General features: G+C 48.1%; 7 protein-coding genes and 2 non-coding genes across 17 annotated transcripts in view; 6 read left to right on the top strand and 3 right to left on the bottom strand.

The window, feature by feature from the left end:
- Positions 1-12,268: 12,268 nt before the first annotated feature.
- Positions 12,269-26,194, top strand: Slc25a19 (solute carrier family 25 member 19). Of its 4 annotated transcripts, XM_087572529.1 has the most exons (9): positions 12,269-12,349; positions 13,343-13,506; positions 16,378-16,547; positions 16,700-16,855; positions 19,260-19,430; positions 22,395-22,578; positions 23,623-23,753; positions 24,641-24,771; positions 25,660-26,194. In XM_087572529.1, exons 3-9 carry the CDS (start codon positions 16,416-16,418, stop codon positions 25,739-25,741), a joined length of 987 nt encoding a protein of 328 aa, XP_087428655.1. In that variant the 5' UTR covers positions 12,269-12,349; positions 13,343-13,506; positions 16,378-16,415; the 3' UTR covers positions 25,742-26,194. The 4 variants fall into 4 exon arrangements, with proteins under 4 accessions (XP_087428655.1, XP_087428654.1, XP_087428656.1 ...); XM_087572528.1 differs by lacking the exon at positions 13,343-13,506; XM_087572530.1 differs by lacking the exons at positions 13,343-13,506; positions 16,378-16,547.
- Positions 26,195-27,607: 1,413 nt separating this feature from the next.
- On the top strand, positions 27,608-32,572 carry Mif4gd (MIF4G domain containing). 3 transcript variants are annotated; one of them, XM_087573283.1, is made up of 6 exons: positions 27,608-27,752; positions 28,503-28,636; positions 30,866-30,975; positions 31,093-31,248; positions 31,421-31,456; positions 31,855-32,572. In XM_087573283.1, exons 2-6 carry the CDS (start codon positions 28,555-28,557, stop codon positions 32,080-32,082), a joined length of 612 nt encoding a protein of 203 aa, XP_087429409.1. In that variant the 5' UTR covers positions 27,608-27,752; positions 28,503-28,554; the 3' UTR covers positions 32,083-32,572. The 3 variants fall into 3 exon arrangements, with proteins under 3 accessions (XP_087429409.1, XP_087429408.1, NP_001014144.1); XM_087573282.1 differs by having other exon boundaries at positions 31,364-31,456; NM_001014122.1 differs by lacking the exon at positions 27,608-27,752 and adding an exon at positions 28,110-28,190 and having other exon boundaries at positions 31,364-31,456.
- Positions 32,573-32,901: 329 nt separating this feature from the next.
- Mrps7 (mitochondrial ribosomal protein S7) lies at positions 32,902-36,061 on the bottom strand. Its single transcript, NM_001100471.1, has 5 exons — positions 35,970-36,061; positions 35,250-35,441; positions 35,081-35,144; positions 33,903-34,070; positions 32,902-33,383 (listed from the first exon to the last, which is right to left on the bottom strand). Exons 1-5 carry the CDS (start codon positions 36,050-36,052, stop codon positions 33,162-33,164), a joined length of 729 nt encoding a protein of 242 aa, NP_001093941.1. The 5' UTR covers positions 36,053-36,061; the 3' UTR covers positions 32,902-33,161.
- Positions 36,062-36,306: 245 nt separating this feature from the next.
- Positions 36,307-54,315, top strand: Gga3 (golgi associated, gamma adaptin ear containing, ARF binding protein 3). 2 transcript variants are annotated; one of them, XM_087573281.1, is made up of 17 exons: positions 36,307-36,385; positions 43,684-43,768; positions 43,876-43,951; positions 46,198-46,296; positions 47,180-47,244; positions 47,499-47,602; positions 47,896-47,976; positions 48,308-48,445; positions 49,444-49,525; positions 49,622-49,738; positions 50,047-50,292; positions 50,615-50,682; positions 50,919-51,229; positions 51,346-51,566; positions 52,025-52,194; positions 52,318-52,428; positions 52,677-54,315. In XM_087573281.1, the coding sequence occupies exons 5-17, from the start codon at positions 47,229-47,231 to the stop codon at positions 52,785-52,787; spliced, it is 1,776 nt and encodes a 591-aa protein (XP_087429407.1). In that variant the 5' UTR covers positions 36,307-36,385; positions 43,684-43,768; positions 43,876-43,951; positions 46,198-46,296; positions 47,180-47,228; the 3' UTR covers positions 52,788-54,315.
- On the bottom strand, positions 38,529-38,639 carry LOC120095367 (U6 spliceosomal RNA). The gene has a single exon (XR_015632543.1). It is a non-coding gene; the product is annotated as a U6 spliceosomal RNA (small nuclear RNA).
- A 397-nt stretch (positions 54,316-54,712) lies between the features above and the next one.
- Positions 54,713-73,359, bottom strand: Nup85 (nucleoporin 85). Its single transcript, NM_001025401.1, has 19 exons — positions 73,304-73,359; positions 72,624-72,717; positions 70,849-71,011; positions 69,198-69,268; positions 68,911-68,954; positions 66,734-66,803; positions 66,391-66,512; positions 61,714-61,848; positions 61,502-61,624; positions 61,170-61,301; positions 60,873-60,979; positions 57,956-58,039; positions 57,746-57,811; positions 57,456-57,607; positions 56,831-56,948; positions 56,655-56,755; positions 55,532-55,683; positions 55,176-55,277; positions 54,713-54,895 (listed from the first exon to the last, which is right to left on the bottom strand). The coding sequence occupies exons 1-19, from the start codon at positions 73,334-73,336 to the stop codon at positions 54,794-54,796; spliced, it is 1,971 nt and encodes a 656-aa protein (NP_001020572.1). The 5' UTR covers positions 73,337-73,359; the 3' UTR covers positions 54,713-54,793.
- Positions 73,360-95,487: 22,128 nt separating this feature from the next.
- On the top strand, positions 95,488-108,064 carry Sumo2 (small ubiquitin-like modifier 2). The gene is given in 4 exon segments (NM_133594.2): positions 95,488-95,668; positions 97,071-97,202; positions 101,225-101,296; positions 107,401-108,064. Coding segments are annotated over 4 exon segments (288 nt in total). The 5' UTR covers positions 95,488-95,647; the 3' UTR covers positions 107,464-108,064.
- Positions 108,065-109,084: 1,020 nt separating this feature from the next.
- On the top strand, positions 109,085-109,216 carry LOC120093044 (small nucleolar RNA SNORA19). Its single transcript, XR_015632479.1, has one exon. It is a non-coding gene; the product is annotated as a small nucleolar RNA SNORA19 (small nucleolar RNA).
- Positions 109,217-117,491: 8,275 nt separating this feature from the next.
- The window catches only part of Jpt1 (Jupiter microtubule associated homolog 1), a 17,659-nt gene continuing 1,805 nt past the window's right edge, over positions 117,492-133,345 (top strand). The window contains 4 exon segments of one of the 3 annotated variants that reach the window (NM_001005876.1): positions 117,503-117,657; positions 128,607-128,749; positions 129,612-129,694; positions 130,855-130,873. In NM_001005876.1, coding sequence (NP_001005876.1) covers positions 117,602-117,657; positions 128,607-128,749; positions 129,612-129,694; positions 130,855-130,873 — 301 coding nt within the window. In that variant the 5' untranslated portion in view covers positions 117,503-117,601. 3 annotated transcript variants of the gene reach the window in all.

The raw sequence follows: 133,345 nt of genomic DNA, 5'->3' as shown, positions 1-133,345 counted from the left end.
AGTGTGGAGTCCTGGGGTCCCTTCAGCCTCTCTCTTTGGCTAATCACAAACCTAAGGAAAATAGGGAATGGCTGTTCAAGCCTGTAACCTGGCACCCTGAAGGCTGAGGCAGGAGGATCGGGTTACATTCCAGGTCACTACAAAACTGAGACACTCCCTTGTCTCTAGCAAATGTTTCCCGGGAGGAGGTTTTTGATGGTTGAGGTGGCATTCCCGTGTGCCAATGGCTCTGAATACTGGTGTTGGCTAGCCCACTTAGTCAAACCCAGCTGAGTTGGCTGGGCAGGTGAAGGTACTTGCTACCAAGCCCTCAGAGCCACACGATGGAAGGTGGTGACTGATTGTCACATGTTAGCCTCCAACTTTTATACACTATGACACTCAACACAAAAACACGCTCTTAAGAAAAAAGGAAAATACAAGATTGCCAGGCATGATGACGACACACCTTGAAGTACTCTGGTGACAAAGGCAGGTGGGGTCTCTTGAGTTTGAGTCCAGTCTGCTCTCTAGATGGGTCTCCAGGCCAGTCAGATTTACACAATGAGACTTAGAAGTAAAGGCTGGAGGAGCTAGGAGAGATGGGACTTGCTGACAATCCCAGTACTGAGGAGGATGGCCAGCCTGAACTACATGATTAAGACCAGGGTTCCTGGGCCAGCCTGGACTGCATGAGGTTTCAAAAGCACAATTTAACAAGCCAGTTTATAAGGCATACTTAGAGAGACTAGATTCCCGCCTCGCTGTAAGCATGGTTCGGAGTTTCTGAAAGTCCTTTCAGTATGCTGGGCATGGGGCTTAGAAAGCACAGCGCTCTCAGTCTGAGTCAGACCTCGACCTTGTCTGCCTCCACTTCCCTTCTCTGTGCTGCTGCTGCCCAAGGCTTCAGGACCTGACATGCATCTGCCTCTCCCATCTCCTCAGGCATCTTCAGTACTTCTGGTGATGGTGTCCTCCATGCGGAAAAGGCTTCTCCTCCTCTGGAACTAGGGGACAATTACCCCCTCTGTCACGAAGAACAGGCTGAGCAGCCTCCTCCACTCCTGCCCTGCAGACGTCACTGAGTCTTCCTAAGACTGGAAATTACCACATTTGGGTCTTTGACTGCACCGCCAGAGAGGTGTTCTTCTGCTTAGATTCTTAAACTTTGAGCCATGAGCTGGGTGAATTCAGACAGGAAGTGGGGGAGGCAAATGGGGTAAGGACGGGCGGTTAGGGGAGACACCAGCAGATCGATCTGTTGGTGTAGTTATTAATAGGTGGAGCTGGAGGTGGAACTCAGTGGATCTTAAGTGTAGGCAAAGTCCTGAGTCCCGTACCCAGCAGCAAACAGATAACCGACCCATAGGGCGGGTAGAACAGGGCTGGTGAGGGTGCAGGTGAAATGGTTGAGTGCAGACAGCCTGGCTGGGACAGTGGAGCTGTGACCCCAGCTCTCCTGTGTGTGTGTGTGTGTGTGTGTGTGTGTGTGTGTGTGTGTGTGTGTGTATCACACCAGAGGCGTCCTCTGTCCTGAGAAGTGACAGCGTTAAGACAGAAGCTGAGTTCTAGAACACCCCGCTTGCAACAGTTCACAGAAGAAAGTTAGGGAAGCCTACACGAGGTCAAAGGTGGCATTAGCTTAGGACTTAGGGAGGGAGGGAGGCCTGCTTGCCTCCTGGCCCAGTCGCCTCTCTTGGATAGTCAGACTGGACTGTGTGCACTTGGCCTCATGGGTTCTGAGTGGCATTATCCTGGGGTGCTGATTTGCCCCCTATGTGTTGAGGGGAGCCCTAGCCATGTGACACTCTACTCTTTCTCTTTTGCTTGTGACTGAACTCAGGAGTGCCAGCACAAGATAGACCACCTCTGGGCCATTCCATTGTCCTTGTCAGACAGTGCCTTTGTTGTGACAGCAGCTACCTTGTCCTAACTGTCCAGGGGCCACAGTGAGGAAGAGGTGACAGAAATCGGGGAGGTCTCTTTACAAACAGTAGCTGCTAAGCCAGGTATCAGGGCTACAGATGGCTCAGCAGTGAAGAGCATCGACTGCTCTTGCAAAGACCCAGGTTCGAATCCCAGCACGTGGTGGCTCACAACCACCCGTGTAAGTCTGATTCCAGAGGATCCAACGCCCTCTCTGATTTCTGCAGGCACTAGGCACACAAGTAGTGCATAGATGTACACGCAGGCATCAGGAGTTCAAGACCAGCTTCATCTTCATAAGGAGTTCGAGGCCAGCCTAGGCTACCTGAGACTCTATCTCAAGCAAGAAAAAGGTTAGGGAATCGGGGGCTGAGGTAACTTATTGGTAGCAAATTAACCAGCATGTTTAGTGTTTAAGGCCATAGGTTTAAAAATAAAATAATCAAAACCAAACTCTGTGAGCATGGTGGTTTATGCCTATAATTCAGGAAGCTGAGGCAGGAAGATTGCTAATTTGAAGCCACGTCAAATTACATAGTAAGATGGAGGCCAGAGTTGGGGATTTAGCTCAGTGGTAGAGCACTTGCCTAGGAAGCGCAAGGCCCTGGGTTCGGTCCCCAGCTCCGAAAAAAAGAACCAAAAAAAAAAAAAAAAAAAAAAAAAAAAAGATGGAGGCCAGCTTGCAGTGTGAGGTTTTGTCTCAAGGAGATGAGGACCTTTAGTTCTGTAGACAGCCGTGTAGCTGTAGCTGTACCTTACAGGCCATAAAAATGAGGCCATGTTGGCATTCAGTCAGCACTTGAACCAATTCTCCTCCACCTCCCACTGCCAAGTCCTTCTGAGGCCTAGGCTTCAGCAGTCTCACTCACCTGTCTCGTCTCTCAGATCCTGCCTCTTCTGCCTCTGTCCTTCCTCACTGACCCTCATGCTCCTCCCATCTGCTCACCTACAGCCCCCTAACCTGTTAGGAGACCTAACTCTGCAAAGATCACCGGAGAACCCTACCACCGTTGCTCCCCTGCAGCCTCCAAACCTCAGGACGTGTGCCCCACCCCTCACAGCTGTGTGTCTTCAGGGCTGCGGCCCGGTTGACCTGTGTCCTCTGTGCTCTTCCTTCCAGAGCTTTTTGCCCTAGGCGCTGCAGCTAGGAGCAGTAGGAAAGGAATCACACCCCAGGTTCAGCCATGCCCACCGCGGGTTGCTTCCTGGTTTAGTGCCGGACCCTTAGCCTTGACTAGGTGACTCTGAGGGTGGTTGACAAGGTCACACGGCAGAAGTCCTGTGATGTGACCGGCCGGAGATGGGCTCATTTCTGCTGGTGCCTGAATTTGGTACCTTACCCTAAGTCTACGCTTAAGCCGGACACGATCACCCAAAGTTCTTTTTTTTTTTTAAATGTTGATCTGGTGACGCTGGGGATCAAAGACTGCTTCGAATACGGTAAGCACATGCTCTCCCTACCTCTGACCTACAGCCCACACCATTTTGGTTTTTTTGTTTTTGAAACAGGGTCTCGATATATGTAGGTAGTCCTGGTTACGTTGACCAGAGATGATCTTCCTGTCTCCGCCCCCTGAATTTGTGTAGCATCACACTGGCACTAGTTTTTTTTGTTTTTGTTTTTGTTTTTGTTTTTGTTTTTTGTCTGCTTAGATCTTTGCTCTGGCTGGGTGTGGCAATTCTAGCACTCAGAAGGCTCAGCAGGAGAGTCTAGGTTAGCCTGTTTTACTTGGCAAGACCCAGGCTAGACAGAGCTCAGACTCTGTCTCAAAATCAAGACCAAAAGCCAACCTGTAGGCCAGACTAAGGGAGACACAGTTTTGTTTTTTGTTTTTTTTTTTCGGAGCTGGGGACCGAACCCAGGGCCTTGCGCTCGCTAGACAAGCGCTCTACCGCTGAGCTAAATCCCCAACTCCGAGACACAGTTTTAAACCCAGTCCTCAGGAGGCAGAAGTGGGTGGATCTCTGTGGTCCTGAGGCCAGCCTGCTTTACAGAAAGAACTCCAGGGCTTCCAGCTTAGCACTCGGAAGGCAGCAAAGAGGACCCATGGTCAGCTTGGTCTACACTGCCGGACATGGCCTTTAAATAGACGCAAAGCAAAGTAAACCCGTGTGGAGTGTGTGCTTGGGGCCCGGGGCCATCTGCCATTCACAGGGTGGTGGGGTCTGCAGGGGGCTTGAACTCTCACGACTTCCCTGCCGGTTTCAGTGGCAGAGCAGGCGTCCTCTCCCTTCTCAGAATTTCCCTGGCTCAGTGAGTTCATGTTTTCAATATAAACGTTTGTCTTGTTCCAGGAAGAAAAAAAAAAAAAGCCCTCTAAGTGCTTTTGTTTGGATCTTGTGAAATTTATAAATTACTTTCAGGAGTGTGGGGAACTTCCCAAAGCCGGGTCTCCTGCCCTTGGAAGCTTGGCACAGCACCAGGGTCATGGCCTTCGGGACTCAGTCGCTGTACTGGAGGGCTCATGTGTCCCCGATGCTCCCAGATGTCTAATTTGCTTTGTTAGGCTTCCCCCCCTGCCCCGCTCTCTATCGTTTGGGACAGAGACTCATGTAGCCCAGGCTAGCCTTGAACTCCTGACCCTCCTGCCTTTACCTCCCAAGTGCTTGGAGCGGTCTGCTGCTCTCAAATAGGAATGCAATCTGAATGAGGTATCAGCTGAGCCCCCAGAAGCTTCTCCATCACCACCTTAGCCCCCCTTTTAATGACAATGCTGACAGAATTCTACCAAGTGATCCTCACAGCCCTATAAGGAAACCGTTTAAATTTCATCAAAAATCTCTGACAGGCCAGACAGTGGCGACGAAACACGCCTTCAATCCCAGTACAGTACAGTGCAGAGGCAGACAGACCTTTGAGTTAGAGGTCAGCCTGGTCTACAGAGAGAGTTCCAAGACAGCCAGGCCTACACAGAGAAACCTTGTCTGTCACCAACTTCCCCCTACCCCAAATGTGACAAAACACATTTTTCCCTAGAACAGATATTTCATGATGTGGGTGGAGATCACGCCACGGGTATACGCCACAGTCCACAAGTGAGGTCATGACCACTCTCAGGAGTTAGTTCTCTTCCCACCTTGTTGGTCCTAGGGATTGAACTCAGGCCATTGGGCTTGATGGCAAGCCTCCTCTGAGCCTTACTATTCCAAAATGAGGTTCTTTCAAAAAAGTTAGTTTGGGGGCCAGAGAGATGGCTCAGCAGTTAAAAGCACTGACTACTCTTTCGGGGTCCTGAGTTTGATTGCCCGCACTTACATGGCCGCTCACAAGTGTCTGTAAATCCAGGATCCAACATCCCCACACAGATGTACGAGAAGGTAAAACACCAGTGCACATAAGACAAAAATAAATAAATTTTAAAAAGAAAAAAATTTTAAAGTTATTTTATATGTATGGGTATTTTGACTGCATCTGTGACTGTATGCTGTATGTATGCAGTGTCCACAGAAACCAGAAAAGGGTATCGGGTCCATTGGCCACTGTGGGTGTTGGGAATGGAAGCCCAGTCTTCTATAAGAGCAGCCAGTGCTCTTAACTGCCGAGTCATCTCGCTGACCACCCAGGCCTGGCTGAGGACCTTATAGGGAATGAATGGACCTTGAGGACAACAGACCACGCTAAAGAAGCCAGTTATGAAGGACAGGCACTGCCTTCTTGTCACCTTCCAAAGCCATAAATTCAACCCCTGGAACCCACATAATAGAAAGAGAGAAAGGGGGCTGGAGAGATGGCTCAGTGGTTAAGAGCACTGACTGCTCTTCCAGAGGTCCTGAGTTCAAATCCCAGCAACCACGTGGTGGCTCACAACCATGTATAATGGGATCTGATGCCCTCTTCTGGTGTGTCTGAAGACAGCTACAGTGTACTCACATACATAAAAAATAAAATAAAGGGGTTGGGGATTTAGCTCAGTGGTAGAGCGCTTGCCTAGCAAGCGCAAGGCCCTGGGTTCGGTCCCCAGCTCCGGGGAAAAAAAAAAAAAAAGAAAGAAAGAAAGAAAAAGAAAAAGGAAAAAAATAAAATCTTAAAAAAAAAAGAAACAGAGAAAGGATTTGGCAGACTGTTCTTTGTCTTCTATACTAAAAATAAGTCAGTTAATCAAATCAATAATTTCAAGCTGGGTGTGGTGATGTGTGGCCCTTGAGTGGCAGAGGCAAGGGGATTACCAGATGTTCAGAGCCAGATAGGGCTGTGTCTCAAACAATAAGTAGACAAAGTTTTTTCCAAATTCAAGTAGACTCAACCTGACCCCTCCCCAGGAGATCTGAGTGAAGAAAGTTGGACTCCCAGTCAACCAACCCTTCTGGAGCTTCCTTGCTAGGTGCTGCAAGAAAGCTCAGCAATGTTGTGGGAAATGGTGACCAACAGTGCTCTCCAGATGTGTGTGCACAGCTGGGAAGCCAAGAAAAGGTCAGCAAATCCAGCCAAAGGGAAATGGGGAAGAGGCTGACATTGAGAGACTGTGGAGGAGGCTGGGGGAGACTGATGGAGGAGGCTGGTTGTCTAGAGGAGAAAATCTCTTTGTTTTCGGAAGAACAGGATTCCTTGATCTACCAAGATTTCAGGAACTTCCAGGCTGTGCCCTTCCCCACCTCTGAGTGTGATGTTTTATGTCTGTATATACCACAGACCATGTGTGAAGGCCAGAGAGTCAGGTCTCTACCACCTCCCAAATGCTAGGATTTAATGTCTGTGCCACCATCCCCCGTTTATGAGATCTTGGTCTCAAACCCAGGTTCTTATGCATGGTAGGCAAGCCCTCTACCAAGTGAACTATATCCCAGTCTCTCTTTTCCAAAGCTGTGCTCTCTGTCCCTCTTCGCCCCTGAGGAATACATCCCAAGGTTCTGCCAACACTCCCCATCCCCCTGGGTTACCTGGAAATATGGGCAGTAGCTATAAACTGTGCCTCTTAGGTTGGGGACACCTCAAAGCAGGTCTTGATATATGGGGAGAAGCTGTAGGGGAAAAAAGACATGGTCTGCAGCTGAACTGGGGCAGGACACCACCCTCCAACCCCCTCCAATCCCCAACCCTGTTCCCTCCACTGTCTAAGAGATGGGACACTACCTCTGCTCTTCTACTGTAACAGCGGAGTGGAGACTGTTCCTACAGGGAGCAGAAAACAGCTTAGGGACTCAGAAATGGTGAGGGGTGAGGGGCTGTTACCCAAAGGCAGATCCAGTGGAGAACCAGATGCCAAAAAACAGAACCCTGGGAGCCATGACACCCTCCAGCAAGTTGGGAACCCTTCCCCGCTGGCTGCCCTCACCATCCCCTTTACCCCCACTGCTTTGCTGAGGAGGTCTTGAGTGTTACTGGACAGTGAATCCCGTTTTTTTTTCTTTATATATTGTCTGGTTTGCAGCTATGTGCTGAGTGAACCCGAGAAAAGGAACTGTAAGAAGCACCAGTGTTGGCCCTGATGCCCAGGAGAACTTCCCCTAGAATGTTTCGAAAGTGTTGGTTTTTTTCATGGGTTTCTCAGTAAAAACACCAACGTCTGAAACCAAACAAACAAACAAAAGAAGTATACACAACCATGTAAACGCCTATGCATGAAGGTTTATTAACAGTTTTTTTATTGGATATTTTTTATTTACATTTCAAATGTTATTCCCTTTCCCAGTTTCCTGTCTATAAGCCCCCATCCACTCCCCCTCCCGCCTCCCAGTCCTGACATTCCCTTACACTGGGGGGGGGGGAGGGTCCAGCCTTGGCAGGACCAAGGGCTTCTCCTCCCATTAGTGCCCAACAAGGCCATCCTGTGCCTCATATGCAGCTGGAGCATTGGGTCTGTCCATGTGTAGTCTTTGGGTAGTGATTTAACAGCTACATTTTTTTTTTTTCGGAGCTGGGGACCGAACCCAGGGCCTTGCCCTTGCTAGGCAAGCGCTCTGCCACTGAGCTAAATCCCCAACCCCAACAGCTACATTTTTTTATGTTTGTGTATGTGCTATGGTACACATTGTGGAGTCAAAGGGCAACTTGCAGAAGCTGTTCTCTCTTTACACCTGTGGGTCCCAGGAATTGAACATCGCAAGCGCCTTTGCCCACTGAGCTATCTGTTCAGTCCAGAAACTTTACTGGTAAATGCTGAAACCTGGAAACGACCAGGAAATGCTAACAGGTGAATGGCTAGATCACCTGGGTGAGGAGTCAGGCATAGTTTTTCTTGTTTGCCTCGGTGCTAGAGCGTCAACGCAGGATGTGCACATGTGCGCGACCAGCTCCTGAGTCACGCCCCAGCCACACAGGTAGATGCTAACCATTCCCAAGAAGCTATGGAAGGATTTTAGCAGCACCTTGTTGAGTGAAAGAAAGCTCCAACAGGGAGCTGCTATGTCCCGGGGTTTGAAACAGGGGTCAAAGCAGAGCTCAGCAGGTGCTTGGTGACTTTGAGAATCAGAGAACAACGGGGGCATAGGATACAAGGCTCTTCAGCTCACTCTGACTCAGATGAAAACACAGGAGACGGACGGGCCGGCAGCCTGAACCTGAAGTCCCTGCCCTCAGAATGCAGGAGCCGAAGAATTACCGTAGCTCGAGTCTAACTTGCTCTACATGGTCACCCAGACTAGTCAAGGCTCCAGTGAGAGCCTGTCCCCAAACAAACACAAATACAAAGTCAGAGGCTGGAGAGCTGGCCATGCAGTCACAAGCTTGTACTATAGGCTGGAGAGATGGCTCAGCAGTGACCAGCACTGGCTCTTCTGGAGGCCCCGGGTTAATTCTTATCATCCATATGGCATCTCACAGTTCCAGGGGATCTGACATCCTCACACAGACATACATGCAGACAACATACCAATGTGCATAAAATAAAAATAGTAAAATTTTTAAAAAAAAGTGTATATTGCTTTTCCAGGGGACTCACATTCAGTTTGTGGCACCTATAAGGGCAGCTTTCAAGGACCTGTAATTCCAGCTCCAAGACATCTAGTGCCCTCTTCTGGACACGATGGGAACTGCACCCATGTGCACACTATCCTCCCCGACTAACAAATACATCGAATTACAAATAAAACAATTCTTAGCTGAGTGATGGTGCCGCACACCTTTGATCCCACAAGAAGGGAGACAGAGGCAGGCAGATCTCTGAGTTTCAGGACACCCTGGCCTACAGAGTGAGTTCCAGGACAGCCAGGGCTACACAGAGAAACCATGTCTCAAGGGAGGGATGCGGGGGCGGGGGCGGGGGCGGGGGTGGCTTTGAAGTGTTTCTGTATCAGCCTAGACTGACCGGGTTTTGTTTTGTTTTGTTTTGTTTTTCGATGCGTGGATCTACAGAGGCAGTATGGCGTGAGCACCCTGAAATCTACCTTCTTCATCTCAATAGATGGAGAGAGTGAAGCAAGCTCCTCTCCACCAAGCTCTTACTGAGAACAGATTGCAGGGGGCCAGTTCCCCTCCCCCAGAGCAGCTCAGCTGTGAGCGAGCAAGGCTATTTGTTCAAGACCATGGGGTACATTATTCCCTCCAAGGAGGCGGGGGAAGTCCACAAGAACTCTTCATCGGTCTGTTTTGGGTGTGATGAGGTCAGAGAAGGCTTCACTTCCCCAAGCTGACGGGAACTGTTATTTTTTTTTTGGTTTATCTTTTCACATGACTGGCTTTACTAAATATATTGAACCTAAATGACCAGGTTGCAAATATGCAAAAGTCAGAACAGGGGAACACACCCAAGAATCCTGGTACCTGTTCAGGTGGTGTGTGTGTGTGTGTGTGTGTGTGTGTGTGTGTGTGTGTGTGTGTACAGTGCTTATCAACACATGAAGACATCAGAGTCAAACTGTACATACATGCAAACAACTGTCTCAACAGAGGTGGAAAAGGAGACAAACACACCTGAGAAAATTACATTTTCCAACAGTAGAACAATAGTCCATGTGCTGAAACAACGTCTAAACCAAGGGTTGGGGTAGAACTTCAACCCATGTCTCATGAACATGAAACAGCTCACACTGGGGCTAAGAAGATGGCTCAGGGGGCTGGGGATTTAGCTCAGTGGTAGAGCACTTGCCTAGCAAGCACAAGGCCCTGGGTTCGGTCCCCAGCTCCGAAAAAAAGAAAAAAAAAAAAAAAAAAAAAAGAAGATGGCTCAGTGGATAAGAATACTTACAAGTATGAGGACATGAGTTCGAATCCCCGCCACCCAGGTAAAAAATGACCCCAGCACTGGTGGTGGTAGTGGTGGAGGACCGGGAGGATAGGACAGAAACAAGTGGATTCCGGGAGCTCGCTGGTCAGTTAGCATACCCAAACAATAGCAAGCTAACCCTGAGAGACCCTGTTTCAAGGCAATAAGGAGGAGTAACACACCCTGCTTTGAGCCCTCATATGCACACAGGCACCTGTATGCAATACACACAACATACGACCAGTGCAAACCGGATCAAAGACATAGGCGTAAGCTGAAGGGCACGTCCATGCATCAGAACACACAGTGGAAAGAAACTGGAATTGGCCCTGACTTGAGGTTTTCCCGTTTCTGAGTGCTGGGATCTTCCTCTGATCGTGTCTGCCTGGAGAAATCTTTATGAACCTTTGCCTAGGCGTGGTCCACTCCTCCCGCCCTGGCAATATGACTAGAGTTCATTTAAATTAAAAACTTCTGGCCTGGAGAGATGGCTCAGCGGTTAAGAGCACTGACTGCTCTTCCGGAGGTCCTGAGTTCAATTCCCAGCAACCACATGGTGGCTCACAACCATCTGTAATGGGATCTGGTGCCCTCTTCTGGTGTCTGAAGATATAGCTACGGTGTATTCATATACATAATAAAGAAATTAAAAAACAAAACAAAACAAAAAAAACTTCTAGGCCAGGCATGACGACTCAGATCGGAAGTGAAGGAAGGAAGACCAGGGGTTATGGGTCATTCACAGCCACGTAAAAAGTTTGAGGACACATGAGAAACTATTTTAAAAAAAGAATTAGTTCCTGATACTTGAAGGCTGGCTCTGGAGATGACTCAGTCGGTAAAGAAGCTTGCTACCTAGATTGACAACTAAATTCAGTCTGTAAGACACTGTGGAAGGAGAGAACTGATTCTTGCAAGCTGTCCTCCGACCTCTCCTTCCCTCCTTCTGTACCATGACCACACACACACACACACACACACACACACACACACACACACACACTCCACACACAAATTGATCTTTAAAAATTCTTGCCACTTCTGCTACCTGGAGGACAAACTGAGAAAAGCTATCTAGAGATTCATTACTGCTCAGCCAGCTGTTTCTTGAGGTGTATTTAAAAAAAAACCAAAAACGGGTTACAGTGATGGCTCAGTGGTTAACCGCACTGATGGTTCTTCCAGAGGTCCTGAGTTCAATTCCCACTCTTCTGGTGTGTGTCTGCAGTGTACTCATATAAATAAAAATAAATAAATCTTTTTAAAACATTGCATCAAGGGCTGAAGAGATGGCTCAGCAGTTAAGAGCACCGACTGCTCTTCCAGAGGTCCTGAGTTCAATTCCCAGCAGCCACACGGTGGCTCACAACCATCTGTAATGGGATCTGATGCCCTCTTCTGGTGTGTCTGAAGACAGCTACAGTGTACTTACATATAATAAATAAATAAATCTTAAAATAAAAAGATGAAATAAAGAACTTTAAAAAAAGAAATTGCAGCAAATGGCTTAGATCTCAGATCAGTTAAACTTTTTGTTTGTTTTAGGGGACAGAGAGTCTCACGTAGCTTAGGCTGTCCCTGTATCAGGGGATGACGTTGGACTACTGATCATCCTTCTGGTGCCTAAGTTTCCTCAGGGGTACAACCCCCTTAAAGGTTCTTTTTTTTTCTTTTTTTTTTTTTTTCCGGAGCTGTGGACCGAACCCAGGGCCTTGCGCTCTACCACTGAGCTAAATCCCCAACCCCCCCTTTAAAGGTTCTTATCCCCGAGGTCTAACCTCGACCCAACTCCAGTCCTCCAGGCTAGTAATACCAGGTTTCCCGCCATCTTTTCCAAGTTTAAATTATATGGATTCTGAGACTACATTGATTTGAAAAAAAAAAAAAAAAATGGGTCAAGTTTGTCGGGAACCTAACATCCCACCCCCTCCGCCGACCTCAGAGGATAGGGCCAGTGGTAGAGGCCTCCTAGGTCGTAAAAGCCAGCTTCACCATCCGTATTTACGACGTCGGGAATGCGCACGCGCACTCTGTGGGACTACTCCTCCCAGGAGTCTCTACGCTCCTTCCCAGGGGGAAGGGCTTCGAAGCGGAAGACTACATTACCCAGAAGTACCTCGGAGGTGACATTGGATGGGCCCTCCGACCTACAAACGATTCGCCCAGCGGCGGCCAGAAGCTGCGCAGTGATTGGCCCAGCAGCCTGTCAGTTACTGGCAAGTGCAGTTAAGTTTTGCTGTTGGGCTATACTGAGAGGTACGGAGAGCTGAGCTGGAGGAGTCCGGCCGAGCCTAAAGTATCAGGTGAGTGGACCTCTGGCTTTGCTCTCTTCCTGGTACCCTCGAGGGCCGGTACCCCCACTCCGTGTGTCCGAACACAGAAGGGCAGGTATCCACTGGGGCGGGGACGGATGCTCACGTGGCACACCTGACCCCAGGAGCATCTTCAGAGGCACTGAAGGCGAATCCCTCCCAGCGCAGCCACCATCGTTGGCATTTGTACATGGGGTGTCCACTGCCCCGGAGTCACGGAGACCCCAACCCCCGGTACGCCTGGACAGTGTACTCACGCGGGGCCGATTGCAGAGCTCCTCAACAGAGCACATGGGCTCTCGGTTACTCACCGAAGGACACCTGTCCACCCGACAGTGGAGTCCGATATAAAAAAGGGACAGGCAGGGTGAAGAAACTCGCTTGCACCCCATCACTGTCACTCAGGTCAGCAGCCGTCCTCTCTCAATCCTGCATTTCTATTTATTTATATTATACATCATTTTTATCTGTTTAGATATCAAGATTATTAGTGCGCGAAGATTTCTGAATAAACAGGAGATTAATTTTTCCCTCTACTTATTTTTGTTATTGGTTTGCGTCTGTGTAACCCAGGCTAGACTCAAACTTGTATTATTAAGGATGACCTTGAACTCTTGGTCCTCCTGCTTCCAACCTCCCAAGGACTGGGACTACTGACTACACTGCCTTGCTGGTTTGTGCTTCTCATGGAGACCAAACCCAAATGTAATACTTTCTTTTACAATACTTTGCCCGGGTTGTAAAAAATGTTTGTGTCTTTGTAGTTTTCTGGAAGACAAACATTTTTAAAGCTTTTTAGGTGTGTATGACTTAACTGGTTTTTGTCACTTAATTTGATGAGTGGTTTGAACCAAGGCAGTCAGATGTCATCTCCCCCTTCCCGCAAGGGAAAGTCGAGTTGGTATTTTATTTCGTTTAAAAGACTATTTACTTTTATTTTGCTGTGAATGAGCATTTTGCCAGCATGTATTTCACCACACGCAGCCTGGGGCAGGAGACGGCCAGAAAGAGTTTCAGATCCCCAGAGATTGGAATGAAGACTGCTGTGAGCCTTCTTGTGGGTACTGTGAATAAGACCTAGGTCGTCAGAAAGAGCAACAGTCAGAGTCTGGTGGTGGTGGCACATTGCCTTTAATCCCAGAACTCAGGTAATAACCCATGGACAGGTGGGTCTCTGGGTTCAAGGCCAGCCTGCTCTGCAAGTTACAGGGCATCCAGGGCTATAGAGAGAAACCCTGCCTCGAAAAAACAGTGAACAACAAAAACAAAAGAGCAGTAGGCAATGCCCTTAACCACTGAGCCATCACTCCGGCCCTGGAGCTGACGTTTTAAAAGCTGCCTGTGGTTTATGAGAGAGCCAGGGCTTGAACACCAGTTTTATTTTATTTACATTTATTTTCGTGCTATGGTGTATGTGTGTGTACGTGCACAGGCGCACGTGTACAGGGTGCCCTCACCCACTAAGCCATCTCTGTAGTCACAGGCTTTATTTATTTATTTATTGGTGACAGTGGGTTTATAAACTCAGGGCTTTGTGCATAAAAGCCATGGACACTATGATCAAACACGCATGCTTCCCCTTGTGGCGCTGGGGAGTAGAGCCCAGGGTCTTGTACATGCTTGGCTAGCACTTTGCTTTTTTGTCTGAATTTCCTGGCATGAGACCTTTTATAGCCCAGGCTAGCTCCAGGTCCTCTTGCCCTTGTCTCCTGTGTGCTAGGTTATAAGCGCGTGGCTTTCCTTTTACCCTTCATGTTAAGACGGGGTCGCCCGGTATAGTCCAGGCTGGCTCTCACACTGTCTCAGTCTCCCTAGGAGTCAAAACCCAGTCTTCTGGAGCTGTATCTGGCAATGCAGAACAGCTCATTTCTAGAAATCCGGACACGACAGGCTCTCCCACCTTGCGCTTGGTCTCAGTGGTGCAGCTCCTGGCTGGGCTTGCAGGCAGAGTTGATAGTTTCTCCGCTTCTGTGGCAAAGGAGCCAGGACACTGCCGCTCTGCTCTCTCTTCTTCCCTCCTAGACAGCAGGAAACATGAAACTGTGAAGGACTGAGCAGCCCAGTCACCCCTAGGAGGTTCAGGGACAGCCTCTGCCCTGGTTTAACCCGACTCTCCCAGAATCTTCTGGGAAGGTTCCAGGGTAGATGAGAGAATGGAGTAGAACCGAGTGACCCAACCTCTTGCTCACTGTGCTTATTTGAGCCCTGGGTCAATCTGCTCGTCTTCCTAAAGACCTCTCTTTTTAGGTGTTTTGTTTGTTTCTTCCATTTCAGGGGCGTCTTAGTTAAAAAAAAGTTCTATCACTGTGAAGCGACACCATGACCTTTGCAACTTTTGTTTTTCTTTTTTTTTTTTTTTTTTTTTTTGGTTCTTTTTTTTTTCGGAGCTGGGGATCGAACCCAGGGCCTTGCGCTTCCTAGGCAAGCGCTCTGCCACTGAGCTAAATCCCCAACCCACAACTTTTGTTTTTCAAGTTAGGATTTCTACATATAGCCCTGGTGGTCCCGGAACTCAGATCCACCTGTAGGGGAGGTGATTAAAGGTGTGTGCTGGGCCTCACAGCAACTCTTAGAAAGGAAAACATACATTTAATTGGGGCTGGCTTACAGTTAAGAGGTTTAGTCCATTGTTAATCATGGCAGGGAGAGTGGTGGTCTGCAGACAGACATGAGCTGGAGAAGGAGCCAAGAGTTCTACATTTGAATCAGCTGGCAGGAGAGAGAGAGACTGTGACAACTGACTGACTGACTGACTGACTGACTGACTGACTGACTGGTCTTGACTTGAGCTTCTGAAACCTCAAAGCCCACCCCAAGTGACGCACTTTCTCCAACAAGGCAGCACCTATCCAGCAGGGTCACACACCTCCCAGTAGTAATGGGCCTTTGGGTCCCATTTTCATTCAAAATATCACAGGAGGCTGTGTCTGCTACATTAGCTGTTGCTGGCCTGGAATTTGCTATGTAAACCAGGGTGACCTTGAATTTGCAGTAATTCTCCTGCCTCTGTCTCAAGTGCTGGGTGGGATTACAGTTGAAGGAAACATGAGGAAGGCACTTGCTAGTGACTTTAGATAAGTGGTAGCTTGTTGGAGACTAGGATTATATTTTTAATTTAATAAAAAAGTTAGATGTATTTATTTCATGCATATGAATGTTTTGCTCACATGCCTGTATATATGTGCACCATCTGCATGCCTGGTGCCTGTGGAGGTCAGGAGAGGGTGTGGGATGTCCTGGGATTGGAGTTAGGGATAGATGTGAGCTGCAGGGTGGGCGCTGGGAATCAAACCAGGTCCTCTGCAAGAGTAACAAGTGCTCTTAATCTCTAGACCATCTTTCCAGCACTAATTTTATTTTTAATTATGAGCGCGCGCGCGCGTGTGTGTGTGTGTGTGTGTGTGTGTGTGTGTGTGTGTGTGTGTGTGTGGCGAGCGGGCCCTTGTGTCCCCCTTGCATGCACATATGTTCAGAAATGCTCAGAGGCCAGAAGAGGGCGCTGGATCTCTTGGTGCTAGAGTTACAGGTGTTTGAACCATGTGGACACTGGGGTCTGAATTCCAGTGTCCATGATTAAGCAGCAAGGGTTTTTAACTGAGCCACCACCCCTGGTTTATGATTGATCTTTTCTGTTACTGGTTGTGGAAGGTATAAATAAGGCCATGCTTCCATGGGCTTGCACCGGGCATGAGGATAGGAGGGGAGGGAGGGAGTTGGATCTTTGTTTTTGGGACAGGGTTGCGCTGTGTAGTCCTTATTATTCTGGAATTTGCTCTGTAGACCAGGCTAGCCTCAAACACAGAGATCCAACCCAGGCTAGCCTCAAATACAGAGATCCAACTGTCTCTGCCCGCCAAGTGCTAGAACTAAGGGTCACCACTGCCCTGCTGTTCAGGCTTGCATTCTAATTGAAGGAGGACCCAGGAATAAGGCTGGACAGGGAGGGCTGCTGCGAGGAGGTGGTACCCATGAAGAGACCCTAAGAAGGTGTCTTTACTCTCTGTGGCTTTTATACTTAGCCTGATACTCATGGACGTTGGACAGACCAGAGGCAGGGATGGTTGGCTATGATGCCAAAGCAGATGCCAGGAGTAACTCCAAGTTGGAGGTGGCGGTGGCGGGATCAGTGTCAGGATTTGTCACTCGTGCCCTGATCAGCCCTTTGGATGTCATCAAGATCCGATTCCAGGTACCTTTCCCTACTATTCCTTGTAATGGGCTCGGGGGCAGGGTTGTCCCAGCAAGGCAGTTCTGTCAAGGTGAAGTATTTCTTTTCCTTCACTTTGCCCTTGTCAGTTATGCCCCCTCCCACCCCCTGACCTTTTACACTTTAATCCCTAGCTCCAGCTTGAACGCGTGTGTCCAAGTGACCCCAATGCCAAATACCACGGAATCCTCCAGGCGGCCAAGCAGATTCTGCAAGAAGAGGGCCCAAGAGCATTCTGGAAAGGACATGTTCCAGCCCAGATCCTGTCCATAGGCTATGGAGCCGTCCAAGTAGGTACCAGGGAACCCAACTGGGTCTGGTCCTTGGGTCACACTGCTCCATGGAGCAGAGAAAGGCGAGGCAAGTAAGGATATTGCTTTCTGAGGCAATCCCCACTCTGCCCATGGGAAATCCGCTGTGACCACCTGAGGATGTTATCAGTTAGCTACACCTTAGGCCTTCCTTACCCACAGCCTCTGCGATTTCCCCTCTCCTGATCCTGTCCCAAGTGGTACCAAGTGGTACTCCATTTTTCTTCTTTTTTTTTTTTTTTTTTTTAAAGATTTATTTATTTATTATATATAAGTACACTGTAGCTGTCTTCAGATACACCAGAAGAGGGCATCAGATCTCTTTACAGATGGTTGTGAGCCACCATGTGGTTGCTGGGAATTGAACTCATGACCTCTGGAAGAGCAGTCGGGTGCTCTTAACTGCTGAGCCATCTCTCCAGCCCTCCATTTTTCTTCTTTAAATTTCAGATTACTTTCCATTTATTTCTTCTGGGGAGAATTGGGAGGGATGCCTGCTAAACAATTCCTGCCAGGGTGTCGAGGTCAGAGGACAATTTACAGGGGTCAGTTTCTCCTTCTGTCCTTTGTTGTGGTAAACGGCAGAACGGTTCCCAAGCGTACCCTGGCGGTCTCTTCCCCTTGCTAGTTCTGGCTCCAGCGGGCCATTGGAACTATGGCTAATTCATCTCAGATTAGTGTCTCTCCCAGTGGCTCTCTGCTGGCCTCGAATTCTCTGGTTCCAGCCACCCGGTAAAATCAAGACTCAACAAACTGCAACCCAACAATCGTATTTACATGTTAAATTCTCAGTCCACAGTACATCCACATGATAAACTCACAGCCAACTGATAAGGATATAAACTGCCTACCTAGGATATAATTTACCCATCTAGACACACATCCACCCCCTAAGAATAGTCATAACAACCTGTAAATGTGAGAGAGGAATCTTAACATCCGCCGCCATGTTCTCTCGGCTGCCTCCTCCTCGCTCCAGCCTCCTCTGCCTCTCTGAAACTTTTCTCCTGTCCATCTCGTCCAATGATAGGCCCCATTCTAAACTGTACCTGCCTTCACCTGCGTAATGACATCAACCTACAATCCTTCTGTCTCCTTCAACCTGTGAGGTATATCCTATTGTCTTTCTGATTCTCCAGAAAAGAAAGCTATGGCAGAGCAGGTCCTGGGGTCCACTAGGGGTTTGTTGTTTTTGTTTTTTGCTTTATTGGAGACAGGTTTTCTCTGAGTAGCCCTCTGTATTCTGGAACTTTCTATGTAGAACCGGCTAGCCTCCAACTCCCAGAGATCTACTTGCCTCTGCCTTCCAAGTTCTGGAATTAAAGGCGTTCAGCACTGTGCCTGGTTAGGGTCCCAGGGTTCAAATTCAGGCCGTCAGGCTTGGCTGCAAGCACCTTTACCCGCTGATTCTTCTGGCTTTGGAAATAGCCCTTCTCTGGATGCTCCACTTGCCTCACTGGGACACGACAGGAACATACAGCAGGTGCCACAAGGGTTGTAGGATGCTCATGGTGGGGTGAAGAGCAGCACTGAGCTTGTCACTTGTGACTCGGCTGTGCTTTGGCTGAGGACCCTTGTATGTCAGGGTGTCCATGGGAAGGTTTGGCAGGAAGGACAGCATTTCATCACTCACCCTGTGGCCCGACCCTCACAGCCATCCTGTGAGGTAGGTCTTATTCCTCTGTTTCTACACAAGAGAAGGCTGTGACTGAGAGTGTGTATGTGGTTAGTCAGCCAGCATCATTCTCAGGAAGATGACAGAGCGGCAGCTGGTGTAATAGGGGATGTGGAGCACCGCCGTAGGGGCACATGAGAAGCCCTGGCCTCGATCCCCGCAAAGCAAAAATAATGACAAGGTTTCTCCGTGTAACAGAGCCCTGGCTGTCCTGGACTCAACTGGTCGGCCAGACTGGCCTAAAACTCAGAGATCTGCCTGCCTCTGCCTCCCAGGCGCTGGGGTTAGTGTCCTGTTCCACCACGTCCAGCTCTCGTTTGTCTGATAGAGGAGATGGTGCCCGGGGCCTGTGAGCTCCCACTGAACCACCCCTAGGCTAATCCAAACCGTCTCTCCCTTTCATTTTAAACGTGTGCGTGGGTCGGGTGTGTGCATATGAGTGCTGGCATCAGATCCCCTGGAGCTGGAGTTCAGGCAGTGGTGAGCTTCCGCATGTGGGTGCTAGGAACTGAGTTCTGCTCTTAAGTGCTGAGCCAGCCCCTTTCTTAACTCTGGGTACTTGGGTTGACTCAAGTGGATAGGAAATATGTCTCTCTACTCTGCCCACAAGGTAAAGGTAAGGCATCAGTCACACGGAATGGCCCGTTTCTCCTTCCAGGGGGCAGTTTCCTCAGCATGTCCTCAGTGGCTTTCCACTTACTTTTGCAGTTTTTGGCCTTTGAAGAACTGACTGAACTGCTTTACCAAGCCAACTTGTATCAAACCCACCAGTTCTCAGCGCACTTTGTATGTGGTGGCCTGTCTGCCGGTACAGCCACCCTCACCGTGCACCCCGTGGATGTCCTGCGCACCCGCCTTGCAGCTCAGGGGGAGCCCAAGGTGAGCAATCAGGACCAGATGAGGGGAGCCTAGATGAGGAGAGAGCTCAGGAGGTGGGGCTCCTGTCCCTTTAGGAAGCAAAGCTGGGGTGCCTTGCCTTCTCAGCACAGCAGCTGGTTTGCACGGCTTGGAAATAATCTGCACTCTGTGAGGTGCTCTGTGTCCAGTAGCTCAGAGCCTTCCTGGGCAGATACAGACAGCAGGAAGGGACCGAAACGGAACAAGTGTCCAGCAGAAAGGGACTGAAACGGGACAAGTGTCCAGCAGAAAGGGACTGAAACGGGACAAGTGTCCAGCAGGAAGGGACCGAAACGGGACAAGTGTCCAGCAGAAAGGGACCGAAACGGGACAAGTGTCCAGCAGAAAGGGACCGAAACGGGACAAGTGTCCAGGAGGAAGGAACCGAAACGGGACAAGTGTCCAGCAGGAAGGGACCGAAACGGGACAAGTGTCCAGCAGGAAGGGACCGAAACGGGACAAGTGTCCAGGAGGAAGGGACCGAAACGGGACAAGTGTCCAGCAGGAAGGGACCGAAACGGGACAAGTGTCCAGCAGGAAGGGACCGAAACGGGACAAGTGTCCAGCAGGAAGGGACCGAAATGGGACAAGTGTCCAGCAGGAAGGGACCGAAACGGGACAAGTGTCCAGCAGGAAGGGACCGAAACGGGACAAGTGTCCAGCAGGAAGGGACCGAAACGGGACAAGTGTCCAGCAGGAAGGGACCGAAACGGGACGTGTCCAGCAGTGGTCCGAGTGAAGGCAGGCGTCTGGGGACTTGGGACTCAGGAAAAGGCCGAAATAGCCTCAGCGTTTCCTCACTGGGTTGAAGGTGATGGCGTGGGTGAGTCAGTGTCTAGGAAGAACTTGCTGACAGCACCGGGCCAAGCCTTATGTCTAGGGACATTTCCTCTTGCTGTGACCAAAAGCTCTGATATAAGCAACTTAGGGGAGGAGGAGCCTAACATGGCTCACAGCTGGAGGTGCTGTCCGTCCACGTGGAGAATCCTGGTGCTTTCACCTTTGACCACCAAAGGTGTACAGTGTGCCTAGGCCCACACACAGAAGTAAGCATAGGGGCTGCAGAGGTGACTTAATGGTTTAGACCACTGGCTGCTGTTCTAGAGGACCCGGGTTCAATTCCCAGCACCCGGAGGCATCTTACAAACACTTGGAACTCCTGTCTGGGGATCCAAAGCCGCTTTCTGGCCTCCGCAGGTCCTGCCTGTGAGACAGACATACCTAGAGGCAAAAACCTGTCTCAGACCTTCTATTGCTACAGTGAAGTCCCATGACCAAAAGCAAGTTGGGAGGAAAGGGTTTATTCAGCTCACACTTCCACACTGCTGTTCATCACCAAAGGAAGTCAGGACTGGAACTCAGGCAGGTCAGGAAGCAGGAGCTGATGCAGAGGCCATGGAGGGATGTTACTTACTGGCTTGCTACCCCTGACTTGCTCAGCTTGCTTTATAATAGAACCCAGGACCATCAGGGATGCCCCACCCACAGTGGGCTGGGCCTTCCCCATCAATCAGTAATAAAATGCCTACATCGGGATCTTAGGGGAGCATTTCCTCCATGGAGGTTCCCTCCTTTCAGATAACTCCAGTTTGTGTGTCAAGTAAACATGAGACCAGCCAGCACAACACCCGTACACATAAAGTCAAAACTGTAAACGTTCTTTTAGAAACACAAGTATGGGTGTCTCTTGTCCACCCATCCTATGGTTGCATTGGTGGTAAGAGAACATTTTGTTTAGAAATGGTTCTGAGGGGCTGGGGATTTAGCTCAGTGGTAGAGCGCTTACCTAGGAAGCGCAAGGCCCTGGGTTCGGTCCCGAGCTCCGGAAAAAAAGAACCAAAAAAAAAAAAAAAAAAGAAATGGTTCTGGTTTTGCCTGGCTTTCGTGTCACTCACGATGGAGGCTCTGGTTGGAAAGCATTCTGATGATATTTTGGGTGCAGAAGCAAAGTCCTGTAGGAAGAGTCTGGAAGACAAGCATGGGGGCACTGTGGTGGCTCCTGGGCTAGAGGGAAGGTGGGTGGTGACAGCCCATCTTGTCCTGTACTTCCTGTTACTTCCCGACTTTGGGGGAAAGATGATAGAAAGGAAAAGATGGCCACAGTATCCGAAGGAGATCAGGCTATACCTCTGCTAACAAGCCGCAGGGCCTCTATAGACTAACGTGCTCTGAGCCATGTACTTGTAAAGATTTATTTTTCTTTCTGTGTGTGGGTATTTTATGCCTGTGCATTGTGTGTGTTGTGCCCACACACTGGGCTCTGGAACAGGTAGCTGCCATGTGGGTTCTGGGAACTGAACCTTGGTCCTCTCCAAGAGCAGAAAGAGCTCGTCTGCTTTCTCAGATGTGGGACACATCTGTTTATATGCCCCTGTTATATAGAGGCAGAGTCTCCCTAAATTGCTCAAGCTGAGAGTTTGAGGCCCCCTTTTTTTTTCTTTTTTTGAGACAAGGTCTTGCTATATAGGCCTTGCTGGCCTAGAACTTGCTATATAGACGAAGCTGGACTTCAACTCATAGAGATCCTCCTGCCTCTGCCTTTCGAGTGCCAGGATTAAAAATGCGTGCTACCAGCTATGCCCAGTTGGCCTTAAACTTTTTTCCTTAAGACTCTGTTTTTATGTGTATGGGTGTTTTGCCCACATGTATGTCCATGTACTGTGTACATGCAGTGTTCACAGAGGCCAGAAGAGGTTACTGGAACTGGAGTAAATAGACAGTTGTTAGCTGCTGTGGTGGTGCTGGGAACCGGACCTGGATCCTCTGGAAGAGCAGAAAAGTTCACTTCATCACTGAGCCATCTCTCCACGGATATCTTTAGTTTTCCTAGACCAAAGAGGAAAAGTTACACTCCCGGAAGCTGGGTTTTAGATCAGAAAAAGATGCGTTTGGGTGGACAGTATCTCACCAGGTTCCCTCACTCACACTGTGCATGTGCATGGGCAGATCTACAGCAATCTGAGAGAGGCCATACGCACCATGTATAGGACGGAGGGCCCTTTCGTCTTCTACAAAGGCTTGACTCCCACTGTGATCGCCATCTTCCCATACGCGGGCTTGCAGTTCTCCTGCTACCGTTCCTTGAAACGCGCTTATGACTGGATCATGCCGCCAGACGGAAAGCAAACAGGTGAGATGCCCCCACAGCCTAGCCTGCTGGGCCACAGCCTCTGGGAGCCTTGAGGGCAGCTTCCCCCTCAGAAGCTGAGGCCGACTGTCAGCCCCTGGCTCTGCAAGCCTGCCACATAGAGGGAGCTTCCTTCCGGCTTTCCACAACTCCCCTAGTCTTCCAGAAGCCAGTGTATTTCCAGTGAATGGCCCTGCTGTCCAGTTTTTTGTTTTGTTTTGTTTTTGCTTTGTTTTGTCAGAAGCCCAACTTACAAATTGTATTTTTTGTTGTTGTTGTTGTTGTTGTTGTTGTTGTTTTTGTCTTTTTATTTCGGTGGTTCTTGTTTGGTAGGGAGAGGGGCACAGTGTCCCACTCTCATTTTAGGACTCACAGGCTCTGTGCCTCCTGGAGGGAATGACTGTACAACGGACCCTGCTACCAGGGTGGCTAATGTGCCTGTCGTCATTCTTGCTGCAGCTTCCCTTCTGAGAAGCAAGAATGCTTGTGGGGTTTTGTTCTGTGATGGAGGATGTGTGTGGGTACTGTCCATCTGCATGTGTGTCTCTGCACTGTGTGTGTGTGTGTGTGTGTGTGTGTGTGTGTGTGTGTGTGCGCGCGCGCGTGCACTCAAATGCTTGATGCCCTTGGTGACAAGAAGAGGTCCTTGGATCCCCTGGAACTGGAGTTACGGGCAGTTGTGAGCCACCATGTGGTGCTGGGAGTAGAACCCAGGCCCTCTGGAAAAACAGCCAGCACTCTTAACTGCTGAAGCTGTGTGTGTGTGTGTGTGTGTGTGTGATGGGGGGTATCCAAGGAGGTCAAAAGATCCCCAGGAGTTGCTCTTAGAGGCAGTTGTGAACTGCCTAATGTCAGTGCTGGGAACAAAACTTGATTTTTCTGGAAGAGCAGCAGGTGCTCTAAAACCCTGCAATAGTCCTTCTGCCCTGCCCTTCTCTACTCCTCTCTTCCCTCCCTCTCTTCCCACCCCTCCCCCAGTTCACTCCCTCCCCCTGTCCTACCCCCTGCTCCATCACCCTTCTTCTCAACATGGTGTCTCTGGTTTAGGGAACCTTAAAAACCTGCTTTGTGGCTGTGGATCTGGAGTCATCAGCAAGACCCTTACGTATCCCCTGGACCTCTTCAAGAAGCGCCTGCAGGTGCGGGGCTTTGAACATGCCCGATCTGCCTTTGGCCAGGTAAGCCGTCCTGTGCAGCTGGGTTGGGGAGAACTGGCAGTGGCGACCCTGTCCCTGCTCTGGTCTTCTGGTCTTCTGTAGCTTTATTTCTTTGCATAAACACACCTGCACATTTTTATAAAAACAAGGTTAACCTGGAAGACAGACAGGCAGATCACTGAGTTTGAGGACAGCCTGGTCTGCAGAGCAAGTTCTAGGACAACCAGTGCTACACAGAGAAACCCTGTCTCAAAAAAATGAAAATAAGGTTACACAATGCAAGGTTTTGTAACCTTCTTTTTCTATCTACCAGCATGTCCCAAAGAGAGCATTTGGATTTAGATTGGTAGAAATGGCAAGAGCCCAGGACAGAGGCCCTTTTCCTGAGGGAAACTAGTGTGAGCTGGCTGACTGGAGGGAAGGGCACTCATGGAGAACCAGTGGGAGCCAAATGTTGAAATGCCTTGAACACCAGCCAGACGTGGAACTTGGACTTGATACTGGATGCTGTCCTAGTCATCAGGTGTTCTTGGAGCACAACATGGGGGGGCTGTTTCTTGGGGACATGGGCCAGGCTAGAGGTGGGCACTGGTCAGGGAAGATCTACTGATGGCTCTACTCAGACCTGCTGCCCGAGGGGAGCAGGAAAATAAGGTGAAGACTCCAAGATGGGCTAGAGCTGTCCCTGCACCACAGAAATCAGTTAGATGCTTCCTACTGTGAAGGAGTGCTCTCCAGCCACCGGCCCCCAGGCCTTCCATTAGTTACAGCACGAACTAGAAAGAATGAAGAACTCCCTCACGCAGGGCCTCCTTCATCCAGCAAGCAGTTACCGGGAGCTACCTTGCGACGGGCAGTCATGGTTTTAGTCACTGCTTCCTCCTCAACCTCCGCCTTCCTCTCCCCAGGTTCGGAGCTACAGGGGCCTCTTGGACCTCGCCCAGCAGGTGCTACAACATGAAGGCACCCGGGGCTTCTTCAAGGGCCTGTCCCCCAGTCTGATGAAGGCTGCACTCTCCACTGGCTTCATGTTCTTCTGGTATGAGCTCTTCTGTAACCTCTTCCATTGCATAAGGAGGGAAGACAGATAGCTGTGAGGCAGGAGGGGCCTACGGTCTGCACTGAAGGCCCCTCCCCCAACAAGACTTGGCTCCAAGCTCATACTGAACAATGGCTGCTGCCTGGTTGGCCTTCTAGGCCAGCTGCTGTGCGCATGAAGAGTCATCCAGAGCTGAAGGCAAAAGAAGGCAAGGAAGGGCCTTTGCTGAACAGAATGAAGAGAGAAGGGAGTGCTTGCACTGTAGAAAGAAGGCCGTGGGGAAGGAGCCTGGTGCCTGGTGTGTCTCTCCTCTGACCAGCCTAACCTGGAAGGAACTGACCATCTTTTTTGTAGTCCTGGTTTTGGGGAGAACACTCCCTAGTCCTGGTAGGACCACACTGGAGTGCAGACAGGTGGGATCGGGCTTTTTGCAGAATTCTGACCTCCACAACTTGGTCTGTTTCTCCTGCCAACTTATTTAATAGACATTAAAGTAAAAGGCGTGTTCCTTGTGTCACTCCTGTAGCTTAGGAACTACATCCCCACTGAGGGAGGATGATGGGAGGGCCCTTTCTGGCCTGCAGCCCTGAGGTAGCCATACTCATCAGCTTAGGGGAGAACCCTACCATATGGGTAGCTTCTGAACTCCCAGACCCAGACCTTTGTGCCTGTGAGGCTCAGGGACAGGTGAGGAAGGAAACAGACAGAACCAGCTTCTAGGCAGAAAAGGCAGGAAGTGAAGGGGATGTGCTGAGCGGGACTGGAGTCGGAAAGTGTTGGCCTGACCCTCAGTTTTGTTACTGGGCTTGGTTAGCTCTGCCGAGTGCAGAGTGCTCAGGGCAGGGGCCATCAGCTCTGCATGCTGCACACTGTGTCCTCTAATCCCAGGTGGCCTCGGCCCCACAGCGGTCCAGTGATGGGATGTCCGACAGCCTGTGGTGGTCCAGTGATGGGTGTCCTGGTGAGATAGGTTGGCACCTGCCAGCAGCGCCAGTAACCCGAATTAAGAGGGAACATTTTGCTCACAGGGGCACAAGAAACATGTGACTGCCGACTCTTCCATACTCAAGCCTAGCAGTGGGGTGGTCTAGAGAGGGAGGGGAGGAGAGAGTTCTTGACTTTGAGGGATCCCGGACCCTGCCATGACTTGGATTGTAATGTCTGCTGTGAATGGCCTGATCATGGAAACTGGGACTCTGCCCTGCCTGTCAGTCGCATTCTCAGCCTCTGTGGTCCACTGTAGCCCTCCCCTACTGGTTGAACCTTTTGTGATCTTCTTTTCTGAAGGCCCAGGGTCACTTGGGAGGGCTTCTGAGGCCGGCAAGCTGTTGGCTAACTAGGCTTGGAGCAGCAGGAGTGTTTTGTGACCCTACTCCTGGAGAGGTGTGAATAAATGTATATACCAGAGAAGGAGCTGATTACAGACCATTGTCAGGATATCTGTCTTGGGGCCTCTATTGCTGTGATAAACACCATAACCAAAACGCAAGTTGGAGAAGAAAGGGTTTATTTGGCATCACATGGAGGGGAGCTGCTTACTGGCTTGCTCAGCTTGCTTTCTTATAGACCCAGGACCACCAGCCCCGGGATGGCCCCACCCACATCAGGCTGGGCCCTCCCCCATCAATCACTAATTAAGAAACTGCTCTGCAGGGGTTGGGGATTTAGCTCAGCGGTAGAGTGCTTGCCTAGCGAGCGCAAGGCCCTGGGTTCCGTCCCCAGCTCCGGGAAAAGAAAAAAAGAAAAAAAAAAAAAAAGAAACTGCTCTGCAGTCTTGCCTGCAGCTCAATCATGTGGAGGCATTTTCTTAGTTGAGGTTCCCTCCTCTCAAATGACTTTAGTTTGTGTCAAAAACTAAAAGCTATCCAGCACACTACCAAAGTCCAACTTGGAGAGCCAGTGGGTTACCTTGGAGGCTACTTACAGGAACAGAAATGACTCAAAAGACAGCTGCATCACCCAAAGCTCAGCCTAGCATTGCAGAGCTCATGAAAGTGGGATCCTGGAGCACACTGTGCAGTCTGTGGGCAGCCCAGCAGATTAGAGTCCTCCAGGCAGCTTGGCCCATCTGAGCCTCTTAGGTCAACGTGAGCAGTCTCAAGAGGGTGCTGGGCAGCTCCTGGCTCATGCTGTACCGGTGTGCTGGCTCCATCCTTTTGAGGGGCTTTTACACCATTAGTAGGGAGGGGTTTCCAGGAGCCTTAGAGTTGTTCACTTCCCCTACTTAGAACATCCTGTATCTTAATGTGCTCCCAGTGTGGTGGGATGTTGTTTCTCCTTTATCTTAACCTGGAAGATTCAGAGTCGGCTGTCTGAATTTTTTTTCTTTTTAATGAAGTCTCATTGAAGTAAATTCCATGCTCATTCCCCTGCTCTCAGGAACTTCTTGTGCTGCCACAGAGCAGAGTTCTTTTGTACCCTGAGTGCTGTGGCAACTCTTTTTTTTTTTTTTTTTTTTTTGGTTCTTTTTTTCGGAGCTGGGGACCGAACCCAGGGCCTTGCGCTTCCTAGGTAAGCGCTCTACCACTGAGCTAAATCCCCAGCCCCATGTGGCAACTCTTAAAACCGCCTCGAGCTTTGGCGCCTGGTCTCCTGTGCGCAGCAGTGATGCTCCCGATTCCTCCCAGGAAAGACCCAGGGCCCTTTATCTTGGCTGTCCCTTTGATTTAAAACTTACTTTGCCCTGACTGGCAGGAGAGGGAGTTGCCAGGGTGTGCCCTAGCCCTTACCCTCCACTTTAACGGGCCAAACCCCTGACGGCTACGCCCCTCCTCCTGGGCAGGCCACTCCCTCCTGAGGCTCCTCCCACTCGGCACGGCCGGGGAGTCTCTGACCCAGTTCACCTGAGCCGGGCAAGGGACATGGTGACCCCGGCGTGGGGTGCGACCCGGCAAGACCAAGAACTTCAAGCGAAACGCAAGGCAGGTCCGGCCCAGCGCTCGGAGGCTTTTGCGGTCAGAAACAAGGCGGAGGTGCGCCGGGTGAGAAGGGGACAGGGGCCGGTGAGCTCGCGGCGCGCGGCAGTGGCGGTGTCGCAGTTGTCGGGTGCTGATCTGTCTCTGCGCCAAGCGAGGGAGCGGCCCGGGGCGGCGGCGGGGTGCGGAGGCTAGGGGGGGCCGTGACCGGCAGGCGGCGCTAGCGAGTCGCCCGGGCGCCGCAACGCGAGAAGAGCTCAGCCGCTGCGCGGTACCACGCCAGGCGCGCGCCGCGCAGCGCCCCAGACGCAAGCCCCCTCCCAAGCAGGCCAGCCCTAGTCCAACGGCTGCAGGGGTAGGCTTTGTAGGCTGAGAGGACTGGCAAACGCCGGGAGAGAGGGGCTCGGAGCCCTGCTGGTATCAGGATCCGCGGCCCGTACTGGGCCAGCATTCTCCATGCCGGATGATATGGTCGAGGCTGACGGTTACCTCTCTCCACACCCAGTTCAGTATTTGCTCCCCTAATTTTACCCTAATACTGACTGCTAATAACCCAGATCCTGCTGCGACCGTAGATGAATTCCCGCTTCATTTCTCATGAAATCCCAGAAGCCTGGGTTTCCTTCTGGTGACTACTTGGTGCCCGAGTTCTCCACCCGAAGCCAAGTTTGGTGGGCACTCAGCCAACCACTGAACGCGACAGAAAGTCCAGTTCCACCTGTCCCAAGGCCTGGTCTGCCCCGCCCAGTGCCTACAGGACTAGAACCCGGACCTTTGTGATTCACACTTGAAGCCTCAACCATCTTTGCTTCTCAGGTGCTGTCACATTAGTTTCAGGCCAGTGAAAAACTGCTGAGGCTAGACCGTCATGGGCGAGGCCAGCAGAGATGAGTATAAAATCCAGTCTTTCGATGCAGAGACTCAGCAGCTGCTGAAGACTGCACTCAAAGGTGAGCCTACCACCTACCACTTAATTTGTGTCAGGTTGACATAAAACTACCCAAGTCCAACTTGGTGAGCCAGGGAGGTTCCCAGACGCAAATTCTGTTTGGGTAGGAGCTGCAGTGGGGCTGAGGCTCAGAGCTAGGCAATGCCCAAGCCCTTCCTTGGCTCTCAGAGTAAGTCACAACCTAATTCTTGATCTGGAAGACACCTACGTTTAAGCCATTGCTTTGGAGAATGGATCACAGAGTTATGTCTAGGATCATAAAGCCTTTACGTGCACATTAAAGGGAACAAACTGCTTTCTCTTTAGAGTCTTTGCATTTGGCGAATCAGCACCCTTGAATGCACAGAGATGCCTGATTTGGACAGAGGTTGGAGGGGATATGTAATTGCACTGTAACACCCAGGACAGAAATTTGACAGGACAATTAGCAGTTGCCATCATGTGCTAAGCAAACATTTCAGAGAAGCCTCTGTACAACTACTCATGTCTGGAGCCTCTGTGTTTGGAGAACACACAAGCCATGGTCCTGGTGCATGCCTGTAACCCCAGCAGAGTACAGAGGCAGGAGGAGCAGCACAAATCAAGGCCAAACTGCTCGACATAGAGTACCTGGGGGAGGAGAAACGACCCCCCCCCCATTTAGAGCATTTATGTGCTTTACAACTTTAACCCCAGTACTCAGAAGGCAGAGAGAGAGGCAGAGAGGCAGAGGGGGGTGGATCTCTGTGAGTTCCAGGATAGCCAGGCCTACATAGTGAGATGCTGTCACCAAAACAAAACAGAACCATAAAGAACATTTGCAGAGGACCTCCAGAGGCTTTGGGTAACTTAGTTCCCAGGATCCCGTGCTGCCTTCTGATCTCCGGTACCAGGCAAACACATGGCGTGCATACATACATGGCAAGCAAAATATTCATACATATAACATGAGTGAACCTTAAAAAAATTACATGGTGAGCTCCAGGCCAGCCAGAGCTAAACAGCAAGACAAGACTATACCTCTTTTTTAAATTTTTTCTACAAACCCTTGTGTTGAGGGCTGACTTTCAATAATAAATAGATCACAAGGAGGGAGCTGCTCTGAAGATGACCATCTCAAAAATAAATAAAAAAACAAAAATGAAGTCTTGGCATCAGTGTACATTCATCTGGGTAGTGCCAGAAAATAAAAGATATATAGCCTAGGAAAAAGAACTCCCGCCTGTGCTTTGCCCTCCTGCAGCCTCCAGACCTACATTCCTTTACTTATTGGCACAGGGTTTCTCCCTGACTGGCCTACAGCTCAGAGATTGGCCTGCCTTGTCCGCTTAAATATTGGGGTAAAAGGTTTGCACCATTCCTGAAAGATGCAAATAAATTTTGTTTATGCGCATGCCTACTGTGTGCATGTGAACCCCGAATATGCTGTGCCTGTGGGGGCAAAGGAGGGTGTCAGACCCTCTGGAACTGAAGTTGTAGGCACCTGTGAGCGGCCGGCATGGAAGCTGGGACTCGGGCCTGGGTTCCCCGCAAAAGCAAGCGCTCCTACCCACTGAGACATTGCTTCAACTCTGATTGGGCAACCAGGGTCCTGACAGTGAGAGCTGCCCTAGGCTCGCTTGCAACCACTTTCACTGGAGAATATACTTTTTTATTGGTTTGGCTGCTTTGTCTCCAATCTTTGATCTATGCATAGTGGGCATTGTGCTTGATCCCTAAATCACACCCTTTACACCTTCAACTTTAAATATTTTCTTTTTTTAAACAGGATCTCACTAGCTCTGGCTGACCTGGAACTTGCTGTGTAGACCAGGCTGGCCTGTCTCTGCCTCTCAGGTCATAGGATTATAGATGTGTACCACCCAATTCAGCTCCTTTCTTTTGAGACAGTCACTTTTGAGTAGCCCAGGCTATCCTGGAACTTTGTCTTTAGCCAAGGGTAACCCTAATGTCTTGGTATTTCTCTTGAGTGCCTTCTGGATGGCTTTCCCTTCATCTTTTAAGCATGTGATGGAGCACTCTATTTATTCCAAGTATCTCCAGTCCTTGGGTGTGGTTGACTTTAATCCCAGTATCCAGGCTACAGAGGCAGGTGGATTTCTGTGGGTTTGAGGCCTGGTCTACATAGTGTGCCAGGCCCGCCAAGGGTACATAGTGAGACCCTCTCTAAGGCAACAAAACCCACTTCAGTGCCTGGCAGATGGGCAAGTGTGACGAGGCAGGCAGCTGTAGACCCTCCTGTCTCTCTCAGATCCAGGTGCTGTGGACCTGGAGAGAGTAGCCAACGTGATTGTGGACCATTCTCTGCAGGACTGCGTATTCAGCAAGGAAGCAGGACGGATGTGCTACGCCATTATTCAGGTTGGGGGCCTGGCAGAGAGGGTCAGGGCCAGGCACAGGCTGGCCAGAAGACAGACAGACAGGCTAGGGCAGGTAGTGACCAGTGCCCTGCTTACTACCCTCTCTTCTGACTCACAGGCAGAGAGTAAGCAAGCAGGCCAGAGCGTCTTCCGCCGTGGGCTCCTCAACCGGCTGCAGAAGGAGTACGATGCCCGGGAGCAGCTTCGAGCATGCTCCCTGCAGGGCTGGGTCTGCTATGTCACCTTTATCTGCAACATCTTTGACTACCTGAGGGTGAGGCAAGGGAAGTCACCTGCGCAGCAGTGAAGGCCTGTGTCCCAAGGCCAAGGCTGGATGGCTCCCCACTGTCACCAATGCAGCTTCCCTGCTGCTTTTGCTCTCCCTACAGGTGAACAACATGCCCATGATGGCCCTGGTTAACCCTGTCTATGACTGTCTCTTCCAGCTGGCCCAGCCTGAGAGTCTGAGCAGGGAAGAGGAGGTGAGTGGCCACTGACAAGATCTTGGAGGGCAGTGCTCCTCAGCCAAGTGCCCAGCAGGGGCATCTAAGGCCTGTAGACAAACTACAATGGCTGGAGTTTATCCAGAACAGAGGCCAATGCTCCTTTTGCTAGGAATGGCAAAAACTGTGGCCAGCTGTGGTTACAGATGGCCCAGAAACCAACTGTGAGTCAGGGGTTTGCAGAAGAGAGGAGGGTTAAGTGACAGTTTGTGGAGACAGGCCTGGTCAGAATGTTCTGGACATTTAGTAAGATCTGGGCCATGCCCGCTGGTGTCAAATGAAGCAAGGGCAAAGCACAGTACTCAGCACTGCTGTCACAGCCGCGTGCCATGCTGGCTCTCCCTCTGGCTGACCAGGTCTTCCCACTGCCCCTGCAGGTGGACTGCCTGGTGCTGCAGCTGCACCGGGTTGGGGAGCAGCTGGAGAAGATGAATGGGCAGCGCATGGATGAGCTCTTTATCCTAATCCGGGATGGCTTCCTGCTCCCCATAGACCTCAGCTCCCTGGCCCGGTTGCTGCTGCTGGAGATCATTGAGTTCCGGGCAGCTGGCTGGAAGACCACGCCTGCCGCTCATAAGTATTACTACAGTGAGGTGTCTGACTAAGCTAGGCTCCACGTGCGCCTATGGCTGCACACGCCTTTTTGCGACCCTCCTTAAAAGCAGGCACCACAATCCTTGCCTTAGTCCCTTCCAGACTTTTCTGACTGCTGTGGTTCTGCCCTCTTCCCTCACTCTAGAGCTGAAGAAACCATAGAGACTTGGCTGGAGACTGTCCTGTCTTCCTGTGCCTTCAAGTCCTTTTAGTTTCCCACCACCTTCCACCTGGGGGTGGGGTGGATCAACTAACAACCACTGAACTGTGTAACCACTGGTGCAACACAACCTTGGTGCCTCAGTTTTCCCATCTGTAAAATTGGCAATTATAGCCATCGGTGGAATGCTTTGGGATATTAAGGGCAAGTTACAGAGAACTGTTTTATATGTTTTATAGACTTTTGTGGCAATAAGCCTGTTTTCTCCAGTCCATTTTCATGAGTGACTGCCTCACCAGGTTGGGGTGGGGGTTTTCTAATAAATATTTTCTGAAACCAAACTGCATCTTCGCATAACATTCAAAGTGTACCCCAAGAAGAAAGAAGAGGTCTTTAATCCAGATTGGACCTGAGTTCTTGGAGGAAATCTCTAGAGACATAGTCTGTCCCTATGGGGGTGGGTTGGGGGTATGGAGCAGGGGAACCATCTGGATTACCGGGCACACATGCCGCTTCTGAGTGCATCCACTGAGAGGCAGCTTCACTCAGGTTGTAGCCACCCAGCTTCTAGCCGGTGTGGGAGAATCAAAGAGCTTCATAGGATGAAAGATCACATTACAGTGTTCTCCATCCTTAGCTTCCTTCCAGAACTTTCCAACGGGACAGTAGCTCAAGTGTTTCACTTTTATTAGTGGTAATATGTGTATATATGTTTTGTCTGCACATGTGTCTGTATACCATGTGTATACCACAACGGTCAGAAGTTGTCTTTGGAACGGGAGTTACAGGTGGTTAGTGAGTCTCCACGGGCTGCTGGGAATCAAACCAGGTCCTTTGGAAAGAGCAGTGCTTTTCACCACTGAGCCATCTCTCCAGCCCCTCGAGTGGTCTCTTGTGGCAGTGTGTCCTTTCCCCACCTCTCCTTTCCTGCTACCACCAGCGGTAGTGGGCCAGGGCACGGTTGGCCTCAGCCATCTTATGCATATTGTGCTTCCTCTTGATCACGGGACCCCTGTTGTGAAAAGCCTCCAGCAGCTCATGCGACAGCTTCTCTGGCATCAGCATCCGTCGAGGCTTGTTCTCTCGGCACTCTGTGATCATCCACTTCATGGCCAGGAAGCGCCGGCGTCGGTCAGCCAGAGGCACAGGGACCTAGACCAGGAGGCACACTTTATCCAGGGACCTCTGTGACTAAGAACACTGACATAGTAAACACTAAGAACTTTCCTTCACCAGAGGAAGCTTTGTCAAGTTGACATAAGCACCACTTGGAAAACCCTGCTACCAGAGCCATGCCAGCTACTCCAGGCCAAGGGTGCCTAAAGACTGCTTTCTGTACCAGAAGTGCTTGCCTGGTCTCCACTTCATGCCACACACCAAAGACACAGTGAAAAAACACCCTGGGCTTAGGAGCTGATACTAAAGGGGAAATAACCCAATATAATAATATAAAGTAGCTAACCGCTGAGATAGGGACCACTACTTCTGTTCAGCCACCCAGGACACTGGACAATCTGCCCTTTGCTTGTGGCATTTACACTTTGGGCCTCAGATGAGCAGCTTCTGACAGTCCCCAGTCTCTAGGGCTATCGCACGTGGCCCAACTCTGGACACTCACTCACCCACCGACCTGTCCCACATGCAGGCTGCCCTGCTTTACTGTCCACTCACCTGGTAGAAATGACCCCCTTTGAGGATAGGCACCAACCCAATCACAGGCTCACAGTTTCTCAGTGCCTCGTGGAAGATCTTGTAGGGGTTCCGTTCAATGGTTGCCTGTTCCTCTGCTGAGGCCGCACGGTACTTTTCAAACTGCTTCCTTTTCACGGCTTCCAGAGTCTGCAAAGACACGAAAGAGGCTGCTCGGGCCCTCACCCAGCTCGCCTGAGAGTGGTGTCATACACCTGTGGCTGCACTTGAAAGCTGGAGGCAGGAGAATCAAGAATTGAAGGTTATCTTCACGTGCATGGCAAGGACCAGGCTGTGCTCCATGAGACCCTCTTTCAGAAAAAACAGGGTTTAAGTGCCTCTTACTTTGCTAGACTATGACACCAAGAACAGGTTAAGAATAGCTTTGCTTGGGGTTGGGGATTTGGCTCAGTGGTAGAGCGCTTGCCTAGCAAGCACAAGGCCCTGGGTTCGGTCCCCAGCTCAAAAAAAAAAAAAAAAAAAAAAAAAAAAAGAATAGAAAAGAATAGCTTTGCTTGTTGTTTTGAGACAAGTTTCCCTGTGTAGTCCTGGCTATCCTAGAACTCACTGTGCAGAACAGGTTGGTCTCAAACTCACAGAGATCCACCTGCCTCTGCTTCCCATGTGCTAATACCAGAATGGCAAACTTCTGGGGAACTTGGTGTAGCTCTGGTCGGGATGATACTAGCTTTTGACTATCTTGATCTCAAACTTTGCCTGACTCTGCCTCCTTTTGTTACGTTTGTGTGTGTGTGTGTGTGTGTGTGTGTGTGTGTGTGTGTGTGTGTGTGTCCCCGCAAGACTGGGTTTCACTATATAGCTCTGGCTATTCTGGAACCCAAAGATCTGCCTACCTCCAGCTCTTTGTGTTTGTTTTCAAGATAGGATCTCACTATGCAGCTCTGTTCCAGAACTCACTCTGTAGATCAGGCTGGCCCTGAACTCAAGAGATCTGACTTGTCTCTGCATCTTGAGTGCTGGAATCAAAACGGCGGACACCGCCAATCCCAGATCTTGGAAATTTCAATGACAGGAAATAGAAACTGGTTCTCTAGTTTTGAAGCCACCGAGTAAAATGCAGACACAGAACAAGGCCAGAGGGAGCAGAACAAGGCCAGAGGGAAAAGAAAGAAAAGGCAAAGAGGAGGCAGCGGGCTTACCTGGGCCATGAGTGATCGGGCCAGAACTTTGTTCCCCCCCTTCATCATCATGTTGGTGAATTTGCTTCAAGGAGAAAAACACGTAGCTTACCAAGGCTGTACTACGGATCTCTCAGCAGAAACCTTCCCCGGGCTATTTCCAGCCCAAAGAGGAGCATCTGCACCTCACCTGATGACAGGGTCTGCGAACACTGAGCTCGTTTCAGTCGCAGCCGCAGCTTTGATGAGCTGGGTTTTCTTGAGCTCCAGGTCATACTTCTCCTCTTCGGTGAGTTCCGACACCTGCTTGCGGTAATGTTCCTTGTCAATCAAGGGGTCCCTGAATTCGGGGGCATAGCGGCTCCACCTCACCTGTGTGATCCTGGGAGTAGGGAAGAGGAGGAAGCAGACAAGAGAACTCCACGGATGAATCTGTGACTCCACAAAAGTGAACAAGCTTGACTTAACAGTAAGCTTGTTTGCCATCACGCTGACGAGGGACAGTAGTGCTGGGACCGCAAGCTAAACCTGACGGTAGTTTTGACTCTTGTCCCAAGAGGTAGGAAGCCCTCTCCGAAACTGGCCATTTAAACTTATTCCTTTGCAAGCTCTACTTCAAGAGTCGGTTCTCCCCCAACCGCCTAGGCAATCCCAGTCCTGAGATCTCTAGCGTGGCCGCACTTTCAGCTCTGGGTAGACCCGGTCTAGGTCAACCCAGCCTGTCAGGCAAGGGGCAAGCTACTAAGCCCTCAGTCGGCCCGTTTAATGGCTTGAGTCAGCCATCTCGGTGCCTCAAGTTAGTGCTCTGCCACGCCAGGGCTCAGCGCGGCTTGTGTGTGGCTCCTTCCCTTTCCCCAGGTCCTCCCGTAAAGGCCCGAGCGGCAGTCCCGGCTACGCGTTGCCTTCTCACCCTGGAAGGTTCCAGACAGCACACCTCACTCCCAGAGCCAGCCCCGACCACCGACGCGCGGCGCGCAGTGCGGGGGCAGCCATCTTGGCCGCTATCAGGACCTCGGAGGGCTGTCCACAGCGCGCCTGAGTGAGTGAGTGACAGGATACGGATGAAAACCTGCACAGTTTGCCCAAGCGTGGGTTTTACGTCAGGGGTTTCCTCCAAGGAAGAAGGAAGAAAACATTCTCGTCCTCGCGGTATCCGACACAGTCTGGCGCGCCTGTCGACCGCAGCACTCAGCCCTCTCAGGCCCCCATGCGAACCCCGCCCCGGACCTGCTCGCGCAGAATCTCGCGAGGTTTGAGGGCGCAGTGCCGGACCGGGCGGCTGCAATATGGCGGAGGCGGAAGGGGAGAGCCTGGAATCCTGGCTGAGTGAGTATCCGGGGCCGCCTCTGCCTGACCTCCAACCACGGGCCGCCCTCCCTCCCTCCCTCCCTCCGCCCTCCGGGGCGGCGGCGCGGCGGCCTGTCGCTGTCGCAGTCCGCGTCGGGCGTCGCTTCGCCGCGAGCATCCTGCGTTCACACCCCTTAGCGAGCAGGGGCCCTTCCCTGATGCGTGTCCTCAAGCTCCCGCGAGTGACACCTGCAGCTCGCGATCCAGCAGGCCCGGGAAAGCGACACCCGCCCGGGTTCTTCGGGCTGACAGGCGGGCGCGTTGGGGGGTTGAGGTGGGACTGCTCCCAACCTATGCTCTGGAACTTTGTACCCGCAAAGCCCCAAGAATGGGAAAGCTCTAGATTTGGGCTGGTCCCTCTGGGAGTGTTGAGTGGTGCCACGCTCGCACACACACAGCCGGCAGCTTCAAGACTGTGACCATGAACTAGATAGACCCGATTTCCTCAGTCAGGATGCTTGAAGTGAGAATTATTTTCCAAAGCGCGACTACAGGGAACAGTTCCACATGGCTTGCTAAATATGTCTTGAAGGGACACACACACACACACACACACACACACACACACACACACACAAAATCATTTGAACGTGACAACTCGCTCTTGAGTAAATCAAAGAGCAGTGAATCTGTACAGATATGCTGCTGATAAGGTTTAACATTAGCAGGCAGTTCATATTGTTTATGTTTAGTAAAGGTTAACAAGTTAACTCTACTAAGTGCTAGTCCCCCGGGAGCCTCTTAAATGGAGACAGAAATTAGGTAAGATGCCTTTATAGAGAGAACCATGAGCTGAGGTCCTTGGCTGAACGCAGTTCCTCTTTGATGTTTGAATTTAGTTCCTAGCCACATGGCCTTCCTTAAGAAATATCCTTCAGGTGATTAAAATTAAGCTTTAAGGGGCGATACATCCCAAAAGAAAAGGAAGATTTACATCTGCAGTGTCTGATGTTTGCAGGCAGGCCACAGGGCCATATCCCTGTATGGAGCAGTTCTCTGAGGAGTACCCAGTGCTGCATGACAGGCATCATTTACCCAGGGAGCCATATCCAGTCAGCCGTGTAGTCCCAACTGTTGTGGGTGGTGAGCCTACAAAGGAACTCAACAATAATGATTCAAACCTGAGACCCTCTCTCTGAAAGTGAAGACCCTCTCTCTGAAAGTGGCTAGAGAGTGCCAGACTGTCCTGGAACGCTCTGTATAGACCAGGCTGGCCTCGAACTCAGACATCCTCCTGCCTCTGCCTCCCCAGTGCTAGGATTAAAAGTTTACACCACTGGGCCTGGCTTCCGATCCCCTTCTTGAAAGATGAAAATAATTAAAATTGTAGACCAAGTATCTCACCTAAGGGAACAGGTTCTGTTGCCACAAATCAAGGGGGACATTCTGACTCCGCTCACCGTTTCCCTAGAACTGTGCAGCTGGGATAGAGCCAGTGCAGAACTGATTCACTGCACAGATGGTAACAGGGAAACTGGAGTAATTTACATGACCTAAGCTGCACTAAGTAGGGTTGACTTAGTTGTTTTGTTTTTTGTGAGACAGTCTCAGGAAGCCGAGGCTGGCCTCAAACCCCTGCTCTTTCTGCTCTATCTGGAACTGCTGGGATTTCAGATGTTCAGTTCTTCTGACTGGACAGTGTGACTGGTACCAATCCAGAGGACCAGTCAGTGCCATCTCAGTGAAGGTCCTTGTCACCTACGGTTTGCCTGAATAACTGCAGCAGCCTGTCCTTGGTCTCCCAGGAGAGCAGTTGCAAGTTATCACCATTCCAGGGCTGCCAAGCCTGCGGCCTCTTCCAGCCTGGCCATTCCCTGCTGTTTCTTTGCTGGCCTTCTGGTGTTCTCATTAACCCTGAAGCCCTTCTCCCCTTGCTTAGTTATAGGCTTCAAACCTTCAGAATATTCTTCCTTACAGATCATCTCTTGATGACTTCCGCCCTCTCTTTGGGACTCTTGGCATATTCAGCCAGTGTGTATTAAGTATTGAGAAGTTATCTTAGCCAGGCATAGTGGTGCACACCTTTAACCTAGCACTCGGAAGGCAGAGGCAGGCAGAGCTCTAGCCTGGTCTACAGAGTGAGTTGCAAGACAGCCAGGGCTACACAGTGAAACGCTGTCTGAAAAAGGGGGCTGGGCAGCATTTCATGAATTTGAGTGTCATTTTTGCAAAGGGGCCATGCTGGTCTTTTCTGTATCATTCCAGTTTTAGTGTGTGGGCTGCTGGAATGCACACAGAACAACAAAGTTTAAATACTTGTTCTGTGGTGGACTTCTTAACATGTGCAAGGCACTGGTTCCATGCCAGCATTACAAACAGAAATGAAGTGAAAAGGCCCAGGAAATTCAAGCAGTCTTTGCCTTAGTTGGATGGATGTGCTGTGAGAACGGACAGAAACTGAGGTGGGGAGATTCTAGGTGGCTGCCTAAGTACTGAAGTGCAGGGTTCCTTAGGTAACCAGGGAAGGGGAAGACAGCATCAAGCTAGTGGCACGTTAGGGCCTCTGAGACATTGGGCCTTTTAAGTGTTAGCAGTTAGCAGGCTCCCATTCCTCTTACACCCAGTGAAACCATCCTGTTAGAAGGACTGGAAGCAGGACTTGACCTAGAATGAAGAGAGTCAGCCAAGTGTGGTTGGTGGCTCACATCTGTTCTCCCAGCACTTGGAGGGTGAGACAGGCGCATCTCTCCAGATCGAGGCCAGCTGGGATACATAGAGAGTTAGTGCCATTAAGGGTTTCAGGGTGAGACCATTTCCAAAAGCAGACAAACCAAACAGCATAGGCAAGATGGCTGAGTAAGTGTGCTTCCTCTGCCAGCCTGGCTACACTTGAGTTCATCCACTAGAACCATGTAAATGTGTAGGAGAGAGGCGCCCTGGGTGTGCTGTGGCATCCATGTGCTTTCCAGTCAGATGTCATGTGATACGATACGAGAGAAGAGGTGGGAAGTGGGTTAGAGGAGAAGTTCGGGGAGGGCGTGACTGAGAAAGATCCATGAGGAGACTCGGGTTTGGAAAGGACTCCAGAGGCTCAGCAGGTCACGTGCTGCTGAGCCCTAGGACCTGAGTTGATCCTGGGGAACCACAAGGTGGAAAGAGAACCAGTTTCCTCAAGTTGTCGTTTAACCTTCCCATTTGTGACATCGCCCCTTCCACCCCTTCCCACATAGAACAGTAAGTGAGTATGTACTGAAGATCGAAGGTGTGGGTGAGCTCTGGATGCGTAAGGAAAGCGAAGGGCAGCAGTAAGGCTTAGACCTGGGGCTGGGAGCGGACACAAAGGTGTACGGAAAGGGGAAGTGAGTAAGGAGAAGTGAGGGTTCTCAGGCCTTTGTATCAAAGTGACATAGTGACAGTCTTACCGAGGAGCCGATTTCTTCCTCACGCTCACACAGAAACACAACTTCTCAGAGGCCTGAGACTGTTTCGTACTCTGGCTTCAGTGTCTTATTTTTGAGATAGGTGGAGCTTAAAGCTCCTCAGACACTGCAGTAGTTACAGCATTCATTCCCCACGGGTCTCTTCCCGCACTTTGGAGGCAGAGGCAACTGGAAGTCTGTGGGTTTGAGGCCAGCTGGTCTACAGACACAGAGCTAGTTCCAGGACAGTCATGGCTGTCCAAAACACCCTGACAAAAAGCAAAGCAGGAGCAAGGAAGGTTGTCCTTAACTTTCCCTTGCTGTGCCCTTGGGTCTGCTTACTCTCAGTCATCGCTGTGTGTAGCCTGAAACCTCGGAGGCCCAAGCCATGAGGAGCTAGTAGTCAAGGCTGATTATTTTTGTCCTCGTCTTCTGACGTACTGTAGAAATGGAGGCTACCAGTGGTTAAGCAGTAGAGGAGGGCAAGCAGTCTGGAGGGATGGAAACAGCAGAGAATGAGGCTCCACCAGAGACTCAAAATAGACAAACTGAGTCAGAGCAGGACCCAGACGGGTGGTTCAGGGCTAGGTTTGCAAGAGACAACTCCATTGTTGCTGTCCTCTGTGAGATGAGGGAGGACCTGGAGACGTGGAGTGGGTGGAAGTGCTGGGCACTGGGACAGCTAGAGTCACCTGTACCACCCTCAGGAGTTGTAGTTGCTGTGGGGGTTAGTTGTGCCATGTGAGCTGCAGACACTGAGAAGTGGCACTGTGTCTGCCCCGATGCATTTGGTGCCCCGTGCAGGCAGCGTTCCCGCACACAGGGAAAGGTAGGGGAAGTGCTGTAAGAAGCTGAGCAAGCTTGGGAAGAGTTTCCATTGCAGCGTGTTTTGTGGAAAGAGTACTTTTTTGTTACTGTTGGGACGATTGTTTCCCATTGTGCACAGTGTAAGTTTTGTGTCAGTGAAGGAGAAAAGCACTGGGTGTGGGGCAGGTTTCTCCTGGTCCTACTTTTGAGTCCTCTTGGTGTTACATGGAAACTTGAAGCATCCCAAATGATAGGGATTAGCAGCTGCTGCTGCTGCTTCCTCTTCCTCCTCTTCTTCCTCCTCCTCCTTCTCCCCTTCCTTCCTTCTTTCCTCTTTCTTTCTCTCTGTTGTTGTTGTTTGATTTTTGGAACAACATCTGTAGCCCCAGTTGTCCAGGAACTTGATTTGTAGATCAAGCTGCTTTGAACTGCAGCGATCCCTCCGCCCTGTCCTAAGCGCTGGAATGAAAGGTGTGTGCCACCTCACCCAGCAGCTGCTCAACTATTTCTTGACAAATGGACACTGCTGAATAAAATAATCCGTCTTCTTTTTTGGTTGCTTTTTTGTTTTTTTGAAGAGAGTTTCTTTGTAGATGTGGCTGTCCTGGAACTTACTTTGTAGACCAAGTAAACTCACCCATCTGCAATGGGATTTGATGCCTCTTCTGGTGTGTCTGAGGACAGCTGCAGTGCACTCACATACTAAACTGAATAAATCTTTTTTAAAAATTGTGAAACAAGGGGCTGGGGATTTAGCTCCGTGGTAGAGCGCTTACCTAAGAAGCACAAGGCCCTGGGTTCGGTCCCCAGCTCCAAAAAAAAGAACCAAAAAAAAAAAAATTGTGAAACAAGGTTTTGTTGCCTAGGTTAACCTTAAAATTTTCTCTGTAGCCTAGGCTAGCCTTGAACTTTTAGGCCTCCTGCTTCCACTTCTCCACCAGTTTGGCCTATGCTACCAGGCCCAAACTAAGTAGTGGGGTTTTTTTTGTTTGTTTGTTTTGTTTCATTTTGTTTTGTTTTCCCAGACATATTTCTCTGTGTAGCCCTGGCTGTCCTGGAACTCACTCTGTAGACTAGGCTGGCCTCTAACTCACAGAGATCTACTTGTCTCTGCCTCCCATGCTGGGGTTAAAAGCATGCATAACCACTGCCTGCCCAAGTGGTGATTTTTTTAATATTTTTTTAAGATTTATTTATTTATTTTATGTAAGTACACCGTATACTGTAGTTGTCTTAAGACACACCAGAAGAGGGCATCAGCTCCCATTACAGACAGTTATGAGCCATCATGTGGTTGCTGGGAATTGAACTCAGGACCTCTGGAAGAGCAGTCAGTGCTCTTAATCGCTAAGTGGTCTCTCTAACCCTCAAATGGTGACTTTTAAAGTTAAGAAAACACAGGTTGGGGGGTTGGGGATTTAGCTCAGTGGTAGAGCGCTTGCCTAGGAAGTGCAAGGCCCTGGGTTCGGTCCCCAGCTCCGAAAAAAAGAGCCAAAAAAAAAAAAAAAAAAAAAAGAAAACACAGGTTGGTATGGTGATGCATACCTACATCTTAGTGCTTGAGACTCCAAGGTAGAAGGATCATAGTTCCAAACCTGTCTGGGCTGTAGTATGAGGGTGGAGATGAGGTGGCTCAGGCAGGAAAGATGCTTGCCACCAAGTCTAGATTGATTTTCACACTCATATGATAAAGAGAATCGGTTCCTGTAGGTTGTCCTTGGACTTCCATTTTCACATCACTGGAGCCCCACCGCCATCCCCCAAATAAATCAATGTAAAGAAGAAAACAGCCACATTTAGAACCAAAATCCAGAAACTTAGGGGGTTAGCCCGTATAGTGGTCGCAGGTCTGTCACCACAGAGGATTGAGGCTGTCTGGAGAAGGCTTGTGCCTCAGGCTTTCCTTTTTGTCAGAGCCTGAAGCCTTGAACAGCAAGCAGCAGGATTGGATTTGTAGCAGACCAGAAGCCATTTTGCCTCTCAGCTGGGCCGCCCTCCAGCACAGGTGCCAGAGTAACAGAGACAGCCAGAGACAGCCAGAACAAATGTAGCGGGGCTTTGCCTTCCTCCCAGGACTTGCGCTCCTCAGGACGCGCTCAGCAGTTGTCTGCACTGAAGGCCGTGTACTGAGGCTGCCGAAATCACTGCTCAGAGCTGTAGCTGCGCAGGGGGCGTCTGCGCAAGGTCGGGAGAGGTTCACTGGGGCATGTGTAGAGGGTCCTGTGCAACTTTAAAGAGGGCTGGAGAGACCGCTCAGCGGTTAAGAGCACCGACTGCTCTTCCAGAGGCCCTGAGTTCAATTCCCAGCAACCACATGGTGGCTCACAACCATCTGTAAAGAGATCCGATGCCCTCTTCTGGTGTATCTGAAGAAAGCTACAGTGGACTTATATATAATAAATGAATACATCTTTAAAAAAAAAAATCTTTAAAGAATTAAGAAAGATTTGACCCTGAGAATCTTTGTGAAGGCCTGTAGAAAATACTCATTTTTAATTCATTTTTGCCCTAATTTAGCCTCTTAGCTCTCAGGAGACACTAGATAGTAGTTGCTCTTGCTGACCACCCAGCTCCATTTGTTAGCAGTGGCTATGTAGTAAAATGTGCATGTTTCTTGAAGTGTTGTAGCCACCTGAGGCCTTTTTTTTTTTTTTAAGTAAAACTTTAAAGCAGCATATTTGCTTAAATTTACATATATGAGTACACTGTAGCTGTCCTCAGACACACCAGAAGAGGGCATCCGATCCCATTACAAATGGTTGTGAGTCCATGGGAATTGAACTCAGGACCTCTGGAAGAGCAGTTAGTGCTCTTAACCACTGAGCCATCACCAACCAGTCATTGAGAATTCTGATCATTCAAGTTTGTGTTTGTCCTTTGGATCCCGATCTACTCTAACCTCCATGAGGTGTTTTTCTTTTTTATTGAAACTTCCAAAAAATATTGGGCAGACAACAAGATTTGTATTCACTGTCTGACTGAATTCTGGAAATATTCTTATGAAACAGATTTGTAAGCAAAATTTTGTTTAAAGATTGTGGAGATAGATATCCTTGTGTTATGAGTTGCTCTTTTAATGTAAGTCAGTTGTCCTTTGTGTTTTGTTCTAAGATAAAGCTACCAATCCTTCCAACCGCCAGGAAGACTGGGAATACATCATTGGCTTCTGTGATCAGATCAACAAAGAGCTTGAAGGGTGAGTCCCAGAGAGGAGATGGGGAGAGGGAGACAGAGAACTGGCTAAGAAACTCTGGCCACTTGACTCTCTGTCCACAGACTGACTGTAGTGTGCTTGTCTACTAGGCCCCAGATTGCTGTGCGACTCCTGGCTCACAAGATCCAGTCTCCACAGGAATGGGAGGCAGTGCAGGCCCTCACGGTAGGTCTTTGTCTCACACACATATTAGGCCATTGGTAGTAACCAGACCCATGTGCAGAGTTCAGTAGGAAGTCCCTGTATAAGTTGGGTGCATCTTGAGCATTGCAGTCAGCCAGTCCACCAGTACTCACGCTGGAGAGCTAGCATGGAGCCTGTACAGGTCCCTGAGGGCGCCAGTGCGGTGCTCAGAGAGGACCTAGGTGGTCTTGACGCTTCAGTTGTGGTGAATCCAGTGTGTTGTAGAGCTGGGAGCACTGCTTGTTCTGTGAAGAGGCTATGCTGACAGTCACAGCCACAAGGGCAGAGGTAAGGATTTGTTCAGACGGTGAAAGGAACATTCAAGTGCTTCCTTGCTCCTCAGACAACAGCCAAGTGCAGAGGACTCCAGCATCTTTTCTGAGCCTGATTTCATGTGGGTCCTGGAGACACAGAAGAGCAGGGGGCTCAGAGGCCAGGTGCACTGCTCCTCCACTGTGGAGCCAGGACCTCTAAAACGGTGATGTTTTTTCCCCCAGAGGCATCAAGGCCCGTTGGTTGTTTTTGGTTTTGTTTTTTTGTTTTTTGTTTTTTTTTTTTTTTTTTGGTTCTTTTTTTCGGAGCTGGGGACCGAACCCAGGGCCTTGCGCTTCCTAGGTAAGCGCTCTACCACTGAGCTAAATCCCCAGCCCCTGGTTTTGTTTTTTTAAATTTGGGTCTCCCCCCCCCTTTTTTGGGGCTTTCCATCCTTCTGTCTCCATCTTTAAAGTATTAATACTACATGCATGTGCTACCATAGCTGGCTTGCAGGGGCCAGTTTTGGTCTCCAGAAGACAATCGTGTCTAGAGATGCTTTTATTGTTGGGGATGGTGTGACAGTGGCGACCAGAGAGTAGGAGCCAGTGATGCAGCTAAATATCCTTGACCATACAGGAGAGCCTCCCAGCAAAGAGGGGCCGGGCTGAAATCTCCACCAGTTGAACCTTGCTTTAAAGGAACCAAGTGTTGGAAGTTGGGGAAGATGTTTCATGGTTAGAGCACTAGCCACCCTTCCAGAGGACCTGGGTTCAATTCCCAGTACCCACATGGAGGGATTCCCAGAAACACATGGAGGTGTGAACCATCATTCATTGCTTTATCCACTCTTGTTTGTTTGTTTGTTTGTTTGTTTGTTTATAGTTTCTTGACAATGTTAAGACTATGTGTCTTAACAGCCCTGGCTGTCCTAGAACCCACTTTATAGATCGGGCTAGAACTCTGCCTCCTAAGTGCTGGGATTAGAGATGTGTGCCGCCATGCCTGGCATCACAACCGTCATTAACTCAAATATAGGGTATCCCATGTTCTCTTCTGGGTTCTTCCAGCACTGCATGCATGTGGTCTACAGATATGCAGACAAACAAACACACCTATGCACATATAGAAAAATCTTTCCTATATAGGTGTGTTTATTTTGAAAAAAAGGAAGGAGCCGCTGGGCTTGCTAACACATGCTTTTTGTCTCGGCACATGGAATCTCTCACTTAATCCCATGTACACAGTACACAGAGACAGGCTGGGGATTGGGGATTTACCTCAGTGGTAGAGCACTTGCCTAGGAAGCGCAAGGCCCTGGGTTCGGTCCCCAGCTCCGGAAAAAAAAGAAAAAAAAGAAAAAAAAAAGGTGGACTTCATCCCAGGAAGGGTGTCTGAGGTTAACCTGGCACCGGAATGCGACACACACACACACACACACACACACACACACACACACACTCAATTCATATCTAAACACTGCTGTGTGCAAACTGAATGCACGATGGGGCCCTAAGCAGCATAAGAACAAAAGGAAGCAAGAGAAATGTCCCGTCATCTAAACAAAAACAATGGATTTAGATGTCTCCTACACCTGTAGAAGTGTCAATTTGTAGAAAGGACTCAGGACCATTCTGGGAGTCGGAGGAACTTTCTCTTTAGACTTTGGTTTGCCTCCTAAGGTTCCAAGACAGTATCTTTGTAGAAGACCCCTTCCAGGCCTGGCAGCAAAATTCCTGGTGTCTGGGACTCAGCAGTTTCTACTCTAACCTTGGTATAGCCGTCTCTATGGAACTGCCATTAAAAGGAGTGGCTGTGGTTGAATGGTTCTGTGGTTTAACCTCCTTTCTCCAGGGGAGTGCACCATTTCTCATGACGAATCCCTTCACCTGGGACTGGATTCGTAATACTTGGTAGGGACCACGGTCTTGTTTCATGGCCCCCCCGTCAGGAACTGTCTCTCTCTGGCTGTGCAGGTGCTGGAGGCGTGTATGAAGAATTGCGGCAGGAGACTTCATAATGAAGTGGGAAAGTTCCGATTTTTGAATGAATTAATCAAAGTCGTCTCTCCAAAGGTCAGTTGGTAGCAGTTTCTGATGTTCCCTTTCCATCTCTCATTCTGTCTTTTCTGCTCCATTAACATCTCCATAGAGCTGACCCTGTGTGGCCCTGCACTTGTAAAGCTGGTTCCTAGAGGTGGGAAGGGCTGATCAGGCTGAGGTCTGAGCTGCTTGGGTTATCGCCCAGCCCGACTGAGTGTGCCCAGGGAGAGTGTGGGCAGCTGTACTCCGTGTTCCTAGCCTGTGTCAGCTACAGGCTTTTGTTTATTTGCTCTGCTGGCCAGAGTCAGATGAATAGCTTTAGACAGAGGGAAGCAGTTCTTACAGTGGCATTCTCAGAAGGTTCTTAAAGAAAATGTGCTTGGGGTTGGGGATTTAGCTCAGTGGTAGAGCACTTGCCTAGCAAGCACAAGGCCCTGGGTTCGGTCCCCAGCTCCGAAAAAAAGAAAAAAAAGAAAAGAAAAGAAAAGAAAATGTGCTTATGGGGCTAGAGACATGGCTGGGGAGGCTAAAGTACTTGCTACAGCTCTGATGGGATCCGGTACCAACTTTGAGCCTCTGTAGGCACCCACAATATACGGCGGACACTTACATAAATAAAAATAAATCTTACATTCCCTTTTTTTAATGTCTTGGGCAGGGCAGCTTCTGCATGGAAGCACAGGGATATGGCCGTTTTGACTGCAGACTCTGTCACTCCCTCCCCTGCTCTATCACACTGTGGGGTGTGCGGGGTTTTTTGTGTAGCTGGTGAACTGGAATGGGGGGAGCACGCTGTGAAGAAAGCGATCTTCCTCACTGTCTCAGATATTAGACTCTTCCTTCATTTTACCTCCTAGTACTTGGGAGACAGGGTGTCTGAAAAGGTGAAGGCTAAGGTCATCGAGTTGCTTTTTAGCTGGACACTGGCCTTGCCGGAAGAAGCAAAGATCAAAGACGCCTACCATATGTTGAAGAGACAAGGTATGTGTTTACCTCTCCATTAACCTCGGGGTGGCAATGAAGGTGGAAAGGTGAGGGAAGAATGGGAGTCTTTGGGTCTTGTCAAGGTCTTCTCCTGTAGAATGGATTTGTTGTGAGGGCTCAGCTGGGGTTCTGGTGGGTTAGGGTGAGAGCAGCCTGCTCTTTTTTCCTGCTCACCATTGGGATTTTGCCCTTGTGTGAAGGACAAGGTGACCATTGCCTGAGCACATGCTCTGTCATTTGTGTCTCCTCAGGCATAGTGCAGTCGGACCCCCCTATCCCCATGGACAGAACACTGATCCCCTCTCCTCCACCTCGTCCCAAAAACCCTGTTTTTGATGATGAGGAAAAATCCAAGGTAAAGTGCATCTTGGACCTGGAGTCTTTAGATGAGCAGTCGCAGGAGGAATGTGTGGGGAGGACAGCAGAGGGTGGATACCTTCTGTCTTCAGCTTCTGAGGCAGTCTCTCACTCCAGCCTAAGCTGGCCTTGCACTAGACAGCTTCCTACCTCAGTCACCAGAGCGGTGTCTTGTGGGCATGAGCCGCTCTACCGCGTGTGAAGTGGGGCTTGCTTGGCATTGCAGTCCTTCTGGTGCAGTGGGGCTGGGTGTGTGCTGCCTTCCCTCACTGGAGACACTCGCTCTTCCAGCTCTTAGCCAAGCTGCTGAGAAGCAAGAACCCAGATGACTTACAAGAAGCCAACCAACTCATCAAGTCCATGGTGAAGGAAGTGAGTGGGCTGGGGGCACAGAAGTCCTTCCCCGGACATCTTAGGCCCATCTCGTTCACCCTGCACCAGCCCCGAGCTGGAGCGAGTTTAGGACAAGCCTGTGTTCCCTATGGGAGAAAGCAGAGAGTGCTGGGTGGCCGTGGGAGTTGGGGGTGTCACTCTAAAACAGCTTGTGCTCAGTCTGAGGCCTGGAGACCTAGGAAACACGCTAAGCTGTACTCTGGGGCTTGGCCTCTGCCTTGTGCTGTCGGGGAAGGAATGAACCCTGCCTGGTTGGTGAAAGACAAGCTAGGTGAACTTGCTTTTTACTGCACCCTCTTGGCTGAGGCAGGATGAGGCGCGCATCCAGAAAGTGACCAAGCGCCTACACACGTTGGAGGAAGTTAACAACAATGTCAAGCTGCTCCATGAGATGCTTCTTCACTACAGCCAAGAGTTCTCATCAGAGGCCGACAAAGAGCTCATGAAGGTGAGCTGCTGGGAGCTCACTCACTGCTCAGACTGCTCTGCCCCTGGGGGTTGGGTCGGGTCCTGTCTGAGTGAGGACCTGCTTGCTTTGGGTGCTTGTAGCAGGAGAGTGAAGGCCGTGTCTGTTTACACAATTAGCATTCCACGTACAAATGCCACAAATGAAAAGACAGTAGTTTTTTTTTCCTTCTAGAAGCTTTATTTTATACAGCTGACACTCCTGGTGAGAGTGCTGCCTCTAACTCCAGATACAGTATGCTGGTAATGTCCTAGGTGCTCATTCCTTAAAGACAGGCTACTCTCTGCCTTTAAGCTTTGGGGACACCTTGATGGGAGACTTCCCTGAGCACCTGATGTTGACATTGTAGCTTAGGCTGTGACTTCTGAGACACACCCCCCTTTTTTTTACTTATTTTTCTGTCATACATTATATCCCTATTGCAATTTCTCCTCCCCCAGTCTCTCCCTCTACTCTTCCTCCCTTCTTTCAGACCTACTCCCCCACTTACTCCCCTTAGAAAAGAGCAGGCCTCCCAGGGACATCAGCCAAGTATGCTGTAACAGGCTAAGTAAGACCCGGCACATGTTCTCACATCAAGGCTGGAGAAGGCAACCCAACAGGAGGAAAAGCATTCCAGTGCAGGCAAGAGTCAGGGACAGGCTGTGCTCCCACTGTTAGGACTCCTACAAGAACACAAACGACACAGTCATAGCATACAGGAAGAGGGTGTAGGTCAGGCACATACAGGCTCGCCACCACAAGAACATGGCCCACAGAATCAACCGACTGAGGCATTTTACCTAGCGGTTGGTGTGGATGACTTGGGCATTGTTGTTTGGTAAATATTGAAGACACAAAGATGCATGCTCTGTTCCCGGCCCCATCCGTAACTCTGTGACCTGTGGGACATCCCACCATTTTCTGGGCATAACCATTGAACCGGATGACTTTTGAGACCCTCTTTGGTTGTGACTTTTATATCTGGGTCTGTCTCTCAGGAGCTCTTTGATCGTTGTGAGAATAAGAGACGGACATTATTTAAACTAGCCAGTGAGACAGAAGACAATGACAATAGTTTGGGTGAGTATGAGGGAGTAACGGTAAGGATAAGTAAAAAGTTTAGACGTGTGTAGAAGTCGTCACAGCCCACACAGTGAGGACTCTCTCTTACTGTAGGGGACATCCTGCAGGCCAGTGACAACCTGTCCAGGGTCATCAACTCTTACAAAACAATTATTGAAGGGCAGATCATCAATGGTGAGGTGACCACCTCAACCGTGCCTGACTCTGAAGGTAAATACTCTTGACTTCCATGCTGGGGCCCTCCAGACCAGCCACACGCATGTCCTGACCACTGAGCCACAAATGGTAATGCTCGAATTCCTGCGTGGACACAAGCCATTTCAGGTAGCACTTCCCAGAGCCAGGAGGTGTGCATGGAGGCTTCTTGCCTTCTCAAGCCTGGTTTCAGTCTCCCTGAAGAAATGCCCCTGAGTTGGGCCAGAAGGTAGAGCTTTAGCTATGCCCGGAGTCCTGCCTCTTGCTGCATGAACATTAGACTCACCGTGAGTGTTCTTGTTCTCTCATGTCGACCCATCCAGGAAATAGTCACTGCGGTAACCAAGGCGCCCTCATCGACCTTGCCGAGTTGGACACCCCCAGCAGCTCATCCCCAGTGTTGGCCCCAGCACCTGCCCCACCCACCTCAGGCATCCCTATCCTTCCCCCACCTCCCCAAACCTCCGGGCCTCCACGAAGCCGTTCATCCAGCCAGGCTGAGGCTCCCTCAGGGCCTGACAGCATGAACAATGCCCTCTCCTTGCTGGATGAGGAGCTCCTCTGTCTAGGTGCGTGCGAGCGTAGCATTGGGGGAACGCAGGTTTGTGCACCAGGCCTGGGTGGTCTCTGCTGTGCTTTATCAGTGCAGTTAACTCTGGAGGCCACCAGAGCCACCCTCCTGTGGATTGCAGGGTAAATGTGGCAGGCTCTGGCACAACTTCTCTCCTCTTTGTGGGAGGCCTTCAGTCATGCATGAAGGGTGCAGTCTAGCTGCAGGGGAACACTTTTTCCTTACAAGTAATGTCTCATCTTGTCAGATGACCGTTACTGAGGGATGGAAGGCTGCTACATCAGCCCAGAAACTCAATTGAGTTTTCTTTGTGTTCTTAGGCCTCAGTGACCCAGCCCCCACTGCTCCCAAAGAGTCAGCTGGAAATAGTCCATGGCACCTGTTCCAGGTAGAAGCAAAACTCCCCATCCCTTCTTAGGCTCTGCCTGTCTACCCTTGTGCTAGGACCAAGAGGAGCTTGTTGTGTTCTCTAGAATATGGTCTGCTGGAGCTGGGACATGCTGCCTCCAGGGCTGCCCCCCAACATTTAGTTCTGTGGGTCAGAAGGGCCAGGAGGGTGATGACCTCTTCCCTTTCTGCAGCCCCCTTCTGGGTCTTTGCTCACCTGATGTTTCTGTTGTGCAGAATGAACCATCATCAGATCTGGACTTCTTCAGTCCCAGGCTAGTGTCTGCAGCCTCCTGCCCCTCAGAGGGATCCCTGCTCCCTCCCCCAGTTTCTACCTCAAGTCTGTCCCAAGCTCCACTGCCTGCTGCCTTCCCAGCTCCTGTGGTCCCAGCGAGCGCAGTGACCCACAGCACTGGTTCCTTTACGTTCTCTTCTGGACCTGCCCCAGCCTTGGTTCCAAAGGCTGAGCCCGAAGGCCCAGAGTACCCCAGCTCCAGCATCTCACACCGCCTGGATGCCCTTGATCAGCTTCTGGAAGAGGCCAAAGTGTAAGGGATAGGAGAAGATGGCGGCTAGAAGCTAGTAGCCTGGGGTAGCTAGGGACTGGCCTTGGTTGAGGGGTTACTTAGTTCTAACCTCTCTGACATGCCTTCCTTGCCCCTAGGACTTCAGGCCTGGTGAAACCTGTTTCTTGCTTCTCTCCTGGGCCCACCGCCTCCCCACTGCTTCCTGCCTCTACCCCAGCCAGGCCTCTCCTGCCCTTCTCAACTGGGCCCGGAAGTCCTCTCTTCCAGTCGCCAGCCTTCCAGTCCCAAGGCAGCCCTCAGAAGGGCCCAGAGCTCTCCCTGGCTAGTGTCCATGTGCCCCTGGAATCGATCAAGCCTAGTAAGTGTTGGGACGGGCAGTCAGCCTCACAGCTGTGTGTGTGGGGGAGAATACAGCTCCCTTGTCGGTGACGAGCACAGCGCTGCAGGCCCCAGTGCTCAGTGTCACCAGTGGAGTCTGTCGACGCAGAAGTGCTTGGCATGAGTACAAGTACCCAAGGGGTCAGAGGCTGTCAGGCCTCCTGACACTGGAGTTACAGGCAGTTGTGAGCCAACCAGTATGGGTTCTGGGAACCTAATCCTCTGCTGAAAGACCAGTGCTCTTAACCACTGCCATTCATCTCTGCGACCCCTTGGCTTCCTGCAGCACTGTGTGACCTTGGTCCTCTCCAGTACTGCACAGGCCAACACTATTCAGCCATCCTGGCGTCTTCCATCCCGTTGGCTTTGGTAGCACCCCTGGGGCTCTGCAGGGCCGTGCTCTCCTACCACACTCACACGTGTAACACCTTCCTGCAGGCAGTGCCCTTCCCGTGACAGCCTATGATAAAAATGGCTTCCGCATCCTTTTCCACTTTGCTAAGGAGTGTCCGCCAGGACGGCCTGATGTGCTGGTGGTGGTGGTTTCCATGCTGAATACAGCTCCCTTGCCAGTCAAGAGTATAGTGCTACAGGCCGCAGTGCCCAAGGTATCTTTGTCTCCCTTCTCTTGAACCCACTGTGTTGACCACCTTTCAGTAGCCAGCAGGTGACAGTTGGTGTCGCAGACACCCGGAACATTCTCTTCAAAGGAGCTTCTTTTTTATCTTCAGTCAATGAAAGTGAAGTTGCAGCCACCCTCTGGGACAGAACTTTCTCCATTTAGTCCCATCCAGCCACCTGCAGCCATCACCCAGGTCATGCTGCTGGCCAATCCAATGAAGGTAAGCATGGAGAATGCACGATACCTACCTGGGGTGCCACTGCCCCAGGTTAGAGCACAGGGAGTACCCTCTGAGACTCTCAGGAAGTCTTACGGCCTGTAGCAGTAACCCCTTTCTTGTGGTGGTTAAGGGACTGAGCATGGGTGGACATGGTGATGCAAGATGCATCCCTCCAGCCATCATGAGTGTGACAGTGTCTTGCAGAGAGAACTCCTGGACTGATTCTCATTACAGCCCTCTTATTACAGGAAAAGGTACGGCTTCGGTATAAATTGACCTTTGCTCTGGGGGAGCAGCTGAGCACAGAGCTGGGTGAAGTGGACCAGTTTCCTCCTGTGGAGCAGTGGGGGAACCTATGACCCCAGCAAATGTTGCCATCTCTACTTGGAAGGCAGGCAGCCCGAGACAGGCTCTGGCTAGTCCAGCCGCTGTACACCCTGGACAGTGTTTATAGCTTGGTGTGGATCGGGGCCCTGGACACTTCTGTCAGGAACCAAGCTGCTGCTTTGGTCATCTCTTCCTGGGCCCCTAAAAGCACCTGTGTTATCTACCTGTGTGACTTGAAGTAGCCGTGCTGTGTGGGTGGGGAGTCCCCTGTGGCTTCACTGGCCACTCTGGGATGGTGGACTCTGGTCGCGGAGTAGGATTTCCCTTTATTACTGGCATTCCTTGATACCAGGAAGAGGGCTCTGAACAGTGCCTCTCCAACCCCTTCAAGAACTCCATCTTTACACCCTGAAGAGGCATGGCCGGGAGACTATACCTCCCGTGGTGGTCCATGGTTCTTTGTAGTGGGCGCTGCTGCTCCCTGGACTGAAGTGGGCAGCAGTGGCCCGGACAGTGGGAAATGTGGAGTGCTGTAGTCTTCACGTTCTGCAAGCAGCAGCATCCTGCAGTAGCTACTGAGTGAGTGACGTGCTTGTGCTTACAGTGGCTGGTTGTGTCCTATGGACATCGTAGCAGGACAGGGAACTTGGCCCGATAGGGACAGGAAGCAAAACACAAGTGCCAGTGTTTCCCTCCAGAAGCAGGTACTGTGGCTTTCTGGGAAAGGCATACCTCCTGCAGTGGGAATAGGCCATCCTACTCACTACCTCTTGCTTGGCATGAAATAAACTGCTGTGCTCCCCGTAAGCCTTTTAGGGGAAGACACCTCTTGCCACTCTGCATCTGCTTTCACTCCCTCTCCCCGCCACACGGAATGTGGTGTGGCAGCTATGGCTGGACCCAGTAAGTCTCAGGGTCACACATGTTGCACTAGACTTTTGTGTTCTTCTGTGCTGCACCCAAACACCCCTTTTCCTCAGCTAAAGAGGGGCACTGTCGGCGACATGTTGGGTCTGGAGGTGATGAGATGAGGCCTGTGCTTGAACTGATTACCAGACCCTATTGCTTCCACAGTGCTGGGCCTCAGCACCACCCCGCTGCTCCAGGCCAGAGACTCTTACGCTCATAGGGAACTGAGCAGGGAAAGGGTGGACAGCAGTCCATTGGGCTCCGCTGTCCGTTACCTTTAGGAAAAGAAAGGCGTCACAACTGTCTCCCGTTCTCACTGCATTTTTGGAGCATCCTTGTTCTCTACAGAGTTCGTCTGGCCTCCCTCCTAGCTACTGTCCTTAGCCAGCAGGTTTTATAGTTTCCTTAGGACAAGTCAAAAAAAAAAAAAAATCATTTTCACTGATGATGGAATAAATCAAGAGCTTTCCAGAGACTGGTTACTTCGGTTCTGGAACATCTGTGGGATTACTGTGTCATTACAGTCGTTACATACTTAAATTATGAGTGTTCTCGCGATTGCTGAGGTCACTGCTTCAGTCAACAGCTGTACTGGATGGACCACCTCCTGCCCTTGTTTTGCTGCATGTGAAATAAAACCATTTCACCCGGCTTGGCATCTTTCAATACAGAACACAGTGGCAGGGCACCATGTACGAATTCCAAACAGGTTTCTGAACCCTTTTGTTGAAAGAAGACAAACTAGATAGAGGGTGTTCCAAGGGCATTGGCTGAGTGGGCTAAGGCCTCCAGAAACAGCTGCTAACACCATTTGGGCAGGATTATTCCCCTTGTACCAGTCCTGTGGGTCTCTGGCTTCTCTGATGAGATGGAGTAGGGCCATTCTCTATCAATCCACTCATAAGCCAAGAGTGGGAACATGCTGCTTGAACATGGCTAGCCTGTGAGGTGGTGTGGAAATCTCATCTCAAAAACAAATGTTTATTTTGTCACGTCAGGTTCAGGGTAGACAATTAAAAACCACCTTGGTCGGATTGATGACTGATCATATATTTGCAAAACAATTTATTTTAAAATCTATTTACATTGCCATACAAAGTTACTACACTGCAGCTGTCCTCAGCTTCTCTCAGGAACCCTCCAGTGAGCCTTCCCTTATAATTGCCCGAGCAAGATTCCGGGCAAGAGCTAGTCTCAGCATCTCCACCTTGGTGGTCTCTATGTCGTCATCCTAAAGGGAAGAAAAGCAGTGTGAGGGGCAACAGGCATCGTTCCAGAGAGCACAGAGCAATCACAGGTCCAGACTAAGACCAGTCTAGTATACTAAGTTTGGCTCTGAAGTGAGATGACTTGTTCCTAAAAGTCGGTGTTTCAAAACAGGTTAATAACTAAAAGGGACCTGAATCTGTGAGAGGGTAATGTTTCAGGATCACAGGATAGTGGAAGAAGTCTTGAGACAGAAAGTCTTCCCACTTTAACACGGAATCATCTCCCCAGGAGTTCGAAATGACCTGCAGTCGCTGGGCGTCGGGCTCACCACACTCTGGCCTTCTGGAGGCCAAGTCTTCCAGGCATCGCATCAGCTCGTAGGTCTGCTCTGCTGAAAAAATCACCTAGGGAGGGGAAAGAGGCTGTTAACGTCTAGGCCTGGGTCCAAAGTCTTTGGGAAGAAATATCTGGATACAGAGCCCTGGGCTGCGGCTCCTAGTCTGACAACCATCCCTCCAGTGAGGCTGAACACTTGGTAGATGGCATCTTACTGATACTGGACATGGACAGAACACACAGTACTACTTAGGAGGCATAGATGAGCTGCTGTACGGCTACAGAGCCAAGCTGAGGAAGACCAAAGGCAATGAAGTCTTACCTGCTTCTGTTCCAAAAGAGGAAGGGCATCTGTGAGCAGAGTCATCCAGAAAGAACGGGGTGCAATCTGAGAGGTCATGAGGGACAGCAGAAGAGAAGCAGCATCACCAAAGCGCTTCTCCCCGTACAGTCTGTGGAACTCCCGGTACTTTCCTGTTGAGCGGAATGAGCTCGCCTGAGAATTCACTCCACTTACCTGATACTTAGCAAAGCTCTCGTGGCTTTAAACTCGAACTCTATCCACATGGTAAATGTTTCTGGAACAGTCTCAAGTTTACAGATAAATGTAGGATTCAAGGACAGATCTTTATGAGCACCAAATCCGTAGGGCAGTAGACTGTAAGAGACAAAAGTGCTGGAAAGATGGTTCTGTTAATCATACTAACTGTTCTTGAACAAAAGCCCTGAATTCAATGCCCGACACCCACATGCCAGCTCACAACTAACTCCAGTCCCATGGGACCCTCTTCTGGCTTCTGCAAACACCAGGCCTATATATGGTGAACACACATACACAAAACAAATTTAAAAAGATTAGGGGTTGGGGATTTAGCTCAGTGGTAGAGTGCTTGCCTAGCAAGCACAAGGCCCTGGGTTCGGTCCTCAGCTCCAAAAATAAATAAATAAATAAATAAATAAATAAATAAATAAAAGATTAAAATACTCCGTGAATCCTAGTGAAGTATAGGAGATTGAGGGAGACATTAACCTCTTCCTGCAGCTCACTTCCAGCTCACACAAGCAGTGAGAAACTCTGGTGGGAGTGTGGTGGGACACAGGACATGGACACCATGCCAAACTCCCAGGCCCATAGTCCCAGCCTTGGGGAGAAAGGCACACAGACTTCTCTGTGTTAAAGGCTAGGCTGGTCGGTCCACATAGGATTTCCAGGGCAGCCAGATGTACACAGTGTGACCCTAACTTTAAAACAAAAATAAGTATGAAAAGTGTATATAAAATGTATCATTTTATCATGCTACATCTTCATTTCCCTAACTTTGGAATTACTGGAAAATAAAATGTTATCAAATTCTGCAAAAGCTAACACATGCAGAGGCTGGCTGTCTTCCATGTCCCCAAGCACCTGCTCTGGTGTACCTAGGGGAAAGAATACAGAGACTCACCCAGAAATGTCAGTCGGTCACTGAGCATCATGGCTGGCCCCAGATTGTCAATGAGATCCAAGTCAGAAAAGCAGCCTCTTTCACAGTAATCCCGGAGGAATCTGCAGGGCCCAACCCAAAGGTTACAACAGCCATGGTAGGCCCTGCTCAACTCTACCAACCACAAAGCTTCCTACCTGTCGGACACGAGTGTGGCGAAGGCAGCATCTTTGGCGCGGATGCTCCAGGAGAGGGCTGAGCCCAAGCGATTATTACGAACAGCCTTCATGGCCAAGATCTTACAGATGCTTCCAACTTTGCAGGAGAAAAGACAAAAGGTAAAAAGCTTGCAATTTAGAATCCCTCCTGTGGAGACAGGCTTGGCCTTCCTACAGTAGCCTTCCTATAATCTAAAGTACTGACTAGACAGCTAAGGGAGGAAACCAGAAACTTCAGTTTAGTCTTTCCTTTGCTCACACCACAAATGACCCACTCACTAGACTGGCTTTCTGAGTGTGTGTTTGGGTGGCAAAAAAAGTCTTGGTTTTCCTCCACATTAATAGTCCCACAGTTATCTGTCCTGAGACCACAGATTCTTATCTTCCTTTTACATCTTGAGTACCATGGGCTTCCAAGAATGGTTTAAGTGTGCGAGTGATTCTCAGTAAGCAGTGGGAGGATGGGATGGGTAGAAAGCTGCTGACACCTATTCCTGCTGCTTCCTCCTGATACCATCTCTCCAGTGTGCAGAAGTCACATGCTGTCACATGCGCAGGGATGCCCTGACAGCCCAGGAGACAGGCTGGGGAAGTGTCTCATCACCTTGTTCAGTCATCTGCCGCTGCTCACAAATCCTCAGCACCTTCAAAGCTTTCTGCTCTGTGTTGAGAGGAATCCGCTCAATGTGCAGCTCCAAGGAAACTCGGCCCAGCTCCGGGCAGTAGTCAAAGTAATCCACCCCCAGCTGCCACAGGCTAAGGTGGGAGGAACGTACATGTTGAGAGGCCACACGGGCTGTCTTCCTGACCCGTCTGAGCCCTCCCTCAGAACCAAGGCAGAACAGAAGCTTCCTGGCATCCACAAGGTCAGTACTGTTTGTGGGGCCTTCCTACCTGTGATGAGCAAACAGTCCTGAGGCATATTCCAGAAGGAGGAATTCTCTCATGTTAGAACCAAAACTGGAAAAACAAAACAAAAAAAAAAAAAAACAAAAAAAAAAGACCAACTGCAAGCCTGCCCATTTTGTTTCTCAGTAACCTGCTCTTCTGGTGCCCCTCAAGCCTGGTGATGTGAGAAAGAGTCAGTGCATCTGGCCAACTTACTAGAGATTGTGTGACTGGAGGAGTCTGCAGTGATCCAAAAGGTCTGTGAGGTGAGCTACGAACCACCAGTTGCTCAGGGCAATGCTGCAAATCCAGACACCAAGGCAAAATGGTCAGGGGAAGGGACAGAAGTCAGCAACACATGACAGACGAGGAAACCCACGGAGCCTATGTTTGCAGAAGAGTTGAACAGAGAAAGGGCTGAGGGCAAACACGATGACCTGAGTCTGATCCCCAGCACCCAGATAATAGAAACACACACACACACACACACACACACACACACACACACACACACACACACACACAACAATAAAGCCAAGTGTGGCACATAGGTAATCCTGATTCCTTGAAAGTAGAGGCAAGAAGATCAAGAGTTCAAGGCTAACCTTAATTATGTGTCAAGCGGGGCTGGGGATTTAGCTCAGTGGTAGAGCGCTTACCTAGGAAGCGCAAAGCCCTGGGTTCGGTCCCCAGCTCAAAAAAAAAAAAAAAAAAAAAAAAACTCTACAATTTTGGGGCTGGGGATTTAGCTCAGTGGTAGAGCGCTTACCTAGGAAGCGCAAGGCGCTGGGTTCGGTCCCCAGCTCCGAAAAAAAGAACCAAAAAAAAAAAAAAAAAAAAAAAAAAATTATGTGTCAAGCACAACTTCTGCCTCAACCACAATGAAAGCCCTCAGAAAACCCACATGGTAGCAGAAGGGTAATCCAGTCAGGGAACTTAGCACTAAGCTGGGCTATCTGCTGCCACTCCAGTTTCCTCTGGTCTCAGCAGGCTGCAATACAGTTCGCAATACAACACAAATAGCCAGAAGCTTTAATCCCACATAGGGAGACTCTTGGGAAATTTCTCATTTGTTCCTGCCTTAACTGAGAATTCCCAGAGATCCCCTGCCTCTGCTTCCCAAGTGCTAGGACTGAAGGCACGTGACACCTCACCTAGCACAGTCTTGGTTTTCCAAGGCAGGGTTTCCAGATAACTCAGGGATCAAACTCCCTATGTAGCCAAGGTTGGACTTGAACTTCTGATCCTCCTATCTCCACTTCCCCAATTGGATGAACTACTCCACCAGCCAGGAAGGCTTCCTTTTGCTTTGTTCTGTTGGACACTCCCTACTTCAGTTAAGGGTCACTGCGATGACCATGCTCGGGGAGAGGGCTGCCAATCCACAGCTTGTGGAGATGACAGTTTGACAGCCGGACTCGCTGAGACTGAGATGCTGAAGGAGGCGCTCTCCTCTGAAGTGGATGTGAGCTCGGCAGCTGCCTACCACTAAGTTCACACAGTTTTAGACATGATCTGTGTGTCTGAGTGCACGTGCATGCAAGTACACACCAAGAGCACAGCACACATGGGAGGCCAAGTCAGCTCTCTTTCCTCCATGTACTCTCTGGTAACCAAACTTTTCAGGCTTGGTGTCAAACACCGTTTTCCTGCTAAATGAACTCTCATATCCTGTATACATTTTCTTTTTCCTTTCCTTTTTTTTTTTTTAAGATAGGGTCTCGTACAGCCCAGGCTATCCTTGAACTTTGGATGTAGTAGAGGCTGGCCTTTGAGCTCCTGATCCTTCACTCCTCAGCCTTCCAGGTGCTAGGATTATTGTAAACATGAGCTATCAAGCCTTGCTATTTCCTATCAATGTCACTTCCTGCAATGCTAGTTTGAAACGGAAACAAGAATAAATAAGGCAGCTTTCACACTCCAGTGAAATCCAACTCCTCAGAAGAAGCCACTATCTGTTTGCACATGGTCAAGCAGGAGGCCTGGGCAGTCCTAACTGGCTCTGAGGACAGTTATAGACAGACAGGGCTTTGGGGGGTAAGAATAATTCTTCCCTCACAAATAAAATGCAGCCATTTTACAAAGGAGCTTAATAGGCTCTGTCCTGCTGTCTTTCCCTTTCCGCCATCTGAGGCAGGGCCTTCCTCCCCTCTGGCTCAGACCTGTAATCATAGCGCTAGCACTTGGAGGGCTGAGGCAGCATTGCTGGCCTGCCTGGCTTTACAGCTAAGCAAAGGCGAGAGACTGTCTCATAAAACCAACAATGAGTTGTCACTAAAGCAGGGCACAGCCATCACACAACAACCTCCCAGCTTCCCCTTAGACTTCTAGCCTCTAAAACTGTGAAGAAAGTAAGTTTCTATTTGACAAAAAGTACAAACCAGCAGACCTACAGAAATACAGGTGAAAAGGTAGGTAGGTACTCCCTACCTGTAATCCTTGGAGACTTTTTTGAAATTTCAAGGCCAACCTGGCCTACATAGTCAACACTAAGCTAGCCCCAAAGAACAAAACAGGCCAGGGAGATGGTTGGTGCCTAAGGACACTTGCTCTGTAAGCGGGACCACACCAGGAAATAGGCCAGGGGGAGCTGCGGCTGCCTCCCTCCCACAGGGCCCTGAGGAATGGACAAAGGGATCCTAGAGCTCGCTAGCCAATACGTGAGCCTGGGAGAGACATCAAGCTTCTGGCTCGAGAAGTCAATGTGAAGGAGCTAAAGCTGAGGCTTTCACAAGGCACGGTAACCCGCATAGACACAGGGCAGGGCGTACACACAGCCCCCACCACCACACGCACGCACACACGCGCGCACGCACACACACACACACACACCAGTGTAAACCAGCCCTGCACACAACAATTAATAGAAACCAGGAAGAAGGTGTAAGAAGAGCATAGCACGCCCCATGCAGAAGGAAGGGAGTGGAAGGCTGCTGTGTTCAATGGCTCAACCAGACCCCTGAAAACAGTGCAAAGGAGCCAGTGTGGTGTGCATGCCTTTACTCCCAACACAGGAGGCAGAAAGAAGCAAGCAGAATTGGAGGTCAGCCTGAACTACACAGAGAGTTCCAGGACAGTCAGAGGTACATAGAGAGACCACGTCAAAAAGAAGTTATAATTAGGCGTGTCCTACCTGCACTCCTTGATCACTTGGTGAATGTCGAATTCAAAGGCAGCCATCAAGATGTTGTCCAGTGGTTCTGGACTGCTCTCACCTCCAAGAAACATGTCCAGGCTGGACTGTGGAAAGGGAACACCTAGTCAGTCTCCAAGTGGAAGCAGAGACTTGAGGGGGAGGGAAGGGCCAGACTGCTGTGGGGAGTCTAGAGAGGAGCTCTTTCCCAAAGGACTGGAGTAGACAGGCCTCCCCGTTACATGGAGACCACACTGAGAACTAGCAAGCCAGGAAGTCACTGTCACTGTCACTCACCTGGGCGTACAAGTGCAGGTCAGTGGGCTTCACTGTGGGGTTGGAATACAGCAGCCGAGTCACTAAGAAATGGTACCAGTTGCTCATAAGCTCCTTCTGCTCCAACAAGGTGGCCTCATCCCCCAGCATGATCTGGAGAAAGACATTCTCTGAGCTCTGTCCTCATAGGGAAGATTTCCTATGAGTCATCAAGCCATGGGTCTCAGTTCGAGAAGTACAAAGTTCCCTCTTCCACAGCCAAGTGACTTAATAGCCCTCTCCAAGGAGAAGCCAGCTTTTCAATGCCTGGGTCCCAAGGCAGGTCCCCATGCCCGCCCTGACCTGTCCCACACCTTGCAGAGAGACTCCAGATGGGGGTTGGCTGCAAATGTGTTGTCTTGCAAGTGTCGCTCACACTCCTCACGCCAGTGCTGCCACTTCAGCTCCAACTCTGTCAGCGTCTGAGTGTTGCCAGGCTGAGGGAGAGACTGGCTGTGAGACTCTAAGCTATCCAGACCTACATGCGCCGATCCCTACCTCTCAAGACCAAGCAGCTCCCACATACACTGAGAATGGGCATTGTCCTCATCAGATCCCCAAGGACGCGGCACATGCCTGCAGAAGAGGGGCTGGCATCAGCTTCTTTGGACAGCATTTGTCGGGCCTCATCCAGCCGGCCCTGAAGCACCAAGACGGTCACCTGCAAAGAGATGTGCGACATCTGTTTAGCAGAAGGCTCAACACTAAAAATGCTGAGTTCTCCAGGCTGCCTGACCCTAAGTCAACAAAAACTCCTCCCTTCTGGCACCAACTCTCCATGAGACCCTATGCTGGCTGGTTTTAGGTCAGCTCAGCATAGCCTATAGTCAATCAGAGAGGCAGGAACCTCAACTAAAAAAAAGTCTCAGTAAGATCAGGCTGCACGCAAGTCCGTAGAGAGCGTTTTCTTAATCAGTGACTGACGGAAAGGGCCCAGCACATTGTGAGTGGTGCCATCCCTAGGCTGGTGGTCCTGAGTTCTCTCAGAAAGCAGGGTGAGCAAACCATGAGGAGCAAGCAAGAAGCAGCGCTGTCCATGGCCTCTGCATCAGCTCCTGTCTCCAGATTCTCGCTCTGACTTCTTTCAATGATAAACAGCTATGCTGAAATGTAAGCCAAATAAGCCATTTCCTCCTGACCTTGCTTTGGTCATGGTATTTATCACAGCAATAGAAACACTGATTAAAGCTGAGCACTGGTGGGCCTTTAAATCCCAGCACTAGGAAGACAGAGGAAGGTGGATCTCTCTAAGTTTGAGGCCAGTCTGGTCTCCAGAGCAGGATACCCAGATAACACCTGACACAAAACAAAACAACGACGAAAGAGGAAGAAGAAACCCTAAGTCAGTTGGATTATCTCGTTACGGTCAAGTGTTACCTATAAGAAAATGAGAAAATACTTGCAAATCATGTATGGAGAAGACAGAAGACTTTAAAGCACATGTCCACACTGAAAACCAGACACCAAATAGGAGGTCACTTCCCTCGGTTGTACAGCCACTGCGAAATCCCCACACTCCAGTCAATACCCTGCCACTCACGCAAGCAGCCCTAATGAAAATCAGGGGCAGACACAAAGATGGGAAAGCAGGAGGGAGACACCTCAGGAAGAAGGGCTTCAGTGGGAGAGAAAGAGGGTGAGAGGGAAAGGACAAGGAAAATGACTACAACTCAAGCCAGGTGGTGGTGCTCGCCTTTAACTTCCAAACTCAACAGACAGAAGCAGACAGCTCTTACAGAAGAGAGGCCAGCCTGCTCTACAGAACGAGTTCTAAGCAGCCAGCACTACATGGAAAAACCCTATTGCAAAAGCAAATAAAGAAAAAGAAAATTAATAAAATTCACTATTTAAAAAAATTTTTTAGCTGGGCATGGTGGTGCATGCCTTTAATCCGAGCACTTGGGAGGCAGACGCAACTGGATCTCCATAAATTCTAAGCCAGCCTTGTCTACAGAGTGAGCTCCAGAATAGCCAAGGCTATGCAGAGAAACCCTGTTTCAAAACCACTATTTTTTTCCTTAAAGTGTATGTATGTATGTATGTATGTATGTATGTATGTATGTATGTATGTATGTATGTATGTAGATGGGGTTTGGGGTATGTGCACAAGTGCAGGTACCTGCAGAGGACAGAGGAACTGAACTTACAAACACACAACACAGGTAGTGACCAACTGAACTTGGTCCTTTGCGAGAGCAGCCAGTACGTGCTCTTGATCGCTGAGCAGTACGTGCAACCCCAAACTTCATCACAAACATGTATAAAACTGCCACAAACCTTTTCAGTGGAAAAGAAGAAACCAGGCTGGGAGATGACCCAGTCAGAAAAGCTCATATTTTGTAAGCAAGGACCTGAGTTCTATACAAGTTCTATCCTGTACAGACCTGTCAGTGTGGGGCACACAGCGGTCAGCACAGCAAGGGGCAAACAGGAGTCAGTAGTCGGGCACAGCCATGCAGGTCCACTCAGAAATACAGCGCAGTGGCAGCACAGTCCACCTTAACACACACACACACACACACACACACACACACACACACACACACACACACACCCCTACTGAGAGCCAAACATGGTGGCTTACATGTGTAATCCTACTATTTGAGAAGCTGAAGAACAATTGCCATGAGTGGCCAACATGGTGTGAGACTTTCTCTCAGGGGGTTGGGGATTTAGCTCAGTGGTAGAGCACTTGCCTAGCAGGCGCAAGGCCCTGGGTTCGGTCCCCAGCTCCAGAAAAAAGAAAAAAGAAAAAAAAAAAAAAAGAAAAAAAAAAAGAGACTTTCTCTCAAAACATCAGAAACTCACACAAGCAAACAAACAAGTGAACACAGGCCCACACAGGGGCCTCCTGTAAGCAGAAACATACACCACACAATGCTATGAGCTTAGATATGTCCACCAGGTCCTGGTCATCCCCAACATCACATTAAACTCAAAGAGTGGCAAATGCTTGTAAGCAGAAAGATCAGACATTCAAGCTCATGCCTGGCTCAATGGCAGTCAAGGCCATCTGAGTTCCCGTCTCAAAAGAGCAAAAAAACAAATGAACAACAAAAAATAGACTCAGTAGTTAAGTGTTCTCTCTGTCCTTGCAGAGGACCGAGATTCAGCACCTACACGGCAGTTCAGTTACCTACAGCCCCAATTTTCCAGGCTCAGATAGCCTCTTTGGCCCACGCAGTCACCAAGCACACACATGGTTCACATGCATAACATATACACCCATGACTGAAAGCACATTAATCTTTTATTGACTGATTGGCTGCTTTGTTGAGACAGGATTTCTCTGTATATCCCTGACTATCCTGGAACTCTCTGTAGAACAAGCTGGACTTGAACTCAGAGATCGGTCTCGCTCTTGAGTTCTAAAGGTGAGCTGGGACTAAAGGTGAGTGCTACCATAATCTGAAACTGATTAATCTTTACAATAAAAGGGGGGGGGGGCGCACTGGAGAGATGGCTCAGTGGTTAAGAGCACTGTCTGCTCTTCCAGAGGTTCTGAGTTCAAATCCCAGCAACCACATGGTGGCTCACAACCATCTGTAATGGGATCTGATGCCCCCTTCTGGTGTGTCTGAAGACAGCTACAGTGCACTCATATACATAAAATAAATAAATCTTAAAAAAAAAAAGGGGCTGGGGATTTAGCTCAGTGGTAGAGCGCTTACCTAGGAAGCGCAAGGCTGAGACATGATCTCACAATATTGCCCAGGCTGTCTCTGACCCTGAGTTCAAGTGCTACTCCAACTTCAACCACCAAATAACTGCAACCATTAATACGCGTGCCATCTCCCCAGTTGATAATACTGTGCTGAGGGTCTGGGGATGAAGCTCGGTAACAGAGGAAAGCTTTCTCACCATGCATAAGCACCCCAAACACAAGGTGACCAGAGGCTTAGTGGAACTATGAGCAATGCTTCAGGGTTCAGCAGTTTGGCTCAGGGCAGCTCTAATGCCCATAAACAATGAACTGATTATACTGTGGATTTATGTAAAATATACAAAACACTTATAGTCACACACATCACCTGATTGTATGTACTCAAATCCCCCAAATTTCCCCTTCTGGTAGACTTCCCTCCTTGAATTCCAGACTCCTATCTCCATGACCTAGTCAGCACATACCAGTCCTCTCTTTCACCAGATCACCCACCTGCCCACCTTTCTCTCACACCCTCCCGGCCAACTGTGTTCCTTTTGTGGTGGTGGGCATAGGGACCAGTGCATGCTGGTCAAGTACTCTCCTACTAAACTCTACCTCCAGTACCTGACTATCCTATGTTCTGAGAGTCGCTATACTGCCTCTGAAATACGAGGTAATGAAGACCCCGTGTCAAGGCTAATGAGAAAGCAGACGCAGTCTGCACATAAATAATCCCAGCATTCAGGAGGTGAGGCCAGCCTGGATTAGAAATGAGCTCCAGGCCAGCAGGGCTACATAGAGAGACCTTGTCTCAAAAAGCAAACCAAAGCTAGTAACAGGACAGCCAGGGCTACACAGAGATACCCTGTCTCAAGGAGGAAGAAAAATGGGGCAGTGGTGGCCACGCCTTTAATCCCAGCAGTTAGGAGGCAGAGGCAGGTGGACCTCTGTGGGTTCCAGGGCAGCCTGGTAGGGCAGATAAGCCTACACAAAGAAGCCGTGAATTAAAATGTATAAATTCAACAAAATAATCCAACGAAGAAACCAAACAGGATACTTTCTCCTCTTGAGGTGCTGGAGATCTTGCTCTCCCAGATGCTATGCGGGCATTCACTACAATGCCCTCAAGCCCCTTGTCAGCGCACCTCACCCTTCCTAATGCACGAGCCTTCACACAGCTCATGCTGGGGTGACTTCCAGCCACGGAGTCATTTCCTTGCTGCTGTCCATGAGTAGTAATGTAAGGATCTGACAGGTTGGTAACTGCTGCCCGAGAGTATCCTCCCACCTCAAAATGACCACTTGTGTCTTCTGCACCCCACCTCTCCTCAGTCTCCTCAGCCACTTAGTATCTTCATACCTTCTCTCCCTCAGATCTACAAACAAAGCCTCCTGGTCAGGAGTTTACCAAGCTCCCTCTCCATGCTAAACTAGTTTTTAACTGCTCTGGAGCAGAAGGGAAGATGGAAAACCTACTCTACAATCACACACCCAGAGAGCTGAGCCGCAGCTGGAGCAGGTCCTCCCAGTCAGCCGACTGCAGTCCCGCACACTCACCAAGTTCCAGAAGCTCTCATGCTTGCTTGGGTGGTCACTGCCCAGGACATCTGCTGACAAACTGTCCACCTCGCACACGTGCAGTCGGACCCAGTCAAGAAGATGGAGGAGGAGAGGTCCAGCTGAGGAGAGACTCTTGTCACACAAAAGATCCCAGCTTCATCTGCAGCATGTTCCCCTCACCCAAAGTACAGACGCTGATACGAATTTAAAGCAGAAGCCCTGACTGGAGAGGGGTTTATTCCCTGCAACTAAGAAGGACAGAGTATGGCAGGGACCCTGTGATGCTATACAGAGCTAGCCTGGCCTAACAGGCTACATGAAACAAACAAACTGGCGTTACCTGGAGCTACTTCAATGAAAAGAATCTCGCACAGGTTCCAAATAAGCTCCATGGCTGACAAAATGGAGACCTAAGGAGAAAAGAGGCCAGCTTACCTGAGACATCCCCCAGTCACTATGTAGTTTACCTGAAACACCCCCCAGTCACCAGCACTCCTACAGCAGGAGTTCCCACCAGGCAGCCCAGCAGAAGATGTCAGATAGGGAGATAAAAACCTGCAGAATGCTAACACTGGTGATTTTATTTTAAGGTGAATTAGAAAAGTAAACTAGCATATCACACGGATGCTCTTGATGGATTGTGGGTTAAGAAGGCGCCTCATTTGAGTAAAAAGAAAAGGTAATTTTGAGAAAGTCTGTCAATAAGAAAAGTAAAACAAAATTGGGAAGTTAGAACCAGGACAGTGGCCCACACACCTTAAACCTGGCACCCAGGAGACCTAGACAGGAGCACCAAGGGCTCCATGCCTGTCTGGCCTGTAATCCCAGCACTCGGAATGGAGGGGATCAGGACTTTAGGTAGATAGGCCAGTCAGTCAGTCAGTTAGTCCATATGCCAAGGACTGAAACTTAGGAAAGAGGCTATTAAAGGCTGCGCCAGATGCTAAAGAAGATCTCAGCAGTGAAGAGCACTGGCTGCCCTGGCTGCTCTGGCAAAAGGCCTTGGTTTGATTTCCAACAACTATCTGTTACTCCAGTTCCATGATACCTGCTTCTGACCTCTGCAAGAACAGCACAACACAATGCACAGACATGCAGGCAAAATACCTCTACACACAAAAGAAAAGTTAAATTTAAAAAAGAAAAACAAGGGGTTGGGGATTTGTCTCAGTGGCAGAGCACTTGCCTAGGAAGCGCAAGGCCCTGGGTTCGGTCCCCAGCTCCGAAAAAAAGAACCAAAAAAAAAAAAAAAAAAAAAAAAAAAGAAAAAGAAAAACAAAAGCAGAGACCAGGGCCAGGTGTGGTAGCTTATACTGTAAAGCCAGCATTCAAGCTTCTACAGTAGAAAGATAACACAAGACCACAGCCAGCTTGGGCTACAGACTGAGACCCTGTCTCAACAACAACAGACAGCAGGAGATGGCTCTGTAGTTAAGAGAATCTGGAGGGGAGGGGGATGTTTGCCCGGTAACCGGGAAAGGGAATAACACTTGAAATGTATATAAGAAATACTCAAGTTCATAAAAAAAAAAAAAAGAGAATCTGCTGTGCAGACATGAGAAGCAGAGTTTGGGTGGCAGCACACGTGTAACAAGCTGGAGACCTGAGCACACTGAGGCCTGAGTTACAAAGGGAACAGAGAAAGGAGGGTCCCCAAGCTTGCTGGCGTCCAGCCTAGGCAAGAAGCACAACCCCCAGGTTCAAAGAGAATGAGCAGAGTGAGAGCAGACATTCAGCACCGTCTTCTGCCTCCACAGGTGCACTTCTGCATGCACAGGTGCACTTGTGCACACACACACTCAATAAACACACACGCAATACAGATATGTTTTTAACAGGAGACATCGACTGAGGTTCTAGCCCAGCAACAGTGGACATACTTAGCACACCTACGATACTAGAGCCAAGACCAGGCACTGCAAAAACTGAAAGAGCAAAGGCTGGCTGCTATAAGATGCTCCCACTAAGATAAAGGAGACCTGGACCCTGCCTTTAGGAAGATGGACATCCCCACGTCACCCTCCTTCAGTTCAGTCATCACCAGCCCTTGCTCGAAGGGAAAAACACACTGTGCCTATCAGAGACAGTGTATTGTCCCCTGATCATTAGTTAGAAAAGCACTGGGATCCTACTAAGGAAAGAGTGTCATATATGTCAACTTCTAGCCCTGCTCAATTATAACCACTTGCTGCTCAGCAAAATGTCGAGTTCATGAGACTGAGCGGCAGTCCTAAAAGCTCGGTTCTCCATCTCACATGACAACTCACAAACACCACGTGTTAGGACTCATCTTTCCACAGGAAATGAAAACCCAGTATTTATCAAGTAGATCCTGTGTTCCCACGGGCTAGACCTTGACGGGAAGACCAACTTTTAAAGCCACACTTGCCATCCCAAAGAGCTGCTGGTCCACCTCGAAAGGAGAGCCTCCTGTAACAGTGACCACAAAGCCACCCTAGGCACTAGGGACACAAAAACCACAATGTTGCCAATACAATGAGAACAGCTACCTCTTACCTGACTGCTGAACTGCCGGCCACTGGCTGGGTCTTTAGCAGCAACTAGCAGAATACAAAACACCTTAGGTCAATCAACTGAACTGACTGTATCCCGCCTCCTCTGCCCTCAGACCTCTCATGACTCCTGCTGTTTCTTCCACCCCCCCCCCCATTTCCATGTGATCACTGATGCATCTATCACATATCAAAACGAGGCCCTGTTACACACTGCAGAGCAGCCTCCTGAAAGGCCACTGGAGCAAACAGCACCAGACAATGTACTTCAGTTATACACAGGGTCCTTACTTGCAACCTGGTGCATTTCTTCCATACAGGCACGTATAACTGACCGGTAATTTTTACTCACTCGAACCAATCTACAAAAAAATGAAATGACATAGGAGATGACATCGACCATATCTTGATGCTAGAAAGAGAAGAATCAAAAGGAGACGGCTGGACTGTTCTTGCAGGAACAACCAGATTTGGTTCCCAATCCCCACATCAGGTGACTCACATGAACCTGCAACTCCAGTTTCAGGAGATGTGAAGTGCTCCAGTATATATAAACTCACACACACACACACACACACACACACACACACACACACACACAAACGGCTAGAGATCTGTCACAATGATTTTAAGAGAGCGTAGTACTGTTGGAAAGGGCCAGAGTTCAGTTCTCAGCACCCATATCAGGTGGCTCACAACTACTTTGGTTCCAAGAGATCCAATGCCATCTCCTGGCTTCTACAGGTACCTGCACAATGTGTACACACACACACACAGTTAAACATAAACCATGCCTGGTCTGCATGGACGGCTCAGGCTGAAAGCACTGCTGTTGTAGTCAGGCCTGTGGCATATTTTCTCAGTTGGTAATCGATATGGGGGGGGCCACCCCTAGCTGGGGGTCCTGGATGCTGTAAGAAAGCAAACCCAGGGGTTGGGGATTTATCTCAGTGATAGAGCACTTGCCTAGCAAGCGCAAGGCCCTGGGTTCGGTCCCCAGCCCCCCCACCCCCAAAAAAAGAGAGCAGACCCAGCAAACCACAGGCAGTAAGGCAGCATGCAGCTCTCCATTGCTCCTCCACAACTGCGAATGCCTGCCCCACAGAGCCCGGAGTGCAATGCTCCCAAGCACTGATGAAAGCACACCTGGCAGCCGTGTCCATGATCCCAAGCTTGAGAAGTGGAGGCAAGAGGACCAGAAACTCAAGAATACAACGGATTTGTACACACACAGGCTGAATCAGCAGAGCACACACAGATTTGTACACACACAGGCTGAGTCAGCAGAGCACACCCCGGGTGTGCGAGGAGACCCAGCTTCACCTTCATCTACTTACGGAGCTCAAGCAAAGGACACACCGAAGAAATAAGTGAATAAATAAATAGGAAAGGAAAACAAATCCTAGCCTGGAGGTCAGGCCCAGTGACGTGGCTCAGCAGCTGGGCGCTCAAAGGAAGCAAAACAAATTCTGATTCCTCGTCACAAACATAAGCCTCAGAGGCAATTATTTCCATTTGCCTCAACTGCTGACCCCTATAAACATTTCTTTTGTCTTGAGACAGAGTCTGGCTCATGGAGCTCTGGGTGGTCTGGAACTGACTATGCAGACCAGGCTGCCCGTTAGCGAACATCTGCCGGCCTCATTTTTAACTCTTCCAAGAATGAGATCGAATCAAGGGCTTCTTTGGTCGTGTTATTTATATTCTTTTTACTTTGGTGGGTGGTGGTGTTCAAGGAACACACACAAATGAAGTAGGACTCCACAGCGAAGAGTTGATATACCAAGCCACCGAGTCTTCTAACAGCATTTCCCCAACCTACAACTACATCCTGGGAAGGCACCCTGGAGACCAGGAATCCTCTCCAAGGCGCTCCGCCACTCAGGAGGATAAGGGTGCCTCTCACCACGACTCCATTAGAGCTCCAGCACCCACCACTCACTGAGCTTTCCTGGATTTCCCGGACAGTTCTTCCTCAAGTCTTTGCAGGCCAACGAAGATTCCATGGGATTCGTTGAAGAGTTTTCTCAAAATTTGAGAGTAAACATCGACATCTTTCCTTATGATATAAATAAAGGGGCAGCTCGGGACCTTCTCTGATTTGTCTGCAACAAAACAGGAAAAAGGAAACAAAAACTAATTTAACATCTATCATTTTCCCCCAAAGAGAAAACACTGCAGTATTTCTAATTTTTTAGTCACAAAAACTGGCTGAGCATGGGGGGCACATGTCTACACACTCAGCAAGAGGAAGAATGAGACAGGAGGATTAAAATGAAAGAGAAGACTAGTGCATGCAATAGACCAAGCAAGCCAGGTCTATGATAAAAGAGAAGAAGAGGGGTGCTGGAGAGATGGCTCAGTGGTTAAGAGCACTGACAGCTCTTCCAGAGATCCTGAGTTCAATTCCCAGCAACCACATGGTGGCTCACAACCATCTGTAATGGGATCTGATGCCCTCTTCTGGTGTGTCTGAAGACAGCTACAGTGTACTTATATATAATAAATAAATAAATAAATAAGAAGAGGAAGAGGAAGAGGAGGAAGAGGAATAAGAAGGAGGAGGAAGGGGAGGAGGAAGAAGAGGAATAAGAAGGAGGAGGAAGAGGAAGAGGAGAGTTTTTCAAGTGGAGAGCTGAGATGGGGTCCTAGTCTAAGCAATCCTTCTCCCTAAGCCTCCTGGGCATGCCCATGCTGCCCATGCCATCACTGAGCGACAGCCTACGTCCTTGGTTTTTTGAGAATGGGTTCGGCATCGTATCTCAGGCAGCCGGGAACACTCTATCCTCCGTCAACTATTCTGCACAGTAAAAATTCTACGACTGCAAGCATTGCCTGAACCCAAGAGTTTGCCTTCAGCTGGGGCAGGCAACACAGTCCGACTCATTTCTTTTTGTTGTTTGTTTGGTTGGTTGGTTTTGGTTTTTCAAGACAAGGTTTCTCTGAGTAACCCTGGCTGATCTAGAATTCATTCTGTCGATCAGGCAGGCCTTGAACTCACAGATCCACCTGCTTCTGTCTGCGGAGTACTGGGATGAAAGGTGTGCGAGTGTGCGTCACCACAGCTGAGCTATATGGCTCGTGTCTAAAGGTCCATTATAGGAAGGGTGCTGAAGAGATGGTTTGGTGACTAAGACCACTGGCTGAAATTTCATATTTTTATTCCTAACACTCAGGAAGAAAGGGCAAATAATTTCTGAGCTCAAAACCAGTGTGGTCTAGAGCCAGTTCCAGGACAGCCAGACCATCTCAAGAAACCAAAGACGACCAAACAAGACGTACACAGGCAGCTCTTCCAGCCAAGCTCTTCCAAGCTCGCATATGGCAACTCACATAAATATACAGTTCTAGTTCCTAGAGTCCAGGGATCTCTTTTGGCCTCTGCAGGCACCAAGCACGAAGTGGTGCATCAATAGGCATGCAAACAAAACTCCCATGCACAGACGACAGAATTAAAAAAAAAAAAAACAAAAAAAACTTTGTGTTGTGTGACACACCTCAAATCCCAGCCCTCTGGACATCGAGGTTGGAAGACGTAGTTTCCGAATCCCACATATGTTGCACAAAGACAAGCCCACTAGGACTATATAGGGGTAACTTGTCTCAAAATAACAAAAAACAGTTTCAAACATAAAAAAATGTTGCCAAATGACTTCAGTTTCCTGCCCCTGATAGTCAACAAATGTACCAAGACAAAAGTGAACAAGAACTACCTACCTGTTTTGTTGAAGGAAGTTTCACATAGGAGCATCTCCCCTGGGCCCCAGTCAAAACACATTTGCTTCTTCTTGGAATTCACACCTGGAATCCACTAGTAAAACAGAAGGCATAGGAACTGTTAGCCCTAGTTAGGGCTTTCTTTTCATTCAACTTCCAAGTGTGATTGCGGACACCATAGTTCAGGCAGGCAGCCTAGATGGTATCCAACGGTTCTGTGCACATATCCAGACATATACACACACCTTAAAATATTTCTATGTAAGCGGAATAGAATACAAAGCGACAGAAACAAGTGGTCTATAGTCTCTCGTGAGAATAAATTACGCACTTATTAAGCTTTGAGCCAGAGGAAGAAGCCAACTGAGCTCTTGGAGCGACGATGTGGAGCTTACACCAAGCTCATTCTAACGCCCAAGGAGAGAAACTAGAGAAGCAGAAAGGTAGAGAAACAAGGGATGATGCAGTGGGGCCTCCGCGGCCCGGCCAGTATTCACAGGACCCGAAGCCTAGGGACCACCACCGCCCTAACCTAGTTCCCAGTTGATCTGACATTCTGGATGGTGGCAACTGTGTCCAGAGAAAAAGCATGCGTCCCACATGTACGGAGGCAAGCCTGAAGTGACCAAAGAAACGTAACCCTCACAGTGAGACAAGCAAGCCTCTCCGGGCGTCCTTACAGTTACTGCGGGCTCGCAGTCGAGCTCCTCCATAGTGCGGTGCGCCCGCAGCAGGGACCCCTCCGCGTTGCTGCTGTTCTCAGCTCAGGCCTCCCGCTCACAGCCAGCTGCCAAAGAGGACCCCATCAGGGCGGCTTCCGAAGCGCCTGCACATCTCAACGCAACAAATCCCTTCGCCTCAGCCAAACACAGGCCTCTGCAGCTTTACACACGTCTCCTACTATTCTAACCTAGACAACACCTCAGGAAAACGTCGCCAGGGGCCACCGGTCCTCACGGAATGTTCCCACTAGATCAGGCGGCGCCATGGACAGTCCCACACTAGGCAAGAGGAAGGCCCCGGGAGATGGCGGGAGAGGAGGTGGCTGGGAGGGTGTGCGCGTGCGCAGATCCTTGCTGGCGCATCTCTTGGGATTGCAGAGCTACTCCGCCTCAGTAATCCTATTTTAGCTCTTAGCGGTAGTTGGGATCCCTCCCTCAGGGTCTGTTATTAAGTATTCTCAGTCCCTTTCTCTTACTCCGACAAGTATAACGCGCTTACTTTGGAATTGGTCGCGGGCATTGACACCCCAAAACAACAGGACTTCAACCTTTTATGTACTGGCCACTTTTCTTTCCTTAGGATTATTCTAAACCTCCTCTACCTTAAATTGTTGGGCATACATGACTTGAAAGAAGGGCACGGTGGCTTAAACCGGCAGTTGCAGCACTTGGGAAGTAGAGACAGAAATTCGGAGTTCAGAACCAGCTTTAGCTATGTAGCAAGGTTGAGCTCACTTGATGTGAGGCTAAGTGAAACCCAGCCTCAGAAAACAAACTCCCACCAGGCATTAAGGAAATAAAGAAAAATCTTTCTGTCAAATTTTTATCCAAGTCCTAATCACTGAAATCAATGATTTGGGGAGCTGGACTGATGGCTCAGTGGTTAAGCACATATGCTGTTCTTCCCGGGTAACTGGATCAATTCAAAGCACTCACATACACATGGAAAAATCCCAGGCATTCTGATGCCCTCTTCTGGCCTCTGTGGATGTGAGGCGCACATGTAGTTCACAGACATGCAGATATGCATGCAGCCAGTATACATACAATAATTTTTAAAAGACTGAATTTACTGTACAGTTAAACAAAATCTACCACATATGATCAGAGCTAAATAAACAATTAATTAAAAAAAAAAGTAAAGAGGTAGAGAGATGGCTCAGTGGTTAGGAACACTGACTGCTCTTCCAGAGGTCCTGAGTTCAATTGCCAGCAACCACATGGGCTCACAACCATCTGTAATGGGATTCAATGAATAAATTCTGTTTTTAGTTTTTCGAGACACACAGAGAGCTGACTACTTCAACCTCCTGAGTGCTAGTAGGATTAAAGGTGTGTGCACCACCACCTCCCAACAATTATTTTAAGAAAATAATAGTCAGATGGATTAAATAAAAATTGTCAGCAGAGTATGTTGACACCTCCTTGAAATTCAAGAATTTGAAAGGCTGAGGCCAGAGAATTGCCATGACTTGGAGCCCAACAAAACTATGTCTCAAAAAGCCCTAAAAGGGGTGCTGGAGAGATGGCTCAGTGGTTAAGAGCACTGACTGCTCTTCCAGGGGTCCTGAATTCAAATCCCAGCAACTACGTGGTGGCTCAGAACCATCTGTAATGAGATCTGATCCCCTCTTCTGGTGTGTCTGAAGACAGCGACAGTGTATTCATATATAATAAATAAATCTTTTTTAAAAAGCCCTAAAAGTTAAATATAAGCAAGCTGTGTAGAGTTAATTGAATTTTTACTTTGTTGTTTTGTTTTTGAGTCAGGGTTTCTCTGTGTAGCCCTGGCTGGCCTGGAGTTCACTATGCAGACTGGGCTTGCCTAGAACTCACAGAAACTGAACTGCTTCTGCCTTCCTAGCCCCTGGGATTAAAGGAATGGGCCACTGCCCCCCAACCCAAAAAAATATTTACTTTTTATGTTCTATGTCTGCTTGAGTACCTATATATATGTATGTGCACCACATGCTTGCCTGATCCTCATAGAGACAAGAAGAGGGTACCAGGTCTCCTGGAACTGGAATTAGAGACACTTGGGAACTCTCTGATGCGGGTGCACAGAAGTGAACCTGAGTCCTCTGTAAGAGCAGCACTGTTCCCAATCTCTGAGTCATCCCTCGAGGCTCGATATTCCCTCACCTTTTTTCCCAGACAGGGGCTCACTGGCCAGTAGGAATAGCCATAGGATGAGTTCTAGGTCCAGTGAGAGAGCCTATCTCAACAGACAAAAACAGGCAGATGACACCTGAGGAATGACACCCAAGGTTGACCTCTGGTTCCTATAGGCCTGGACACATCTGTTTGTGGACCTGTATGCAAGTTTCAGAAGCATACTCCAAGTTATTTTCGTTCAATATATGCATAAGTAATCTGGGAATAGAAAGGCACTGCCCAGAGCAGCACCTGGGAGGCCCTGTGGATCTGTGTCTTGCTTCAACACTGTTCTGTTGTTGTTTTTAAAAGATTTACTTTTATGTATATGAGCACACTGTAACTGTCCTCAGACAAACCAGACCCCATTACAGGTGGTTGTGAGCCACCATGTGGTCGCTGGGAATTGAACTCAGGACCTCTGGAACAGCAGTTGGTGCTCTTCTTCTTTTTTTTTTTTTTTTTTCTTTTTTCTTTTTTCTTTTTTCGGAGCTGAGGACCGAACCCAGGGTCTTGCGCTTGCTAGGCAAGCGCTCTACCACTGAGCTAAATCCCCAACCTCCAGTTGGTGCTCTTAACCGCCGAGTTATCTCTCCAGTCCAACACTGGATGGAACAGACCTGGGGACTCCCACTTTATTAGCTTCCAGCCGCCTTACAAATCTCTCCAGTCGGAGCCTCTGGGGCCATCTCCTTGTTGCCTTTGGCTCCTAGGACCAGCCAACACCGTCTTCGCGGTTAGCCCTGAACTCCAGATCAGCCATGATCTCTCAGATTCCTCAGAATTATTCCACCAAACTGGAAGCTGTCATGAACCATCTGCTCAACTTGCACCTGCGGGCCTCCTACACCTACCTCTCTTTGGACTTCTTTTTTGATCAGGTTGATGTGGCTTTGGAGGGCATAGGTCACTTCCAAGTGTCTCCTCAAGTTGCAGAACGAATGACTGGGGTTGCGGGAGGGTTTGGGGGTGTGTATGGCGTGACAGAATGTGCAGAAGTCATCTCAAGATGAATGGGATATGGGCTGGAGAGACGATTCAGTCGTTAAAAGCTAGGCTCACTATCAAAAATAAAAGATGAATGGGGTAAAATCCAGGAGGCCATGAAAACTGCCTTGGCCCTGGAGAAGAACCTAAACCAGGCCCTCTTGGATCTGTGCGCCCCGGGTTCTGCCCGCACAGACCCTCACCTATGACTTCTTGGGAAGCCACTTCCTGGATCATGAGTTGAAGCTCATCAAGACGGGCAACCACCTAACCAACCTCCATATGTGAGCAGGGCCACGACCAGCACAGACAGGCGTGGCCCAGGCATCTCTGGGCAGGTATCACTTTGAGTGGTTCACTCTCAAACATGACTAGGAGGCCTCTGCACCTTCCAAAGGGCTCCCTCCTCAGCTCTGCACCAGCTGACTCGGGACCTCCACCAGAAGGAACCTCTCAGGACACTAAAAAGCTTTGCAACCGCCCTGGAGCCTCTCCCAAGTCTTGGACCAAGTAAAAATGAAGCTTTTTGAAACAGAAAGGAAAAATGCATTACCCAATAAATAAATTAATATTCAGGGAATGGGGAATGGGAGTAGAGCTCAGTGCTATACTGCTGCCTATCCCATGCCTCTAATTTTCACCCCCTGTGGTACAGACACAAGAAAAACAGCGAATGCATGATATTATGAAATACACATTAGTGCCCTATATCCCACACTCCAACTGACACATTGAATGTTTATCATCTTGTTTGCTTTGTGTCTCTTCATGGGTTCATGTGTATATGTGTTCAGCATGAGTGTGAGGGCACCCACACTGAGCCATCTCTCCAGCCCGGAGGTTTCCCGTCTTTTTTGATGACCTGGGTAGGAAGTTGGAGGGTGTTTGGAACATCATCACCATCTGCCTGCAGACTTCCCACGGGACTGAGGACTCCAGCTCTCCGTATTCCTGCAGTGTTTGCAGAGGCAGACTGAGGACCCCACCAGACTTTGTTAGAGCAGGGAGACAAACACGCACAGCTAACATTCACAATGTGGATTTATTTATATGTGTTTCCAGGTTGGGGTGTGGAGAGGGGAGGTCAAAGCTCTAAATGGGCCAGGTATAACGATTTGTACCTTTAATCCCAGCACTCGAGACAGGAGGCAGAGCCGGGGGGAATCTCTGGTCTACAGAGTAAGTTCCAGAACTGCCAGGGTTACAGAGAAAACCCCTAACTTGTGTGCGTGTGCTGTGCGTGTGGTATGTGTGTGTGTGTGTGTGTGTGTGTGCTGTGCATGTGGTGTGTGTAGGTGTGTGTGTGTGTGTGCATGTGGTGTGTGTGTGTGCTGTGCATGTGCTGTGTGTGGTGTGTGTGTGTGTGTATGTGTGTGTGTGTGTGCGTGCATGTATGATGTGATATAATTTTCTACTTTATGGGTTCTTCTTTTTCCCACCCTTAATCCCCCCATTTTCACACCCTATCACTAGAGAGAGAGAGGAAAAGGGCTAGAGGGGGAAGAGAGAGAGATCCCTGAATCTAATTTCTTTCTTCTTGTTTCTTTGTTGAGCATGACAATTAACACAACGCAACCGACCCTCCGAAATGATCAAAAATCACCAACCGTGCTTCTCAGAGGCCGAGCATTTATACAGCCTCTGAGAAGTTCCCAGAATTCCAACCATCACACAATCACAGGAATCATCTGCAGCTGGCAACACCAGGCCTCTGCTAGAGCACGAGGCAAATCATAGTCCACTGTTGCAGACAGTCCGAAGCAGCTCGAGAGCTCACACATGGGATTAAAACCAAGCTATAGGGCTAGAGAGATGGCTCAGCGGTTAAGAGCACTGACTGCTCTTCCAGAGGTGCTGAGTTCAAGTCCCAGTAACCACATGGTGGCTCCCAACCATCTGTAATGAGATTGGATGCCCTCTTCTGGTGTGTCTGAAGACAGCTACAGTATAATATATATGTATATATATTATATATATAATAAATCTTTAAAAAATATATTCTTATACTGTGATTTTTTTAAGAAACAAAAATTCCGGGGTTGGGGATTTAGCTCAGTGGTAGAGCGCTTGCCTAGCAAGCGCAAGGCCCTGGGTTCGGTCCCCCAGCTCCGGAAAAAAAAAAAAAAAAAAAAAAAAAAAAAAAGAAACAAAAATTCCAGAATTTTCAAAAATGTCACTACAATAAATGGCTCTGTAATTCTTATTAGCTCTGATCCCTTCATTAAATTACCTTTCTTTGTATGTATGTATGCATGCATGCACATTTGTATGCATGTATGCATGCATGTATGTACGTTGTATATGTATGTATGTGTGTATCTGTGTATATATGCATGTATCCATGTATATGCAGTGTGTATATATGTATGCATGTGTGTATGTATCATATATGTGTGTATGCATGTGTGTATGTATGCATGTGTGTATGTATGCATGTATGCATGCATGTATGTATGTTGTGTATGCATGTATGTGTATCTGTGTATATATGCATATATGCATGTGTATGCAGTGTGTATGTATGTATGCATGCATGTTTGCATGTGTGTATGTATCATATGTGTGTATGCACGTATGTATGTATGCATGTGTGTATATGTATAATGCATGAACTTAGAGAGCCAGATCCTTTCTACATATCCCAGATTGGATTCAGACTAACTACATAGCTCACATTGACCTCAGACCCAGATCCTCTACCTCAGAATCCCTCCTCAGCGCTGACATTACAAGTACACACCACCGTACTGGACAATTATTGGTAACAAGGTTCTCAGAAGAATTAGATCTGTCTTTCTCAGGTTCCAGCTAATCTCTAGTAATACAAAATTTTTACTATACAACCCCATTCTCATTCATTCCTCTGAATGTGTGTGTGTGTGTGTGTGTGTGTGTGTGTGTGTGTGTGTGTGTGTGAAAATTTATTTTATGTGTATGAAAGTTCTGGCTCCCAACTCTCTGTACTGGGATCTGATGCCCTCTTCTGGTGAGTCTGAGGACAGCGACAGTGCACTCATACAAACATAAAATAAATAAATAAATAAATAAATAAATAAATAAATAAATAAATAAATCTGTGAAAGAAAGAAAAAAGGAAGGAAGGGAAAGAGAAAGTTAACCTCCATGTCTGGTGCTGAAGGAGGTCAAAAGAGACTACTTGCTCCTCAGAGAACGGAATTGTAGATGGTCGTGAGCTCTCATGTAGGTACTGGGAACTGAACCTGGGTCCTCTATAAGAGCAACAACTAGGACTGGAGAGATGGCTCAGCGGTTAAGACACGGACTGCTCTTCCAGAGGCCCCATGTTCAATTCCAAACAACCAACATCACAGCTCACAACTACAGTTCCAGGGGAATCCCTGGGCTGCCCTGGCCTCCAGGGGCACTGTACACATGTGATGTTCAACATATACATGAAACAAAAGAATACATACTATAAATTTAAAAAAGAGCCATGGAAGACGCCCTCTTCTGGCATGCTGGTGTACATGCAGACAGGGCGGATAGAGCATCCCTCAGCCTCCTCCTTTTTTTTTTTTTTTTTTTCTTTTTTGAGTTTACTGCCACTGTCCTCAGACGCACCAGAAGAGGGCATCAGATCCCATTACAGATGGTTGTGAGCCACCATGTGGTTGCTGGGACTTGAACTCAGGACCTCAGGAAGAGCAGTCAGTGCTCTTAACCACTGAGCTGTCTCTCTAGCCCCAGCCTCCTCCTTTTTAAGTGTTTGTGCCAAGGTCTGGTTTAGAGGATCTTGCTATGTTGCCCTGGCTGCCCACAACCTTGCACTCCTTAATCAGGCCTCAGCTTTCTGAGTGCTGGCTCTCTGAGTGGTATGTACCCTGGTGCCTGGTGTCCAGTTCACGTTAATTCCCTCTTTTGATTCGTAAACGACATTGACTGGTGGAAGATGACTGGCGCTTACGGTACTGATCCCATGAACCCTGAGCTGCCAAGGCTGGCCGCAAAACTCATTTTCTTCTGAAACAGGGTCTCACTATGTAGCTCAGGCTGGCCTGGTTCTCACATAGACCTGCATGTTCCTGTCTCCCAACTTCAGGCATTAAAGATGATTTGCCGGTTATTCGGTTATTCAGATGGTCAAACCCAGAGTTTAGCACAGGCTAGCCCAAATACACTACCAACTGAGTTACATTTCTGGTCTTCTTTTAGTTTCTTTTTCTTTTTTTTACTTCTTTTGTTTTTTTTGAGGCAGAGTTGTTTTTGTTTTGTTTTTGTTTTTGTTTGTACTGACTGTCCTGGAACATGCTCTGTAGATTAGGCCAGTCTTGAGATTTGCCTGCCTCTGCCTCCCAAGTGCTGGGATTAAAGCATGCACCATCCAAAGGCCTTTTAATTTTTGTTCTCCTGCTTCCTTCTATGGAAATTAAGATCTGGGGTCTGGGTCACCAGGTCACCAGGTCACAGGGTCACAGGCCTGCATTCTTCCTGGTTGGACAAGTTGTTCAACTTTTCTGTTAAGATAATTATCATAGAGGCTTCTTGAGGCCTAAGGACTGCTAGCTCCTAACCTGGTGGTCACTGGGTTAATGTCAACTGCTTCTGTTCTTTTCTATCCTAACTTACTGCCCTTCCTTTTTCTTGAACATTTGTTAGATTCCCCTGGAGCTGGAGTTACAGGGGTTTGTGAGTCGGGAACTGAACTTCATTCCTCTGTGAGGACACAGTCCACCTCTGTAGCTCTGTTGTGTTATTTTTGTTGTTGTTGTATTTTTATTTTAGTTTGGCGAGACAGGCTTCCCTGTGTAACCCTGGCAACTCACTCTGTAGACCAGGCTTGCCTAGAACGCAGAGATCCACCACTAGCCTCACCACTGTCTGTTGGTATTCAGGCAATTGCCCTTAGGGACCTAGCAGCTGCCTGAATTATCATCAGCTGCCATCACTGACCGCCACTTGAACCAGAGCTCTAGGTGTGAACTGCGGGTAAAAGAACCACCAGCTAACTCCTCTCTCCCCTTCCCTCCCCTCCTCTCCCCTTCTCTCCCCTCCTTTCCTCTCCTCTCCTCTCCTCTCCTCTCCTCTCTGTTTTCTGTGTGAGCCCCCTTTCCTCTCTGCTCCCTCTCTCTGCCCTCATGTCTCTCTCCCTACTCCCTGTCTGTCTGTCTGTCTGTCTGTCTGTCTGTCTGTCTGTCTACATGTCCACTTGTCTGTCCCAGGTCCTCACACCACTCCTCTCCTCCAGTAAATCTCTTTTACACGACATAATTTCTCAGGGGTACACCTTGGCATGGGCTGGGCAAAGATACCCCCTTGCCGCATCTTATTTCATGACCTTTGTGCTGAGACCTCGTAGGGTTCAACGGCACTGGCGTCCTGAATCTTCTTGATATACCTGAGGCAGGCAGAACTGCTTTCCAGTCCACCGAAGGCTGGGCACTCCATCCAACACCGACAATGGATAAGTTCTTTCTCTAACTCTAGGCTGAAATGCTTCTCTGAGTCTGACCATTTCCCAGGTCAGGGCTTTGTTTTCCCAGGATGGTTTCTCACCTTCTTGGCTTCTCTCAAATCCTGGTAGCAGGTAAACTGCCTCCTCACGCTTTTAGCACTGGCCTCTGTCCATGGATGACGACTCACTGGACAGTTTGTACATTTTCAGCCTCCCCTGGGTCTCCAGAATGCCTCAAATTCAGGCCTGGGACTGCTCTCCTCATCCATGAAAATGCATCCTGGTACACCTAGCTTCTAAACTTTTCGAACCTGGCCTCAATACACCACACAAGCAATCGGGAACATGAAAGCATTCTCCTTTTCGGTTTTCCTAGTGCTAAGTCCTGTTTGTTTCTGCCTGGTCTCGATCCCCTCACTCTGTAAATGTTTTTGCTTGTAAGTTTGTAACAAGTTGGAGCCAGGTAGGAATGGAAGCTACAGTTCACTCAACACACGTACATACACACACATACACACACACACACACACACATACATCCATACACAGCACACACGCACGCAGATGCCCACACACATACGCATATACACAAAGGCACATGCACATGTGCACACACACACAAACACACACACACACACACACACACACACACACACACACGGTTCCACTGCAGTATCTGCTCTCAGAACCATATCAGAGGTACGTGCGATCATTTATCTGTGAGTTTCCAAATTCTGTTGTCCAAGTCTTTAGCCCTCTGGGTCCTCTAGGTAGCTCTGGCCTTCTGGAAATCTGCCCACATGGACCTCTTCACCTCTCCTGGGTTTCTTCAACCGCCTTCCTTAAGCTAAGCCCTCGAGTTCTCTCTTCCTTCATAGACTCAGATTTTATGAAGCTAGCACACCCAATCTCGAGATTCTCACCGCCACAGACCAATGATTCCTAAATATCATACATGTAAACTCGCTCCGCTCTACACTTAAAGTCTCACTTACCCGCTCTTTTTTTTTTTTTTTTCTTTTCTTTTTTTCGGAGCTGGGTACCGAACCCAGGGCCTTGCGCTTGCTAGGCAAGCGCTCTACCACTGAGCTAAATCCCCAACCCCAAGACTGTATTTCTGTGTATCCTTAGCTGTCCTAGAACTTATTCTATAGACGAAAGCTGGCCTCAAGCTCAGAGATCTGTCTGCCTCTGCTCCCCCAGTGCTGTGATTAAAGGCGTGCTCTGCAAACACCTGGCTTATGATTCAATTCTTGTTCAAGGAATGTATAGGTGTGTGCATGTGTATGTAACTCAAATTCAACTCCATACGTGTGTATATAACTTGTATTTAGCTCTGTGTGTATATGTGCAGGTAACTTTGGATACAATTCTCATTTGAAAATATATGTATCTACCAAAAACACAAATGTACTTAAACAGCAAACAAGTGGCTCTTCTTCACCTTTGTTGGTGACCTCGCCAGGATGTGAATGGCCTCATGGCTTGCAACCAACCATGTGATTTCGCTATCTTAGTTATGGTTTTACTGCTATGAACAGACACCATGACCAAGGCAACTCTTATAAGGGCAACATTTCACTGGGGCTGGCTTACAGGTCCAGAGGTTCAGTCCTTTACCATCAAGGCAGGAACATGGCAGCATCCAGGCAGGCATGGTGCAGGCAGAGTTGAGAGTTCTACATGTTTATCTAAAGACTACTATGAGGAGACTGACTTCCGAGCAGCTTGGATGAGGCTCTTAATCCCACGCCCACAGTGACAGACTTCCTCCAACAAGGCCACACCCACTCCAACAAGGCCACACCCACTCCAACAAGGCTACACCTCTTAATAGTGCCACTCTCTGGGTCAAGCATATACAAACCATCACACCATCTTAAGATGATCACATGTTATAAATCAACAATTGTAAAAATTATTCTAAACCCTTATTTTATTATTGTATCTCCTTTTAGACTAGGAGAGAAACAAGTCCCAAATATTTTAGATTGTTATGGATACTAGAAGAGCCTGAATTCAAAAATCGTGACTTTTGAGGCTCGAACCCAACAGGCTAAACCTGAAGTCCTAGTCTTATGAAAGCTACTATTGTAAACGGTTGAGGATAATTGAGAAATGCATGTTGGTAGTGAATCACCTATAAATAAGTTTGAAGGGTTTTTTTTTTTTTTTGAGACAGTATGAGAGATGGGATTGCTTCTGAGATGCGGCTAAGGAGGTAAATCAGGTGGGTGCTTCCTCTAGCTTTCTAAGATAGTGGGCTTTCACCCCAGCGTCTGGTTCCCAAGTCTTCATTGGTAAAAATGAATGATTGAGATTTTGTTTTAAAAAATATCTCAAGGGTTGGGGATTTAGCTCAGTGGTAGAGCACTTGCCTAGCAAGCGCAAGGCCCTGGGTTTGGTCCCCAGCTCTGAAAAAAAAAAAAAAAAAGAAAAAGAAAAAAAACTACCTCGTGCTTCAACGCATGGCACCGCTGAAGAGACAGGGAAATCATGGTAGCTGTGGACAAACTGAGAAGCCATAAAGTTTGGCAAGACACCTGAGAAGCCCTCAAGGAGAGAGTTATGTGGAGAGAATATCTTGTGGGTTGTACGGATCCATTGCTTCTCAATAAAAAAGCTTATGACTTATAGGAAAGGATAGGCTGCAGGACAGAACCAGACACAGGAGGATTTGGCCTTGGAAATTTGAAGGAGGATGCATGGAACCTGATCAGAGGTAACCTGCCATGTTTAAATCAGAGAAACGAGATATTAATTTATGAGCCAGTTGGAGAATAAGCCAGAGCTTATGGCTAAGGAGTTTGTAAATATATTTTGAGTAGCAGAGACGTTATTCCAGGAGCTTGGGGATTGGAGGACCACTTGGCTTTTACAGTGTTAAGTAATATTAAAAGGAAAAAAAATGGGGGTTGGGGATTTAGCTCAGTGGTAGAGCGCTTGCCTAGCATGTGCAAGGCCCTGAGTTCGGTCCCCAGCTCCGAAAAAAAAAGAAAAAGAAAAAAAAAAAAAGGAAAAAAATGTCCCCATGTTAAGGATGGGAAATATCGTAATACAAGGCATTGGGACCCTAAAACACTACCTTGGATGGTTTGAAAATAGATGCAGAAAATGAAAAAGTAAATGGCATAACTGAGATTAACATTATATCGATCGTGATTACCATCAGTCTGGTAATTCATGTTTTACCTTTAGTAGCCACAGTAGGCTTTTTTTCCTGCCAAACATGAAAAGTGGATCAATAAGACACAGCCTTAGAAGAACTTATAGATGAAAATAATAAAAAATACTCAGACACAGAGGAATTTAGACAACAACCTACCGTGCCACTGCATGATGAAACTGAAGAGGGGCAACTCTCGGTTGTTAGAAAACCAACCTGGATTTATCCAGTTACTATACAAGAGCTACCAATGGATGCTAGGTTCCACCAAAGTTATGATGAAATTAAATGGAATAATACAGACATACAGATTTGAGGAGAATTAAGGAAGCTATTATTTCGTATGGTGTGCATTCACCCTATGTGAAGCAGATAATAAATTTGTGGGTAACTCTGATCAGAATTATCCCCCAAGACTGGAAAGATTTGGCAACAGCAATATTGGAAGCTGGTTACAATAGAGAACATGGTGGAAAGAGGATGCTAGGGCTATAGTATTACAAAAATAGAGCTAGAGGTATTGATATTTCCTAAGATCAGTTGCTAGGTAGATATGCTAAGAAATATCAGGAAAGAGAGCTGCGTCATTGACTAAAATTATACAAGGCCCAAAAGAAGCCTTCACTGATTTTTTTGTTTGTTTGTTTGTTTGTTTGTTTGCAAGTATTGACTTCAGCTGTAAATAGAATAGTATCAGATTCAGAAGTCAGACAAATATTAATTGAATCTTCGGCATTTGAAAACACTAATTCGGGGTTGGGGATTTAGCTCAGTGGTAGAGCGCTTGTCTAGGAAGCTCAAGGCCCTGGGTTCGGTCCCCAGCTCCGAAAAAAAGAACCAAAAAAAAAAAAAAGAAAAGAAAAGAAAACACTAATTCAAAATGCAAGAGGGTGATTAGGTGTAAGAGTAATTTGAGGGGGATTTCTTTGCTCCCAAATAACTGCTGAGCATTTGTATGCCTGCTCTAGCCCATTTTAGCTCCCAAATAAATGACATAAAGACCCGGTATTTTTTATTAACAAGCTGCAAGCACTACACTGGGCAGGTTCTGAGCTATTCTAACCTGACTAGGCTGCTACTACCCAGAAATATACCCCGTTACTTACCATCTGGTCTCACCCTGCCTCGCCCTGGTCTGTGTGTGTCCTCATCTTTGCTCTCTCATTCATGACCTCGTGGCTAATTGTCCTGGTCCCTCTTTATGGTCTCTCACTTTGTTTTTGTCATCTCCTACTATTCCGTATCTCTCTGGTCTTTCTTGGGACCCCTTGACTGAGATCAGAAGTACCGCCTTTATCTCTTTGGTCCAGGTAACTGTCTGATCAGCTCTCTATTAATCAATCCAGGTGATGGAAAACATTTTTTATATAACATTGAGACTGGAGATGGTCGACTGTACCATCCTCTGAACTACAATCAGATCTCTGGGCATAGGAATCCGCATCTGAATACACAGTGCACAAAACCATCCCCTAACAATTAGGTCTTTAAAGGCAAGATCAGCACTAATAGATGAATGGATTAGAAATACTGCTGATGGGGTTGGGGATTTAGCTCAGTGGTAGAGCACTTGCCTGGCAAGCACAAGGCCCTGAGTTCGGTCCCCAGCTCTGAAAAAAAAAAAAAAAAGAAATACTGCTGATATTTGATCTCACATATATGATGCTACTCTGATAGGAGAAATAATTTCTAAACATTTTAAGAAAAATCAAAATGACAGATGCTTTAATAGTGGTGAGCAAGAGATTGTACTCAAGGCATTCCTAGAAACAATGTGTTTTTGAGATAATCCAAAAAGAAGGCCCCAGTGTTCTGGAGTATGCAGAAGGTATGCACTGGGTCAATAAATGCAGATCAACAAGGAATAGGCAAGGTAACTCTTTTGTGTTTGGGAAATGCCTCTCACAGGCCCCAATATGAAATTTGATTCAGTTGTTCCCTGTCAGCACCTAAGAAGCTCTTTGTGGTGGTTTGAATATGCTTGGCCCAGGGAGTGGCACTATTATAGAAGGTGTGACTTTCTTGGAGTAGGTGTGTCACTGTGGGGGTGTGTTTAAGACCCTTATCTTAGCTGCCTGGAAGCCATCTTCTGTTTACCTTTGGAGCTCTCAGCCTCTCCCATACCACACCTGCCTGGATGCTGCCAGGCTCCCACCTTGATGATAATGGACTGAACCTCTGAACTGTAAGCCAACCCCAATTAAATGTTGTCCTTTATAAGAGTTGCCTTGGTCATGGTGTCTCTTCACATCAGTAAAGCCTTAAGTAAGACACTCATTCAGAGAGCAATGAAAAGATTTCATGCCTAGTGTTAAGAATGACGGGGCTGGGGATTTAGCTCAGTGGTAGAGCGCTTGCCTAGGAAGCGCAAGGGCCTGGGTTCGGTCCCCAGCTCCGAAAAAAAGAACCAAAAAAAAAATACAAATAAATATCATTGAAATTGAAAGTTTGGTAGACACAGGAGCAGGTGTTACAAGAATTTCACCAAAACCTTGGTATCCAGATTGGCCTCTTCAGGAGGGAAATGTTCAGCCTCCAGGGAGTGGAACTTTATCACAGGTACAAAGTTCAAGATGAGCCAAGTGTATAGGACTAGATGGAAAAATAGGAAAATTAAAGCCATGTGTGGCTAATATAGCCATGAATTCATGGGGACCCGATTTGTTACAGCAATGGAAAACTCAGATTAACATTCGCCCAATCTCAGAAACAAAACATAAAATAAAGACTACAGATGGGGCTGGAGAGATGGCTCAGTGGTTAAGAGCACTGTCTGCTCTTCCAGAGGTCCTGAGTTCAATTCCCAGCCACCACATGGTGGCTCACAACCATCTGTAATGGGATCTGATGCCCTCTTCTGGTGTGTCTGAAGACAGCTACAGTGTACGCATATACATAAAATAAATCTTTAAAAAAAAAAAGACTAAAGATGTTTCTAAGAAAAACAAAAACATTTAAAGCTATTATCAAGAACAGTCACAGGGGGTTGGGAATTTAGCTCAGCAGTAGAGCGCTTGCCTAGCAAGCGCAAGGCCCTGGGTTCGATCCCCAGCTCTGAAAAAAAGAAAAGAAAAAAAAAAAAAAAGAACAGTCACAGATCACTTGGGTTGAAACCAAAGGCACTCTTTTTTTTTTTTTTTTTTTTTTTTTTTTTTTTATAGAGCTGGGGACCGAATCCAGGGCTCTACCACTGAGCTAAATCCCCAACCCGGGCAAAGGCACTCTTAAATAATATTTTTTTTTTGGTTCTTTTTTTCGGGGCTGGAGACCGAACCCAGGGCTTAAATAATATTTTTGAATGATAATTTACCAAAGGCATACTTGCCTTACTGGCATGAAATGGGTTTTCTTGTTATTTTGTCTTTTTTTTTTTCTTTCTGGAGCTTAGGCCCAAACCCAGGGCCTTGTGCTTGCTAGGCAAGCGCTCTACCATTGAGCTAAATCCCCTACACTGAAATGGGTTTTCTTAAACCACATGTCTTATTTTCATGTTTGACTGTAGATTGCCAGTGCTACATGGACAATAGCTTTTAAGTTTTCTTAAATAAAAGGGATTTTTTTTTCTTTTTTTCGGAGCTGGGGACCAAACCCAGGGCCTTGCGGTTGCTAGGCAAGCGCTCTACCACTGAGCCAAATCCCCAACCCTAAAAGGGATATTTTTATTGTTTAGTATTAAAAGCACATTTAAGAGATTTAAAATGTAAATTCAAAGGGTTACTATAATTCAAACTTGTTTTCTAAATACCTAAGAGTTGGAGTGATTTGTAGCTTAGATAAAATATTTGGGGGCTGGAGAGACGGCTCAGTGGTTAAGAGCACTGACTGCTCTTCCAGAGGTCCTGAGTTCAAATCCCGACAACCACATGATGGCTCACAACCATCTGTAATGGGATCTGATACCCTTTTCTGGTATGTACAATTTGCTTACAAGAAAGAAAGAAAGAAAGAAAGAAAGAAAGAAAGAAAGAAAGAAAGAAAGAGAGAGAGAGAGAAAGGAAGAAAGAAAGAGAGAAAGGAAGAAAGGAAGAAAGGAAGGAAGGGAAGAATTGTGATACCCAGTCTAGACAAACATGAAGGCAGTGAAGAGAGAGAGAACTCTTCAGCCCGATTGTAAGCACGGTTGTGAACAACAACCCTCTTTCTGGAGGAAAAGTATTTGAGAGAACAACAACAACAAAAAAGTGACTTAAGGTCTATAAAAGGAACGAAAAATGCTTCGGATTTTTTCCCCTCGATACACTGCTGTAGTATTAAGACTTCATATGTTCAGAGTGTTAGCATTGGTCAACAGAGTTCTGACAAGCCACTGGTCTAACTCTGGTAAAGCTGTCCACAGTGACCCACTGTCATCATAGTCACAAGCTCAGGATTTTAAATTTCCTTTGGTTGTCTTCTGAAAGTAGACTTAAAAGTGCTTTTTAATGTGCTAAATTTATATACATCCAGCCTTCTGGATAGAGGGGAGAAGTTCCTCTTTTACGGTCTGAAAGTCAAGATCAAGTGAGCATTTGCCCCTTCTGCTCTATGGCAGGTTTCTGTCTTCTCAGAATTCACCCTAAAGGGTATTTTAACCCAAAATCATTTTGCAAGCCTCTGCAAGTCTGTCCCGTCTCAGATTACAAACAATGGTGATTGTGACATCTGAATCTTACCTCTTTCTGTAAACTTAGATTCTTGTAAGCTTCAGGGAATCTACTCGAATCCACCTCTAATAGGTCAAATGGACTCCAGATAAGGTTATCAATCAACAGCCTAAAGTTCCCCCACTTATTGCTTATTCCAGATGGTGGGATTCTCCCCCTTTCCCTAGTTTTGGGACGCCTTTTTCCCAACTGTCAAGATCACGGGCCTAAAAGTTGGGAATGTACACCCAGGAAAAATTCTTTTTTTTCTAATTGACTTAACTTTATCTTCTGCCCCATGTCTGTCTATCTGTCTGTACATACATATACATTCAGCATCCTGCCAAGTCTAGGTGTTTCCTCAAAATCTGCATCCAGTACAGCTCCAAAGTGTCTAGCCTCAGATGGTCCCACAGAACCTGGGCAGCAAGTGAAACAACCAGCACACCCAGGGCTTGGCTAGCATCCCAACTCCTTAGGGTCCCCAAAGATATTGACACCCCCAGATGGCAAGAAGCAGTCTAAAGAACACAACACCCTCATTTGTCCCACATCATCCCTTCTTTCTTTCTTTTTTTTTTAAGATTTATTTATTTACTTATTATGAGTACACTGAAGCTGTTCTCAGACACACCAGAAGAAGGCATCGGATCCCATTACAGATGGTCATGAGCCACCCATGTGGTTGCTAGGATTTGGACTCAGGACCCCTGAAAGAGCAGTCAGTGCTCTTAACCACTGACCCATCTCTCCAGCCCTCCTTCCTCATTTCTAATTAGTCAAAAGGGGAGGAATATCCATATATAAGCAGTGCCACGGGCCTGCTCTCAGGGACATTGCTCCTGATTATGTCATCACCTGCTGCAGTTACCAGGCGTGAGCTGCAAATAAAGAGAACCACTCCAGCTCTCTCTTTGTTCTTTGTGTGGGTCCCCCTATCTCTCTGCCCCCTCTTTCTGCCCTCATGTTCCTCTCCTTGTCTGTCTGTCATCTGTCGGTCTGTCCGTCCGTCTGTCTGCATGTCCACTTGTCTGCCTCTATCTCTTCCCCAGTTCCTCACACCTCTCCTCTCCCACCAATAAGCCTCTTTTACACCAGATCTGTTGCGTGGCGTAGACCTTGACTCAGGCCCACCGAAGATACCCACCTCCTCAAACAGGTTTATTCTATATCTCTCTTCAGTCTTGCTTTGTTCGCTTGCTTACCTTTTTATCTGTTTGTTGGGGCAGTTTGCGCATGTGCCGAATGACAACTTGTAGGAATTGGTTTTCTCCTTCCACAAGATGGGCTCCATAGAAGCTGAGTCATCAGGCGTAGTGACAAGTGTCTTGACCTGCTGCGCCACCTCTCTGGCCTTTTGGAGGTATTAAATCAGAAGTTTTTCAGTATGTTATTTCATGGTGCTGGGGACTACTCCCTGAGCATAGGGTATGCCAGAAAGGTGTGTATAAGAGATCCTCCTCAACCCCATTTCCTACTTTCCTTTTCCTTCCTTTTTCTCTTCTGAGCTAGGCTGTCTCTGAGTTTCCTAGAGTAGCCTTAAACACATGTGTAGCTGAGGCAGGACTCAACTCTGTGATCCTCTGGCATCCGGCATCTGGCCAAGTACCTGAGATTACAAGACTTCACTGTATGTCTCCTCTCTCTCTCCCTCTCTCTGTCAGCTGCCAGCTCCTTTGGATGCTGGAGCCCTTCACCAGTGCGAGCCCTTCACCAGTGAGCCGTCTCTCCAGCCTCTCGTGATTTCAGTAGTTGCCTAAATCCATTTAGCAGAATTCTCATATGTGTGCTTTTGTGCGCGTTGCTCACGCATTTGAATATGCATTTTATATGAACTCCTTCTCTGCCTGAGAGCGATTTTGTACTTTGGCATAACCTTGGTGAGGGGTGGGTATATTATAAAGAGATTCCTGTCTCCCTGACGGTAGCATTTAAACAATCTTGGTGTGCTAATGAGGGTGAGTTAAACAACATTTGTCTCTGCGGTTCTACAAGATGGTATGTTTGGTGGTAAAAAGCCTGAAGTTTAGTAGAGCCTCCTGGACCAAGGAAACATCTTTTTCCCTTTCCTAGTACCTGTCAGGCATCCACCATCTCCCCTCCCTGCCAGCTCTGTGATACTGCACAAAGCATTTAACATTTTCAAGACTCAGTAGCAAATATTTGCTCCGTCCACTTGGATGTCTCAGAAAAAGATGCCCAGGCCTTGAATCCCAACAGTCAGGAGGCAGAAACAGCAGCAAGCAGATCTCTGAGTCTGAGGCCAGGCTGTTCTCTAGGTTAGCCAGGGGTACATAAAGAAGTGCTTTCTTGGGGCTGGGGATTTAGCTCAGTGGTAGAGCGCTTACCTAGGAAGTGCAAGGCCCTGGATTCGGTCCCCAGCTCCGGAAAAAAAAAAAAGTGCTTTCTTGGGCTGGAGAGATGGCTCAGCAGTTAAGAGCACTGACTGCTCTTCCAGAAGTCCTGAGTTCAATTCCCAGCAACCACATGGTGGCTCACAACCATCTGTAATGGGATCTGATGCCCTCTTCTGGTGGGTCTGAGGACAGCTACAGTGTACTTACGTGAATAAAATAAATACATCTTTAAGAACAAAAAGACAGACTGTCTTGGTGGTTGTATAGGCAAGCACCGGTCATTTGTGGTGGTCCTCACTTTCTGTTCCTTCTGTACCCTGCCTACTCCCATTACTGAGTTATTAGATGGAGAGCTTTCATCTTTTATTTGCACTTCTTTGTACCTCAAGCACCATATGAACTTACATACAGTGATAATTTCTACTCATTCACTCATTCAGAGAAAATATCTACAATGGAGAAATATATATTACCTAATATATATTGTATGCCATACACACACACACACACACACACACACACACACACACACACACACACATAGTGAATAGACATTAACTTTTTGTTTTAAGTCAGGGTTTCTCTGTATAGCCCTGTAGACCAGGCTGGCCTTGAACTCACAGAGATCTGCCTGACTGCTTCTGCCTTCTAAGTGCTGGCTCTGAAGCCATGCACCACCACCGCCTGGCTCTCACTGTAACTCTTGCTGACCTGGACCACGTTATATAGACCAGTAGACCAGTATGGCTTCTAACTCACAGAGCTTCTTTTCTGCCTTTGCTTTGTGGATGTGGGATTAAAGGTGAGGACGCCTAGCACTATCTAAAGTGAAGTTCTTTGTGTTGTTTTGTTTTGTTGGTGTTTCAAGACAGGGTTTTGTTGCGGTAGTTGATTAATCCGCTCAATGTCCCCGACGGCGTACATTGCTTCTGCCCCAATGTTACGGATTTTCTTTTTTTTGGTTCTTTTTTTTTTGGAGCCGGGGACCGAACCCAGGGCCTTGTGCTTGCTAGGCAAGCGCTCTACCACTGAGCCAAATCCCCAACCCCAATGTTGTGGATTCTTGAATGAAAGACAAACAGCCTTATATTTAATATGCCTTAATCAGCCAATGGCTAGGCCACTCCCAAACTTCCACGTTGCTAACGCCCCCCAACTCCTGAATTATTATTAAAATCTATATTACATTTTTGCTACTCTAGGCCCAATGGGGGGGGGGTTATCCCCTGGGGCCCCATGGCGATTCTGTCACTTTGTCCTTCCCCTTATTCTTGTAACGGAATCCTAAAGTCCCACCTCCGCCTCTCTCCCCAGCCATTGGCTGCCCGTAACTTTATTCACCAATCAGAACCAGCTTGGCATCTCACGTGCTGGATTCCCGTGCGCCTTTGGGGACCCATGATGCATGCATTAAACCAAATCCAGGACAGGCTTTCTCTGTGTAGTCCTGGCTGTCTTTGAACTCAGAGACTCACCTGTCACTGCCTCCTGAGTGCTGGGATTAATGGTGTGTGAGGCGCCACTGCCCGGCAAAATGAAGCATTAGAATTAATTAGGATCTGCTAAGTTTGAGATATTTCAGGAATAGAGCTGTTTAGACGGCAGAGCCTTGGGGCTGCTGAGATGGTGCCTTGAGTAGAGGGGCTTGCCACAAAGTCTCTTGAGCTGACGTCAGCCCTTGGAACCAACAAGATGGAAGGAGAAAACCAATTTCTACAAGTTCTCCCCTGAGGAGTTGGGGATTTAGCTCAGTGGTAGAGCGCTTGCCTAGCAAGCGCAAGGCCCTGGGTTCGATCCCCAGCTCCGAAAAAAAAAAAAAAAAAAAAAAAGAAAAAACCAAGTTTTCCCCTGATCTCCACTTGGGCACCCTTCCACCGCACTGGCCCTACCTATGTTGAAACTTTTTTTTTTTTTTTTTTTTAAGACAGGGTCTCACTGTGTAGCCTTGGCTGCCTGCCTATCGGAATGCACGCAGATCTGCTTATCTTGCCTCCCTAGTGTAGGGATTAAAACAACTTGTGCCACTAGACCCCGCCCAAAAGAAAGAATTTGTTTTGTTTTGTTTTGTTTTTTTTTTTAATTTTTGTTTTTCAAGACAGGGTGACAGGGTTTCTTTGTGTAGCCCTGGTTTTCCTGGGATTCAATCTGTAAACCAGGCTGGCCTTGAGCTCAGAGACCCACCTGCTTCTGCCTCCCTAGTGTGGGGATTGAACACCTATGCTACCACAGACATGGAAGAAGGATTTTTTTTTTTAAGTTAGAAAATATGAGTTTAGAAAATAGATGATATTGGAAGGGATTGATACATCCCTGCAGAGGAAATATAGTAATTTTTAAAAGTCTGTACTACAACTCCAAGAAACAAAGAAAGTTTAATAAAGAAAAAGATTACAACGTGCTACAGGCCTCAGGTGACAGGAAAAAACAAACAAACCCTGTTTTCTGCAAAGTCAAAGGGAGTTCAATAGGGGTGAGAAACGGAACACATTACTGGATTCAGCAAAGGTGACCTTGTGGAGAGTTTTGGTGGCGCTATGAGGACAGCAACAGATTGCAGTGGATTGAGGAGTGAGTGGGAGTTGAGGGGGTGGAGGCAGCTGGCATGGGCATTTTTTTTCAAGCTGTTTGGCCGAGAAGGAACATTATGGTGGTAATGTAATAGTGATATTTCCCTCTCTGTGGTAACCCAGAAGTAGAAGAAAATACAGGGGTACAGGAAATAAAAAACCAAGTGAGAGGCACAGGATGGGGTCCACAGCACAGAGGGCAGGATTTTCTTCGAATGGAAGGATCCTACTCTCATTTTGTACTGGATAAAAGGGACGATTGATTGGCCCGTGAGCTTCATGTTGGGTCCTTTCCCCTGATGCACTGTTGCTCTCTTTGAAGTTGGGAGATAGGCCACAAGCGAGGAATTCCTTGAGTGGATAGAACAACATTTTTCCTCAGCCAGAGTAGGGTTACCAACAGGTTGGAAGACATTTGAGGCTACCGGGTGGGATGGGGAAGGGCGTAGGGACTGGGAAGTTTGATATGTAGGGGGTTGCATTTGTCCTACTGAACAAGAGTTTTTTTCCTCAGAGGCTGATGCTGCTTTTTTGATGTAGGTGCCCCCTTCCACGTGGAGCTGGCCTTTCTCGACCTAGGCTCAACTCACATCTAAGGCCACAAGCCTTCCTGTCCTCGCCGAGGACCAGCAGGAAGCCATTTTGATTATGCTCCACTACAGAAGGAGGACAATACAGCCCCGCCCAGAGCCAGGCGCGCCCCCGCGGCGGGATTGGTGCGCGTGTCCGCGCCTCTTCCCGCCGACCTGGCGGGCGCCTGGCCCAGGCGGCGGAGGCGCGGGCCGTGGGGGGGTAGGAGGGGTGGTTATGTAAGCGTTGCGCGCTCCCGCGAAGCGGCAGCCAATGAGAAGCCCCGGCCACTCGTGCTCGCGCACGCAGGGCGGGGGGAGGGAGCGCACGACGTGCGCGCGCCCTCTGCCTCGTCCACCGCTGCCGCCTCCTTCTTCTGCCGCTCCTGGTGCTGCTTGTGTGCTCCTTCAGTGCGGACCTGGTGCCTCTTTTGTGAAGCGGCAGCTGAGGAGACTCCGGCGCTCGCCATGGCCGACGAGAAACCCAAGGTGAGCTCCGGGCGGCTGTGTGCGCCTCGCCGTGCGGACCGGTGGGTGGCGCGGCCCAGGGTCCGGCCGAAGCCCGCCGCGGGCTTCCCTGCCTGCCCGGGGCCCCCCACGGGGCCAGCCGCGGCTCAGGCCCGGCGCTCCGCGCCATTTTCCCCTCTCGCTCTCTTCCTCCCGCCCGCGCCCGAGGAGGCCCGCCGCCCTCCCCCGCCCCCAGGCCCGCGGAGCGCGCGCGGCGCGAGGCGGGCGGCGCATCGCGGGAGCCCGCAGGCCCGGCGGCCCCGCGCTGGTTCCTCCGCGGCGCCCGGCGCGTGTGAGAAGAGCGTTGGGCGCGCGGGGCCCGGGTCGGCGGCGGCGGCGGCGGGAGTCGTGCGGCCCGGGGTTTCCCTCTCGGGGCGGGGGCCACGCCGGATCAATGGTGTGTGCTCGGGCAATCCCGAATGGGAGATTCCGGAGTCGGTCCCGCTCCAGGCCCAAGGGGCCCGCGGGGGAGGGGCAGCGCCGCTCCGCCGGGCGCCCAGAAACCCGTACCCTGGCGGGAACCATGTGGCTTGTTGTGGTTGGAGGCTTGAGGTGCGAGCAGAGACACGGGCTCAACTTGAAATCGCGCCCTCGGAGGCACGGGAACAGTTGGCTGCGGAAGAGGGGATGAGCATCAGTCTCCGGGCACCCTCTGGCCCCGACTCTTATTTCGAGGGGGACAGGGGATGAAGAATCCTTGGACATAAACATTTGATTTTGCTGAACTGCGGTTTGGGTCGCAGCGTACGGGAAGATTTGCACGAAGACTGTATTTCTCCGTGACAGCAAAGGAGAGGGCGAAAATAAGCTCTGAACTAAAAATGAAGCAGTTAATACAGTCGAACGTTAATCTGCCGATGTAAAAAGGGAGAATCGGGATGTCCCTCAGTTGAGAGCGTTCGTTTTGTTTTTTAAAAGATACGTTCGTTTCATATGGTCATTAAGCAGAGTTTGCTAACTTTATCAAGAAGGTAGGAGTGAATTTTGAAATCCAAGGTATGGTCTGCCCCTCTCTGCCCCCAGTAGTTGTATTTATAACGCTTTGAAGAGAAAGGAGACCGATGTTGATGGGAAGCAACAGATTTTGGCCGTGACAGGAAATAATGCCATTTTAGAAAATTTAGCCTCAAAAGCATTACAGTTAATGGAACGAGGTTGTAGTGCGTTGTTGCCATCGCTAGTGCCAGTGTTTGTGTAACAACCTTGTAACACTTTCTGCAGGGTTTCACATCTTTCAGATCAGCGGCTGGAAACAGCTGTATGCTGTTTGAGAGAATGAGAGAAACCTGTTGATTCTGACGCCTTTGGGCCTGCTGCTGCTTCTGCTTCTAAGGTGTTTGTGTTTCACATTTTCCAAATTACACTCTTATTTTTCTTTCAACAGGAAGGAGTCAAGACTGAGAACAACGATCATATTAATTTGAAGGTGGCGGGACAGGATGGTTCTGTGGTGCAGTTTAAGATTAAGAGGCATACACCACTTAGTAAACTAATGAAAGCCTATTGTGAACGGCAGGTGAGGAATCTATAAGTGTACTCCACCTAATCCATTCACACAACCGAATTAGGAATGGGAATAGACCAGCACAGCATTGCATGACTTTTGGTTAAGGTGCATGTGATTCTATTGTACACTTTCCAGGTAGGTTTAGTATTACGATTCTTGTGGTAAACCAGTAACACTTAATAGATCATAACTGTAAGTTCCCAAGGAGATACAACTATGCTTTCATGAGGGAAAAGGTGTATTTAGACTGCATTCTGTCAAAACTCTGGGTGTACACATCTTTATTCCTAGCACTGGAGGCAGAGGCAGGTAGATCTCAGAGTTCCAGGCCAGCCTAGTTTACAGAGCTAGTTCTAGGGCAGCCTGGGCTACACATAAAAACACATCCTGTCTCAGAGAGAGAGAGAGAGAGAGAGAGAATGAGAGAGAGAGAGAATGAGAATGAGAATTTTAGCCAGTTTCAGTTTGGGTGTTGCAGTTTTTCTGAAGCATGTTGATTCTAGCCTTCAAAAATTTTTTTCCTCAATAATTGGAGAGCTCATGGCGTGTGCCGAGCCAGATTTGTGTATCCTGAGGAAGTTGCCTACCCAACCCGAGAGGTTAGGAAATTTTGATCATTTTTGAGTAAGGCATGAACACTTTTCCTTTTATATTACAAGGAAAACTCTTACAGGTATCAAGAGGAAATAGAAAATTCTCTTTGTGACTTGGGTGTTGGGTTTTAGTTGTTTCCCTCTGCAGCTGTCTCCTGTGGAGCACTGGCTGCCTGGAGGATGCTATCTATGTAGAGGAGACTGGCCTCAAACCCAGGCAGTCCTCCAGCCTTTTCCTACTCATCACTGGGATAGCAGGCCGGACTCATTCTCTTGATTTGGACAAATATGGAAAGTCGGTGCAAGACTTACTAGAGCTTCCTTTGGAATGATAAGTTAATATGGCAAGGGGAACTTTAAAGATGGCAGCTCTGTTTCCCACATTAGTTCATTAGCTGCGGTAATAGCAGAAGTAGGATTTTTTTTCGTTAACTAAGATGTGAAAATTGTGGAATTCATTCTGATTTTCAAGACGGCCTTATTTGTGGTCAGATTGGCCTTGAAGTCTGTACTCCAGTGTTAGGGTCAGCCTCCCTTTGTAGATTACAGGTGTATGCCATCATATTTTCTGTTTTATGCCCCCTACAGTTCCTGTGTTAGCATTCATTTTATTCATGTCTAGCCCGAAACTCAGAGATGTATTTGTCTCTGCCTCCTGAGTGCTGGGACCAAAGGTGTGTGCCACCACACTGGCTCATTGCACATTTTACACTCCTAACTTTTGTTGAAATCTTCCTAACGAATTAGTCAACAAAGAAATTTGGGGAAGGGGCCTTTTGAGGTGGCTCTGCAGGCCTGATTGTATCTAGTTTCTGAAACCCACAGGAGGAGGAGGGACCACTGAGTTGAAGTTGTCCTGGGAACTGCCTCTGCTCCTACATTGTGGCACATACGTACCCTCACACAGAACAAGAGAAGAGTCTTAACATGCTAGACAAGTAGTCTACTAATGGTCTGCTTCCCAGCACTCAGCATGCTTCCACACAGACACTTAGTAAATTGAGGGATTAATGTGGGGAATAGACATAGTGCAGTGGTAGACCATTTGCCCACCATGGGAAGGCCCAGAGTTCAGTTCCTGGTAAGAGAGGGGGTTAGAAATGAGGTTTATTTTGTGTCGTCTTCCTTGAACACTTATCACTCATAGGTTTCTTATGTTTTCACTTGTTTAGAGTAGGCTGCATAGCTCCACAGTATGTAACGTTGAATTGCTGAAAGTGCTGTGCCTAGGATTATGGACATACGTACCACAATTTAAGACAGGATTCCTACACAGTGAATTAGTCTGCAGCACAAGTTTGGTCGTTTAAACGGTTATGTTTTAAGATTTTTAAAAACTTTAAATATTAGTTATTAGAAAAGTAACGCAAGGTACGTTAACACAACCCATAGTTCAACATTCAGCAAAGCTGAGGAGGGAGGAGTACAGGGAATCAAGGCTAGTCCGGCTATATAGCAGCAAGGATTTGTCTGATAAAAAGGGAAGCAGACCTCTTTCATTCTCTTTCTCCTCTCTCTCTCTCCTCCCCTCGCCCCACCTCCCCATGGCGACTCCCCTGACCTCAATCTTTGGGGCCAGTAAACTTGCCAGAGAGCGGCTTCCCAAAAAACCTGGCTTTAATATAATCTAAAGGGGGGAGGGCCGAAGAAACGGTGTGCTGGCTCAATACTGAAACCCCAGCACTTGGGGCTGAGGTGGTAGAATAGTCTTTTTTTTTTTTTTTTTTTTTTTGTTGTTCTTTTTTTCGGAGCTGGGGACCAAACCCAGGGCCTTGCGCTTCCTAGGTAAGCGCTCTACCACTGAGCTAAATCCCCAGCCCCTAGAATAGTCTTAAAAGTCGTCTGTGCTAAGTGGCTGTGGCACACAGCTCCAATCCCAACAGTCGGGAGGCAGAAGAGTTCAAGGTTAACCTGCTCTTTACTTCTGGGACATCCAGGGCTACACAGAGGAGAGAAACCTTGTCTCAAGGAACAAAAGAAAGGGTCTGGGTGGGGGTGGGGTGAGAACCTTAGTCTTTCTATACCTAGATTTTTATTTTACTGTTGGTAGGACTGGGTATTTAACCTAAAGCCTCTTGCATGCTGAGCTATCACTTTTTAATTTCAATTAAGAGGGAGTTACATGTGTCACGTAGAGCAAGTCCAGGACAGCCAGGGCTACACAGAGAAACCTTGTTTTTTGAAAAACCAAAAAAGAAAGGGAGGAAGGGAGAGATGCTGGCTCAGTGCATAAGAGCACTGGTGGTTCTTCCAGAGCACCTGGGTTTAGTTCTCAACACCTTATGGCAGCTCACAACTTTCTGTAGCTCCAGTAACAGATCCAAAACCACCATACAGGCATATATGCAGGTAAAACACAATGCATACAAAATTTAAAAAAAAATTTTTAATGAGTGGTGGTCCTGGACTCTGTTGATAGTTGCCTAATAATGCACAAAGCCCTGGGTTTCATCTGCAGCACTGAACAAATTTGATCTAGCACTAGAGAGGTGCAGACTGGATTAGGAAGTAAAGTGTCATTCTCTACTACTGTAGAGTGGGTTTGGGGGCTGCCTAAGACCCTGCCTCTAAAACCTGAAGAAGGTTCATGCTATTAAAAGTCTAATTTGTGGTGTTAAAGATAAAGCCTCAGCTTCCGTCCTTACCACCAAAAACCCAGAACACCCAGATGAGTTGCAGGCCAGATTAATCTTCATCACCAGGCCAACCAAAGCTTTACAGTTAAACCGTCTTGGTTTTTGCCTTGATTTCCAATGCTTGTGATTGCTGTGTTCCTCTGTATCTATTAGACCAGGCTAGGAGATGATCCTGCCTCTGTGTCCCCAGTGCTGGGACTGTAGGCCACATCATTACTTGGGGGAGTCAGTTTATTCCATCCATGTTCATGTGGGTCTCAGCTATTGAACATGGGTTGCCAGCTTGCATGGCAAGCCCTTTACCTACTGAGCCATACTGCCGTCCAGACTTGATTTTTACCTCTAGAAATCTTTCTGAAATCCCCATTCTGTACTGTTGAGGCCAAAACGGTGGGATCCTTGGTGTTATTAGATCTGTCAGCAAATGCTGACCTGTGCTCCCATCTGTGTTGATGATAATGGCCAGAAGCCATTGACTACTTGGCTTATGACAAACACTAGGAGGTGATGTAAAAGTGAATGCCCACATCTTGAAAATTTAGTTTAAAAAATGAAATGCCGTAATTCCCGTATTGTGTTTGGTGTGTTTTGTGTTTGTCATTTTCAGGTGGATCTGTATCCTACGCTAGTCTCATTCGATATTCTGAGTGCGCGTGTGTGCCATCTTGGTTTTGGAATAGGGTCAATAAGAAACAAAATGTTTATCTGCATAGGACATGTTAGCTTATTGGTGAAATTTTATGGATATAAAAAGAATGAATTTTGAGTGATTTTATGCTATTCGCTTTTAATCTCTTGTTAGGGTTTGTCAATGAGGCAGATCAGATTCCGGTTTGATGGGCAACCAATCAACGAAACAGACACACCTGCACAGGTAAAACTCTACTTTTAGGAGAATTATGTTTTATGTGTGTTTGCAAATTTCCATGCGTGGGCATGTACAGAGGCTGGTGAGAAGGACATCAGGTGTCCTGCTCTACTGCTGTAAGCTTTACGCTTTGAGACCTGTTGCTGATCCTGAAGTTGGCTCCACTCACTGTCTCGGGAATCCAAGTTCAGATCCTCATACTTGATGTTACCCACTAGTCTGTCCAGCCTTGGTGTTCTCTTTTTATTTTGTTTATCCAGACAGGATTCTTCTGTGTAACCTTGGCTGACCTGGAACTCTGTAGAGTAGGCTAGCCTAGAACTAACAGATCTTCCTGCCTCTACATATCTGTCTCCCAAGTGCTGGGATTATTTTTAAAGCAGCTTTGTCTATGAATTTCAGTCCTGGAATATTGTGCCTTTTTTCTTTTAATAATTGTACCAAATGATGGGTTTCATTGTGGTATTTTTTCCCACTCCTTTTATCTTTTTTTTTTTTTTTTTTTTCCGGAGCTGGGGACCGAACCCAGGGCCTTGCACTTGCTAGGCAAGCGCTCTACCACTGAGCTAAATCCCTGACCCCTTCCTACTCCTTTTAAAGAACTGATTAATTTTATGTGTTCCCTTTTTAAAAGAACTTAACTCACATTTTTATGTGTTGTGTATTTTGCATACATGCACATGTATGTACCATGTATGTGCTTAGTGTCCGAGAAATTGAGAAAAGGGGGCATTGAATCCCAGAATAGAGTTATGGATTTGTACCCTGCCATATTGGTGTAGGGACTTGAACCTTTGCCCTTTGCAAGAGCAGCTTAACCTCTGAGCCATCTCTGCAGCCGGTCATTGGCATTTTCATGCATACTTGTTTTGTTCATTCTTCCTACAGTGTCTGCTTTTCCTTTTGTTTATGCAAAGTTTAATTTGATTGTCTTGTATCCCAAGCTGGCCTGGAACTTGTATAGGTTAGGACAGGATTGGGACTACTGATTGTCCTGCTTGTCCTTTCTGAAAGCAGAGATAACAAGCCTACAGGCCCTTTTTTTTTTTTTTTTTTTTTTTTTTTTTTTTTTTTTTTTTTTTTGGTTCTTTTTTTCGGAGCTGGGGACCGAACCCAGGGCCTTGCGCTTCCTAGGCAAGCGCTCTACCACTGAGCTAAATCCCCAACCCCCTACAGGCCCATTTTATGTATGTGAATACACTGTCGCTGTCTTGAGACATGCCATAAGAGGGCATCAGATCCCATAATAGGTGGTTGTGATTCACCATGTGGTTGCTGGGAATTGAACTCAGGACGTCTGCAAGAGCAGTTGGTGCTCCTAACTGCTGAGCCATCTCTCCAGTCCAGTTTTTATTTTTTCTAAAGTATATGTATGGGGAAGGTAGCAGGTACACATGAGTGCAGATGCCCCTGGAGGCCAGAAGGTGTCAGATACCCCGGGCTGGAGTTGCCTGTCGTGAACTGCCTGTCCTGGATGCAGAGAAATGAGCTTTGGGTCCTCTGCAAGAGCAGCAAGCTCTTAATCACTAAGCTACCTCTCCAGTTCAATTATCATCTATTCTTGGCTCAATCTGTCCACTCTCTTGCTCTTGTTAGCTGGGTTTGACTATATAAAGGTGACGCTCTAAAAACATGAACTTAATTATTAAAGGTGATGCTCTAATCTCCCCTAATTTTTGATAGCATTGTGGGTTCCCTGCCCCTCGTAATTGTACAGTATATGGTTGTCTATCTAAAGCATTGTATCCTCCTCTAAAGCTTCCCTTTACAGCTGGGGTGCAGGGGGGGGGACTATGGTTCACTGGAAAAATTTTTTTTCTCTTAGAGTATGTTTTCATTGTATAGGCTTGGCTGCCCTGTACCTAGCTTGAATGCCTGCCTCTGCCTTGTGAATGTTTGAACTAAAGTTGTGCATCACCACTACTCAGCCTTACCTCACCAAAATTCTTGTGAGAATAGAAGCTTTGATCTTGGGGTTAGGGATTTAGCTCAGTGATAGAGTGCTTGATAAGGCCCTGGGTTTGGTCCTCAGCTCCAAAAGAAAAAAGAAAAAAAAAAAAAGAAAGAAACGTTGATCTTTTGGGGCTTTTCACTTTTAATTTTTTTGTTTGGTTTTTGGGGTTCTGTAAAGGTGGTGCCTTGCCCTCCTGGAATTTACAGGAGCGGGCATATAACCAAGCTTCACCTTTCTTTTGTTTTTTTGTTTTTTTCGGAGCTGGGGACCGAACCCAGGGCCTTGCGCTTCCTAGGTAAGCGCTCTACCACTGAGCTAAATCCCCAGCCCCTTCACCTTTCTTTTGAGACATAAATCTATGGCATCTCCTAAGCTGGTATTGAAGGACACTGAGCAGATCTCCAAGGATCACAAAGTGTGATCCAGTGCTTGATTTGAATTCCATCTTTAATTCTCCAATTAAAAGTTGGAGGGAAGGGGGCTGGAGAGATGGCTCACTGGTTAAGAGCACTGACTGCTCTTCCAGAGAACCTGAGTTCAATTCCCAGCAACCACGTGGTGGCTCACAACCATCTGTAATGGGATCTGATGAGGACAGCTACAGTGTATGCATACACATAAGAAAATAAATAAATCTTTTTTAAAAAAGTTGGAGGGGAGCTGGGTACAGTGGTGAACTGCTCTACAGAATGTTTTCTGGAATAGCCAAAGCTAGACATAGCCCTGCTTCTCACACACACGCATGCACGCACACGCACGCACACGCGCGCTCGCGCACACACGCGCGCACGCACACACCAACTAGAGGGGAGCCGGCTAAAGCTGTGGCCCAGCAGTTAAGAGCACTTGCTAATTTTGCACAGGAGACCGGGGATTGCTTTCTAGCACCTACAGGCTCACAATCTTTTGTATTTCCAGTTATGTGTAATCTAATGCTCTCCTCTGTCTACAGCGGACACCAGGTTCACCTGTAGTGCATATACACACATAGGCAAAACTCATGCATTCTTTTTTTAAAAGGAAGGGGGTTTCAGAAAGATGGCTCAGAGGTTAAGCACAGTGTTTGCTCTTCCAGAGAACCTGGGTTCAATTCCCAGCACCCAAATGGCAGCTTACAACTCTTTAACTCTAGTTAGAGGGAATCCAACACATGTGCAAAAATAAATAAACTAAAACCATTGCACATAAAATAAAAATAAATCTTTGATAAATTAAAGATGGAGTGTTGGTACTAACTGCTCTTCCAGAGGTCCCTGGTTCCATTCCCATCAATCACAGGATGGCTCACAGCCATCTGTAACGGGATCTGATTTCCCTCTTCTGGCATGCACCATACATAGAACACTCACACGTAAATAACTTTTTAAAAAGGTGAGTGAATCATAGCAGTTAAGGGCCATGGCTGTTGTTCAAGAGGACCCAGGTTTCTTTCTCAGCACCCACAGGATGGCTCACATGCATCTGTACTTGAGTAGTGATGTGTATACCTGCATGCTGACAAAAGGTTGATTCTTAGCTGGCCATGGTGGTATACACCTGTCCTAGCACTTTAGCAGTGGAGATAGGCAAATCTGATAAACATAGGGAGTTCCAGAATGGCCAGAGCCTGAGTGAATCATAGCAGTTAAGGGCCATGGCTGTTGTTCAAGAGGACCCAGGTTTCTTTCTCAGCACCCACAGGATGGCTCACATGCATCTGTTCTTGAGTAGTGATGTGTATACCTGCATGCTGACAAAAGGTTGATTCTTAGCTGGCCATGGTGGTATACACCTGTCCTAGCACTTTAGCAGTGGAGATAGGCAAATCTGATAAACATAGGGAGTTCCAGAATGGCCAGAGCCACACAGAAGTCCTGTTTCAAATACCCCCTCCCCAAATTAGACACACAAAGCTTTTTTAAATGAAAATAGTGGAGAGGGCTATATATGTTAGTTGTTGAGGTGTGGTTTTACAGGTAGACATCCAAGACCTGACATATCCAAGTTGTAGTCAGGAGAATGCTGAAGCAGCTCTCACCAGTGCCGGTCTCCAGTTAATGTGTTTTAACTGTAAGGAGATACTGTTTGCTTGTAAATGAAGGCAAAACTCATCTATTACCCTGGAACATTGTGAAATTTTCAAGTTGAATTTGAAATTCAAGGTAGGATTGTTTTCTTCTGCTGTCATCATCGTAAGACTTTAGAAACTTCTTTTACATTTTTTGTGTGTGTTCCCAGAATGCAAAGCTTTTGCAGGGCAGTGGTGGCTCACACCTTTAATCCCAGCACTTGTGAGGCAAAGGCAGGTCAACCTGAATTCAAGGAAAGCCAGAGCTACACAGAGAAACCCTGTTTCAAAAAAGTAAACAAACAGGGGCTGGAGAGATGGCTCAGCGGTTAAGAGCACTGACTACTCTCCAGAGGTCCTGAGTTCAATTCCCAGCAACCACATGGTGGCTCACAACCATCTGTAAAGAGATTCGATGCCCTCTTCTGGTGTGTCTGAAGACAGTTACAGTGTACTTACATATAAGAAATGAGTAAATCTTAAAAAAAAAAATAAACAAAGAACCAAAAAACTTGTAGCCCTGTAGTGGTGGTCCATGCTTTCAATCCCAGGCTGGGGCAGAGGAGCTCTAAGTTCAAAGCCAGCCTGGTCTACTGAGCATTTGTGTTCCCAGAATGAGTTTTGGGGCTTATTTAACTCGGGTTCTCAGATTTAACAAGCACCTCTACTCACTCAGCCATCTTACCAGCCCATCATTTTGAGATAGGGTCTACTTGTTGTATAGCTTGTCTGCCTCTCATTACGTAGTCCAGTCTAAACCTGCCCTCCTCCTCCAGCCTTCTGGGTACTCAGGTTACAGGTACACAACATGGCTCCACTGGTACAGCCACAGCTGTGGTCAGTCAGTATCTTAGCAGCTGCTGTTTGGTTTGGTTTGGTTTGGTTTGGTTTGGTTTGGTTTGGTTTTTGTTTTTGTTTTTTTTTTTAATGTTTAGCCAAGTATCGTGGAGATAATGAAGTTTCTTATAGACTATTAAATATAGTGCCTAAGTACCCTTTTTTTACGTGTCCAAAGGATGTGGTTTTTATTTCTTTTATAAGTTTTAGGACATAACATTTTCCATGTACCCTCCCCCAAAACACCCCCCTAGAGTAGCTCATGTGGCCCAGACTGGTACAGACATGTCTTGTTGAGGATGATCTTAAGGTGTTTTTTTTTGTTGTTGTTGTTGTTTTTTTAAGCATGTGTGTGGCAGGGGGTTGTGGGGAGAAAGTCAGGATAATTTCAGGCTTCGATTCTCTTTACACTGTTCTGGAAAGTTAAACTCATAGTCAGGATAGGGTAGTTGGACTTGCAGGGCAAGCACTGCTGCCCACTGAGCCACCTGGCTTGCCGTAAGACAATTCACTTTCTACAGCGTTGCCAGTGTGTTAAGGCCTTACTCTGGATGCAGAGGCAGCTGGATCGTGTGAGTTTGAGACCAGCTTGGTCTCTAAAGTGAGTTCCAAGACACATACAGATGCAAGAATACAATTTATTAGTGTGTAGTTTGGGGCGTTTGCTCTTTGAGATGGTCTCACTGTATTCCTGGCTAGCTTGGAATGTTGACCAGGCTAGTCTCAATCACAGAGATGAGCCACTATGCTTGGCTACTGCATAATTTCAAAATTTTGATTTTGGTCTAATACTTTCTTTTGAGGGTATTTAACATATATGTTATTTCCTGAGAATATTGTATGTGTTTATGACATTTAACTTATTAATCTTTAAAAAAGATTATTTTGAAGACTGGGTATCACATATGTTGTATTCTAGGCTGGTGTTAGAGTCTAGAGTCTCAGTCCCCTGGAGTGCTGATAGTACAAGTGTGTGTGTGGCCATGCGCAGTCATGATGATGACTGGCCTGGTCAGAACTGTTTCAGTTGCAGTACTTGGCACACTGAAGGTTGGTTTGTAAGCCTTTGAGACCAGCCTGTGGCTGTCACTGCAGTCATTTCCCTTTCTTGACCTCCATAGTGCTGGGGTTTGAGGCAGATAAGACTGATGTCTATAATAACAGTGAAGCCTGGGTGGTGTGGGACATGTGCTTTCTGTAAACTTAATATGAAAACTAGACATTTATAATTTGTCCTTAATGGTCTTAAATTTGTCTTCTTTTCTGTGCTAGTTGGAAATGGAGGATGAAGATACGATTGATGTGTTCCAGCAGCAGACAGGAGGCGTCTACTGAAAAGGGAACCTGCTACTTTACTCCAGAATTTTGTTATAGACCAAGAATACATTCTCAATTAGAAAGCCGCAATTTGGTCCCGCCACATCCTGACTACTGCAGTATAGTTTCTCTCCTCTTTCATTTCCCTGTCCCCATTTCTTTATTGTACATAAGTAACTGGTGTGTGTGCACAAGCATATTGCTCTTTTTTTCTTTTCCTTTTTTAAACTAAATGGCCGATGTTCTGTTTTGGTTACATCAGATGGAGACAGTCTGGGGACAGTTCTGGTTCTGTGACAATATCCCCCTTCTCCACTAGTGGCATGCTCAGTCAGCTCCTATCTCTCTATCCAGTAAGTTATTTTGCTCTCATTGTTTTAACAAAAGAATCCAACAACACAAAATCCTCGCATACCTTGTTCGATTGGAGAATTTTAATGTTTTTCATTTATCATTGTAAAACCAAGGACAATTTTATAACTTTTTTGTACGTAGCTGTTACATGTAGGGCAATCTGTCTTTAAGTAGGGATAAATTACTCTTGAACAAAATGATCCTAGATAGTTTTCCCTTCAAGTCAAGCGTCTTGTTGTTTAAATAAACTTCTTGTTTAAAATGAGCTGTTCTCTTTATTCTGAAGAATATTAAATGGAAATGTTTTAAGTCCAGGTATATTGGCTCACACCATTAATCCTAGCACTGGGAGGTAAAGGCAAAGTGGATCTTCTGAATTTGAGGCTAACCTGGTCTATGTAGCCTCAACATAGTTCCACAACAGCCATAGCTAAAGAGACGCTGTCTGAGAAAAACTAAAGCAAAGTTGGGGCTGGGGGTCACATGCCTTTAGTCCCAGCACTTGAAGCAGAGGCAGGCATGGAACCTGGTCTACATGGTGTGTTTCCAAAAGACTAGGGCAACGCATTGAGCTGTTAGCCCATTAAGATAAAGGATGGGGGGCTGGAGAGATGGCTCAGTGGGTAAGAGCACTGATGCTCTTCCAGAGGTCCCAAGTTCAAATCCCAGCAACCACATGGTGGCTCACAACCATCTGTAATGGGATCTGATGCCCTCTTCTGGTGTGCCTGAAGACAGCTACAGTGTACACATATACATAAAATAAATTTAAAAAAAAAAGATAAAGGATAGGGGAGGCCTTGGACAGGTTTGGTTCCCAGCATGCATTAGGGTACTCACAACTAATTCTGGTTTGGCAAATTAGACTGACACCCTTCTCTGGCCTCTGAAGGCCAAACAAGCATTGTACACAAAAAAAATCAGTGCACAAGACAGGGACTTAGATCTGAAGAAAAAATTAAGATTTTTTTTTTTTTTTAAGATTTTATGAGAGTACACTGTAGCTGTTCTCAGACACACCAGAAGAGGGCATCATATTTCATTCCAGATGGTTGTGAGCCACCATGTGGTTGCTGGGATTTGAACTCAGGACCTCTGGAAGAGCAGTCAGCGCTCTTAACCTCTGAGCCATCTCTCCAGCCCCCCCCCTTTTTTTTTTTCTTCCCAGAGCTGAGGACCAAACCCAGGGCCTTTCGCTTCCTAGGTAAGTGCTCTACCACTGAGCTAAATCCCCAGCCCCAGAACTCCTGTCTCTTAAATGCTGAGATTAAAGTTATGTATCACACTGCACATTTCATTGACCTGCTTTCCTTTGACTGTGTGAGCAGTGTTAATTCTTATGTGCTATACTAATAGTTGAAGGTTCATTAGCAGAGTAACTGCATATAGTAATTCTGCCAGTCCCCTTCAGACAAAAAAAAAAAAAAAAAAAAAAGTTAGGTATCACCACACCCGGTCTGGTTTTTAATTAAATACATTTTATTGTGTGTATACATTTATTGTGCGTGTGCTGCAGTGTACCTGTCAGGGCAACTGGCCAGAGTTAGTTTTGAGTTCGTTTTCTTTCCTGTGTAGGTTCCTGGAATCAAACTCAAGGCCTTTGCAGCAAGTGTCCTTACCTGCTAAGCCATCTCACTGGTCCATTATTTTCATGAGAAAGTGGCCAGACATAGTTGAATGCACCTGCAGTCCTAGCACTCAAAGCAGGTGGATCTGATCTACATAGGATGCAAATTTTAGGACTGCCAGGATCATACCATACACCCTATGGGGGCAGGGAGTGGGCGGGAGGGCGTAGAGTTGGCCTTGGCTCATGTTTGAAATGATGTTTGAGTTCAGTCAGGATCGGGCCTGGGCTATATGGTGATAATCTTACCACCCTCTAAAAATGATCACTGGTGTAATTTTAAATTTGAGGTGAGAATTAGGTCTGTAGTAGAATACTTAGAACAGGAGGGCCTGCCTAGGTTTGAGCCTGTGTTGACTAAACAATGGAGATTTAGACCCAAGAATTTAGAGCATCCTGGTTGATGCTGTACCGGGCAACCTGAGATACAGTAAAATCCTGTCTCATCTCAAACAGTCTCCTGTATTCCAGGCTGGCCTTTGTGTAATTTACTATGTAGCCAATGATGACCACAAATGAACCTTTTGTTGTCTTCCTATAGAGCATCATGGATTAAACTATACTGTAGACCGTGGTACTGGTCTAAAGCAGCCTGGGTATTGAATCCAATACTTAATAAATGCCAGTGTAACTATCAACTAATCTACATTCCTAGCCTTTCTATCTGCTGTTCATGTATATTTCTTAGGAGGCCTGGATGGCCTGGATAATACTGTGTAGAGCAGCTGCCCTTGAACTAAGACTGCCTGATGTGTGACAAAACTTCTGGGGAGACCCACAATAGACCAAGTATGGAAGTCACCAAAATCCAGTGTGGTGTGCCAAGTTGAGTTTTATGGAGTGAGTTTACAGGAATATGAATGAGAGGTTACTTACAGAAGTAGAAATGAGTTAAAGACAGTTGCATCACCAAAATCCATCACAGCTCACAAACCTGGGATAGTGGAGCAACATAGAGTACAGCTTGCTGTTTCAGAATAGCCTTTCCAGGAACTTCAGTTGATCTACACCTCTTACAACTTAGCTGGGCTCTTTTCTGTTTCAGGTAGCTAGCCTTAGAGAGACTCTCAGCTTTTGTTGCTTACTTTGGTAGGGGGAGGGGCCTGGTGAATCTGGTCAGTTTCAGGAACTTCCTGAAACCATTTTGAGTTGCTCTAGTTTAAAGAGTTTTCCAGCTGAAGAAACTATTTGAATCTCAGGAAACTGCCTCAGCCTCCCATGGGTTGCGAGGTGTGAGCCGCTTTACCCCAACAGACTTCTAGTTGCACTACCAACAAGAATGAGAAATATGCTCTGGTGAGATAGGCTGCAAGAGGGAATGCTAGTCAAGTTTGTTCTTTTTAGCTGGCAAGGTTGAAGTGAGGGTAGCTCCAATGATGTGCTCCTCAAACTTCCTGCTCATATTCAAAGGTGGCTCTGCAGTATGATGGCTTGCAGAACGACCATGAAACTGTGAATCTGGATCCACATAACAAGCTGAATGTCCCACACATGCCTGTAACCCCAGCAGTGTGATTGGGGTACGGGGTTGGGTAGGATCACTGGAGCTTGCTAGCTGCTGGCTTAGCCAGGAAAATGAGGACTTCACAGGAATAGGCAGGTTGATGCCAAGGGGCATCCATAGGGCACTTTAGCTTTCTGACTATTGAGGCGGGGCTCGGAAGGTTGGTGTGCTATGTGTGGGAAGGGCATGTGTTATGGTGAGACTGGTATTAAGAACTCCTTGGGTGGGACATAATTAGAACACAGTGGAACAGGTTGGAATTTAATCTGTTGTTTGGAATGTGGAGTGTTATTTCCCTGTAAGCAGTGGCCTGTGAGTACAAGATTGTTTTAGGATTTAGTATGCTCTTGGGGCCTTTATGGAACTTCAAAGTCCAAGAACTTTTATGTGCTTGTTTTTTGTTTTGTTTTGTTTGTCTTTATGATTAATGTTTTATTTATTTTTACTTCTTTGGTTTTTGTAGGACTGGGTTTCTCTGGGTAGCCCTGGATATCCTGGAACTCACTCTGTAGACCAGGCTGGCTTGGAATTCAGTGCTGGGATTAAAGGTGTGGGTCACTGCCATCTGGTCTTGACTTGTTTTTTTGTTTTTGTTTTTTTAATGTGTTTGAGGGGCTGGGGAGATGGCTCAGCGGTTAAGAGCACTGACTGCTTTCCCAGAGGTTCTGAGTTCAATTCTCACAACCATCTGTAATGGGTTCTGATGCCCTCTTCTGGTGTGTCTGAAGACAGTGACGGTGTGTGTACTCATATAAATAAAAAAATAAATCTTTAAAAAATGTGTTTGAGGGGTTGGGGATTTAGCAAGGCCCTGGGTTCGGTCCCCAGCTCTGAAAAAAAGAAAAGAAAAAAAATGTGTTTGAGTGTGTGCATGTGTACATGTATGCACACCACATGAATAGAGGCGCCTGTAGAAGACAGAAGCAGCCCTGGATCACCTAGAATTGTAGTTCCAGAAGATTGGGAGCCGCCATGTGGGTGCTGGGAGAACTGAGGTCCTCTGCATGAATATGTGTTCTTGACGGCTGAGCCCTCTCTCATCCCTATTTTCACTTACTGCTCTTTTAGAGAACCTGGGTTATGCTCCCAGCTCCGACAACCATCTGGACCTCCCTGGACGTTTTAGAGTAGCAGTTCCCTCTTCTGACCTCTGGGCGCCAGGCAGGCATGCATTGCACAGACAAAAACACTTATACACATCAAAAGATACAGAAAGACAGACAGACAGATAGATATAGACAGGTGGATGTATGGATGTGATACAGACAGACAGATAGATATAGACAGGTGGATAGATAGATGGAGACAGACAGACAGATAGATGAATAAATAAGTCCCAGCTTGGGAAGCAGGAGACTCAGAAATCCAAGGTTGTCAGGCAGTGGTGGTGCACACTTTTTTTTTTTTTCTATTCTTTTTTTCGGAGCTGGGGACCGAACCCAGGGCCTTGCGCTTGCTAGGCAAGCACTCTACCACTGAGCCAAATCCCCAACCCGGTGGTGCACACTTTTAATCTCAGCACTTCGAAGGCAGAGGTAGTAGGCAGATCTGAATTTGAGGCCATCCCGGTCTACAGAATGAGTACCGGATAGCCTGGACTACACAGAGAAACCTGTCTGGTTTCATCAACTATAAAGTGAGCCAGTATTCCAAATTCATCCATAGAAGTGCGACAAGATGGGAAGGAAAGGGTTGTTTGCTCTGTTTTTGATGGTGTTTAACTCCTGCCTCCACCTCCCAAGTTCTGGGGCTACACAGACGGTACCACCAGTGCCCTCTGCCCTGCAGCTTTCACAGCTGGGTTTTGCCACTGACTTATTTCAGAGGAAATAGCAGGGCAGTACCTAAAAGCATTGATCTCTGCTTTTGGTGAAGACACAGCCAAGAAAAGGACGGACAGATGGTTACTAAATTTGGCTTTAGCAGGGATGCGTGGGACGTGTTTGAGGAGGGGAGGTTAACAAGTGACACATTTAGATACCCTCAGTGGTGGATCAAGAAGTAAATCGTGCCAGAGCGGTCTGGAAAACTGCACGAGCCAGCCCGCTCTACCGACGGCAACAGAGAGAAACCCTGTCTCAAAGCAAACAAACAAAAAACAAAATAAAAGGAAAAAATATCCCTCATAGCTTCTGCCACCACACCCTGCTTATGATTCTTAAAATAGAGCCAGGCCTTTATGGTGCTGGAGAGGGAGATGCAGAGGTAGGATCTTCAAGTTCAAGGCCAGCCTGGTCCACATAGTGAGTTCCAGGATAGCCTAAGCTACATAGCGAGATCCGTTCTTACAACACCAAAAAATAATAATAATAATAATAATAATAATAATAATAATTCACTTTTAAAACCACTGCATTCTATAACCCATCATGTTTCACACCACAACCAAGGAGTTAAGATGAAAATAAGCAGTTGCTGCGCTCTTCATGACTTCTCTCTTCTGACTCAGCAACTGTTCAGTGTTCCCTAGAGCCAAACTGCTTTTCCCAGTACTCAAGCTGTCGTTTGTCATTTAGAAACTCAAGCTCGCCAAGGAGCCCACTCTTCCCACAGTGGAACCCAGGACCCGAGGCACGGGCTCTCTCAGGTTTTGAGAACACCACATTTTTTTTCCAACACATTACTTTTTGTTTTGTTTCGTTTCGTTTTTCAAGACTGTTTTTCTGTGTATCTCTGGCTACCCTGGAACTTGCTCCCTAGAGCAGGCTGCCCAGAGACCTGCCTGCCTCTGCCTCCAGAGTGCTGGGATGAAAGGCGCGCCATCACACCCGGTTTACATTTACTTATTTTATCTGTGTGCGTGTGTGCATGTGTGGCTGTATGCATGAACCCACATGTGGATGAAGGTCAGAGAACAATCTCCGGGAGTTGGTTCTCTCCAGCATTTGGTGCCTGGGGATTGACCTTGAGACTTCAGGCATGGCGGTGGTACCTCTGCCCACTAGGCCATCTTGCCTGGCTCTAAACAAATACTCCTCCTATTCCTTACAGCTCAAAACACGGTAGCAAGAGGTAACTTCTCTTCATCGCTCAAAGGCTGTCTGGTTGACAGGGCGGTGTACCTTTTTAATCCCAACATCCATGCAGGAGACTGAGGCTGGGAAGAGTCCTGGCTAGACATGAAATATCCTTTTTGCTAGTGCAGTTGACACAGACATGGGTTGGTTGTACTTAGAGAAGGGAGTTCTGGTTGTCTGTGAAAGCCTGGAGGGAGATTAGTTAGGCAAGACCGCTGAAAACACTAACCAATTGCCCGAAGGGGACCACAGGAAGAGGAATGTTGTTGAGTTTTATGTTTTAGGGTACAGAGGACGGGAGACATCTACTTTCGGGGCTTAGGTTTGTCATGAGGAAAGTTCATCCTGCAGCTGCCTACATGCTTTTACCTAAGGCTTTGCCTATTAAGATCTTTGTACCAAGGGGCTGGGGATTTAGCTCAGTGGTAGAGCACTTACCTAGGAAGCGCAAGGCCCTGGGTTCGGTCCCCAGCTCCGAAAAAAAGAACCAAAAAAAAAAAAAAAAAAAAAAAAAAGATCTTTGTACCATCCTGCAAGTCCTCCAAGTGTTGCCTGCATTTGTTGCAGGGATAAATTTACCCAGACAGGTGGAAGAGTCATGACTTAAGAGTTAGAAACAGCTGCCGCGTCTCTCTCTGAGAGATGAGGCCATTCCTTCACCAGGCATTAGCCAGCTTGAAAACAGCCTCCGAGACCATCACTGCTCCTGTGCCACCCATCAGAGCTTAGAGAGTAAGATTATAGTGTTTTTCCGTGTGTTTGTTTTTACGTTTTTTGAGGCAGACTAGGCTGGGCTCAAACTCACTGAGATCCTCCTACTTCTGCCTCCAGAGTGCTGGGATTAAAGGTGGGCTGGCTAAAAGATGAACACTGAAGAGATTCCATTCTTTTCCAGGAGTGTTGGCACAGGCCTTTAATTGGTAGGTAGAGGCAGGCAGATCTCTATGAGTTTAAAGGCAGCCTGGTCTACAAAAGGAATTCTGGGACAGCCGTGGCTATATAGATAACATTTAAAACAAAATCAACCCCCCTGATTTCAGCACTTTTCCTGTTACTGATTCTTTGATTGTTAGGTGTCCCAATGAGACTCATAGTAGGTCTTTTTTTTTTTTTTTTTTCTTTTTTTCAGAGCTGGGGACCGAACCCAGGGCCTTGTGCTTGCTAGGCAAGCGCTCTACCACTGAGCTAAATCCCCAACTCCCCCCCCCCCTTTTTTTTAAAGGCAGGTCGTAAGAGTGATTCCCAACCCTTAAGAAGATTGTCCTGGGCTGGAGAGATGGCTCAGAGGTTAAGAGCACTGTCTGCTCTTCCAGAGGCCCTGAGTTCAATTCCCAGCAACCACATGGTGGCTCACAACCATCTATAATGAGATCAGGTCCTCTTCTGGCCTGCAGGCATACATGCAGGCAGAAAGCTGTATGATCTATCCATAATAAATAAATAAATATTTAAAAAGAAGAAGATTGTCCTATTGCAAAAGATCTCATTGTCATCCAGAGGAGTGGACAGCAGAAAGATTATTTGGGGGCATGGGGAAAACTGTTATTTCCTAAACGTTGGTCAGGTTAAAGAGCATATTTAAGGTTTTCATTAACCATCTACCCTGCGTAGCAGTATTGCCCTATACTGCTGAGGGGTAGGGAGGAGTGTTGGTGTAATCAAACACTGGGAAGGTACTAAAGCTACAGCAGCCAGGTGTGAGTTGATGGTGTAGCACAGGCTAACTCAGTAATTCTTTAACTTTTCATTCATTCGTTTTTGCTTTTTTCTAGACAAGGTTTCTCTGTGTAACATTTGGCTGTTCTAGATTCTTTTTTTTTTTTTTTTTTTTGTTGTTGTTCTAGATTCTTTTAGACCAGGCTGGCCTCCAACTCACAAAGATCTGCCTGCTTCTGCCTCCTTAGTGCTGGGATTAAAGGTGTGCACCACCACTGCCAGCTTCTTCTTTAGCTTTTAAAAAGATTTTTATAAGGGCTAGAGAGATGGCTCAATGTTTAAGAGCACTGAGTGCTCTTCCTAAAGGTCCTGAGTTCAATCCCCAGCAACCACAGCTCACAACCATCTGTAATGGGATTTGATGTCCTCTTCCGGACAGCTACATTTACATACATTAGATAAATAAATCTTTAAAAATCAAAAAGATTTTTAAAAATGTGAGGGGTTGGGGATTTAGCTCAGTGGTAGAGCGCTTGCCTAGCAAGCGCAAGGCCCTGGATTCGGTCCTCAGCTCCAGGAAAAAAAAAAAAAGAAGATAAAAATGTGTGTGCACGTTATGCATGAATGTGCACTCTGTGGTCCCTGGTGCTCATGAAACTAAGAAGCCTTGTGGCTGCTCAAAGCAACCAACGCTGTTAACCACTGAGCAAGTTTTCCAGCCAGCCCCCAGCCCCATGCCTTTTTTTTTTTTTTAACCTTTTTAGTTTTATTTTAGAGATGGGGTCTCTATGTAGCGCTGTGTGTCCTGGAACATTGTACATGAGGGTAGCCTTGAACTCAGAGAGATCTCCCTGCCTCTGCCTCCCTAGAGCTAGGATCAAAGGTGTAGTCGGGCTACTGTGTACCCTGTCTTCCCCCCCACCCCTTTTTTTTCTTTTTCTTTTTTTTTCCCCGGAGCTGGGGACCGAACCCAGGGCCTTGAGCTTGCTAGGCAAGCGCTCTACCACTGAGCCAAAACCCCAACCCCCTTACTCCCCCTTTTGGGGGGGGCTAAGAAATCTCGCTTCTGTCTCCAGGGTGAAAAAAAGATTCCCTCCCCACAGGGTTTCTCTGTGTAGCTCTTGCTGGCTGGAACTCGGAGATCTACCTGTCTCTGCCTCCTGAGTCCGTGTGGGGACTAAAGGGTTAAAGGCATGTGCCAAGGGGCCTGGCAAAAGACTTCTTTATTTTGTGTATATGTGTGCCTGTATGTTACTGTGTCCAGGTCAGATCCCCTGGAACTGGAGTTACGGTTTGGAGCTGCCCTGAGAGTGCTGGGTACTCTGCGGTACTAAAATTATTTATTTAATGTATATGAGTACACTGTCACTGTCTTCAGACACACCAGAAGAGGGCATCGGACCCCGTTCCTGTGGTTGTGAGCCACCATGTGGTTGCTGGGAATTTAACTCAGAACCTCTGGAAGAGCAGTCCGTGCTCTTAACCACAGAGTCATCTCAAGTAACTTTTTTTTTTTTTTTTTTTTTTTTTTTTTTTTTTTGGAGCTGGGGACCGAACCCAGGGCCTTGCGCTTCCTAGGTAAGCGCTCTACCACTGAGCTAAATCCCCAGCCCTCAAGTAACTTTTTAAAGTGACAGTGAACACTTGGAAACACCACCAGATTGTCGAGGACGTGGAGGAGGGGAGACCATAGCGGCCGGTCACTGTACAGGAAGGGGGCGGGGCTTAGGCTGAGCCGTGGCCTGCGCAGCCCGTCCTGACGCCGAACTATGATTAGCACTGTAGCTAACCAATAGAAACAAGAGAACCTTTTAAATTGACCAATTGTGGCCTGTGGAGGGTGGGCCCTATTGGCTCTATAAATTAGGAATCCGGCGAGACCCGCGGCGGCAGAAGCTCGTGGAGCCTGGCTGTTTGAGCTTGTGGAGTCATCTTCGCCGGTTGGTCCCAGTTCCCCCTCGGCGTTTTCAGGGCTAGTCTACCTCGCCCCTTTGCGCCATGACCACTACCACCACCTTCAAGGGTGTAGACCCTAACAGCAGGAACAGCTCCCGGTAAGGCGACGGGGTAGGGCTCGAGGATTCCATGATTTGTGGGGGCCTCTGGGCGTTGGTGGTAACGGGCGGGGAGCACCGCGTCCGGGGGAGCGATGGCTGAGGGGACCGTGGGTGGCGGCCCTTTGCCGTACAGCAGGTTGGAGTCGCTGAGAGTGTGCGGAAGGATCGTCTTTCAGCCACCCGCGACGACACTGGTCGGATCAGGATGGTGGGCTTGGTCTCCCAGCCGCCCAAGGAACCTGCAGGGCCCTGGGTTTTGGGCCCATTGTCCCACAAGAGGGCCATGCGCTCCCACTTCTGGCTCGGGCGTGTGCTAGCCCCGGCCTTGGGCTCTGCGAGCAAATCTGAGCCCTTGATCCGGCTGGTCTGCAGGCTCTTTTCCTCGTGGTGACTCGCCGGGTGTCCGGGTCTGCGCAGCAGGTGCACCTCTGGTAGGGCGGGGCTGGTCATCCCCTCTTTTCACTTCCAGCCTTGGATCAGCGTCTTCTTCTCAAAGTGCCTCCCTGCGCCTAACAAAGGAGAGATCGGGTCTCCTCCCCCTCCCCACGCCCACCTCCGAGTGCGCGGGGCCGCGAGCCTGCTCAAGTCGGTTTTCTGCGCTCAGACACTCGGACCTCAGTCCTTCCTTGCCACCTTCTTTACTTCTCCCGTTGACTTTGGCCGAATGAGTTCACCCCAGAGCAGGCTTCCCTTGGAGGAGGTTATCTGTGCTTGGGCGGGGCTAGGGAGCCACCCATTGTCTCTCCAGCAGTATAGTATCCTTTCCTGGAAGCTGGGACCTTGCTTGCCACCCAGTAGACTGCATTTTGGGGAGGAGCTGTGTGTCTGGACTGGGACCCTGTTCCTACCCCTCACTTTACTTGGTGGATTTGTGTCGTGTGGAGGGAGTCCACCCACATCGTCTCAGCTAGTGGCACACGGTCCCTTAAGTTGGCTTTTACGCACCTCTTGGATCTTCCTAAAGGCTTGGCTCCATGTTCTCTGGCTATCTATTTTCCAATGATGATGACCCACACTTGAGTGCGACCAAGCCTTGGGGTCCTAACCAAGTGGCACAAAAGGGAGCCATTTTGTGGGGCCCAGAAGACAGCGTGGAATAGTGGTGTCTTACTGCTTGACAACTTGCAGACAAAAAGCAGCCTTCTTGAGTAGTCTTCAGAGGAAGCACGGGGCAGGGCCGGGCAGGCCGCTTTCAGTTTCAGGAAGTAGTAAAAGAATCGGTGCGATGGAAGGGAACTAAAGGGGCAGGCGATCACTGGGCGGGGCCGAGCTGGAGAGTGGATCTAGGAGAAGGGGGTCACTCCCTCTTGTTGTCATCCTTCACTTGAGGTAATTTGTTACAAAAGACACGGACAGATTGAGCCCTGGGTTTTTGTTTTGTGCGATGAGGCCAACTTTTTTTTCTGGTCTGACACTGGTTCCTGGCGAGATAATGTGAAATCTGGGTTTTCTCTTTTGGGAGTCAAGCTCAGCTCAAGGCTTTGTAGAGCATTTCAGAGCCTGGGCAGGGCCTTTACATGCATGTTTGACATGTGAGACAAATGCAGTGTTTGCAGCCACCTTTGCCATCATCGCTTGCTGTCCGTCTGTCCGTCCGCCTGACTGGTGTTGGTGCTAAGGTTCTGCCCGATTCTCCTGTAATCTCCTCTTCACCCCTCAGTAATGTGCTGCTTGCTCTGCAGCCTCCGTGGTGAATGCCGTGCCAGAGTGATGAGAGTTGGGCCCGGAAGAAAGGAGATATTTTTTTAAATTGCTGTCTGTGCTATAACATTTCTTGGGTCTTAACTCGGCAACCTTGAAGCAGTTGCTATCTATGTGGCTCAGAAAGAAAGGGACCAAACCACAGCTGAAGTACTTTGTCTTGCAAGCAAATCCTTTGTTTGGGAACCGCTCTGTTTCAGATGGTCTCTATAACACTGACGTCATTGGGGAGGTAGTACCTGCTATCACAGGACCAGTAAAAGTTGGACTAGGCGGGTTTGGCAGATTTGTAAGCTGTGTGGGTGCTAGTGCTCCCCAGCCCTTGTTTTTTCATGGCCAAAACATATTTACAAGTCCACTAGGGTTCTGAAGAATTTCATGAGCTTTTAATTCCACTTAGCGATGAAAGCCTCCCTCCCTGGGGAATGAGGGGTGGGGAGAGGCTTGTTGGGTTTGATTCTAATATTTCAAGTGGCTCCAGTCATTTAAGGTGAAAATTTTAAAACAATTCTACCCAGTGAGAACCTGTAGGGCCAGAGATGATCAATGGCTTTCCATGGCCTGGGCTAGATCGTGAGTTCCGGCCCCAGCAGCTCCCTACTTCCCTTCCCCCTGCCCAGAGTCACCCCAGGATTTATTAATTACCTGGGAACCTGGATGGGGGGTGTGGGCCTGTTATACCAGCACTAGGGAGGCAGAAGTGGGAGGGTGGCTTCATTCATGTTCCAGGCTGGCTACAGCTATGTAGTGATCTCCTCCTTTAAAAAAATTAATGTACGGTTATTGCCTTTATGAAGTATATACTTGAGCACACTTATCCTGATTTATAGAATGGATTTATTCTGGGTGTGTTCAATATCTGAGACTTCGGTGCGTGTGTGCGTGTCTGTCAGTCTGTGTGTGTGTATGAGTGTGAGTGTGTGTAGGATCTCAACCGTGTGGCTCTCCACTGGCCTGGACTTAGTATCCAGTCCCAGGTTGGCCTCCAGCTTGTGACCCCCTTCTGTCTCGAACTTGCAGACATGGTTTTAGATCCTTACTGTTTTTGATTCAGCATCTCATGGTGTAGCCTCGGCTGCTGGCCTGGAACTCACTCAGTATGTAGACCAGGCTGACCTCAATCTCACTGAGATCTACTTGCCTCTGCCTCTGCTGTACTGGGATTTAAGGCGTGGCCACCATAGCCAGCTGACAAACACACATTTGTTTACTGGCCCTGGACTGTCTTCTGTTTGCCTCTGCCTTCTCCCTAGACTATGACATTAGTGTCTCATTCAGTAAGATGCAATGCTCAGGCCTGGAGACTATGGTGTGTATGCGTGTCTGAGTGTGGATATGTGTACACGAGTTGCAGAGAGAGTCCCTGAGAGGGCAGAGGCAACCGATCCTCTGGAAGTTATGAGCACATGATGTGGGTCCTAGGATCAGAACTCAGATCCTCTGCAAGAGCAGCAAATGTTTCTTACTACTGAGTCCTCTTTTTCTCTAGTTGACATCATTGTGTGTCCCTCACTTCTTTTTTTAAAAATTTCTTTTATATTCACTTTTTTGACTGTCCTAAGTTGTTTACTGGATAAGAATTTTACGGGGTTGGGGATTTGGCTCAGTGGTAGAGCGCTTACCTAGGAAGCGCAAGGTCCTGGGTTCGGTCCCCAGCCCCGAAAAAAAAAAAAAAGAATTTTACAAATATTACGTGTATTACGGTAACGGTGAAGCTGAAGGGTGTTGCACCTTAGTGTGGTGGAACTTGTGGCCCTTTCCAAGGCCATGGCTCTTGTGGCCAGCAGATGTCAGCCCACTAATCTCCCTGTGCTTGTGAACTGGTTTGGTGATCCAGTGGGTGTCAGGATTCCTTCTGATAGCTTTATGGAATGTATCAATGAGGATAACCTCAAAAAATTTATATGAGGAGTCTTTACCAACCCAGTAGGAATTCAGGACTCTCAAAGCCCCACAATGGCCCCTAGATCTCAGCCACAGACTGAAGACTTCGGGCAAATTTCAGCTACTTAACACCATGGTGGACAGGCTTGCCCTAAGTTGCACCCTTAGGAACTGGCTGTTTGTGACCACCACAGCGGACATGAGTCCTGATGGCTGCCGCCAGAGGAAAGGCTTATTTCATTTTTATTTTATGTGTATGTGTGTTTTGCCTGTAACTATATAGGGGTGCCTGGTCCTCTCAGAGGCCAGAGGAGGGTGTCAAATCCCTTGGAAGTGGAGTTGTAGATTGTTAGGAGTCAGGATGTCAGTGCTGGGAATTGGATCTGAGTCCTGCAAGAGCAGCCGGTATCTTTAACCTCCAAGCCTTCAGCCTCTCGTAAGAGAGTGGTTTATTTTATTATCTTTGTTGGAGGGGTGCCCGCAGAGTCCAGAAGGGTTGGGTTCCTTGGAGAGGTACCGGTGGCTGTGAGCTGCCGGGCATGCGTGCAGGGAACGGAACAAGGTTCAGCTCCGGGAGCAGCGAGCTCTCCACACCTGAGCACTGCATGTTACTGAGGGGGACACTAATGTCACAGGCTAGGGAGAAGGCAGGCCAGGCCTGAAAACAAGAAAACCTAGAAGAAATTCCATGAGTTTGGTCCTGGAGACAAACATACCGTTGTTCGATTGCCAGTTGATTGATTTGGAGCACTTGCTCCAAGCCTGCCAGGCTGGAGGACTTAGGCTGACCATCAGGCAGCTGCCTGGATCCTCCAGACTCAGGCTCTGCTCTCCTGACAAGAAGTAGTGAACTACAGAGCAGAGCACGAGCCCAGAGCTCGGCCTCACCTGGCTTCATAGGCAGTAAACTCTGGGCAGTGTTTGCGCTGGGAAGTGGTTGTGGAAACCAAGATTCCATGACTGAGAAAGTCCTGACAGTAAAGTTGCGGTGTCCATAAGTCAGTCAGGTTTGTTGCAGACAGCCGCATTGGTCCTCTGCTGTGTGCTGCAGGGCAGTGGAGACGAAGATCCAGGAGTACTTGTGGCTTCCTCCCCAGCAGCAGGAGCACTGACTAACCTGCCTGTGTCCTGGGCTTATGGAGGAAGCAGGGCTAGGGTGTGGAAGTGGGGTTTAAGAGCAGCTGAAGGGGTTGGGGATTTAGCTCAGCGGTAGAGCGCTTGCTTAGCACGCACAAGGCCCTGGGTTTGGTCCCCAGCTCCGAAAAAAAAAGAAAGAAAAAGAAAAAAAAAAGAAAAAAAAAAAGAGCAGCTGAAGATTAAAGGGCACTGAGGGGAAGGGTGGAGCTTGCGTGAGCCAGAGGAGCCAGGCCAGGAAGGGCTCCAAGTGGGGATGACTTGCAGTAGTGAAGGGTGGAGGAAGGGGGCTGGAAGGGTCTTGGTTTGAGAAGAGGCCATATTACTACACAGCTGGCCAGCGGAGGAGAGCAGGGCTCACTGCTTACTGCAGAGCCAGTGAGGAGGGGCAAAGTCCGAGTACTGAGGCCAGGATCCAGCCTGAGGGAGCTGAGGAGCCAGGATTTCTCTTAAGGGATCCAGTGTAGACAGGAGAGAAAGTGGTGTCGTGAAAAGCAACTCTGGGGCTGGAGAGATGGCTCAGCGGTTAAGAGTACCGACTGCTCTTCCAGAGGCCCTGAGTTCAAATCCCAGCAACCACATGGTGGCTCACAACCATCTGTAATGGGATCCGATGTCCCCTTCTGATGAGTCTGAGGACAGCTACAGTGTGCTCAAAATAAATAAATCTTTCAAAAAAGAAAAAAGCAACTCTGGTCTCCCAGCTTGGTGGCACATGTCTGTAATGCCAGTCTGAGAAAGTGGAATGGCAGTCTCAGGCTGGCTGAGGCCGGACTGTGAGATCCTCCATAGAGAAGAAGGGTACTTCAGAGTCTCACTTTGGTAGTCCAGCCTTTACTGTACGGTCCAGCGATGCGACCAACTCAGTGACCTTGTCTGCCCCAAGCAGTCTCTCTCTTTGTAAAGGTTTGCATGTGAGTACAGCTGCCCTTGGAGGCCAGAAGCAGGCATTGAGTCCCCTGGAGCAGAAGTTGCTATGAACTGCCTGACATGGCTGTTGGGAACTGCACTCAGGTCCTCTGCCTCTCCACTGAGCCATCTCGGCTCCCTTCGCCTTTGTGTGCGCGTGCGCGCGCGCTCTGGCATGCGTGTGGAGGTCAGAGGACAACTTTCAGGAGTCTGTTCTTTCCATTCGCTGTGGGCTGCTGGGATCTAACTCAAGTTCTCAGGCTTGGTAGCAAGCTCCTTTACCCATCTAACCAGTCCAGAAGCGGGCTTTAAAATAATTTTGGTTAATAGCAATATAGAAACATAGGATGTCGTTCATCTGAAATCCAGTAGTGAGGGAACACCCGATAGCATCGTGGTGACATGTAGATGGTTTTTAATAACAGTTCATGTACATGATTGCCATGTTCCAGATGATACATATGCACGATGTTCCAATTAATAACAGTCTAATGGCACAGAAACTGCAGGCCCTCATTTTATAGAGGAGAAGCCTGAAGCATGGTGAGGTTAGGCAGCTCCCACTGTGTCCCTTAGAAAGTCTGTGTGGAGCTGGTCATGGCAGCTCACTCCTGTAATCCCAGAACTCAGGAGGCTGGAGAGGAGTTTTGTGCATTTGAGGAAGTTTGTTCAAATTTATTCCTTTATTTCTATACCGTTTTGCCTTATTAACATTTTTGTTCTAAGTTTCATTTATTTTCTAGTCTGAGAGGAAAAACCCAGCCACGTGTTTTCCTCTGATTGAAAACCACAGCAGACATCTGTCACTTCAGGTGTGGGGCCTTAGGAGATGCTGTCACAGTAGGCACCTGCTGGGTGGTCTCATCCAACTGAGTTGGGACACCTGGAGTATGGGCACTTAACACAGTCCTGGGACTCGAACCCAAGACTTCTGCTAGGCAAATGGTCTACCAACCGAGCTATACTGGTAATCACTTTTTTTTTTTTTTTTTTTTTTTTTTTTTTTTTTTTTTTTGGTTCTTTTTTTCGGAGCTGGGGACCGAACCCAGGGCTTTGCGCTTCCTAGGCAATCGCTCTACCACTGAGCTAAATCCCCAGCCCCCACTTTCTTTTTTTAAAGCAGGATTTTGTTTCTAGCCTAGGGTAACCTTGAGTTCACTTTAGTCCAGGCTGGCTTCAAATTGACAGCAGTCCTTCTGTCTCAGCACCCCACCTCCTGGGATTACAAGTATGAATTACAGCCCTGGCTTTTAGGTTACCACCCCTCCCCACCCCTTTTTTCCGAGTGCTTCTGACCGGCTGGCTGCCTCCTGTAACCTGCCCTTGGGTTTAATTAATTTGCCATAAAATCAGGGGAACCTCCCACACTTATGGTCTATCATGAGGGTATAATTAGCTATAGAGTTTGAGAGGAAGGTGCAGGGCTGTAGTGGTCACCATAGGTGCATCTTCTTGAACCTCCAGTTTCAGCCACCCAGAAGCTTGCTCACTTGTCTTGTTTCTTGAGGCAGAGACTCTCCATGTATGTAGCCTTGGCTGTCCTGGAACTAACTGTAGACCAGGCTGGGCTAGGGCTCAGATCTGCCTGTCTTTCTAGTGCTGGGATTAAAGGCTTCCACCACTGTACCTCACTCTCAGGGGTTTTCACAGAGACCTCATTGCTCTGCACAGCTGTGTAATGTGCTTGCACAAAAGGCGCATCGCTTCTGACACAGAGCGCTTGGTATGAGAGGTGTGTGGCCTCGAGGCATCCTCACCTATCTTCTTCCTCGTCAGGGAGTCAAACGTAGGGCCTCACACACGTTAGGCAAATGCTTTACCAGTGGTTGGTTGGTTTGTTCCTCTCCCATGGTCTTACTATGCAGGCTAGGCTGGCCTCACAGAGCTCCCTGACCTCTGGAGTGCTGGGATCAAAGGCAGCATGCACCACTATACAGAGCTACTCCGCCACTGTCGTCTTCCCGCTCCCAGGTTGTCTCTGTGGCCGGTGTTAAGGTGGATGGGATACCGTCTGGATTTTTAAAGTTAATTTAGGGGCTGGAGAGATGGCTCAGCCCTTAGGAGCTCTAGCTGCTTTTTCAGGACCCAGGTTTGATTCCAACATCCATATGGTGGCTCACAACTGTCTGAAACTCCAGTCCTAAGAGAGATCCATGACCTCTTTGGCACACACATGGTGTACAGATAGACATGCAGATTAACACACCCACACACACAGAACAAATAACTTACAAGTTTTGTTGTTTAGAAAAGAGCTGCGGTTAATTTTAGTCCATCACAGTGCCGGCACTGGGCATGGTAGTGACAGGTGGCCTGCCTTGTCAGTGTTCTGTGGCTTCCCATGGGGAGGGAGCTGTGTCCCAGGAACCACTGACACAACACAGGACACAGAACGCCACGGCTAATGAAACTGTATATGGTGTCCCAGGTAGCATGGACCAGGACCTGTGACTGTCCTGCCTTAGTGTCCCAGTACCTGAGGCTATAGGCCTGGCTCAGTGCCCAGCTGTGGGGCTGAAACTCTGGTTTTCTCCTTGTGCTTCTTTTTAGCATCTTTAAGAGCATTTGTATCCCTGTGGTACTATCTTCTATCCTATCCTCTCTGCCTACTCTCCAGCTCCTAGGCTGGTTTAGGAAGCCTTCCTCACTCTTGCTCCCCCCTCAAACCCTGCCTGGCCATGTAGATCAGGCTGCCTTCTTGTTTCCCTAGGCCTGGGATCACAGGTGTGCACAGCCACACCTAGCTTCCCTCTTCCTTCTCTTTGGGCCTCTTAAATGTTGGGATTACAGACATGAACCACTAAGCCAGATCTGGAACAGACAGACAACAGTAAGAACTGGTGAATACAGACTCTCACACATGGCTTATAGAATTGGACATGTTAATTAAGCCACAAGGCAAAGGTCAAAGGATTCTTGTCATAGCACATTTTTACCTGTCTGTTGACATTACAGCTAGAAATGAAAAAACTAGAAAGACTTTTGGAAACACTTTATTTTTGGAATTTTGAGACAGTCTCAGTGTAGCCTTGACTGGAACTGAAGAAAGCCCCCTTCCTCAGTTTCCTGAGCACTGGGATCTACAGCGTGAGCTCCATACTTAATTGTGCCTTTTTAAAAAACATTTTTTCAGATTTATTTTTATGTGCCTTGCCTGTATATGTGTACACCACATGCATGCCTGTGCCTCTGGAGGTCAGAAAGCAGTCATCAGACCCTTTAGGACTAGAGTTAAGCCTGGCTATGAAGCCAGGCAGTGGTGGCCCACACCTTTAATCTTGGGTAGAAGCAGGGGCATCTGTGCGAGTTCAAGGCCACCTGATCTACAGACTGAGTTCCAGGACGGTAGGGCTACGAGGAGAAACTCTGTCTCAGAAATCAAAAGAACAACAAAAAGAATGACCTTAGAGTCACCATGTGAGACCCAAACTGAGCGGGGCAGAGGTCCCTGCCGGAGCAGCAAGTTTACCGCTGAGCCACCTCCGGCCAGAACAGTTATTTAGTGTGTGCGTATTGTTCATAGTAATGGGTTTCATTAGGACAGACTTTTTCATTTTGGTTTTTGGGACAAGGGTCTCATGTAGCCAAGGCTGGTCTGAATTTGCCAAGGATGACCTTGAATTCCTTGATCCTCAGAAGTATATTGTGTGCTTCTAGTGTGTCTCCTTTTCTTCCCTCCTCCCTGTCTTCCTTCTGCTCTTAGGGTTTTCTGTGTCTGCAGTCTAGGATCCATAAATGAGGACAAACACTGTTGTCTCCGTGTATCTGTCTCACCTCACTTAGCGCGCCAATGTCCACTTAGCACTGCGTCCTCCAGCAAATCCCTCTCAGCCCTCTGTGTGGCTGACTAAAGCTCCCTGGAGCTTGTTTTATTTTCAAGACAGGAATTCCCCTGCCCCTGCCTCCTCAGTGCTGGAATTCAAAGTGTAGACTACAACCTCCTGGCAATTCCGTGTGGCTTGCTTTAAGGGGGCCTCCTGAACAGTGCTGAACTAAACATAGGTAGGTGCTTGTACACCTGTGGGTGCTGATGACTCTTTTCTGAGTCTCACTGTGTAGCCCTGGCTAGATTGCGACTCCATACACAGACCAGGCCTGAGGTGTACCTGCCTCTGTCTCCAGTGTTGGGTGGGATTAAGGCACATGTGCTACCACACCTGGCTAAGGTTTTATTTTCAGTTAAGCCTATATCTGTGTGCTTGGTGTATGAGTGCCGTGTGCAGAGCGAGAGCTACAGTGGCTGTGTACCGCAGCACACAATGCCGTCACTCTAGCCCAGACACCAAGGTTCTAGTAATTTTAAATTGACTTTTGTAAAAGGTGAGTGATAAAGATCTAGTTTACTTCTGAAGATGTGGATACTCAGGTTTTTCAGCGACATTTATGTTGGTTTCTTAAAAAGATTGCATTTATCTTTATGTCTGTGTTTTGTGTGCACGTACATGTGTGCACTGTGTACTTGCCTGGTGCCCACGGAGGCCAGGGGAGAGCAGTCGGTTCCTTGGAATTGGAGTTACAGAGGCTGTGAGCTGCTGTATGGGTCCTGAGCCATAGCCTTGGAAACTAGATACATCCAGTCCTAGGCTAGACTAGGCTAGGCTGGTGTGGAACCCACAAAGATGCTCTGCCTCCCAAATGCTAGGATTAAAGGCCAGTCCAGAGAGTTCCACATATGTATACAAGTGCTTTGCCTGTGTATAAGTATGTGTACAGTGCCTGCCAGAAGAGAGGGCCACCGCCTCCAGAACTGAAGTTACAGATGTGAACCACTGTGTACTTCAGGGGTCTTCAGGCGTAAGCCTTAGGCCAGCTGCCACCGTGGGCGTGTCTGTTGTGTCTGTTTGCTGAGCATTGTTGCCCTCAGGCAGCTTTCGTATTCTTTTTCCATTTAGTTGGAATAAAAATGGAATTCTGTTTTTGGGTGACGGTCATGCTTAGTCCAGGGGGACTGCAGTCCTGCCTTAGTGTCCCAAATTCCGATTATAGGTGTAATAACAAGATGTTTTGAACTTCTTTGCGAAATCCAGAGACAAGGTTCCTTCGGTCACTTACCCTTGCTCAAAGGGACACAGTCTGTTGCTTGTGGGGACACGCAACTGATCAGCTTTTGGTGGTGGATGGCCTCAGTGCAGATGGATAAAGGACTGTTGGTGTCTTGACCCTCCCGGCAGTGGGTCTCCATCTGACGGTTCAAGGCCTCCTTGTTAGCAGTAGTCTTGGAGGAGGGGAGAAGGACAGAGCAGCGATGGTATTTGGACAGATTTATCCAAGGAATGTTTTGCTGTGATCTGAAGTTAATGTCTTACCATTGTTTCTAGGGTTTTGCGGCCTCCAGGTGGTGGGTCCAATTTTTCATTAGGTTTTGATGAGCCAACAGAACAGCCCGTGAGGAAGAACAAGATGGCTTCTAACATCTTTGGGACACCTGAAGAAAACCCCCCATCTTGGGCCAAGTCAGCAGGTACTTCTTTGTGTTTTGGTTTCGAGACATGGTCTCTCTGGGTAGCCCTAGATCTCACCTTGTACCAGCCTAACTCAGGTAGCCCAGCCTTTGCTCCCGGAGTGCTGAGGTTAAAGGTGTGTGCCACCACCCTGTCAGCGGGTACTGGTTTTACAAGGTTGTCCTTATTAAAGTCACCAATTCAACTGGATATAGTACTGATTAGCGAAGGCTGAACCCAAACAAGCAAGAAATACAGTACTGGCTGGGTGTGGTGGCCCAGCCTGTAATTCAGTACTGGGTAGACTCATGCAGGGTGGTTGGGAATTCCTGGGCGCTGGGGTCGTCCCAGGACTCTTGAGTCTACACACCAAGGCTGGAGTAAAATCAGAGGCAGGGTGGCCCTGTAGTAGCTTTCAGCCTGCCTTCGAGTGTCCTCTTTCATTTTGTGATATGAAACAGTGTTGTTTCTTTTTTTTTTTTTTTTTTTTTTTGGTTCTATTTTTCGGAGCTGGGGACCGAACCCAGGGCCTTGCGCTTCCTAGGCAAGCGCTCTACCACTGAGCTAAACCCCCAACCCCAACAGTGTTGCTTCTTTGTAATGGTTAATTTTATACGTTTTGCCTGCATGTATCTACCGTGTAGGTGCTAGGAATGGGGCCTGGGTCAGTCCATGATCTGTTATTTTTATTTTTGTACGTTTGTGTTTTGCATGCATGTCTGTATGAGAGAGGGTGTCAGATCCCCTGGAACAGGAGTTACAGACAGCTGGGAGCTGTCGTGTGGGTGCTGGGACCCAGGTCCTCCCTCTGGAAGAGCAGCCGAGCTGCTTAGCCACTGAGCCGTCTGTTGAGCCCTTACTGTTGTTTATGTTGGTTTCTAGGTGGCAGGGAGGATTCGGAGTCGCCTGGAACACAGAGAAGTAACTCTTCTGAAGCAAGCTCTGGAGATTTCTTAGACCTCAAGGTCAGTGTGATAACCAGTAGCCAAGGGCTCTGTGGTTAAATGCCCCCTTGTTTTTTAAATAATTTTTTTTCTGGTGTCTTTTTACTTGCTCAGTTCTCCTTACGAGAATGTGCTGAGCAGTCTTGGTGATGAAAATTAAAGTGTAAAGCCAGACAAAAAGCCAGACAGGTAGGCTGAAGGTGGGGCTCAGTTGATGTGTGTTTTCCTAACTTGCCAGAAGACCTGGGTCTCCCCCAGCACTGCTGCATGACACCAGTATGGTGGCTCCCACCTATAATCCCAGAACCTGGGAGCTGGTGGCAACAAGACCAGCTACACAGGGAGTTGATACATGAGACCCGCCTCAGGAGAAGAAAAAAGAGAAAGAAAAGAAAGGAAGAAAAAGAAAAAAGCCTTAGGGAGGCCAGAAAGTCAGACAAGTGAGTTAACCTGACCCAACTAGATGTCTCTGAGTCTTAGTTTAGCCTTAGACCCTTCAGCATTGAAGGCTTTGAGTCCCTCACCTTTCTCGGAACCTCCTGTCTAGCTAGCATCGGAGTGTCTGAATGTTTAAACTCCAGGAATTGTCAGCCCTTGATGTCACAGTGGGATATGCCCAAAGACAGCTGCCACTGAGCCCCTGGGCGTGTCTGGGACAGAGCTCACCTGAGAGGAGGTCTTCCTCAGAGGAGGCACCAACTTGTAGGAGTAGGGAGGCTATCAGCAGCTGTGGAGTGGCCAGGCCCTGTGGAAGGAGGGAGAAAAGGGAAGCCGAGATTCATGCTTCCCTTTTTGAGAAGACATCCTCTGGTTCAGAGTGTTTGTGTCTGTTTGGGCTCCTCGCTTTGAGGCACGGCTATTGTGCTGGACAGCTGTACAGTGTGGTCCCAGATGACACTGAGGTGGTTGCTGCATCTGTACACAAATAAAATTTCTTTTTTGTTGTTTAGTCAAGGGTTTCTCTGTGTAGCTTTTACCCTGTGGCCCAGACTGGCCTTGAACTCAGTCAGATTCCTTCCCTCTGCCTCCCTGGTGCTGGGAATAAAGCCGTGCACCACCACCGTCCAGCCCAAAATGGGCTTTCACATTTAGTTTCAACTGGATTAGCTTCTCTTGAACTATGACTGTTTTATGTGTTGGGGAATTAAAACAGGAACTAATTCTGAAATTTTCTTTTCCAGGGAGAAAGTGATGTGCATGGTAAGTATATCATAGTGCTGATTGCTGTTTTTATAATGTTAGAAGGTCTGAGTGAACATTCAAATCATACCCTAAAAAGGAAAGCTGGAGTCAGTGGCCATATTTACGTATTTAAAAGTGTGTGTGTGTGTGTGTGTGTGTGTGTGTGTGTGTGTGTGTGTGTGTGTGTGCCTCCTCATCTTGGGCCAAGCTAGCAGGTGCTTGTTTTGGTTTTGTGATTGTGTGTTTAAGAAGTTAGGTAGTTCAGGGGTTGGGGATTTAGCTCAGTGGTAGAGCGCTTGCCTAGCAAGCACAAGGCCCTGAGTTCGGTCCCCAGCTCCGAAAAAAGAAAAAAGAAAAAAAAAAAAGAAGTTAGGTAGTTCAAGCCTTTAATCTCCAGTACTCAGAATGAGGCAGCCAAGCCAGTCCACTGGTAACAAGGTTTAATCTGCTAGAAATGTACTAAAAAGGAAAATAAATACAAGAACCAAAGAACCCTTTTAAAAGGTGTGTATCCATCAGGCCAGTGTTCGGAATGCATACTGACATTTTCATGGGAGGCTCTGGCCTGGAGAGGTGGCTCAGGGTTACAAGCCCTGGCTACCCTTTCAGAGGACCCAGGTCTCAGCACTTACACGTGTCTTACAGTTACCTGGAATTCCAATTCCAGGGTTCAACACCCTCTGACGTCTGTGGTCATCATTCACTGTCAAGGCTTACAGACATAGATTCAGGCAAAATACTTATGAAAACATAAAAATTTAGGCTGGGCATGGCGGTGGTGCAAGGGAGGCAGAGGCAGGTGGATCTCAAGGCCAGCCTGCTCCACAGAGTGAGCTCCAGGACAGCTAAGCGTAACAGAGAAACCCTGTCTTGAAAAACCAAGAAAGAAAAAGAAAAAACCAAACCAAGGATCAGAGGCAGAAAAGCCCATCCTGGCCGGCTGTGGTGGATAGCCCTACACTACACACAGCCTGTGGAATGCTGACACTAAGTCAAGAGCTACAGGGTGACTGCTGTAACTTTTAGACCATTTATAAAATAACTAACACACACTTGGATTAAAGGTCCAAGTTGGTTTTCAGTTAGGTTCTGGGGCGATGCATTCATGTCTCTGAAGTAAGATAGGCTTTGTTTTGATATGAGGCAATGAGCCATGCCCTTTGGGAAATCTAATACAGTGGCTACAAGGAGGAACTTGGCCCTGCTCTTAGGGGAGGGTGGGCCTGGCAGCTCTGGAGGCCATGTTCCCAGCACAACTGAAGGTGGGGCAGAACGGTCAAGGCAAGTTCAAGGCCCAGTCTGGGATATAGGCTGCAGAAAGAGGTTGGCCGGGGAGGAGGCAGGTGGTGGCTGTGAGCTGGCTAATGAGCTGGGCGTGTTAGCTTAGGTCTTTAATCAATCAGCTATCTTTATTTAATTTTGTCTTTTAATGAATTAGGTGTGCTAGCCTGTATGTATTTCTTTTTGGTTTTTCGAGACAGGGTTTCTCTTGGTTCTTTTTTTTTTTTTTTTTTCCGGAGCTGGGGACCGAACCTAGGGCCTTGCGCTTGCTAGGCAAGTGCTCTACCACTGAGCTAAATCCCCAACCCTGTCTTTTAATTTTTAATACCAGCACTTGCGAGATAGGCAACAGGATCTCTCCTAGTTCCAGGCTAGCCAGGGCTACATAGTCAAATGCTGTCTCCAAGAAAAAAGGAAAAGGGGTGGGGGGTGAACCTGGAGGCTCACTGTGCTGGCCTTAGCAAGTGAGTGGCCTGGGCCTTGCAAACCTAAACCCAGATGTATGTTTATGTTTGGGAGAAAGGAAATTTAGTGCAGTCGTCCCTGCCTGCAGAATAGGTAGTAGTTATGTTTCTCCTGTTTGGACACTGGAGCTTCTTGCTATGAGACATTCTTTTCAGGCACCAGTGTCTCCTGCAGTTATCTTGTTGATGGGCTGAGTAGCAAGTTAGTATATACAATGTTTATTTTGATGTACAAGGCCCTGAGTTTGATTCCCTCCTCTGACTTGTGTTTATACTTTATTTCTGAGGCCAGCGTTCTGCCTCCCATGTCACACATATGTGTGCCAGCGTGGCTCATCACCTCTCCACGGTGACCCTGTACCTGGCTCCTGTCACTGTCTGTTTAGTGTTTAGTCTGTAGAATTGCTTTTGGATTCTTTTTGCTTTTTGACTTTATGGTGAGAAACTAAACAGGTTCGTTGACACAAGGCAAGTGTAAATGGTGGGAGGGAATAGTCTATGAAGATAACTGCCATGAGTTGCTGGAAGATAATTTTATTTAATTTTCTTTTTGAGACAGAGTTTCTGTATGTAGCCTTGGCTCTCCTGGAACTCCGTATAGACCAGGTGGCTACAGAGATCCATCCCCCTCTGCCTCCTGGGATTAAAGACATATCATATAGTGAGTTCCAGGGCAGCCAGAGGTACATAGTGAGACCCTGTCTCAAAAGCAACACATGAACTTTTAATTCAGGCACAGAGGCAG

The sequence above is a fragment of the Rattus norvegicus genome, chromosome 10, assembly GCF_021556685.1.
Source record: "Rattus norvegicus strain SHRSP/BbbUtx chromosome 10, alternate assembly SHRSP_T2T, whole genome shotgun sequence".
Lineage (NCBI taxonomy): Eukaryota > Metazoa > Chordata > Mammalia > Rodentia > Muridae > Rattus > Rattus norvegicus.
Note: the sequence above shows the minus strand (reverse complement) of the source record. Positions and strands in the feature narration are given on the sequence as shown.

Excerpts from the sequence above, each read along its gene's own strand:
- Nup85 (NM_001025401.1), bottom strand. The coding sequence starts at position 73,336 with ATGGAGGAGCTCGACTGCGAGCCCGCAGTAACT. Across the intron at positions 69,269-70,848 it reads GGGAAATCCAGGAAAGCTCA|ATTGGTTCGAGTGAGTAAAA; the intron begins GTGAGTGGTGGG and ends ATTTTTTTGTAG. Across the intron at positions 61,625-61,713 it reads GGACAATGCCCATTCTCAGT|CCTGGCAACACTCAGACGCT; the intron begins GTATGTGGGAGC and ends TCTCTCCCTCAG.
- Slc25a19 (XM_087572528.1), top strand. The coding sequence starts at position 16,416 with ATGGTTGGCTATGATGCCAAAGCAGATGCCAGGAGTAACTCCAAGTTG. Across the intron at positions 16,856-19,259 it reads TAGGCTATGGAGCCGTCCAA|TTTTTGGCCTTTGAAGAACT; the intron begins GTAGGTACCAGG and ends TTACTTTTGCAG. Across the intron at positions 22,579-23,622 it reads GCCAGACGGAAAGCAAACAG|GGAACCTTAAAAACCTGCTT; the intron begins GTGAGATGCCCC and ends TCTCTGGTTTAG.
- Mrps7 (NM_001100471.1), bottom strand. The coding sequence starts at position 36,052 with ATGGCTGCCCCCGCACTGCGCGCCGCGCGTCGGTGGTCGGGGCTGGCT. Across the intron at positions 35,442-35,969 it reads GCTGTCTGGAACCTTCCAGG|GATCACACAGGTGAGGTGGA; the intron begins GTGAGAAGGCAA and ends CCCTACTCCCAG. Across the intron at positions 34,071-35,080 it reads CCCGATCACTCATGGCCCAG|ACTCTGGAAGCCGTGAAAAG; the intron begins GTAAGCCCGCTG and ends GTGTCTTTGCAG.
- Mif4gd (XM_087573282.1), top strand. The coding sequence starts at position 28,555 with ATGGGCGAGGCCAGCAGAGATGAGTATAAAATCCAGTCTTTCGATGCA. Across the intron at positions 28,637-30,865 it reads GCTGAAGACTGCACTCAAAG|ATCCAGGTGCTGTGGACCTG; the intron begins GTGAGCCTACCA and ends TGTCTCTCTCAG. Across the intron at positions 30,976-31,092 it reads TGTGCTACGCCATTATTCAG|GCAGAGAGTAAGCAAGCAGG; the intron begins GTTGGGGGCCTG and ends TCTGACTCACAG.
- Gga3 (XM_087573281.1), top strand. Across the intron at positions 47,977-48,307 it reads TCAAGTCCATGGTGAAGGAA|GATGAGGCGCGCATCCAGAA; the intron begins GTGAGTGGGCTG and ends TGGCTGAGGCAG. Across the intron at positions 52,429-52,676 it reads TGCTGGCCAATCCAATGAAG|GAAAAGGTACGGCTTCGGTA; the intron begins GTAAGCATGGAG and ends CTCTTATTACAG.